The 123,893-nt window shown below is 33.9% G+C and overlaps 2 protein-coding genes, 4 long non-coding RNA genes, 1 other non-coding gene and 1 pseudogene across 12 annotated transcripts; 6 read left to right on the top strand and 2 right to left on the bottom strand.

Annotated features, from left to right (window-relative positions):
- Positions 1–22,104: 22,104 nt before the first annotated feature.
- On the top strand, positions 22,105–26,118 carry LOC120092481 (uncharacterized). Its single transcript, XR_005486046.2, has 2 exons — positions 22,105–22,456; positions 25,356–26,118. It is a non-coding gene; the product is annotated as an uncharacterized LOC120092481 (long non-coding RNA).
- On the top strand, positions 23,564–23,646 carry LOC120068681 (small nucleolar RNA R160). The gene has a single exon (XR_005479312.1). It is a non-coding gene; the product is annotated as a small nucleolar RNA R160 (small nucleolar RNA).
- A 10,786-nt stretch (positions 26,119–36,904) lies between the features above and the next one.
- LOC120068451 (uncharacterized) lies at positions 36,905–38,001 on the top strand. Its single transcript, XR_005479204.2, has 3 exons — positions 36,905–37,337; positions 37,439–37,547; positions 37,635–38,001. It is a non-coding gene; the product is annotated as an uncharacterized LOC120068451 (long non-coding RNA).
- Positions 38,002–66,971: 28,970 nt separating this feature from the next.
- LOC120068415 (uncharacterized) lies at positions 66,972–69,136 on the bottom strand. Its single transcript, XR_005479197.2, has 2 exons — positions 68,975–69,136; positions 66,972–67,296 (listed from the first exon to the last, which is right to left on the bottom strand). It is a non-coding gene; the product is annotated as an uncharacterized LOC120068415 (long non-coding RNA).
- Positions 69,137–71,432: 2,296 nt separating this feature from the next.
- Positions 71,433–76,429, top strand: LOC120068332 (uncharacterized). 2 transcript variants are annotated; one of them, XR_005479167.2, is made up of 3 exons: positions 71,433–71,989; positions 75,903–76,054; positions 76,149–76,429. It is a non-coding gene; the product is annotated as an uncharacterized LOC120068332 (long non-coding RNA). The 2 variants fall into 2 exon arrangements; XR_005479166.2 differs by having other exon boundaries at positions 75,883–76,054.
- A 25,974-nt stretch (positions 76,430–102,403) lies between these two features.
- LOC120092516 (transcription factor bHLH49-like) lies at positions 102,404–106,656 on the top strand. Of its 5 annotated transcripts, none has more exons than XM_090308040.1 (10): positions 102,404–102,818; positions 103,024–103,136; positions 103,565–104,465; positions 104,563–104,793; positions 104,891–104,956; positions 105,029–105,097; positions 105,354–105,425; positions 105,513–105,710; positions 105,959–106,046; positions 106,152–106,656. In XM_090308040.1, exons 3-10 carry the CDS (start codon positions 103,629–103,631, stop codon positions 106,187–106,189), a joined length of 1,599 nt encoding a protein of 532 aa, XP_090164166.1. In that variant the 5' UTR covers positions 102,404–102,818; positions 103,024–103,136; positions 103,565–103,628; the 3' UTR covers positions 106,190–106,656. The 5 variants fall into 5 exon arrangements, with proteins under 5 accessions (XP_090164166.1, XP_090164169.1, XP_090164167.1 ...); XM_090308043.1 differs by having other exon boundaries at positions 102,650–102,818; positions 103,024–103,065; XM_090308041.1 differs by having other exon boundaries at positions 102,719–102,828.
- A 77-nt stretch (positions 106,657–106,733) lies between these two features.
- On the bottom strand, positions 106,734–114,399 carry CR88 (Chaperone protein htpG family protein). The gene is made up of 19 exons (XM_039050618.2): positions 113,924–114,399; positions 113,509–113,582; positions 113,223–113,348; positions 113,033–113,126; positions 112,856–112,939; positions 112,604–112,747; positions 111,974–112,090; positions 111,575–111,622; positions 111,418–111,492; positions 111,175–111,279; positions 110,950–111,090; positions 110,540–110,632; positions 109,276–109,353; positions 108,938–109,192; positions 108,426–108,528; positions 108,126–108,300; positions 107,692–107,797; positions 107,270–107,359; positions 106,734–107,175 (listed from the first exon to the last, which is right to left on the bottom strand). Exons 1-19 carry the CDS (start codon positions 114,173–114,175, stop codon positions 106,984–106,986), a joined length of 2,352 nt encoding a protein of 783 aa, XP_038906546.1. The 5' UTR covers positions 114,176–114,399; the 3' UTR covers positions 106,734–106,983.
- A 1,269-nt stretch (positions 114,400–115,668) lies between these two features.
- Positions 115,669–119,221, top strand: LOC120067483 (putative ABC1 protein At2g40090; annotated as a pseudogene).
- The last annotated feature ends 4,672 nt before the right edge of the window (positions 119,222–123,893 follow it).

Below are 123,893 nucleotides of genomic sequence, written 5' to 3'. Positions count from 1 at the left end.
CCAAGACTCTTGAAGCTGCACTCCTATAAGGCAGAAGACCTTTGAAGACACAAATACTCTTCCAAGACTTCTACTTCAAGCTTCCAAGACTCCTGAAGCTGCACTCCTATAAGGAAGAAGACCTTTGAAGACACAAATACTCTTCCAAGACTTCTACTCCAAGCTTCTAAGACTTCTACTTCAAGAACGTTCGGTGCTTTCCTTCTCCAAGTCAAGCATATTCATCCAACTAAGAGAGAATCAGATGACCAAGTATTAAAGATCGAACCATATCGCATCAAATCAACTCCAACATCAACACCAACTCAAGTTCAACTCTACGAAACACGTTTCTCCGAAAACCTCATGTGAACAAATTGGCACGCCCAGTGGGACCTCTCTACCTCTCATATCTTTCTTAGCATTCAAACAAGTCAAATAGCGCCTAAGAAGGTGGCATCCAAATCTTCTAAGAAGATGGCATCCAAAGCTTCCTCCGCAAACGACTCATACAAGGGATCGGTCACCCGCGGTTGCTCAAAAGAAATCACACAGGAGCAAAAGCAGAGCTCCCCCATCGCCGACGACATCTTGAAACAAATGATGAAATCCCCACAAAGTGGGGTTGTCATCAAGGAAAACCCCTTGTTCGACAACTCTATTTTCATGCCCAACGGACCAGAAAGAGATTCACCGCCAGATATGATTTCTGTCATGATGGCGGATGTGACGGTGGAAGCGGCCATGGCTGAAATGGAAAGGAAGATTAACTTCCTAATGGAAGCCGTCGAGGAGCGAGACCACGAGATCGCTGTCCTGAAGGAATAAATGCAGTCTTAAGAGGCTGCTGAATCAAGACTAGCACCCACGATGAAAGCAATCGACAAGGGGAAGACCGTGCTACAAGAAAGCCAATCGCAACAGTCAGCCTCGGTGGCCTCTTTGTCGGTCTAAAAACTACAAGACATGATCATGACCTCCTTAAGAGCTCGATATGGAGAGTTGGCCCAAACCTCCTTCATGTATTCCAAGTCATACACTCAGAGGATCGACAACCTAAGAATGCCTACTGGATATCAACCCCCAAAGTTCCAACAATTCGACAGAAAGGGCAACCCAAAGCAATAGGAACAATAGGAGATCTACTGGTCAAACAGTTCGTCAGAACCCTCAAAGGGAACACTTTTGACTGGTACACAGACTTAGAGCCTGAGGTGATTGACAGTTGGGAGCAACTTGAAAGAGAATTCTTGAATCGCTTCTACAGCACCAGACGCACTATCAGCATGATGGAGCTGACAAACTTCAAACAACGGAAAGGGGAACCAGTCGTCGATTACATCAATCGATGGAGAGCTCTGAGTCTGGATTGCAAATATCGATTCATCGAGTTGTCTGCTGTGGAAATGTGCATGCAGGGTATGCACTGGGAACTCCTCTATATTCTACAAGGGATTAAGCCCCATACCTTTGAAGAATTAGCGACCCGCGCTCACGACATGGAGCTAAGTATCGCCAACAGAGGAACGAGGGACTTTTTGAACCACGAACCGAGGAAAGACAAGAAGAAGGTAAAGGGTGCGAGAAAATTGTGAAGGGCACCGAGAAAATTGTGAAAGATGTCACGAAGGAATCAATGGTCATTAACACAACCCCATTGAAGTTCTCCTCAAAAAGGAGAGAAAATAAGATGGAGAAGAAAAACCAAGAAGGCGAGAGACGTCGCCCAACCCTGAAAGAAAGACAGGCGAAGGTTTATCCATTCCCTGACTCTAACGTAGCGAACATGTTTGAACAATTACTAGAGAACTACCTTATCCAATTGCTAGAATGTAGGCGACCGGAACAAGCTGACAAGGTAGATGACCCCAATTACTGCAAGTATCACAGGGTCATCAGTCACCTGGTCGAAAAATGCTTCGTACTGAAAGAATTGATCCTCAAATTGGCCCGTGAAAGGAAAATAGAACTGGATCTAGACGAGGTGGTCCAAACGAATCACACTGCAGTGACAGTAACTCCGAGCGTGGTGCCACCAACCATATTTTATGAAGAAAGGAAAAGCTCGATCCAATTTAGGACCTTTGAACCTATGGTGGTGTGGTTTCAGCAGGAGGTCCAAGCTACAGATCCTCAAAACGGAAGAGAGCGCGTTGACGATCACGATAACGAAGGTTGGATTCTTGTGGTACGTCGTAAAAAGAGAAGACAACTAAACTCCACCCAAAAAGAGTCGCGTTCCTATAGAAGCTATAGAAAAAGAAACAAGACTCATAGAAAGAAAGGCAAAAAGATGACCGGAAGCCTAAGCCTGCTAAGAAAGAAGACAAGAACTTCCCTCAATTCTGACAGCCGGAAACTTCGGTAGAGCTTCTCCCAAGAAGCTTTCTTAATAATCATCCAGAGAAAGTATCAGAAGTTATTGCATGTCACACTGTCAACATAGTGGAAGTCGACAACAATCATGTGACTGTTGAAGAAGTCAAAGACTCAGAAGAAATGAAGCAAAGAACTTCTGTCTTCGATCGTATTAAGGCTTCAAATGGTCGATCTTTAGTCTTTCAAAGATTGAGTATGGTCACGGTAGGAGAAGAAGACCAATGTCCAACGACTACTTATGATCGAACTTTAGTCTTCAAAAGGCTAAGTATATCCACATCAAAGAAAGATCAACCTCTAGCATTTACTTTTGATCGTCTCAAGACAACAAGCGATCAACGTAAAGGAAGGATGAAAATCTTGAAGCCAACATCATTCCATGAAGAAAACAACGACGAAAAGATTCACAGTCATGTCCCTTCACGTATGAAGAGGAAATTCTCTGTGTACATAAGTATAGAAGGTTCCTTGATAGTGAAGCCAAAACTCATCATATTGACGAATCCTACAAATGAAGAGTATAATTAAAACCATGATGAAATAAGAGGTTCTGAAGTTTAAATGAAGAAGCTCCTCATCCCAAGAGCTAAACTGCATGATGTTCCTAGCCCGCATGAGCTTAAAATGTGAACGGCCCAAAAAAAATTGTATGAACTACGTTACGACTTGATCCCTTTCATTATAAAGGGTACGTAGGCAACTTAAAGAAATTTAAGTTCAGTCGCGCATAAAAAGAAAAAAAAAATCTCTATGAACTACGTTACGACTTGATCCCTTTCATTATAAAGGGTACCTAGGCAACTTAAAGAAATTTAAGTTCAGTCACAAATAAAAAGAAAAAAAAAATCTCTATGAACTACGTTACGAATTGATCCCTTTCATTATAAAGGATATGTAGGCAACTTAAAGAAATTTAAGTTCAGTCGCGCATAAAAAGAAAAAAAATCTCTATGAACTACGTTATGACTTGATCTTCTTCATTATATAGGGTATGTAGGCAGCTTAAAGAGATTTAAGTTCAGTCACGTGATAAAAAAATAATAAAATAAATACATAGAGAAACATAAATTTAGAGGAGACTACAAGACGCCAGAGAACATCACTGAAAAATGAAAAAATATATATATAATACTTCCATTCAAGTTGTTTCAGGGTTACAATAGTCAAATCCAGTAGCTATGACTAAGAGTGCGCCTAATCCAATAGAACGAGCAACATCAAGTCAAGGTACCCAGTGGCAGTTCCCCAGCTCATGCTGCATCGCTTCCAACACATGGCGTAAGACGTCCAAAGCTTTGACATCCTTGTAAGAAAGGATTAGGGTGGTCTCGATTTTGTTTATCGCCCCTCGAATCTCCAAGGCCTCAAGTTTATGCCGAGTCAAAAGGCTTTCACTCTCAGAAATCAGTCGTGATGTTTCAACCCGCTCGGACCTGATGGCCTCCAATCTGGCTAGTAGCATCTCTTCTTCTTGTAAGGCCTGGGAGTCGCATTCCAGTAGTGCCTTTCGTTTAGCAAAAGCACCACTTTCATCGTACAGTACCTTCTCCAGATCAGATTTAGCCTCCCTCAGACATTCCTCCTTACTTGTTTGAGTTAATTGAGAGGAATAGAATAACTGAAACTGATTGTACTTCTCCACGTTTCGAAAGTAATCATCAACAAGTTTTTTGAGAGGAGAGAGTTTGGCTTCGCAAATGTCGAAAATGGCTTGGAATATCTCATGTGTCTCTTTCTCTAGACTAAGAACCTTCTCGAAAGGAGTATGCATGATTTCCCACATGACTGAGCCTGCGTGGCGTCGAACGTCAGAAACTACAGTGGCAGCACAGAACTCGAAAATCTCGGGGACGATCGGGGGTGATGCCTTATCTGTTTGCCTCGGGAACTCACTGCCACTCTTGTCAAAACCTTCGACGCCCCTCCGGGTTGGAGAACCCTTACTACCACAGGCACCAAGGGGGAATTAGTTTCCTTGGCTATGAAATCTGAAGCCTCGATATCCTCAACGACCACGGCTTCCTTGACACAAGGGATGTCACTAGGGATAGCACGCATTGGACAAGACCCAGGTACAGGATCAACCGGCAACACTTCAGAGGTACCAACGCTCTCAAAGGCTAAGTCAACGACAAAAGGGCCTACCAAAGATTCTTCGCTTCGTGAGGCTTCAAATCCTTGAAGAGAAAGTTTCAAGGGTGACTGCAGAGGCGAAAACTAAATGTAAGCTGTATAGTTTTTTTTTTTAAAAAAAAAACATATGTATATATAAAAATTTTAAAAAAATACTATACCAGTAGATGGAGAGCGTCAGAAGCCACCATATCATTCTGAACCCTCTCAAGAAAATCGACATCCAAGGGCCTGCGTTTTTAGAGGGTCACTTCCAACAACGGTCTTCGGTACTACTATGACTGTCCTCCTCAACCGGTTTGGGAATGTCTTCTTGTACGATCGCCGCCTCCTCCTCAGTCAGGAGAAGTTGCTTCCCCCATGGTTGATCCTTCTACCTTTAGGTAACCTCGGTGGCGCTGGGGGAAGAATAGCACTAGTCACTAACAAATGACGATTCACTTCGAAATAGTCCCCGTGCTTTGTTAACCACCAATTCTTGAACCGTGGGGTAACATAAGTGTGTGGATCGAATGTACAGGCCAGCAAGAATACCTGAGACGAGGGCTTACGTCTCATGCATAATCTCCAATAATGTAAAATGTTCTTCGGCATAGGAGCAGGAGGTATTCCCCCCATATCATTTGGAATGTCCTGATGGAAGCCAAACTGTCGGCCAAAACGAAAAGAACTATACGACTCTATAGTTCAAACTTCCCATACTGAGAAGATATGTAACCGGATCGCATGCTGGTAAAATAACTGGACTTAAAAAAAGACAGGTCTCTATCGTCAGTTAGGCACTCGTGCCTACTCCTGTTCAAAATGTTCGCATGCCACTGAATACTGGTACCACTATGGATCAATTCTCGTGCCTCGTACTCGTCAAAATAAATCGAGCCACCTTCGCCAGAAAAGCATACCACTTTGGGGCCTCGAACAGCGACTGGAACAGGGTAATGTGTGTTAAAGTAATGGGCCAGCTAACCATGGACATAATGCATGGGAAAATGAAAGTCCATGCGCCCGATCGGGCTCGAAGCCTCTACTATTAGCCCCAAGCCGTGATAGATATTGGCCAAGAATGGAACGGCGAGACTATAAATAGTCCCGTGAGCCATCAAACTAGCTATCCTGAAAATCCCGGGGCAAAGGTAACCACCTTTCTGAGGAAATACAAAAAGGCATAACCAGCATGACAGAAAGGCAGCCAGATAAGTTTTGTCTTTCAACTCATTTTCAACCTCTAACTCCGCAAATAACATGCTCTCCCTGCTCGACCAATCTCAAAATGCATTCTGCGAGCCGTCAGGATTTTGTGTGGAACGAGACCGAGAGGCTTTCTTTTGCTTCCATGTGATGGGCTTGTCATATTTGCGAGCCCCTAGGAACCAAAAAAAGATCCAGGAGCTGATAGATACTAAGGAGTCATATTTCGAGGGAGTCGCGCGGCTTTCTCTCTGCGAACACACTATCGAAAAATATGCCTGAAAGAGGTGTTCACATGTCTTTGGCAAGTACGTCTCCTTATCACGATGACCGGTTAGCTCTTTGAGGGAAGAAACCACCTCCTCGTAAAAGTTTCCTCTAACCAGTAGAGCTCCAAGCAACCAGAGGTCCCAGAAATCGACGTTTCACCCGCCACGGTATGGAGGGTGTTGGTTGAAGGACACCAGGCTTCATAGAAAGCTCGAACTATGTCGCCATTGCGATCATACGTGTACAAGAAGGCCGTCACCGCGCCAAGTAAACCGACGTCACAAAGAAATCGCTCGTTTTGACCTACTGCAACCTCAAGCCACTCCCAGTAACAATCAACGAAGCCAAATTCTCCAGGAACTTTTGTCACGACGGTCCAGCGGACCTGACCCTCAACTATGCGACATCCAAGAATCATCTCTCGATCGGGATTCGGCCTCTCTTCGTGAATAGAAGACCGCAGGACCCATGCACGTTCTCTTCGGGTCAAAAGCATTTTCATCGATAGTTTGGGAAGGATCACGTTGTCGTCTAAACTGGGCCAACGATCAGTGAAAGAACCAGCTAATGATTTCGCTACAGAAAGGCTAAGTCTCTCCTTCATGGACTGTCTCCGGTCTTTAAGAATCACGAGATGCTTCTCATTGGATGAAATATACTCGGTGAAGTGAACCATTGTTCTTTGAAAGAGAAAAAAATTATATATATATGTGTGTATATATATATATATATATATATATCACAAGGGGGAATAGGTTTTAACCATTTTAAAAAAAAGTAAGTAAATAAAAATACAAAGGAGAGATAAAACCCCTATCCTTCATGACGACTTGCTAACAAAAATGGCCCGGAGAATCCATAGTAGCCCCATTTCTCATATTGAACGGGAGAATTTTGAGCCTTTGCAGGGGCCTTCGCATGATGACTGGGATGCACGAGCAGTGCATAAGACAGACTTTTCCAGGATCCGCCCTAGAGTGACCGAATGGGGGAGTTGTAAGCCTTTGCGAGGCCCCTCCCATGGTGATCAGGGTACAAGAATGATGCTACGAAGCAAACCTTTCAAGGATCTTCCCTAGGGTGATCGAATGGGAGAGTTGTAAGCCTTTGCGGGCCCCTCCCATGACGATCAGGATGCAAGAATGGTGCTACAAGGTGAACCTTTCGAGGATCCTCCTTAGGGTGATCGAATGGGAGAGTTGTAAGCCTTTGCGGGGCTCCTCTCATGACGATCAGGATACAGGAACGGTGCTACAAGATAGACCTTTTGGGGATCCACCTAGGGTGATCGAATGGGAGAGTTGTAAGCCTTTGCGAGGCCCCGCTCATGATGATCAAGATGCACAAATACGAGGAAAAACATGCACACCAAGGAGCCGGGCACACGGACGTGAAAAAAAACCCATCCTGATTACTGACGTTCGACAAGATTTTTTTTTTTAAAAAAAAAAAAACTCTTAAGTTATGCTTCAACTCCTGCAAAGAACAAGAAATGGCAAGTTAGTGAAAAAAGAAAAAGAAAAAAATATATATGAAAAACAAAAATGAAGGGAAGCCTTAATTCTCCATCTTTTCTTCTTTCTCCCTTCTCCTCACTTACAGCTTCCTACTGCAATTCAAGGCTGATTTGCAATCTGAGTCTGATTGACAAAGGATGTAAAGAATATAAGATCGAAAGAGAATCACAATTCAAATTGCAAAGGACGTAAGAACGAAGGAGATCACACTATTAGATGAAGAAGAGCATGCGTCTTGCCAGTATTTATATAGCTAAGTTCGATGGGATTTTTTTCTACTAATCAGTTGAAATCTGATAAAATCACGGGTTACTCGAATTGAATACTGTTTATTTTGTTGTGGAACTCCTATTCTTGCTGAAATTAGTTAAGAGTCAACAAAAAAGATCATGCTCGATTAGAGGCTGCCTGAATTAGGGGTCACGGTGGAGTTTTGAATCCCCAGATTCAACGGCGAGGAGTTTTGAGCTTAAGACTTGAGAGAATTTGGCATAAGCCAACAGTATGGAGAAGGAAATCTCGCTAAGGCTGGTATGGCTAGCCACAAAGCAGACGGCTGCCTGAGATATAAAAATATATATATTATATATTAATAAAATAATAATAATAATAAAAAAAAGGGAGAATCTCGCTCGAAATCCTCTCGCTGGTGTCGCTCTCTCCCACAATCTTGCTCGAAATGCTCTCGCTTGATCCTCGTTCTATCCACGACCTCGCTCTCGATCCATCTCGCTCTCTCCCACTTTCTCGCTCACAATCTCGCTCTCTCTCACGATCTCGCTCTCCAGTGTCGCTCTCTCCAAAATTTCACTCTCGCTGGTGTCGCTCTTTCCCATAATCTTGCTCGAAATGCTCTCTCCCCTGATCTCGTTGATAATGCTTGGTATCACTAGTACTGGCCTGATCTCGCTAGTAAGGTTGTCTTCCAATACGTTGGCTCTCCAAAATCTCTTCCATTTAAGTTCAAATTCATATTTCATTCAAATTGGAATTAAAATCAACTGTTATTCCAAATCTCAGTCTAAAGCTTCTAATCCAAATTTTTATTCTAAATTCAAGCCAGCCAAATCGGGTGAGATAAATGTCAAATCCGTCCCAAATTAAAATTTGGCCATATCCCAAATTTTATCAATATTCGAATGGTTAACCTGGATATTGAGTTATGAATAAAATGCCGAGTCAAAATTTGGCTATATTCCAAATTTTATCTCAAATTTAAATCAACCTTAGTTTCTATACTCAGTTCCAAGTAAAATTGAGCATACCCCAAATTTTTATCTCAAACCAAAATTGATCAAGATTCAATTTCACCCCAAATTCTATTCCGAGTTAGAATTAAGTTAAATTAAATTTGCAATTAAAGTGGAACATAAATCCTACTTTAGTTCAAATTAAGGTTTACTTAGCGAAAGTGTGTCAAACGAACAATATTTCAAATCAAAATTTTGAGCTAAATTCTCATATTTTGATTATAATGATGCACCAAATTAAAAGAATAAAAAATCATACTTTGATCTCATATTACATTTTTTTCGAGATTCATCCACTCAAGACTCCTGAAGTTGCACTCCTATAAGGCAGAATACCTTTGAAGACACAAATACTCTTCCAAGATTTCTACTTCAAGCTTCCAAGACTCCTGAAGCTGTACTTCTATAAGGTAGAAGACCTTTGAAGACACAAATACTCTTCCAAGACTTCTACTTCGAGCTTCCAAGACTCCTGAAGCTGCACTCCTATAAGGCAGAAGACCTTTGAAGATACAAATACTCTTCCAAGACTTCTACTTCAAGCTTCCAAGACTCCTTAAGCTGCACTCCTATAAGGCAGAAGACCTTTGAAGATACAAATACTCTTCCAAGACTTCTACTTCAAGCTTCCAAGACTCCTTAAGCTGCACTCCTATAAGGCAGAAGACCTTTGAAGATACAAATACTCTTCCAAGACTTCTACTTCAAGCTTCCAAGACTCGTGAAGCTACACTTCTATAAGGCAGAAGACTTTTGAAGACACAAATACTCTTCCAAGAATTCTACTTCAAACTTTCAAGACTCCTGAAGCTGCACTCCTATAAGGCAGAAAACCTTTGAAGACACAAATACTCTTCCAAGACTTCTATTCCAAGCTTCCAAGACTTCTACTTCAAGGACGTTCGGTGCTTTCCTTCTCCAAGTCAAGCATATTCACCCAACTGAGAGAGAATCAGAGGATCAAATATTAGAGATCAAACCACATTGCATCAAATCAACTCCAACATCAATACCAACTCAAGTTCAACTCCACGAAATACGTTTCTCCGGAAACCTCGTGCGAACAATATTAATAGGGGTAAATTTGGAATAATAGAAACAAAAATATGCTTTTATGTTTTTTTTTTGTTATATTTGCAAATTTTGAAAAACCATTAATAAATTTGTAAATGTAAGAATGTTTATTTTGCTATTTTTGCAAATGCCCAAGAAAATTAGTATACTGACCACTAGATCACAACCAGAATAAATAATAAATTTAAAATTTGTCGTGCTATCACTAAATAAATATGTGTGCTTTTTAAAAAAACAAAAATGAGTTTTCAAAAACCATTTTTTCCGTACTTGAAATTTCTTAACAAATTTTAAAACTTTTTTTTTTTAAAAAAAGGAAACTAAACTAGATACCAAACAAACTGATTTTTTATAAATTAAAAATCAAAAAGAAAATATCAAATGACTGTTAAACAACCTGTATGTAGTGGTTAAGTTATTGATTTTGATTGGTGAATTAGCAAATTTAGTAATTTAATATATATTTTTGTGATAGCGTCTTTGAGATAATTGTATAAAGTCTAACCCAAAATGGTCTTTGTCCCGTTTTTGAAATTGAAGATAAATTTGCCCTTTTACTTACATCCTCATCAACCAAAAATAAAAAACTACTGTTAATTTTCTTTTTCCTTCTTCCTCTTCCAATTTTCCATTTCTTCATTTGCGTCGACCACTTTTCATTTTCCTTTTATCCATTCGTAGCTGACCATTCGTCGACCATTGGAATGTTGTAGTAGGATTTTCCAGTTGTAGAGGTGTCATCATCAACCATCAGAACGCTACAATGGAGTCACGCAGAATAGGAATGAAACATCAAATTCATGAGATTGCCGAAAAGCGAAAGAGAAAAATGGAAGAAACCATTTGGTGAGCGTTGTAGAGGCAAAAGGAGATTGAAACGGCGTGAGAGAGGGAGGAGACTAACAGACGGACAGTGAGCGAGAGATAGGAGAGTGAAAAGGGCAACCTATATGTACGAGGTTTTATCTTAGTAATTTCACCCAAATATAATGTAAGCAAAGATTAAAAAAAATCAATTTTCAAAATGTAGGGGATAATTTCATTTTTAGACCCAAAATTTGATCATCCATATGACGAACTCATTTCTTGGTTTTTGTATGGATGACCCACTTTAGAATATCCCAATGAAATCTGACTTTAACCTTCTGCTTACGTCACAATGTTGAATTATCGAAATAGAACATTGTGTATGCGATCTCACTCTTACTCCTTAAGAGGGTCGTTTGGTTGACAGGTTTTCTGCATGGGAATTGACATAGGTATCCAATTCTCAGGTTTGTTTCATAGTTTTCACCTTTTTGTCTGAGAACGGTCATTCTCATTTCCCACATTTAAGGGTTTCTATTCTGTTAAAAAATTATGGGTTTTCTCTTTTCCTTTTTCTATCTGTTTTTCATTTTACATATAATTTCACTTTGAATACAGCTAACTAATTAATTAATTAATTAATATTAATTTAATAAAAATAATATAAATATTTATTTTAATAACTCAATAATGATATATTAAAATATTTACTTGACTTATTTTTATAACAAAAATTTATCAAATGAATGAATTGTTTTTTAAATAAATTATTAATTTATTCACTAATAATATCTTAAATATATTTAATTAGTAAACTAGGATTAGTTAAATTTACTTAGTATTAAACTTCATTTTCAATAATAATAATTTATTACTTTATTTTTTTTTTAATAATCAAGTAATTTATGGAGATTTTTAATTTGATCATTCATTATGAACATACAATCATCACTGATTATTTATAAGAAGTTAATTATTTATTGTGATTATTTTTTATTACTCCGTTCATTATTAACATATCATATTTACAAAATATTTTTTAGTATTCGTTATTAATATATCATATTTTTATATCATTTTATTCACCTTTTATATAATATATTGTCTATTCAAATATATTTTTTTATATTATTTAATTAAAAATAAAATTACTAATGTTGAACTTGATTAATAATAAAAATGATTATGTGTTAGATTATAATTAGTATGACATTCATTAAATACATTAACTGATCAATTTTAATTATAAAATTATTAAAATATTTATAGTTATAATTAAAATATTGAATATTTATAATTAAAATTATTATTGATTCATAATTAATTAATTTTTTATTGATATATTTAATATAATTTATTCTTTTAGTTATTAATATATTACAATTATAATAAGATTTTCATGCTTAATTTCATAAATTAAACACAAACACAATTTTTGTTCATACAATTTTGATAGCATTCTCATGCACAACCAAACACAGTCATATTTGGTTCTCAGACATCCTATTCTCAGATATCTTATTCCTAAATATCCTTTATTCCAGACATCTAGAAATTGTTAAACCAAACGGCCTCTAAAAATATATAAGATTTTCATGCTTAATTTTACAAATTAAAGTACAAACATAATTTTTGTTCATAAAATTCTGATAATATTTTTCATACACAACCAAACACAATCATCTTTGATTCCCAAACATTCTATTCCCATGTATCCTTTATTTATAGATATCTATAAAACTTTAAACCAAACGGCTCTGGTTGGGAATAAACCAAACTTTAAAGTTTTATAGATATCTGTAAATAAAGGATACATGGGAATAGAATGTTTGGCAATCAAAGATGATTGTGTTTGGTTGTGTATGAAAAATATTATCAGAATTTTATGAACAAAAATTATGTTTGTACTTTAATTTGTAAAATTAAGCATGAAAATCTTATATATTTTTAATAGATCAATTAATTAAATAATAAATACCATTCAATATATCGATAAAAAACTAATTAATTAAGAGTCAATAATAAATATTTATTTATAATTAAAAGTAGCCAAATAATATATTTAAGAAAGGGAAATTCTTATAAATAGAAAAATCCCAAAGTATTTACACTTTATAGCAAAAAGTCTAAAAATGCTATGTATTTATGAAACTTTTTGCTATAAGGTGTAAATATTTTTATATATATTTTTTATATTTAAAAAGTTCCCTTTAAGAAACGTCATATTAATTGTAATCTAATACTTAATCATTTTTATAATTAATTAAGTTCAATATTAGTAATTCCTATTTTAATTAAATGATATAAGAAAATATATTTTAATAAACAATATATTATATAAAAAGTGAAAATGAGATAACAATATGATATATTAATAAAGAATATTAAAAAAAATCTATAAATATGATATGTTAATAATGGATGAAGTAATTATAAATTAATCACAACAAATAATTAATCATAATGAAGGATCAAACTAAAATTAATCTCAATAAATAATTGTCTAATTATTAAAAAACAATAAAGTAATCAACTATTAAAATTGAAAAATGAATTTTTTGCACTAACTAAATTTAACAAATCTTAGATAACTAATCAAATATATTTAAAATATTGTTAGTTAATCAATTAATAATTTACGTAAAATAGTAATTGCACTCATTTAATAAATTTTTACTGTAAAAAAAATTAAGTAAATATTTTAATAGATTATTATTGATTTGTTAAAATAAATATTTATATTAATTAATTATACTCTAAATAAAATTATATATAAAATGAAAAACCGATGAAGATGAGAAAAGAAAAAACCCAAATATTAAAGAAATAGAAAACCTTTATCCATAGGAAATGAGGATGTCAAGGAACGAAAAAATTAAAAGGATATTGTCCTTTTAGAAACTATTTAGGAAAATATTGTTGTTTTCAAACTATTTGTAAAAATATTATTGTTGTAATAACTCGAGGGTTTAAAATTCGACCAAGGTAGATCGAATTTTAAATCCTCGATCTTGCCCTATCGCTTTTTGAAACATTATTATTTTGAGTATGTTTAATTATCATTGCGAGACCTTCCTCGATCAAGAGATCGTATTTCTAAATGTTCATAAGGTCTATAACTAGCTAATGAACCTCCTTCTTTTTGCCACTGAACTTCCCAATCAAATTCGTCATAACACTCATAATTATTTGATGTGTTAAAAATAATTTTGTATTGGGAGAGAGTAAGAAATAGGTCAGTAAGAGAGAGAGTGAGATAGCGAGAGTACACTTCAATTTTTGGGTCATTCGTACAATTTTTTTTTTTTTTTTTTTAATTATTACACATTCCACCTTCTTCATTCTTTCTTCCTTTCTTTTTCTTTTTCTTTTTTAATTTTTCATTTTATAAAAACAATTTCTAAAAATATTTTATTATTTTATTTAAACTTTAAAAAGAATAAATTAAAAAAAATAATATCTCATAAAAATAAAAAAATATAAATTAAATATCTCATTTATATAAAAATAATTACAAATATCAATGTGTCCCACAAGGCGGACGTCGTCGATTTCGAGCTGGTTGTCGTCGTCGACTTCGAATTTGAGGTTGCTCGGGTTCTTCTTAATGTTGCTCTGGTACCTCTGCAGGCGCTTCATAATATAAATATTCATTATGCTCTCCACGACCCCGACCATGTCCATGCACGTATGAAGACGAAGGACCAGCCTCTAAGTCATGATGTCCTGAACCAAATGCTGACATCATCATCATCAGACTAACATAATCAGTTTGACTCTACGTCTGTATCATAGGGGGCAACTCTTTTACATTACGTGCAACCTCATCAAACTCATCCTCTTCCCGAACATGTCCTCTACATCTAAGAGCTGGTGGAGTAACAATAGGTATATCGTACATATAATGAATTTCCTCCATATAGTTTTGGTTTTCACTACATATAGCAAGAGCCTGGTTCGGATCATTCTCAACCTCACAGTGTCTACTATTATTCGATCTCTGTGAATTATAAAACAATTAGACAATATTTAAAACAAATTAAAATTAAAAATAATTAGATAATATTCATTCATTTACCAGATGACCCACAACTGCTCTCGGATGAGTGACATAGCGCCTTGTGATATTATTATACTAATGAATATATTCTGGAGTGACATATGTGTCAAATTGTTCAAGAGAAACCCTCACTACAATAAACCTTGCACGATAGTGCCATCACACTACCAAATGTGCAATTTTTTCAGACCAATCTCCAGTCCTTAGGTCAATATCATGCAGTACCGGGTTCAATATTACAAGGCGGTGGGACATCCTGCTGAAAACCGAATTGTCTCATCACCCTGTCAGAAAGATGTCACTCGCCAATGTGAAAACATATGAGAGGACTCATCGTCTGCCATATGTTTTGACCATTCGTACAAAAATTAAGCAAAGTATGCATAATAATTTTGTACGGCTCCTAAATAACCTGAAACACAAAATATTATATTAGAGAATATTAAAGACAAATACAATAAAAATGTGTATAAAATAATCAATTAGATTCAGTGTAATGTACCTGATCAGGTTGAAGCAGATCAAACATGTATCTATACTAGCTGACTACATGTGTGGCTATCCTAGTCACACAAAATTTGTCTCTCCACCTAAAATTTTAAATTGATAATTTAGAATCTAAATTAACTAGATCAGTGATATAAAAATTAAATTGAATTAAAACAACATACTGAGAACCGTAGGCTCGTTCAACTAACTGAGCGTCATTAACATGTTGTAGCTGTGGAGCCATTGTTGAAAATCGCTCCCAAGCCCATAGTTGCAAAAGTATGATAGACTCAGCTATCTCTCGAACCTCAGGTCTTTTTGCTTTGCATAGTTGTCTATATAACCATGTCAAGCATGCTCCACCCCACGAATACCGCCCCGCATCATGAAGGTTAGCTAACAGTAGCAGGAACATCAAGTGAACAAACTGACTCGATTTATCTGAAAACAGACTTCTACCCATCATTTGTAGTATATATGCTCGTGCATATCTTATGACGGTTTCCTCGTCTGCATCATTTGTGAGCTTATGAAATTGTGTTCCTAACCATATTAAACTTAACCTCGATCATTTAATCTTGTCGGCAGGTGGGGTCGCACCGAGGTACAGTTGACAAACTTCTCACCAGTCATCGTACATCACTCTGGTGACCGGTTCATCGTCAACAGGTAACCCCAGCAATACTTCTATGTCTTGTAGAGTGATAGTGCACTCTCCAACAGACATATGAAATGTATGCGCCTCAGGCCTCCATCTCTCGACCAAGGTTGTGATCAAATGCTAGTCCAACTGAATAAATCCTAATCTGGCAACCCCATAGAATCCAGATGTGCGTAGTAGTGGTAGTATTCGAGGGTGGAGCGGGATAGTGCACTGGAGAACTGCCTCTCGATGCTTTCAAGATATTTCTCCAGTAGTACGATCTCGCCATACAACAGATGATCGATGAATGGACTGGTCGTACAAAACACCGGAATCAACAGGTCCTGGGTTTAAAGCCATGATTTGAAAAAAAAAAAATTATTTCTCAATTAAAAAAATATTTATTTCTCAATTAGAAGAATAATGTACAACTTAATTAAAAGAATGTTTTAACAATATTCTTTTGAGGTTAGTAAATTCCACACTGTTAAGTAAATTCTTTTGAGGTTAAATTCTACAATTTAATTAAAAGAATATTTTAATAAAAGAAATTGAATATACAATAAAAAAAAAAGAAGAAATCTCGCTCATGAGCAGGATCTTACTCATGAGCGAGATTTCCTTCACCCACTTATCTTTTATTGTATATTCAATTTTTTTTTATTATAAAGTTGTACATTATTCTTTTAATTAACTTGTACATTATTTTTTTAATTAATATATATATATATATATACACACATACATATATATACATATATGTACATTATTCTTTTAATTGACTATAATTGAATAAGTCTGAAAAAATATGGTCAACCTTGATTTCATTATCAAGTAAATTAAAAAAAGGCGAAATAAGTAAATAGAATAGTAGAGAAAAGTGATGTAAAACTTTATTGATTACAATAAAAAAATGGCAGTGTGAGGGTAAAAAATAATGTAAAACTTTATTGATTACAATAAAAAAAATTGAATATACAATAAATTATTATAAAAAAATTGAATATACAATAAATAATAATAAAAAAATTGAATATACAATAAATTATAATAAAAAAATTGAATATACAATAAAATGAATATATAATAAAAAAATTATTTATTTTTCAATCCCTAACTATCTGGAGCTCGTCTTAGTAACGAAGGACACTTCCTTCGATTATGTCCTAACTGATTACAAAATCCACATCGTTGTCGAGTGGCTGGTTCTGTCCAATCCATCTCGTTGTGATAACGTGAACTTTTCGGTCTACCAGGTTTTCTCAACAACGATGGATCAGGATGTAAGACGGGCATATTAGGGTGCGTGATCCAGTAATCTTCATGCGGTACAGGTTGAAATTGAGGAGAGTAACATTCAGCATATGTTGACAATTTGTAGTAGTCCTCAATAAAATCTTCGTAGTTCATGTTAAAATGTGAGCAAACGGCCATAAAATGCGAGCATGGAATGCTGAATGCTTGCCATTTATTACATGAATAGTACCGCTCGAACCTGTTTAGCCTCAATATTTGAACGTTTTGTCCTTTGACATTGAGACTATGATGTCCGGTCTTTACATGAAACACACCTTCATACCGATCGTATGATTGTACTTCATGTTTACTAGATTGTGCAGCCCATTTATTTATTTTGTCGTGTGCATACCTGGATTTTTATTCCACTTAGTATTATAAAATATGTTTGAAATAAATTATTAATAAAATATATATACATAAATAATATTACCGGGTGTATTTATCTTGACGCTCCAATGTATTCCTTATTTCTTCTCTTCTTTTCTCGAAATAGTTCACGCATTTGAATAATGTTATATGAGCAAGAGCATTTATAGGCAACATTCGAGCTCCTTTGAGGACTCCATTTATGCACTCTGATAGATTTGTCGTCATCCACCCATATCTGAATCCTCCATCATGTGCTTGAGTCCATTGCTCTAAACTAATGTTGTCAAAAAAACTCAGACAGCTCCGATTTATTCCTTTGATATCTTCAATTGCTTTGTTGAACTTTCGAATTTGAAACTGACACCCGGCACAATAAACATAATTTTTCAATGAATTAAATTTATACTTTTTTATTGAAGTTGCTGACGATATGTCATAAGTAGAAACGATGGTGACATTTCGGTCCCGTCCAACCATTTGCTAGGTTGTTCACTCTGCAACTATACCAGCATCTCGATCTGAAATTAAACACACCTCTTCGTGTGTTACAATTTCTCTCAGGTGTTTTAGGAACCATCCCCATGAGTCTGTGGACTCTTCATCAGCAGCGGCAAACGCAAGTGGAAGTAGATGGTCGTTCGAGTCAACTGATGTAGCAAGCAATAGTTTTCCTCTATATTTGCTATACAAGTGTGTACCATCTATTTGAATGATCGGCCGACATTTATTAAAAGCTTCTATACAAGGACCAAATTCCCAAAATACAGAAGTTAGGATAACATGGCCTTCAGTAAGCGTTTCTTTAACTCTCCACTCTACTCGTGTTCTGGGATTGGTCTGCTTAACCATATATAACCACCTAGGCAACAATTTGTAAGACTCATCTCAATCACCGAATACTTTAGCCAACGCTTTTCTTTTTCCCTCCCATACCCTATGGTAAGGAACATGATATCCAAACTTTGATTTAATGTCGGACTGCAGTTGTGCCACACTAATAGATGGTTTTTCTCTTACGGCGTCACAGAACTCCAGTGCAATCATTGATGAATCCAATTGCACGTGACTTTGACTTAGTTCTGAATAAAAACATGTATGCTGCTCATCATACTTAGTGATCTCGAACAAGCCATGCGATTTTTTCTTTATTGCACGAAGTCTCCACTTGAAACCTTCCTCCCACTTCTTACACCTAATTGTCCAAATCGTCGGTGTAGATTCAACAACCTCATATAGTGTGTGACAATTTATTGCAAAACATTTGACCGCGTGTTGTAGCATTTCCTTGTCTTGACAAATCATCCCTTTATACAATCGAGTATTGTCAACGTCCACAGGAGCTACAATTGGGCCATGTTCCCGAATGCTATCCAGTACATTCATATCCAAATCATTGAATGTATCTGAAAACATCTTATATTCACGACCATCGAAATCCAACTCCTCAAATTCGTCATCCGTTTCTATTCTGAAGTCTCTGTTAGCCGTCATATCTTCATTATCACATGACGATGCAACTGACTCCGGATTAGGATCGATACATTGAGTTGGATCTTCAAACTAGTTAAATGATGTATTAGGATCCACCCCTATCCTATTTACATTTATATACAAATGCACTAGATTTGGCACTGGCATTGCCATTGAGAACATCAAGTTCATAGCTTGTGCATTCGAAATAGGGAATGAAATAAACCTTATTGATCCTAATGGTCCTAGATTAGGATGTCTATATATTATTTCTATCTGATTTGCTCCCATATCTACACCAAGTAACATCCTAACAATTTCAATGAATTGTTCAAATACAATTCTATTGTTCACATTTATGGTAAAAATTTCAAGCATTTGTCTGTCATTTTCTAAAAAAAAAAAAAACATCAATTTTTTATTATACTTTTTATAAAAAGTATATTAAAAAATATTAAATTTTTTAGTTTATAAACATAAACTTTTTAAGTTTTATGAACAGAACAATAAATTAAATTTTTTAAACATAACAATAAATTAAACTTTTTATAACTATTTTTAAAAATAACAACAAATTAAACTTTTCAAATTAAAATGAGGTAAACATTTTAAAACTATTTTTTTAAATTTAATACAAAATAAAAAATTAAATTAAATTAAACTTTTTCAAACTATTTGAAACTATATTTTCAAATTTAATACTAGAAAATATTAACTTATCACAATGAACATAACAACAATAATTTTCATATGAATAAACTAAAATTTTCGAACTATATTAAACTTTTGAAACTATACTAAACTTGTTAACTATCACAATAATTTTGTATTAAATTATAAATATCAACTTCTTAAACATAACAATAAACTAAACATTTTAATACTATACACATCAAAGTTAATACTAAATAAATCAAATATCATAAGAATAAACTAAACTTTTCAAATATCATAAGTTCAACTCACAGATTCGATGATAATTCTCTTTTGTGACAACGTTCACCCTTTTTTCTTGTTATTTATTATCTGACAAAAACTACAAAAAATTAAAAAAAAATTAAAATCTATAAAAAAAAGTAATAATATAAGAACAAAAATAAAATTTATAATTATTCTTAAAAAATAAAAATTTAGTAGAGTAACGAACCAGTATAGTTGTGTGAGAATAATTTGTATTAAACGAAATACAAGAAGAGAAATGGAAATGGGAAGAGAGGAAGATGATTTCGAAGGCTTATTTTTTAAGGTAATAAAGGGGCAGTGAGCTATGAAGTAAGCAAATCAAGGGGAGAGGAGTGAGCAAAATCAAAGGCAGTGAGTTAAAAATTATCGAGGGAGTGAGTGAGCAAAAATGAAGAGGATGGTGGTTTAAAAGGATGTAGGTCGAGTGTTGAACACTTTACCCACGAGTTTGGGGTGGTTGAAGAGGCATTAAGGCTATGGCAGAGGGACATGAATGCGACAATGAATGCAAGAAATCGGAGCAGGAGAATCGGATCAATTGGTCAATGCATGCAGGGAATCGCGCAGAGGAATCGGAGTAAGGGCAGCATGGTGATAGGACCTCACATATATATATTTTTTAATTTACTTGATAATAAAATCAAGGTTGACCATATTTTTCAGACTTATTCAATTATAGTCAATTTTAATATATGCACTTTCATTAAACTTACTCAATTATAGTTATTAGTTGTAACAACACAAAATTATGTTGTTGTTGTTATTTTTTCATTAATGATTATTAGTTTTTTTTTTTCTCATTGGTCATGTGTATATATATATATATATATATATATATTTCTATGGAAAGTAAATAAAGTGAAGACAATTATGAGCGAGATCCTCAAGCATTTCTTTAATAAACTGTTTTCTTAACGATGCTCATGAGATTTAGCCCACATTTTTAGCGAGATTCCCATCACAAGATTAGCGAGATTTTCTTCTAGAGCGAGATCCTTAAGCATTTCTTTAACTGTCTTCCTAGCGATGGTCACGAGATTTAACCCACATTTCTAGCGAGATTCCCTTCTAAAGCGAGATCCCCTCACAAAATTAGCGAGATTTCCTTCTAAAGTGAGATCCTCAAGCATTTCTTTAACAAACTGTCTTCCTAGTGATCTCACTAGATTCAGCCTACATTTCTAGTGAGAGTCCCTTCTAGAACGAGATCCCCATCACAAAATTAGCGAGATTTCTTTCTAGAGCGAGATCCTCAAGCATTTCTTTAACAAACTGTCTTCCTAGCGATAGTAAAGTAGTTAACCAAACAAAAGTAAGTAGTTCGACAGTCCTTCCTCCGACGCCTCCCGTTTATTTTGCGGAATTCTTTCATGTTTTTTGTTTTGTTTCATTCATAGGTCCCAAGCCCTTCTTAGAAAGCCCTCCCTAAGTAAAAAAAAAAATGTTGCTTGATTTGAACGAACATTGTAAGAACCTTTCTAACTGACACCCCAGTCATAATGCCACCCACGTCTTTTTTTTAACAAAGACTGTTTGATTTGCTTATGAGATTCAACCCACATTTCTAGTGAGATTCCCTTCTAGAACGAGATCCCCATCACAAAATTAGCGAGATTTTCTTCTAGAGCGAGATCCTCAATCATTTCTTTAACAAATTGTCTTCCTAGCGATGCTCACGAGATTCAGCCCACATTTCTAGCCAGATTCCCTTCTAAAGCGAGATCCCATCACAAAATTAGCATTTCTTTAACAAACTGTCTTATGCTCACGAGATTCAGCCCACATTTCTAGTGAGATTCCCTTCTAGAGCGAGATTCTCATCACAAAATTAGCTTCACTCACTTATCTTTCTTGTCGAAGGTTGAAGTTTCGATTATGTATGTCAAAACTTCGACAACCTAATATACAAAATTAGCGAGATTCCCTTCTAGAGCGAGATCCTCATCACAAAATCAGCGCGATTTCCTTTTCCTTGTCGAAGGTTGATTACGTATGTCGAAACTTCAACCCATATTGTTTCCAAGTTTTTCTTTGTTTGTCGAGTTCTCAACATTTGACCTCTACATTAATCGAATACTCAACCCTCGACTTCTAGTCTCAAACTTCCAAAACAACAATATTTCTCTAATAAGTTTTAAAACAACAATATTTCTCTAGTAAATTTTGAAAACAACAATATTAATATTAAAGTTAAGTCAAAAACACCTTATTCCCAACAAAGGGTTGATCTCTAGATTTTCTTCGTCTCAATTGGCGGTTCGTTTCAATATTCCATGAGCAGATCGAAAACGCCGGAATCAGTCCAATGTAGAAGGCATCAACAGCCACCTGCACAAGACTTCGACAACAACGATCTCAATTTTTCCAAGCATGTGAGTATAAATCGTGGATTGCCCTTGATTTACTGCTCCGTTGGTTGCACAATCCCACGATCACCGACATTGCTACCTGAATCATTGGGTTTCAAAGCCCATGAAGATTATATTGCGTCATGGATCCTTTTCTACTTTGTTGGAATACCTAAATACAGCAAAGTTTACTGCAACGCAGAGGAGCGACTATGCAGGTAATGAAGAAGTTGTTCAAAATAGTAACTAGTTATTCATATCTCATACTGGCTCATCTATTCTTCCTACAAACAATGACTTGCTTAAGCTGGAAAAGGATTTTGTGTCTATGCAGAAAAGTTATTGTATCATGACCTGCTCGTGATAATAACATATTTGTGGAGTTTCATATGGTTAATGTTCTCATTTTTTTAGTTTGTGATGTCAATATTTAGTCGGCTTGGGGATCCTTGCCATTTCCGTAGTTAGTTTCTTGTGCTGATAAGTTATAACCCATTTGATGTTGTGATACGCTGGTCTGTGGAGTTCTGCAATTTGATACTCATACTATGTGTTGGTATTGACTCGAATCTCTAATAATAAACTGCTTTCTTCTTTGGACGCAGAAGTAACTAATACAATAGTAGTGAATCACATAAATTTCTGTGTCGATTTCTTTACTGATTACGTTTTCTCGATTTTTTATTGTCAATTTCATAACACTATGGACCTATCCATTAAGATAGAGGACTGGTCTTGCTGCCACACATTCAAACAGTTTCCTGTCAGTGGTTTCCAACTAGTTTCAATCCACTATTAAGGTGCAACATTGTTATGGGTTTTATGGGGAGAGAGAAATAAGAATTGGAAAGAGCCTCTAGTGGTGTTTGGTCTTTGGTTATGTTTTAAGCCTTCCTTTGGGTTTCGATTCAAAGTCATTTCCTAACTACTCTTTAGGAAACATTTTACTTAATTGGTCCCCCTTTCTTTAAGGTGAGTTTTTTTTGCAGAATTGGTTCTTGTATGTCCTTGTATTCTTTTATTTTTTCTCAATGAAAGTTGTTGACTAAAAAAAATGGGTGCAACTTATGTTTATTATTTATTTTCAATTAATCTATCTCCTCTTTTATGTCTTTAAATAGCAGTAGTGATTACAATAATATTCATAATACAAAATCTTTGGCATCCTTTGTTTCTTGTTATTGCTTAAGAAAAAATCATAAAGTTTGTCTTTAGGGAAAAAAAAAAAAACAGAAAAGAATGTGAATTTTTGAAACGTTATCTTCTTGTCTTAACTTGACTCGAATTTCAGTCTCGTTTATTTTGTAAAGAATGTAAATTAGCCATTCAAGATGATGAGGCCTTACGAGGTGAACCTATGATGTGCCTTACTCATATCATGCAATGCCTTCAAAGTTCTCTGATTGTGGTTTCCCGATGTTTGATTTTAAAATTTGTTGCCTTCCATCCCAAGTTAAAGGTGAAAAGTCATTTTGATAATCTTCAAGGATAAGTGAATTGATGCAAATATGTAAAACAATCTCGTTTACAGTATAGTGATAGGTCCCTAATTACAAAAGTTTATATGTGTAAGCGAGTGAGGAGAGGTGAGGAGAGTTGTGGATATATGAGAGGGCATACTATTGGCTTGGAAGGGTGTAGGGAGGATGTTGGGTTTTCGCAAAATATTAGAAGAGTAGTTCTCCCACATCTGAAAGGTTCAAGAAAGTGATGGAGAACACTATAAATCGTTAGAAACACTTTAAGCTTGAGTGTGCTAAATTTAGTTAAATTTCTTTTGGAGAAGTAGGATCTTTGGCAAGCAATAAGTATTGAGGCAATTCAAGTAAACAACAGGGTTGACCATTCTTTAGTTAACAAAATTAAAAGGTAGTGTAGTGATCTTGTAATTGGGATCGGAGATAGAATTATTCTGTGTGATTTTAACAATTTCATTTGGAGTTTTTCTACGTTAATTCTTAGAGTTAATTATTGTGTTCCAAGTTCTCTTGCTTTCTTTTAATTTCTCTGTTAACTTTCTGATTATTACTGCGGTGATAGTGTGAGGTTTATCCCAACAGAGAAGAGTATGTAAGCTGTTTGGCTGGGTGAGGGAGGTATCTTTTTGCTCTTTTCTTGTATTTGGGTTCTTTATGAGGCTAGGGAGAGGAAGGGAAGCTCCAATGCTTGATAAATAAACTTGAAAGCGCCTATCATCCATCTCTTAATATCATTATTAATTTAGATTTTACTTTTAAGATTGTGTGCCAATTCTAGGACTTTTCGTTTAAACCTCCAATTGAAATTTGAATTTTTCTGTTTTTAAAATGATTGTAGATGTTTACTTGTTTCTTTTTTCTATTTATCATTCATGCTTATATAGGCAGCCTCTACATAAGTGTAAACTTGATCTTTGTTATCTGGATCATGGATCATAGTCTTCAAAGTTCTCTAACACTTCTGCTGTTTTGCTGTTTTTTTGCATAATAGAATATAAAAGATTAGGATTTCTATTTGAAGTTAAGATTATCACATTCCTTTTTCATATTTTTTAATCTATTTCTTTCTTCTGATCAATGTTTAATGGGTCAATTACTATCAGTTTGGATTTTCCTAATAATGTTGGGGAAAGAGTAAACACCGGTAGCACTAAAATTCATGGTCTGCAGGGAACTTGTATCTCAGGCCATACGAGCATTGTGCAACATAAATCTCTCCTTTTCTTATTATTCATTTCCTCGGTTATTTGGAATTCTCTTTTTATTTGCTAATATTGTTTAGAGCGAACATTTTTCTTTTCAGCCTCTAGAGAATTTCTTTCCTGCTGATGTTCTTGTAAAGATTGATTTCATTCCCCACCCCCGCCACACACACACACACACATTTTAGATCCCATGTAATATAGACAACAACATAGTTTATATCTGCTAACAATACAGCAACATTGCATTCCAATTTCACTTCCAATAGCACAACCAAATCTATGTACTTCTTTAAGGATGACTAAGCTTCAGCCAATATGTGGTTCCTCCTATTAGTATGCACCATAGAGAGAACCCATCTTTCTTGATGCTGCCATCTTTGTTTCTTAGATGATATTAATGCCTTACTAGACAACTTACAGAGTCTGTCTTACAGAACAAGCTAAAGAACCAATGTTCTGATGCCACTGCCCTCTAAATGATAGAATAAAAGCCATCAAGAAGAAGCCACATGCCAGCCAAGAGATCCAAGCAAAGTTCTGATGGATCAGAAGAAGACTTGTTATGATGCACACACCAATTGCAGCGATAAAAGCACCGATCTTTCCTAACAAAAGTGCGATTCTCGGGAATGCATTTTGAAGGAAAAGTCCAGCAAATGAAACTGCAAAGCTAAGCAAGACTGCAGCCCCAAAGAGACGTGTCAATAGTGGAGGTGATGAACTGGGTGTGCTAATGAACAAGGCCAAAACTGCCTGGAAAGTAAGGCCAAGAGTTGTCTTTCCAAGATTATTTTGAGTCTGAGAGCTGTTGGCCGGTGGAGGCCTCTGCATTGTGATGCAAATTGGTAAGCAATCTGATGCTTCCCAAGTAAAACTGTTGATTCCAGGATTTCTTTCATTAATTGCTGTGATGAAGGAATAAAGTTCATTCATATCTAGGGATATTTGCTGTGAACTTGATTCCATTGTGGGAACAATAGAAATAAAAATCTCTCAATATCTCAAGTGGGTTATGTTGAACTGATTCAGTCTTGCAGTTTTGCAGTTCCTTTTTACGTGGAGGGATGGAATGTTCTAGAATTTATAGAACCTTTTTAGGATTCTACAAGAAGTTATAGTGGAAATTTCATAGAAATTGTATAAGGGATGATGTTTTGATTTGATCACTTTTTTGAGTCAAAAGTTCTTTGGACTAAAGATTCTCTTTGTTACAGTAATATGATCTGCTGTGCCTTTTTGGTAGGGATGATAGGCGGTTTGATTTTGCCCGTTTTGGGGTCAATCAAGAACCAAATCAAACCAATTGGTTTTTACAAAGAATGGATCCAAACCAATTCAAGGAACATAACCAATGGATTGGATTTATTTGGATCGGTTTATTATTGGTTTGGTTCTCGGTTTTTGACATTTTACTTTTTCTTCCAAATTTTTATGTTTATTTCTAATTTGTGTTTGAATCGATCCTTTTTTTTCTAATTTAAAATTAAAATTGGATTTCTTTCTTTCTTTTTTTTTTTTTTGCACTTTTCTAAATAATAAACATAAATGCTCTATAATAATTGGTCGCACATAATAATTAAAATACTAAGAGATACCTAATGAGGAATATGTACACATACCATTGGTTTGGTTTGATTTTTCTAATAAAGAATTGATCCGAACCAATATTTTTTGGACTTCTTCAAATACAAATCAAGATGTTCAATTTTATATTAAAAAATCAAATCAAATCATTGAATCGGTTTGGATTTTTTGTTTTTCGGTTTGTTATTGCACTCCTATTTCTTGGTATTGACCTTTTTAGAGGGAGAATGGAAAAGATAAAGTGTGTTTGATTAGTGGTTTGATAATAGAAATTTGGAAACAGAGTTGAAAATTAGAGTTTTGTTTCATATTTATCTTTTAATTTGTATTTCGTAGGAGATCTACAAACTGGATCTCAGTAAAATATTTTCAAGGTTGAAGAATCAAACCTTCTACTTCGATTGGTGCACATCAATTAACTATTAAACTAAACTAACTCGTTTTGGTTAAATCATAAAAATAGTTGCAACTACTCTTAGATTATAAATTCTATCATTTAACGATATAGGATTATATGATATTATTTTATTTTTTTAAAAATAAAATGAGATGTATCAACTCTTTTCTTTTAGGAAAAAAAAATCAATATTTACTTGTAAATTTAAAATTGCATCAATTTTTATTCCACACTTTTGATTTCTTCCAATTGCATTTCAAACTTTTAAGCTTGAAAAATGTTCCCAATTTTATCTTTTAACAAGTTTAAAATAAATCATTTTCATTGTTTTTTACGAATTATAAAACATAGACAAAATTGAGAAGGTTTCAAAGACATCATTGGAGTCAAAGACAGGAAATTGGAGGAAATAACAAAATCGGGAGCAACCTTTTGATTTTTGTCAAAAAAATGGAAATAATAAGATCTTTTGGTAAAAGTGTACCACACACATGGCATATATTTTTTTAATCCCCAAATTGTCCCTGGTATGGTCAATTAACCGTTTTTTCGAATACTGTGTAATTGTTATATCAAATCGTGGAATCATCTGTTATTAGACCGTTTATCAATTCTCAATAGAAATAAAGGGTAAATAGAATTGTTAAATTTCATATCTGTTTTGATTTGATTGAACCATGTTTCGAAAATATTCATAATTAATCGATCTTTAATTTGTTTGTCGTCATTTTGATTTTAATTTATAATGTATCTTTAGATTTTACATTATTTTATTCGTTTAAGATTTTCTACATATTATCATTCGAGATTTTCTACATATTATCATCTAACATATAGTATATTTCATCTAAATTTTATCTCTCTCTCTTCTTCTTCTTCTTCTTCTTCTTTTTTTTTTTTTTTTTGTATCTTTTGATCATAGTTTATTCATTATCATGTTATTATATTATTATACCTTAATTTGTCTTTTTGACTAATAAATAAATATTCACTTTTGCAATCTTACTATTTTTTCTGTGCCTCTACAATGAGTTAGACTTCTTTCCCAATTTTGTAGTTGTTGGGATTATAAATACAGTGTAATTGTTGAAATTTAAATGAAAATGGAATTATGAATACATTACAATTATAAATAAACGAGCTATCTTCCTAATTTTTCTCCCCAAATTATATTTGAATTTATATTTTAGTATCAAATTAGATTTTATCTAACTACTTACCGAATTAATTACAATAAATAATTTTTCTATCTTTTATTATCAAATTTAATTTTATCTAACTAACTTTCTATTTATTTAAATGTTTGTTACAAATTCAATTTTATCTAGATATTTTTTTCATTACTTTATACATATTGTTATCAAATTAATTTGTTTTTTTTTTCTCTCCATATTTTCGATGTTTTTAATTTTTCATATAGAAACACGTAAAAATGATATATTGTAATTGAAAAGAAACATATAAATGGGAATTAAACTTTAAATGTTTGAAACATATGTGTAGTTTATTATTAATATCATCATCATCATCATCATTAAAATAAGATAACAAAAACCCTAAATATAATATTCTTCATTTTTTCACTTAGCCCCCCTCCCCCAAAATCTCTTTTTCTCCTTTTCAATCTTATATCGATAGTTGGTTCAACAACCCTTTCTTGAATTTCATCGTCTTAGTTAGCTTTTGACGACCACCCTTGCCAGGTTGTCGACATTTTTCGCTCGCACACATGTTTCCTGCTTTTGTTTCTACTTTGAACATCGTTTTCAACAATGACGTTTTTTGGGATTGATAGTGTTTAAAGTTGACTTTCAAGATCCTATAAGTAAAATGGTCACAAGGAATGAAGACGATGAAACTCCCTACAACTGCTTTGGTGTCAAATGCAATTATATTTCCAATAGTCACATCGTCCTGAAGTTGCAATTCCTTCAAATACTCACTTGCAACAACAACTTCACTGGTACAATCAACTTTGCTCTTTCTCACCTTGGAAGAAATCCATCGTTGTTTCTTATGACCCCCACCGTCTGATCATCATCTTCTCTTGCATACACGCGTTCTATAAACAATTGAAAATGTTAAAGACCATATTGGATGATTTTAATTATTGATTCTAGAATTTTAAGATATTATATATTTGTGGTTCTAGAATATTTAGGTATAGTGTATTTGTGCTATTTGAGTTGTTTTTGAAGGCGTGTATCTTTGCATTCTTGTTTGTACTTATTTTTTTTTTTTTGTTTTAGATACACGTGTTCTATAAACAATTGGAAGTGTTAAAGACCATATTGGATGATTTTTAATTATTGATTCTAGAATTTTTAGATATTATATGTTTGTGGTTTTAGAATGTTTAGGTATAGTGTATTTGTGCTATTTGAGTTGTTTTTTTAAGCCGTGTATCTTTGCATTCTCATTTGTTGACCTAAACGATAGACTAGCGCATGCTTTAAACGATACGCGAGCATCTCATTGTCTACACGATGTGTGCAACCAGGTAAACTATTTACCTTGCATTACTAAGTGATCGTTTAGTCAGTTACTAAGTGATGAAGCTTGCTGACCTAAACGATCGTCTAGCGCGCACGCATTAAGCTATCCGAGCATCTCATCGTCTACACAACGTGATACTCAGCGATCACGTACCCGATCGTCTAAACGATACGATCAACACTTGATCGCATACCCCATTGTTTAACTGATGCGTTCAACAGCGATGACATACTCCTTCATCTTTACAATGTGATCAACAGCGATCGCGTAACACATCTTCTGCACGATGCGATCAACCCAGATCGCCTCCTTCTTCGAAGAACCGCAACACTGGCCCATAACTTAGATGAACGACTCAAAACTTCAAAAAAAACTTTGAATACAGACTCGATAACGATTATTAATGTCAAAAAACGCAAGGGCCTTTACAAACAATCACAAATGTAAAAGGATATAAATTAAACCGAGGCTAATCAACCCGAAAACATCCATTAATCTGCACATCCACAGCAAAATTTAACCATTAAATTAGTGTGAAAATGCACCCACCATGAATGTAAATCTCATTTCGTTGCAACAGATGAAATCAGAGTATCAGAACCTGGCTCTGATACCAATTGAAGGATCTTCTATCTAAGAGTTCCATGAGTGCATTCGGATCGCTCTGATCTCACCGTGACCGAAATACATATTATACATTCAACATACAGTTATGCGAACAAAACTTAATTAATGGCATGCTAAGAACAAGATAAATAACAAGGGAAAGAGTTCCCCAGTTGAAGACGTTCTTCACACTTCGGAACTCAACGTAGTGGAACCCTCCATGCGATCTACCAACGGCCAACAGCAGCGTCAATAATAGCAGCACAACAACCGCACGAACAGGAACGCCGTGGGGACGACATCACCACTAAAGAGCCCCAGGTATTCTCGGAGTGAAAACCCAAAGGGTGGTCTTTGCTGAATTTGGTAGAGGAAGGAGGAAATACAAATCGTATAGGCGATAACTAAGTGGGAGGGAAGAAAACGCTATCTAGCAGAAATGTTTATCGTTTAGGAGGAGCTACAAGATCGTGTAGGATTTACTGAACGATCGTTTATGTAACACCCCGTATATTATTTTAGTAATAATATAAGCTCAGTAATTTTTTATTATTTGGAATTTCAGTAATTGTTATTAGTTGGAGGGCATTTTTGGGATTTTGGACTTCAAGTGTAAGAACGGGAATTTAATTGTTGGCATGAAATTATTCAATTTGGAAATTAATGGCAGGATTTAATTTTCTTTTTGAGAAGGAAAGGAATTTAATAGTATAGAGTGGAATGAGGAAAGAAATAAAATATAAAAATCAAATTTCCCTTTCTTCTTCACGCATCCGCACATCCCCCCCCCCCCAAATTTCTTTTTTCTTCACCGAGGCCCTACCTCCAGCCGCCATCGACGCCACACCTGTACTGCGTCACTCCCACCACCGAACTCGATCAACAGTCCGATCTTCTTAGCCCGTCGTCCAGACGCCGCCGGTCCGACCCTAGCTGCTTGTCGCCGAGGTTTTTTTCCTAGCCGACGCCTACCGTTCAGCGAGGCCCGACCGCGTGCGAACCCTCCCCTCCCCTCTTCGACCGTCGCTTCCAGACGCATCAGTAGTCGTTCCGGCGCTTTGCTACCCGCGTCGTCGTCTAGATGTGCCAGTCGCTGGTCACCGTCACTGCTCTAGTCGATGCCGCCCTCTATCGAGCACTGCCGCCGTGGCTTCACCGGATCTTTAAAATAAGTGAAGTTTTGGGTAGCTCTTGGAGCTACCGTTGAACTCTCTTGAAAGAGCTTTGAATGCCCATGGAGCTTTGATTTTTTTTTTTTTGGTTTACTCACATTGATTGAGCTTTGGATTCAAGTTTTCGAGAAGTTTTGAATTTAAAAGCGAACGACTTGAGTTTGATCTGACGAGAATTTTTGGTGTTAGTACTTTGAGGTGATCTTGGCCAAACCACTATTGGGTAAGTTGTGCTGGTAATCTTGGAATGATTTAGTGTTTAAAAAAAATTGGACTTAAAGGTTAAGATCGATTTTTATCCATGTTCTAAGATCTCATTCAAAAGTTGTGGAAAGCTAGAAAGGATTTTGTTCGCTTGAATTAATTTTTGGATTTTATTTGAGGTAAGTAATCTTACTACTGAAACTGCCCACGGGCCAGTCATTAGATGTATGAGCATGATAAATGAATGTTATGGCAGAACGACAGCATGATAGACTGATAGTATAATATGATCAAAGTATGTTCTGGTATGAGATCTGAATTATTTATTTATGCACATAAACACTTGAATGCTAGTAGGATATGGTATATGCTTCCATATGGTTGTATTTGATCTGATGATGTTGAGGTATACATGTATGCTGTAGAACCATGATGTTGAGATATATGTGTATATTGTAGAGCCATGATATTAAGGTTTATATGTATGTCATAGATTCGTACAGTGATGATTATGATGTTGAGACTGTGCAAATATCCTTACTGATTAGTTAGATGCCTATTAGATTTTGTGTTTCCTTCGGGATTCACCAGTTTGTGTTTCCTTCGGGATTCACCAGTTTGTGTCTCCTCCGGGATTCACCAGAGGTAGTGGGCATACTTAACTACAGAGAGCAGTTTATATATTTCACCAGAGGTGGGTATCTAGAGGACATAGATGCCTAGCCTAACCCCAGTAGTGGGGTTACTTACTGAATATTTTATACTCATTCTTTCTCATGTTGTTGTTTCAGATAAGGGTAGAGATGCACCGGCGATGGACAAGCGGAATTCGTGATCGAGCCACTGGGACTAGTTTTTTTACGCTTCTACTCATGAGATTTAGAGTTCTTTTCATGTTTCTCTTAACTTTTAGTTTTTATGTTTAAAACTTACTTTTAATAATCGTTTTTCAGACTTATTTATTATCCTTTATGATTTATGGGTACTCCACTATTGTTTTAGTATTTGAATTTAAGGAAAGTATTTTGAACTTACATTATTTAATTAGCATTTATTTCGCCATAACCGAGTGTCGTTTTGTGTTTCATGCATGCATGTATTTAGTAACAACCTAACTTAAGTCCTAGGGGTTCAGGTCATTACAGTTTAGGAAAAGGTACACGATTGTTTAGTAAAACTGGCACACTATACGATCATTTAGAGAAGCTATCCGATCGTATAGGAAACAGTGTGCGGTCGTTTAGGCGTGAGGTAGACGATCGTTTAGGCGGAAAGAACTATCGTATAGGCTCTCGTTTTACGTAAACTATCTTTTCTATTCTCCAACGCGCACTCCCGATTTCTCTTGGGCGATTAAACAACGGGGAATTCAAAATGAAAAATTTTTTCATTTTAATTCATCAGTTACAATAACCGACGGATCCTACTAACCCACGTCCGAATGTGAATGTTTGGATTAATTATCATATAATTAACCAACTAATTAATTAATAGATATAATCATATTATATTTTTATCCTATAGTTTGATATCACATATCTACTATAGTATTTTCTCCTCTACTTGATATAAATTATATTTATATCTAATTTCCTCTAAAATAATGTATCTCATACATTTAGCCAATTATATCATAAATAATTAACTAGTCCAATTATATCATAAATAATTAACTAGTCCAATTATATCATATATAATCGAACTTCCTTTTGTCAATTTGAACATTTCAAATTAACCCAAACACTGGTTCTTGACTTTATCCAAGCTACCAAGGGACCTAATGAACCTGTGGCTCGAAGCTCCAACGGTCCGTGAATAGCTGACTAAACTCTTTAGCCATGAGATCCACCATCCGTTAACTATCAGACATTCTATTAAAGTCCAATAGTTGAACTCTTCTTACCACAGATATATTTCTGTGTTTATCGGATATAACCAATCATGAGTACGATGACCCTTCATAGATGCTCGTAAGTACAGCTGGACCAAATTATCGTTATGCCCCTGTAGTTACACCTCACTCCTTAAGTCCATTGATTCCTTTAATGAACAATACAACATAGTCCAACTATGTGTGAACACCTCTCGGGCCAAGAGAATGTTTGTGGCGCCACATGGTTCAAGCCCCGGAATCAGCCCTTAAGGGAGCTATCTATCTACTTACCCCTGCCTCGGGGAAGGAGTGAATTTTATCTTGTATAGCTGAGTTCCCAGCTCCCAAATCAGACAAATCCCCAAAATGGTAGGTTTGAATCGGCGACCTGGCCACTCGCACCCATACAAATCAAAAGACCGCCCTTAATGGCAGGAGTTCCCAATTCACTCAAGATTGAGGTCATGTTACCTATGGCCATCCTAGTGAAGTGAAGTCTCTGTCATGAACGGTGTTATATAACGAGACGTTAACACTTCGTGGTCAGGTCTTATACAAACTCATTGTATAGGACGCCCCCGCTTGTATGTCCCCAACACGAATGATCAGGATCAGACCATCTATGACAAGTCACAACACTTGTGACCATTCCACAAATTCAAGAGAAGATTTTTCTCCATTTTAAAATTTGAATCGGCGATTTCATATCTGTTTTGATTTGATTGAACCATGTTTCGAAAATATTCATAATTAATCAATCTTTAATTTGTTTATCGTCATTTTGATTTTAATTTATAATATATCTTTAGATTTTACATTATTTTATTATTTTAAATTGCAATTAATTTTTTTTATCCTGATTAAGATTTTATTTATATTTTATACATATTATCATCTAACATATAGTATATTTCATCTAAATTTCATCTTTTTTTTTTTTTGTATCTTTCGATCATAGTTTATTCATTATCATGTTATTATATTATTATACCTTAATTTGTTTTTTTGACTAATAAATAAATACACTTTTGCAATCCTACTATTTTTGCTATGCCTCTACAATGAGTTAGACTTTTTTCCTCGGTTTTGTAGTTGTTGGGGTTATAAATACAGTGTAATTGTTGAAACTTAAATGAAAATGGAATTATGAATACATTGTAATTGTAAATAAATGAGCTATCTTCCTGATTTTTCTCCCCGAATTATATTTGAATTTATATTTTAGTATCAAATTAGATTTTATCTAACTACTTACCGAATTAATCACAATAAATAATTTTTCTATCTTTTATTATCAAATTTAATTTTACCTAACTAACTTTCTATTTATTTAAATGTTTGTTACAAATTCAATTTTATCTAGATATTTTTTTCATTACTTTATACATATTGTTATCAAATTATTTTTTTTTCTTCATATTTTCGATGTTTTCAATTTTTCATATAGAAACAACCCTTTCTTGAATTTCATTGTCTTGAGTTAGCTTTTGACGACCACCCTCACCAGGTTGTCGACATTTTTCGCTCGCACAGATGTTTCCTACTTTTGTTTCTACTTTGATCATCGTTTTCAATAATGACAAGGAATGAAGACGATGAAACTCCCTACAACTGCTTTGGTGTCAAACGCAATCATATGTCCAATAGTCACATCGTCCTGAAGTTGCAATTCCTTCAAATACTCACTTGCAACAACAACTTCACTAGTACAATCAACTTTGCTCTTTCTCACCTTGGAGGAAGTCCATTGTTGTTTCTAATGACCCTCACCGACTGATCATCATCTTCTCTTGTATACACGCGTTCTATAAACAATTTGAAGTGTTAAGGACCATATTGGATGATTTTTAATTATTGATTCTTGGTTTTTTAGATATTATATATTTGTGGTTCTAGAATGTTTAGGTATAGTGTATTTGTGCGAGTTGTTTTTGAAGCCGTGTATCTTTGCATTCTCGTTTGTACTGAATTTTTTTTGTTTTGGATACACGTGTTCTATAAACAATTGAAAGTGTTAAGGACCATATTGGATGATTTTTAATTATTGATTCTAGAATTTTTAGATACTATATGTTTGTGGTTCTAGAATGTATAGGTATAGTGTATTTGTGCTATTGGAGTTATTTTTGAAGTAGTGTATCTTTGCCTTCTCGTTTATTGACCTAAACGATCGTCTAGCGCGCGCGCTTTAAACGACATGTGAGCATCTCATTGTCTACACGATGCGTGCAACCAGGTAAACGATTTACCTTGCGTTACTAAGCGATCGTTTAGTCAGTTACTAAGAGATGAAGCTTGCTAACCTAAACGATCGTATAGCGCGCGCACCTTAAGCGATCCATGAGCATCTCATCGTCTACACAACGCGATACTCAGCGATCGTGCACTCGATCGCCTAAACGATACGATCGACACTTGATCGCATACCACATCATTTAACTGATGCGTTCAACAACGATCACGTACTCCTTCATCTTCATGATGCGATCAATAGCGATCGTGTAGCACATCATCTGTACGATGTGATCAACCCTAGATCGCCTCATTCTTCGAAGAACCGCAACACTTGCCCAGAACTTCAACGAACGACTCAAAACTTCAAGCAAACTTTGAATACAGACTCGATAACGATTATTAATGCCAAAAAACACAGGGGCCTTTACAAAAAATCGCAAATGTAAAAGGATTTAAATCAAACTAAGGCTAATCAACCCGAAAACATCCATTAATTTGCATATCCACAGTAAAATTTAACCATAAAATTAGTGTGAAAATGCACCCACCATGAATGTAAATCTCATTTCGTTGCAACATATGAAATCGGAGTATCAGAACCTGGCTCTGATACCAATTGAAGGATCTCATATCTAAGAGTTCCATGAGTGCGTTCGGATCGCTCCGATCTCACCGTGACCGAAATACATATTATACATTCAACATATAGTTATGCGAACAAAACTTAATTAATGGCATGCTAAGAACAAGATAAATAATAAGGGAAAGAGTTCCATACAGTTGAAGACGTTCTTCACACTTCAGCGCTCAATGCAGCAGAACCCTCCACGCGATTTACCAACGCCCAACAGCAGCGTCAACAACAGGAACACGAACAATAGCACGAACAGGAATGTCGTGGGGACGACACTACCACTAAAGAGCCCCAGGTATTCTCGGAGTGAAAACCCAAAGGGTGGTCTTTTATGAATTTGGTAGAGGAAAGAGGAAACAGAATCGTGTAGGTGATAAGAAAGTGGGAGGGAAGAAAACGCTATCTAACAAAAATGCTTATCGTTTTGGAGGAGCTACACGATCGTGTAGGATTTACTGAACGATCATCTATATAACACCCCGTATATTATTTTGTAATAATGTAAGCTCAGTAATTTTTTATTATTTAGAATTTCAGTAATTGTTATTAGTTGGAGTGCATTTTTGGGATTTTGGACTTCAAGTGTAAAGTGTAAGTGCAGGAATTTAATTGTTGGCGTGAAATTATTCAATTTGGAAATTAATGACAGAATTTAAATTTTTTTAGAAGGAAAGAAATTTAATAATATAGAGTGGAATAAGGAAATGAATAAAATATAATTATACTTATTTTCTTTTTAGTTTTTATTATTATTATTATTCTTATTTATTACTTTTTTTTTTATAAAAATCAAATTTCCTTTTCTTCAAGCATCCGCGCCTCCCTCCCCCTTTAATTTCTTTTTCCTTTACCGAGGCCCTATCTCTAGCCACCATCGACGCCACACCTGCACCGCGTCGCTCCCGCCGTCGACCTCGACCAGCAATCCGATCTCCTCATCTCGTCGTCCAGACGCCGCCGATCCGACCCTAGCCACTCGCCGCCGAGGTTTTTTCCGGGCCGACGCCCACCGTTCGGCGAGGCCCGACCGCGTGCGAACCCCCCCTGACGGTCGTCGCTTCCAAACGCATCAGTAGTCGTTCCGGCGCTTTGCAACACGCATCGTCGTCCAGATCTGCTAGCCGCTGGTCATCGTCATTGCTCTAGTCGCTACCGCGCGCTCTGTCGCCCTTTGTCGAGCGCCGCCCCCGTGGCTTCACCGAATCTTGAAAATAAGTGAGGTTTTGGGTAGATCTTAGATCTACCATTGAACTCTCTTGAAAGAGCTTTGAATGCCCATGGAGTTTTGATTTTTTTTTTTTTTTTGGTTTACTCAGATCAGTTGGGCTTTGGATTCAAGTTTTGGAGAAGTTTTGAATTTAGAAGCGAACGACTTGAGTTTCATTCTGACGATAATTTTTGGTGTTAGTACTTTAAGGTGATCGGGTAAGTTGTGCTGGTAATCTTGGAATGATTTAGTGTTTAAAAAAAATTGGACTTAAAGGTTAAGATCGATTTTTATCCATGTTCTAGGATCTCATTCAAAAGTTGTGGAAAGCTAGAAAGGAGTTTGTTCGCTTGGATTAATTTTTGGACTTTATTTGAGGTAAGTAATCTTACTACTGGAATTGCCTAGACCAGAATATTATGGCAGAATGACAACATGATAGACTGATAATATAATATGATCAAAGTATGTTCTGCTATGAGATCTGAATTATTTATTTATGCACATAGTATTTGATCCAATAATATTGAGGTATACATGTATGCTGTAGAACTATGATGTTGAGATATATGTGTATGTTGTAGAGCCATGATGTTAAGGTTTATATGTATGTCATAAATTTGTACAGTGATGATTATGATGTTGAGACTATGCAAATGTCCTTACTGATTAGTTAGATGTCCATTAGATTTTGTGTTTCCTTCGGTATTCACTAATTTGTGTTTCCTTCGAGATTCACCAGTTTGTGTCTCCTTCCGCTCATGAGATTTAGAGTTCTTTTCATGTTTCTTAACTTTTAGTTTTGATCTTTAAAACTTATTTATAAGAATCGTTTTTCAAACTTATTTATTATCTTTTATGATTTATGGATACCCCACTATTATTTTAGTATTCGAATTTAATAAAAGTCTTTTGAACTTACCTTATTTAATTAGCATTTATTTCGTCATAATCGAGTGTTGTTTTGTGTTCCATGCATGCATGTATTTAGTAACGGCCTAACTTAAGTCCTAGGGAGTCGGGTCGTTACAGTTTAGGAAAAGGTACATGATTGTTTAGTAAAATCGGCACACTATACGATCATTTAGAGAAGCTTTCCGATCGTGTAGGAAATAGTGTGCAGTCATTTAGGCGCGAGGTAGATGATCGTTTAGGCGAAGAGGACTATCGTATAGGCTCTCGTTTTACGTAAACGATCTTATCTATTCTCCAATGCGCGCTCCCAAATTCTTTTGGGCGATTAAACAATAGGGAATTCAAAATGAAAACATTTTTCATTTTAATTCATCGGTTTATAATAACCAACGGATCCCACTAACCCACGTCCGAACATGAATTTTGGATTAATTATCATATAATTAACCAACTAATTAATTAATAAATATAATCATATTATATTTTTATCCTATAGTTTTAATTTTGACCCAGCTATACTTACAAACAATTTGTGAAGGTCATCGCACTACAATTTGTGAAGGGTCAACGCACTATTGATAGGTTATATCCAATGGACACTAGTGCGAAGAGTGCAATTGTTGGTCTTTAGTGGAATGATCGATAGTTAACGGATGTTGGGTAATTTAATTAAAGAGTTTAATTAATTATTTGAGTATCGTTGGAGCTTCAATGTACAAGTCCATTAGATCCTCTCTGTAGCTCAACAGGGATTTAATTGAGAATTATTTTTGGATTAATTTGAAGTGTTCAAATTAATTAAATTAAATATATATGAGGTATAATTAATATAATGTATTTGATATATTATAATATAAGGTAATATGAGAGGAATTTGAATATGATTCAAATACTAATTATATGAATAAGATTCATGTAATAAAATTTAATATAAATATGATTTATATTAAATATCATAAATAAGTTGAGAGAAATTAAATATTTGGATATAATCCAAATATCAATTATATGAATGAGATTCATATAATTGAGTTTACTATAAATGTGATTTATATTAAATGTCATGTATGGTTGAGAGAAAATACATCTACAGGTTATATTGTATTTGATACAATATGTAACTATAGATTATGTGTTATATGGGATATAACATATAGTTTATATACATATAATAAGGTTGTTATTATATGTATAATTATTATTAATTTAATTTTATTAAATTAATATTAATTAATGAAAAGTTCTTCAAAGGTATGTTCACTCAATTCGTTTTTGTTTATTCGTTTAAAGCATGTTGTAATTTAGACTTGATGCATAACTGTTCTATTAGATTGTAAATATTCATGTTCTTTCACAATGGGGCTTGGAACAATCTGCTTCCGCTCATTGGTTCTCTATATTAAGAGTTTCTTCAATTGGTATCAGAGCCAGGTTATTCTAATATTCTAAATTCCATTGATGTATTGAATTACATTTGTAGTCTTGGTGGGTTTTATGTTTCTATAATGCGTTTAAGTGGTAGATGTAATTGTGGATGTGAATTGATGGATGTTACGGGATGATTGCATCTGGTTTTAAAGCTTTCTTTACTTTTCAAAGTTAATTTGTAAGGGCCTCTACGTTTTTTGACATAATTAATTTACTATCGAGTCTGTAATCAAAGTGTTTTAGTTTGTAAGAGTCGTTCGTGATGAAGCTTCAATGCATGGAGATGCTGTTCACTTTGAGGAAGAAGACCAAGGGTTGGTCGCATCTTGTAGCCCAAGCTAAACGATCGTTTAGATTTGACTACATGATCGTGTAGAAAAGTTCTACTTGATTGTGTAGTATTTACTAAACGATCGTATGACTGATGCTATGCGATCGAGTAAAGAGTTTACTCGATCGTGTTGTGTTGACTACTCGATCGCGTAGATGCTAAGGTAAACGATCACTGAGTATACGATACTCGAAGCATGGTAGGCGTGCGCACTAAAGGATCGAGTAGGCCAGCATGCTCATCTCATAATCACTAGCTACTCGGTCCCTCGGTATGAGATACTCGACGCTTGCTTCACAATCATTTAGACGATCATGTTTCATCACATAATTGTCATCTACTCGATCATTTAAGCATGCATTACACGATGTGCACTGCACGATCGCGTGGCCTTCATGCTTCATCGCATATTCAAAGGCACTCGATCCATGCTACACGATCATTTCTACTCGATCAATGTTACTCGACCATCACAAAGAGTTACTATACGATTAAGGAATAAGGGTTCGCCTGGGTGGTTCTGAAGGATCTCAAAACGAGAGTTCCATGAGCGGGCTTAGATCGCTTCGATTTCATAATGACTGAAATATAAACGATATACATTATATACTAACAGTTATGCATATTAAACTCATCAACAATATGCTCAAAATACAATAAAACGTAGAGAAAGGGGTTCATACCAGAGGAAAACGGTCTTCGTTTATGTGAACCCAGAACAGCGGAAAACTCCACCGATCTACCAGCATCCAGCGAGTCTCTCGACTGTTACTGCATGATTCGAACGTACACGAACAAGGATTTGGGGACAACACTACCACCAGGAAAACCCAGGTATCCTCGGTATAAAAAACCCAAAGTGTGGGCTCTGGTGAGTTTGGTAGAGGACGGAGGAGAGGATTTCGTGTAGACGACAAGCGTGCACAAGAAGAACACTGCTATCGTATAGCGGGGACGCTTATCGTATAGTGAACTACACGATCGTTTAGGAAAAACTGGACGATCGTTTAGGAAAGTTGCATACGATCGTTCAGGGAACGAGTGAACTAGACGATCGTTTAGACGAAAGAGAATCTATCGTATAGGCTCTCGGCGATCGATCTTTCACGGTTTCTTTTGGGGCGCGGGATTTCGAATTGCACGAATGTATTAATTCTCAAAATGAAAACCATTTTCATACTTCAACCCGCCGGTTACCTTAACCTTCACGGCCCACGTTCCATGTTCAAACGTTTAATTGGTTAATTATTAAATAATTAATCAATTAATGTAATTAATAAATATAATCATATTATATGTATATCCTATAGTTTGATATCATATATCTACTATAGTATTTTTTTCTCTACTTGATATAAATCATATTTATATCTAATTTCCTCCAAAATAATGTATCTCATACATTTAGCTAATTATATCATAAATAATTAACCACTCCAATTATATCATATATAATTGTAGTTCCTCTTGTCAATTTGAACATTTCAAATTAACCCAAACACTGGTTTTCGACTTTATCTACGCTACCTAGGTGACCTAATGGACCTGTGGCTCGAAGCTCCAACGGTATATGAATGGCTGACTAAACTCTTTAGCCATGAGATTCACCATCTGTTAACTGTCAGTGATTCCACTAAAGACTAATAGCTGAACTCTTCTTACCACAGATATATTTCTGTGTCCATTTGATATAAACAATCATGAGTACGATGACCCTTCACAGATGCTCGTAAATATATCTAGGCCAATTTACCGTTTTGCCCCTGTTGTAACATCTCACTCCTTAAGTACCACTGATTCCTCTAATGAACAATACAACATAGTCCAACTATGTGTGAACACCTCTTGTGTCAAGAGAAGGTGTGTGTGGCGTCATATCGTTCAAGCCTCGGAATCAACCCTTAAGAGAGCCATCTATCTACTTACCCCTGCCTCGAGGAAGGAGTGAATTCTATCTTCTGTAGTTGAGTTCTCAGCTCCCAAATCAGACGTATCCCCAAAATGGTAGGTTTGAAACGGCGACTTGGCCACTCACACCAATACAAATCAAAGGACAACCCTCAATGATAGAAGTTCCCAACTTACTTAGGATTGAGGTCATGTTACCTATGGTCATCCTAGTGAAGTGAAGTCTCTATCATGAACGGTATTATATAACGAGACATTAGCATTTCGTGGTCAAGTCTTATACAAACTCTTTGTATAGGACGCCCCCGCTCGCATGTCCCCAACACGAATGATCAGAATCAGATCATTTGTGACAAGTCACAACACTTGTGATCATTCCACAAAGCGGGCCGCGTTCGTAGCATTACCAGGATAAAGTTTCCCTTCTATATCCATGTAGACCATTTTGGTTATCACTCAAGACATGATCCACTTGTATGTCATCACATACATGCTTGAGTCACATACAGATAACTAGGAATTTTATGTTTATTAGTTTGTGGTAAAGCAAATAAAATACGTAAATGAGCAAAACAACAAGATGTGAAGTAAATATCATATATTAACAATCACAGGTGTTCATATATACTGTTTACAAACTACAGGACACGAGACTTTAGGGTATCAACCCCAATAAGTTCAAGACCCAGTTCGCCTGTTTGAACTGGTTGACTCGATGACTTATGTAATAGATAGTTTTATTTTCGATTTTTAGACGCTAATTATCCCAGTCCATTAATTTTTTATGAATATACATGTGGTGTATGTTTTATTATATGCCATAACGTATGTCATATAGTTTTAAAACCCACCATAGGTTATTCATTTGTTTATGCATCATCTTTATATTATAAGAGTTATAATATAGTAGCTCGCATGATTAAATTACATGAAAGCATGCTCATACATCAAATGATATAAGAGTTATAATATATATATACATTAAGCATATCTATGCATCATCTTTATATTATAAGTATTACAATATAAAGGTATATGAAAGCATGTATGCTTGGTTCATTACAAGTTATATAAGAGTTATATATAGTAATGAATGAACATTGCATAAAGCTTGACACTTAGGTTAATTTATAAAAGTTATAAATACCTAGCTTAGTAATGTGAATATTTTTAGTTGTTTCATTCTTTATAAGTGTTATAATTATTAAAATTAGAACTAAAATCAATAAGAAAGACATGCATGCACACTTAGGCTTTAATCATATTTTAAAAGAGTTTTAAATTTTGATTAAGATAGACCTAAGATCACGGTTCTAATGAGATTAGAAACCTAAGTTTAATCTTTAATTTGGTTTAATAGGATTAAATTGACTAATAAAAGATTAAATATGTACCAAATTTATCTATAAGGGACCTTGTCTAAGGTGGGTTCTGGCTCGACTGGGTATTTAAGCTGACGGAAACGGAACACTCTTACCTGGAAAGGTGAATTGGATAGATTTGCTGCATGCAAGCAAATTTGATGAAAGGATGTTAAAATGTTTAATATGAATTGAATCAAACTTGTTTAATTATCAAAAACAAAAGTTGTTTTTTACCAAATTAAATGTACACTTAGTCAAAGTTGGTAGCCAGATTTACTAAGTTAATGAATTCCTAGGTAAAATATTCAGTGGGAGGTACTTGAGGTATATGATACTTCACTTAAACCTCTACATGTTTCTCCCTAAAAGTTCACACCGTGAGCTGGTACTGGAGGACATTCCTCCACTAGGGAAAATTTCAAGTAATCAATGATTAGAACTGTGTTAATCTTGTTCTTTCAGGTGATGTAATTATCGCCTCTTAACTTATCAGCGGCGAGCATGTTTAATGTAGCAAAAGTAATTTTATAAATTTGCTGAAACATACAATTTATTTATATTAGTATTCAAGTAATACTCATTTGAAAAAAACCAATCAAATTTTAGCAAAATAATTTAATGCACGCTATGTGACATCTATCTTGCAATGATGTTTCAGTGAGGTAGGGTAAAAGCCATCGTAGAGTGATCAGGTACCCCTTCATTGAAATGACAACATCTAAACCAATATACAAAACAACTCCTTGTTCCTATAAATATCAGTCACCATTATTCGATCCAAAAATTGTTAACTAGCTTAACATTTTCTTGTAAGTGTAACCCCTCATTTTCGTTTCTAAAATTTCGCCTCAATGAGCCAACCATAGGAAAAAATCGATTGAGGCAAAAACTAAAGTGATCCTATCCATTCTGGAGTTTGAGTAAAGAGTCATGCAAATGTCATCTATAGAGAGATACAAGAAAAGATACCTCGAGGCTGAGCATGAAAATTTACGACAAACTAATGAGAGAGACCGTGGGATGTGTTGACACACGTCTCACTCCCATTTACTATAAATACTCTCTCCATTCACCTTGGTATTGATTTATACAAACACCACCTATAGAAGGACACAAGCAAAGGTGTCTCGAGGCCGAGTATAGATCTCACGGTGTAAATTTTGAGGGAGAAACGTGAAAAGGAAAAATGAAGTATTATATACCTCATTTTCCTCCCACTGAGTGTTTTACCTAGGGCTAATTTAACTTAGGAAAAATACAACTACTTATTTTTACTAAATGATTGTTTAAATTTGCACAAAAATAACACTTATTTTGAATAGTTAAACAACTTTGATTAATGTTCATTAAACATTTTAATAAACTTTAATCAACAATTGCATGCTTGTAACAAATCTATCTAATTCACCTTTCCAGGTTAGTACTCAGGTAAGGGTGTTTCTGTCAACTTAAATATTCTAGCCTAGACAGAACTAGCCTTAGACAAAAGGTCCCTTATAGATATGTTTGCTACAAACTTAATCTTTTAATTAAAACTAATTTAAGCCTATTAAACTAATTAAAAGATCAAACTATTAAATTGAATTAAAACCAGTTTAATCTTATTAAACTGAATTACAATTGTGATATTAGGTTTTAATCTGAATTATTGGTTTTAATTTCTAATTTTATTTAATTATAACGATTATAAAATAAATGAAACAAATTAAAACCATACATTGTATTGAATGACATATTTAATAAAATTATAGCATTTATAAAATTATCTAAAGTAATGTCATGCTTCATACAATTCTCATTTCATTACTTAAGATACATAACATTTATATATAATAAAGTAATGAAATAATAAAATAGCATTCATACATACATCTAACTGTATATTACAACTCTTATAATATAAATTGATGCATGCAAGCATATTTTATAACACTTATATTATATGATGCATGAGCATGCTATAAAAAAGATCATGCAACTATATTATAACATTTATAATATTCATGATGCATGAATAATACATAACCTATGGTGAGATTTTACTATATAGCATATATTATGAGTATATAGTTAAAAAAAATAAATCATATATCAAATGCATAATTTAAATAGCAATTTATGGACCAGATTGGACTCTTAAATCATTAATTAAATTAATATAACATTTATATTAATTTAATTAATAAAAAACTAACTATTACATAAATAATAACTTAACCGGTTCAAAACAGGCAAACTGAACTTTGAACTGCATGAACTAGATCGCCCAAAACCCGAACCACCCGTAAACCACTCGAACCAAGCAAACCAGATGCAAACCAGTTGAGCCACAAACTGAACCGTGCGTGAACCGAAATTTTTTTTCCATCTCGGAGTGTTGCAATGCTATAACCTAGCGTTACAATGCTACGAAAAAATGTTCCGTCCGTCTCATCGTAGCATTGCAACACTTGGACACAACGTTGCAACGTTACTGTATAGTCGGCCCCTGTACAGTTGCGAAAACCACTAATTTTGCTCCGATTTGAGCCTTATTTTCAGAAGAAAAAAAAATGTCGAAAACTGCATGAATGACTCAAGATTATGAATTTACAGATTCTATAACATGAATTATGCTCAAAACAACGGGTCCTTACAAAAAAATTTGTAAAATTCAAGTTGTAAATCTAACAGACCAATCCCGAAACAACCAAAATTGCAAAGACATTCAATATTCATTCATCACATGATTAATATAGAATACACACCCACCATAATTTTGTAAAAGAAATTCTGAAAAATAAAAATTAGGACTAAGAAACCTGACTCTGATACTAACTGAAGGAACAGTGAAGTTCGAATACGAAATGGGATCGTCCCAATTTCGAATTTTTACATAGAATTGCAAATTTACATAACAATAATTTATGCAAAACCATAATTTTACAGCATGCCAAGAAGAGAATTAAAGGGAAAAAGGGTTAGGAATTTAACTCACCCTTGAATCCAAAACCTTCTTCATGAAATCCCTCATAAATCCGATCACGAACCTTACTCGAAATTCAAATCAAAACTACACCACCACAAATGAGACCTCTGTATTCTCTGTAGGGGAAGAGAGTCCTCAGGAGTGTGTGGGCTATGATTTTTTTCTTTTGGGAAGAGGGAGGGAGTTCTTGAGAGATTTTGGCAGATCAATCAATAACATGACACGGACACAGACTCTATGAAAATCCTCTGTGAAGAAGATGATTATCCCATAAAACTACCCCACTAATCATGTTAATCTGAGAGAGAATTAAGGGGAGGGAAGTTATTTCCCTTCCTTTAATTTAAAAAATTAAATTAAATTAAAATTATATATATATATATAACTAACTTATTATATGTATATTTATAACTATATGTATATCAAATATAACACATAACCTATAGTTTTTATATTGTATCAAATACAATATAACCTATAGTTTTAATTTCTCTCAATGATACATGGTATTTAATATAAATCGAATTCATATTAAATTTATTATATGAATCACATCCATATAATTAGTATTTGAATCATATTCAAATATTTAATTCCTCTCAAAATAAACTTTATATTATAATGTATCAAATACATTATATTCATTATATCACATATAGATAATTTAATTTAATTATATCACATATAGATAATTTAATTTAATTATATCACATATAATTAATTCCCTCAATTAATTTGAACAATTCAAATTAATCAAAAAATAATTCTCAATAATCCCGGTTGAGCTACGGAGGGGACCTTATGAACCTGTACATTGAAACTCCAATGGTACTCGGATAATTAATTAAAATTCTTTAATTAAATCATCCAACATCCATTAACTATCGGTTACTTCACTAAAGACTGACAGCTACACTCGTCACACTACGTTATATGTCTGTGTCCATTGGATATGACCAACCAATAGTGCGATGACCCTTCACAAATTGCTCTAAGTATCGTTGGACCAAAATTATCATTTTGCCCCCATAGTTACATCTAACTCCTTAAGTACCACTAATCTCTCTAATGAATAATAAGTCATATGACCAAATCCCTCTCGGGCTAAGAGAGGGTATGACACCACATTGTTCAAGCCCTGGAATCAGTTTTAAGGGAGCAATTTATCTATTTACCCCGACATTAGGGAAGGAGTGAATTTCGTCTTGTGTAGCTATGTTTCCAACTTCCCAATCAGACGAATTCCCAAAATAGTAGGTTTATTGAGTCGCCGTTCTAGCTACTCTCACCCATACAAATCAAAGGATTGCTTTCATAGGTGGAAGTTCATAACTCACTCAGGATTCAAGTCATGTCACCTATGGTCATCCTAGTGAAATGTAAGTCTCTACTATTAACGACGTAATATAATGAGACTATTCATTTCGTGGTTTGGTCTTATACAAACCCTTTTGTATAAAACACCCCCGCTCACATGTCTCCACATGAATGATCAGGATTAGATCATTTGTAGCACTTTACAATAATTGTAACATCTACAAAGCGGGTCGTGTTCGTAGTGTCGTCTAGATAAGGTATCCAACCTTATCTATCTACTATAGACCATTTTGTAATTGTAATGTACAACAAACATGATCTACATACATGTTTAAGCTATAAAAGATAACCTTGGATATTAGTTTATTGGTTTTATGGGTTAATTTTACTAAATGTCAAATAACATATCACATATTTTATTAAATAAATAAATCATTTGTGCATTACAATTACAAACAATAGAACCCATGAGATTTCGGGCGTCAACCCCAACAATATGTAGACGACTTGTTGGTAGCAAACCCTTACAAAGATCATAACGAAAAATTAAAGGCTTAGTTGGTTAGGGAATTTGAAATGAAGGACTTGGGACGAACAAACAAAATTCTGGGGATGCAAATTCATCGAGACATAAATAATAGAAAGATTTGGTTGTCTTAGAAAAATTATCTGAAGAAGGTTCTGTAACGCTTCAACATGCAAGATTGTAAATCAATTTCTACTCTTCTTCTTGTTAATTTCAAGATAGCATCTAGTATGAGCCTTTGTAGTGAAGCAGAGAGGATGAAGATGTCTCGAGTATCCTATGCATCAACAATGAGAAGTTTAATGTTTTCCATGGTCTGTACTAGACTAGACATTGCACATGTAGTGGGAGTTGTTAGTCAGTATATGATGAATCTTGGTCGAGAGCATTGGAGTGCTGTTAAAAGGATCCTTAGATACATTAAATGGTCCATGAATGTTGCATCGTGTTATGGAGGATTAGACTTTACTGTCAGAGGATCTGTAGACTTAGATTTTACAAGTGATCTTGATCCAAGCAAATCCACCACTGGATATGTATTTACTCTTGCTAACGGAGTTGTAAGCTGGGTTTCCAAACTACAGTCAGTTGTGGCTATGTCAACAATAGAAGCAGAATATGTTGCAGCTACATAAGCTAGCAAACAAGCGATATGGTTAAAAATGCTATTGAAGGAGCTCACTCATGAACATGAGAAAATTTCTCTATTTTGTTACAATCAGAGAGCCTTGTATCTTGCAAGGAATCCAACTTTCCATGCTAAGTCCAAACATATTCAAGTCTAGTACCACTTCATTCGTGAGAAAGTGGAGGAAGGAATAGTGGATATGTATAAAATTCATACAAAAGAAAACCTAGCAGATTACTTGACAAAGCCAGCCAACGCTGAAAATTCATTTGGTGTCCATCCTCGAATGGCTTAGCAGAAACATAAGTAACATGAAGATGACAAGGTAGAAAGAATGATGTGGAGTTGTAATTGATTCTCAATCAAATCTCCAAGTGGGAGAATGTTGGATAATTATCAAGAAAAATCCTTATTATTCAAGAAGTTTCTTAGAAGATTATTTTGGGCCATTGGATCTTACACATTGTCCAAGACCAAATTGTGACCCCTAGATCTTTCACATCTCTCTAGGAAAATTGGAGCCATTGGATTCTTCACATCTATCAAGAACAATTTGGAGTCATTGGATCTGCTTGACGGCCAAGTTTCTTTGAACTATAAATAGGTGAAGACCCATGGTTGCCAAACCATCAAAAAAAAAAAAAAAAAACTCCAACAAGTGAGTGAGATAAAATATAGAGTTTCTTCTTGTAAAAGAACTTGGTGTTCCTCTATAAGAAAGAAAGTTTGTAACTCCTATTTTATAGTAGAGTTCGCCTATCCTTGCTGGTGAGTTTTACCCTAATTTATTTAGGGATTTTCCATGTAAATCATTGTGTATTATTCTCTCCCTTCTTGTTCTTCATTATTATTATTCTCAATCTACTTTAGTTGCGATATTACTCTATTCAGTCAGAGTCCCTTTTACAACATTTTAAAACTCAATTAGCCTTCTCTAGTCACTAAACAAGTTTAAAGAATTATTCAACATTAACTCTTTTGACTTTTTGATCTTGATATAACCCACAAACATTGGAAGTATAAATTGATTTTCCTTTTCAAAAATTTATTAAACCTTTTCAAAATTTAGCATGATAGGTCGTTGCAAATTTAAAACTATAAAAACCATGTTATAACAAATTTTAAGCTATAAAGGCTAAATTATAAATTGCATGGCTTAAATTGTAATTTGAAAGAAATTAGAGATTAAAAGTATTTTTAATTAAAAAAATACTAAATACAATATATTTTATTTTTATCTAAAATCTTTTTCTAAAATTACTTCAACCATCACTCCCATACATGCATCTAGTCTTTTCTTTTTTTTTTTTTAAAAAAATATTGAATTGCAATAAAGAGAAGGACCTTATAATCTAGTTACGTTAATACACATTCAAAAGACAACCAAATGTATTAAGAAAAGAACAAGAGTAAAAACCAACAAAACATAAGAAAAAGTACACTCACCTCAAGAAACAAGGTCCCAAGGAGATGAACCCTCGTCTTCAAGTTTGTTCGATAAAGAAATGGTTTTTTTTTTAATCCTATGTTAAAAATATATATTTTGATCCATAAACTTACACTAGGAACAATTTAGTCTTTAAATAATGAGTTGTAATAATTTGTCTCGTACTTGAAAAATCATTATAATTTTGTCATGAACTTCAAAATCTATAACAAATTAACTTTTTTATGTCCAAAATTTTAATTTAACGTTTTTTTAATTCAACAATATGCAAGAAGAGATATTTGAAACTTTGACCTTAAAACAAATCAAATACCTCTTTTGTCCCATATACAAGAAGAGTGCATGTATTATATCCATTAATTGTTATGCTTATATGTTGACTAAATAACTCATAAATCTTACCTTAGTGATAATTTTGTAATTCCATATATGTCCCTTCATTAATTTGTATATTAATTAATTTTATATTAGTGAAAATGCACTAATTAGCCCACAAATAAGAATTTTAAAGGTTTCTTTTAATCATCTTCCACTAAACAGTCATTGTAAATGACATTTATAATGCAAAATCAAACATGGCTGTGTGAGGCTTTATTCCTTTATGGAAATAATATCACCAATTTCAATTAATTGACTTGCTTTCTATTACCCAACAATTAATTTAGTTGAAAAAACTGGGAATTAATTGATGCACTCTCAACATTATTTTTAACTGACATATGAATCATATTTGATAAAAGTTTGCAATTCGACCAAACAATGTTGCATATACATCTAATAATCTTTAAATAATAATAATAAAATTAAAATAAAAAGCAACATTTCCATCCAAACTAGTGTTTTCAAGGCAGATATCTTATTAACTTTCACTTCGACTACTTGTTAAAATTATTTTTAAATATAACAAAGTGTCACTAAGACATTTTTTTTTATATATTTATAAATAAATGGTTCATTTTTCTATTTTTAAACACACCCTAATGATTTAGTTTGCATAAATTAAGGTAAAAAGTAGCTAATAATTACTTGTTTCTGTCTTTGTTTCAACTCCAAGTTGGCTCAAGACAGAAATCTCATATTCAACGTAAACTTGAAAATTTTGAGGAAGCTCCCTGAAAGCTTGAAGATAGAGGTACAACGACAAACATCCACCTGACGTTTTGCAGCAAAATCCTCTTGGATAATGGAGTATTTTCCTCGAGGAAATAGATCATTAATATAAATATGTAACTATTTCACTAAGGTTAAATTATAAAAGAAAATGTCCTTAAACTTTTCCACTTGTTTAAAAATTATTAGACGTATTTAAATAATAATACGTATAATTAAAATATAAACGATGTATATAGATTAATAATTTATCATTTTATTAAATTGAATCACATATGTGATCTAATTAATGAAGGCTTTGGATTCTTATGGACTTAGGTTTCCAATTGAACTAGTATATAAAAAGACCTTAGGACTATGGTCCCTTATATACCAAAACAATATAACGTAGAGAGATCCCACTAAGGACATTCGGTGTTTTAGTTGAGGAAGACCATATTCTTTCAATGGAATCTGATATGTATATATACTTGACAATTTGGTATGAATGATCTTATGGTTTATCTTTTCAATATAGATTTAAAGTAATTATGTTAATAAGTGATATCGGAGCAAGATTTTCACGTTAGATTGTTGGTTTATGTTCGTTTTCTATAAGTATTGTGATACAATTTTGATTTTGGTTAAAGTATTTAAAGATGATTTAATTAAAGAAAGGGGAGAAATCTCCCCGTCGCGACGCGAGCAACACAACAAAAGGAACCCTTAACGTTGGTTGCAGATTTCATCGGTGATGGTTGCAGATTTCATCGACGATGGTTGCCACATCTGAAGGCTCTTGTGTAGGCAATTGATGAATCTTGCTGGCTTATCCAATCCACTGAATTCAATTTTTTTAAAAAAATTTTATTGCGTTGAATTTGATAGTTTCTTAAATAGATTGAATTCAGTTGTTATTTTCTTTAAATAGTTTGATAGTATTGAATTTATCAATCATTTGGATTAATTTCCAATTGAGGGTCTCGCCTGCCGATTGAATTTCTTATTTGATGTTTCTAAGTTTTCTTGATTAATAATTTGATAAAATTCTTATCGATGTCTCTTGGTTTTTGATTGATAAATTTATCGATTTCAATCTAAAGTTTGATTGATAATTCAAGTTTAAGTTAGATTAATCATATTGTGAATTTAGGTTCAATCATTTGTGGATTTAAGTTTATATTTAAATTTGATTGATAATATGATAAAATTAAATTTAAATTTGGTTGATCTTTTAGTGAATTTAAATTTAAATTTGATAAATAATATTTGGTGATATTCACATGTTTATGTTGCTTTAAATGTATTATGTGTGTGCATTGGGTGAATTTTGAAACGATATATCGTATTATTCTTCTATTATTTTGTACAATAATATTATTATATTATTGTGTCTTATATTTTAGATTGAATTGGATAAATAATATGTTACCAAAGTAGCATCTGTTATCTAGATTAATTTAATTATAAAATATAAGATGTGCATATTCATAAATTTATGCGGATAATTATCGACCTAAAGGAAGATAATTATTTGGCCAAATTGTGGTTATGCATGTGGTAATGAGTTTGTGACAATTATAAGGATTGTCTATATGAAAGATAGTCGGTCCAAAAAAAGTTATTTTTTGACAGAGTATTTTGATTATGGATATTTGTAATACATAGTAGAATAAGAGAAAAAATTTAAAAATATATTACATCTTTAAAATATTTGTAAATATGAATGAATTGATTAGTCAATCTTTGATTTTTCTTTTTTTCAATTTCGTCCTCCCTTGTTGTACACATTTTTTTAGTCTTTTTATTTTCTTTATCTTCTTCGATTTTTGCTTCTTCCCTCCCTTTTACATTTTTTCATTTTATTTTCTTGTCCTTTTTTTTTATTCTTTCATTTATCCGATTTTTGTTCTTTCCTTTATTTTTTATTTTCTTTCCTTTCTTTCTTTTTTCCTTTCTTTTTTTAATTTTCTTTCCTTTTTTCAGTTTTTGCTTCTTCTCTTTCTCTTTTTCTTTTTTTAGTTTTTCTCTCATTTGTCCGATTTTTGCTTTGTTTTTTTATTTAATTTTCTTTCCTTTTTTCAGTTTTTGCTTCTTCTCTTTCTCTTATTTTTAAAATTTTTCTTTCCTTTATTTGAATTTTTTCTTCTTCCCTTTTTTTTCACAAGAATTATGAGGCTAAGTTCCATAGGCAGAACTTGAAAGTACTCAATTCATAAGTGACTTAACACCAACAAGCCAATCATCAAGTTTGATTATTATAACAAATAATAAATATAAATAGCAAATGAAAGTCTATTAGTGATAGCCACTAATATTTTCAATCATTGATAGCTTAATCTTTGATTATATTTTCGTAGTTAATAGTCACTTATAGAAATCTATCATTGATAGCCAACGTAGTGAACTTAATTAATAAAGTTGAATCTTGAACTAAAATGTAAGTGGAATGCCTAGAAGTTATCACTAATAGCATGTTTATCAGTGATAGAATCTATCATCGAAAAGAAAAGAGACTTATAAATGTTTGGGAAGGACAAGAAAGGGGCAAAAATATGTTCAGTGGCTATGATTGATAGAAGCTACTACCGATAGAAGTTAGCATGTTATCGATGATAGAAGCTATCTGATAGCACGTTATCGATGATAGAAGCTACCACTAATAGCACGTTATCGGTGATAGAATCTACCACTAATAGCACGTTATCAGTGATAGAGAACTATCACTGATAGTATGATATCAGTGAGATCATTGATAACATCTTATTATTGATGTTATCAGTGAAAGAAGCTATCACTGATAACCACAATATGAGTGATGTTAGTGATATCGATGATAAAACTTAGGTGATATCTATATATCGAGTTTTTTTCAAAGGTGATAACCAGTTATAGAAGTCTATCATTGATAACCTTAAGTGTTAATATTTCAAGGTTGATTCTAATTGATGAAAGTCTATCAATAATAACGACTGATAGCTACTATCAGTAATAGCCACGAATAGCCTTAAATAGTAATATTTCAACGTTGATTCCAATTGATGAAAGTGAATCAATGATAACTACTAATAATTGATAGCAAATTAAAAGTCAATATTTCAAGATTGTATTAATTTTTCTCAATTTGAAAGCGATCGCTTATAACAACTATCATCGATAGCAATTGATAGAAGCTATCAGCGATAGCAGCTGATAGCAGCTATCAGTGGTTATTATTGATAGCTGCTATTAGTGATAGCTTTTAATTTGAGAAAATCGGGAAGAAACGAACAAAATGGTGGCTAGGCATGGGTTTTTTTGTCTTTTACCATTTTTTGATCTATATATGCAATTATTTTTTCTTTGTACTACATATTCTATTATTTTGGGCTTGAATTCTATTTATGCAACTAGCCCTTTGATTATTGCATTGAGAGTACCATTTACAATTGGTGTTTTTGCCCAAAGGCTGAACATCAATGTTGTGCTAGGTATCTTGTTAGGCCCACCACATATGTGAAATTATTTTGTTATATTTTAATTGTGAGTATATGTTTTGTTGTTATTGTTTCAATTGGTCTTACTGAAATATCTTGAAATTTAAGTTCAATCCTTAAGTTGAATAGATCGAACTTCAAGATTTGAAAGGAAAGCTAAAAAATACTTCCCGGGTGTATGGATTTGGACCTTGCATTCAGATAAACCTACTTCTACTGAGAACAGTTGAATACGGTTACTATAGAGAAGTGGGAATGGTTAAATCGCATGTGTTTGATGATCATTAGGCATTCCATTCCAGAGTCTTTTCAAGGCTCTATCACGGAAAGTGAAAATACCAATAAGTTCTTTGCTCAAATTGAGAAATATTTTGCTAAAAATGAAAAAGATGAAACAAGTAGTCTTTTAACTTCCTTAACTTCCATGATGTATAAGGACAATAGGAACATAAGGGAGTACATTATAGAAATGTCTAATCTTGCAAGTAACTAAAGGCACTTGATATCGAGATAAATGAAAATTTGCTCGTACATCTGGTACTTATCTCTCTTCTTGCACAATTCATTCATTTAAGATCAGCTATAATACTTAGAAGGATAAATGAAGTATTAATGAGCTTATCTCATAATGTGTGCAAGATGAAGATAGGATTAAGAGAAAAAGGATGGAAAGTGTTCATTTGGCAACTGACTCTCATGATAAGAAGAAAAGAAAATCTACCAGTGCTACAGAAAGGACATCTCAACAGAATAAGAGAAAGAAACAGGTTACTCAAAATCCTTGTTTTTCTGAAAAAGAAATGTCACTTCAAGAAAAATTGTTCCAGATACGCAAAATGACGTGCAAAGAAGGGGTTGCTTGTGAAGCCAGCCACCAAGTGCTGAAAGATTCATCTATGTGGGCGATGGCAAAGCAGTTCCAGTTGAAGCTATTGGGAATTTTAGATTGCATTTAAAAACTGGTTGTTATTTGGATATGAATGAGACTTTTTCTGTACCGTCATTTAGACGGAATTTAGTTTCTATTTCCAGATTGGACAAATTTGGTTTTTCTTGTTCTTTTGAAAATAATAAATTTAGTCTTTTTTAAGATTCCATGTTTATTGGTACTGGTTCTTCAATTGATAATCTATATATGCTTGACTCTTTTGCTTCATTAACAAGATCCTATTATCTAATTCATGTGGTACAAAGCGTAAATTAAATGAGAATTTTACAAATCGTGAGCTCCGACGATATGAGATTAACCAATTAAACTCTTTAACCTAATTAACCAACATTAGTTAACTACCAGGACACTCCACTAAAGCCAGTAGTTATACTCTCCTCACTGTAGATATATTTCTGTCCATTTGATTTAACCATGCTTAGTAAATTGATCATTCACAGGTTGTTCGTAATTACAGTTGGGTCAAAATTACAGTTTTACCCCTGTAATTACATCTTATTCCTTAAATCCCACTGATCTTCTAATGAACAATTAGTTTATGATCCAACCATTAAATCGAGTCCCTCTTGGACCAATGAGAAGGTGGGGCCCCTTGTTCAAGACCCGGAGACAGCACTTAAGAGAACAACCTATCTACTATCCATAGAATTGGGTAGGAGCGAATTTCATCTTGTAGGACTATGTCCCCAACTATCTACCCGGTCTTACCCCTAAAACGGGAGGCTTATTGAGTCAGCGATGTTGAGCCACTCTCACCCATACAGATTAAAGGATAATCTCGAATAAACAGGAGTTGATAGTTAGCTCAGGATTAAGATCGAGTTACCCAAGTCATCAAATTGAAATAGTCAGTCTTATCAGTAAACGACGTTAAAAGTAAAAGTGACTATTTCTTGGTCCGGTCTTATGCAAACTCATTGCATAGGACACCCTCACTTATATGTCTCCACAGGAACATTTCAAAATCACATCGTTTGTATTAAATATAAAGTGAACCACATCCGAAAGTGTCCCTAGGTTAAGGTACCCAACTTTATCCCTATACTATAGATCGTTTTGGCTATTACTCAAACTTGATCCACTTTTATGTCTCCATATAAAGTTCAAGTATTCATATTATAACTAGAAGTTCTTAGTTGATTAAATTTAGGGTTAAAATGTGCAATTCACTTATCCAATAACATCTTTTATTGAATAACTTCAATAACAACTTTATTGTCAAATAGAATATGTTTAGTGTCTAAAAACCATGAGTTTTAGGACATACAACCCAACATAAAGGCCTGTTGTTTTTTGGTGTTAATTGCAATCGAGTTTGTATATTCATAGTCTATGTCGTTCGTGTTTTGTTCCGGCGAAGATGTGGATGTTTCAGGCCAAAATGGAATAAATTAGAGTCGAAACGATATAGAAGCTTTCTGTACAACAACATCGTGGCGCTATACCCTAGCGTCGTGATGCTCCGATGCGAGTCGACTGAGAAAATTTCTATAGCATCGAAACATTAGGGTACAGTGTTGTGACGCTCTCAAACGCGAAGGACGTGCACGATGGAGCCAATTCGTCAGCGGTTCGCAATTCACAGTTCAGTTCGCGAGCGGTTTGGTTCTTCTCAGGCAGTGCAACAACTTAATTTCTTTATTATTATTGTAATAGTTTGTTTTTAATTAATTAATTTAATATAGATATTATATTAATTTAATTAATTGTTAGGAAGTCAATCCTAGTCCAATAACTTGTTTATTTATTTTTTTCAATTATGCATTGGATGTATGATTTAATTTTATGATATATGACATAATATATGTTATATATAGAAAATTCCACCATAGGTTATGCATTATTCACGCATCATGAATATTATAAATATTATAACATAGTTGCATTATTTAATTAAAGTATGCTCATGCATCATATAATATAAGAGTTATAATATATGAATGCATGCATTAATAACATTACCATGCATCATTTATATTATAATTGTTATAATATATAGCTAAATTGGATGGGTGCATGTTGTTAATATTTTTTTTATTACTTTATTATATAAATGTTATATATATTAAGTAATGAAAATGAGATTGCATGAAGCATGACACTACTTTAGATAATTTATAAATATGATGCAATCTTAAGTTTTAATTTATTTAATTTATTGTTTATAATAGTTATAAATAAATGAAATTAGAAATTAAAATCTATAATAAAGAATTGCATGCTCACATAGGTTAAAAATAATTTTTTAAATAGTTCAAAATATGATTCACTTTAGATCTATGATCACTTTATTTCTAATAAGATCAGAAATACGTTTAATCTTTTAATTAGTTTTGTTAAAAGAGAGAAAGAGGAGACACAAGATTTACATGGAAAACCCTAGAACAAGGAGAAAAACCATGATAGAGAGTCTCCGTTTTATTAATTTTTACATAATGTGAGGAATACAAGAGGATTCTTATTTATAGGCTCCAACAAGCCTAAATACAAAACAGGAAAGAAAAATAGGGTAAAGTAAATAACTATAATATCCCCGGGACTATAAACGATCAACTAAGCCCATTTTTTCCAACACTCCCCCTCAAGTTGGGGCATAGATATCAATCAGACTCAACTTGTTAACGCAAGAGTCAAAGTTTTGCCTAAGTAACCCTTTTGTGAGAACATCTGCAACTTGTTGATTTGATGGAATATATGAAATATAGATACTGTCATTGTCCAATTTCTCTTGTATAAAGTGTCTGTCAATCTTCATATGTTTTGTTCGATCATGTTGAACTGGATTATAGGCGATGCTTATAGCAACTTTATTATCACAATAGAGTTTCATAGGTAAGATACCATCTTAATGAAAATCAGACAGTACTTTCTTTAACCAAGTTTCTTCACAAATTCCCACACTCGTAGCTCTGTATTCTGCCTCTACACTACTTCTAGCAACTACACTTTGCTTTTTACTTCTCCAAGTAACCAGGTTACCCCACATAAAGGTACAGTACCCTGAGGTAGACTTTCTGTCAATCACTGATCCTGCCTAGTCAGAGTCGGTATAGGCCTTAATGTATTTCCTGTCAGTTTTTCTGAACTTTAGACTTTTATCAGGAGTGCTTTTCAAATATCTCAAAATTTGATTCATAGCTTCCATATGTTCTTCATAAGGTGCCTGCATAAATTGACTGACAAGTAAATTAACTTTCTCACTAGACGTTGATGCCTTTCTTTATCATCTAGAATTTTATTAACAAAATCTCCCAGTTTAGCATTGAATTCTATAGGAAGGTCTGCATCCAGTCATACCTGTTTCCTTTAACCAGTCAAGGGTGTACTTCCATTGTGAGACAAAGATTTCTTCCCTTGATTTGGCCACTTCCATTCCAAGAAAATAATTTAGATTCCCTGGTCTTTGATTTCAAACTCGTCTGCCATCTTCTTTTTCAATTTGGTGATCTCATCAATATCATCTCTTGACAAGACAATCCACATATACGATTAGGACAACAATTTTCCCAGATACTAACTTTTTCGTGAACAATGTATGGTCAGAGTGTTCATGAGTGAACCTTTGGGACTTAACGAAGGTAGTAAACTTGTCAAACTAAGTTTTCGGGGACTGTTTCAGACCATACAAGGACTTTTTGAGTTTACACACCTGATGATTCATATACACCTTTTCTTTTAAATCACCATAGAGAAAGGTATTTTTCACATCAAGTTGGTGGAGAATCCAATCTTTATTTACTGCAACAGAGAGAATAACTCGAATGTTTCAGAATAATCACATCATAAGTATAAGTAAACCCTTCCGTTACAAGTCTGGCCTTATACCTATCTAAAGTATCATCAGATTTATACTTCAGAGTGGACACCTACTTGCACCCAACTGTTTTATGTTCTTTTGGGAGAGTAACAAGATCCTACATATTATTCTTTTCAAGAGCTCTCATTTCTTCTATAATGGTAGTCTTCCACTCTGGAATCTCCATAGCAACATGTATGTTTTTTGGTATTGTTGTTGTGTCAAGACTGGCAGCGAAAGCCCTGAACTTAGAAGACAGATTATTGTAAGATAAAAAGTTGTACATAGGATATTTAGTGCAAGACCTGGTGCCTTTTCTTAAGGCAATTGGCATGTCAAGAGAAGCATCATAATCTCCAGGTTTGTCTAACTTCTCATATGCTTTCCCACTTGTACTAGAATTTTGATCACACGTTTCAGGCTGAAGCTGCTAAGAAGGTCGTTTGGCTACGAAAGTTTCTAACTGATATGGAAGTTATTCCGAACATGTCTAGGCCCATCACCCTTTATTGTGATAAAAGTGGTGATGTGGCAAATCCTAGGGAGCCTAGGAGTCACAAGTGCGGCAAACATATAAAGCGGAAGTATCATCTCATCCGCAAGATTGTGCATCGATGGGATGTGATAGCTTCGGAGTACAACGTTGCTGACCCGTTTACGAAGGCTCTCACGGCTACAGATTTTTAAGATCACCTACAGAGCATGGGTCTACGGGACCGTCCACGACTAGACTAAGGTAAGTGGGAGATTTTGTATTGGGCCTTAGTGCCATAGTTTATTGTTTTGTAATTGTTTTTATCTTGTACACCCACTCGCTTTAGGACAAGTGAGAGATTGTTGGGGTTGATGCCCTAAATCTCGTAGGGTCCTGTAGTTTGTAAACATGTGTATGAACAAACATTTGTGATGTAATAATATGAGATATTTTCTTCACAAACCAATAAACTAAGATCCCTGTTTATCGTTGTAACTTAAGCATGTATATGGAGACATATAAGTGGATCATGCCTTAAGTGATAACCTAAATGGTCCGTAGTATATGGATAAATGAGGGAAACCTTATCCTGGTGACATTATGGATACGACCCGCTTTGTAGATGTTACAAGTGTTGTAAAGTGCTACAGATGGTCTGATCCTGATCATTCATGTGGACACATGCGAGTGGGGATATCCTATACAAAGGAGTTTGTATAAGACCGGACCACGAAATGTTTAGTCTCGTTATATAATGTCGTTCATGATAAAGACTTTCATTTCACTAGGATGACCATAGGTAACATGACCCTAATCCTGAATGAGTTGGGAACTCCTGCCTATGAGAGCAGTCCTTTGATTTGCATAGGTACGAGTGACCAGATTGCCGACTCAAACCTACCACTTTGGGAATTCGTCTGATTGAGGAGTTGGGAACTCAGCTATACAAAAAGGAATTCACTCCTTCCCCGAAGGAGGGGTAAGTAGATAGGGAAGTGTTCACTCATAGTAAGACTATGATGTATTGTTCATTAGAGGAATCAGTGGTACTTAAGAAGTTAGATGTAACTACAAGGGCAAAATGGTAAATTGGCCCAGCTGTACTTACGAGTAATATATGAAGGGTCATCGTACTGTTGATTGGTTATTTCTAATAGACACAAAAAATATATATGTAGTGCGAAGAGTGCAGCTGTTAGTCTTTAGTGGAGTGTCTAGCAGTTAACGGATGGTGGATATTGTGATTAAAGAGTTTAGTCAGTTATTCACGTGCCGTTGAAGCTTCAAGCTACAGGTCCATAAAGTCTCCTTGGTAGCTCAATGAATTCAAGTTGAGAATCAGATTTTGGGTTAGTTTAAAATGTTCAAATTAACAAGAGGAAATTTGATTATATATGATATAATTAAATTAGTTCAATTATATGTGATATAATTGATTTGATGTATTAGATACATTAATTGGAGGAATTGATATAAATATGAATTATATTAAATAAAGGAGAAAAAAACTATGGCTTAAATATTACATATGATGTGATATTAAAACTATAGGTTATAAATATAATATGATAAGTTAGTTATTATATTTATTTATAATAAAAACAATTATGAGATAATTGTTTTAGTTGGTTATTTCTTTCGTGCAAGTAGGAGATTAATTTCAGTTTTTATAACTAAAAAATAAAATGAAAAGAGTTTTCATTTTTTGAATACTCGCTTCATTATCAAATTACTCTAGGTTATAAATATAATATGATAAATTAGTTACTATATTTTTTTAATATCCCTTTCGAGAGACTAAACGATCGAGCGAGAGGTTACTAGACGAAAGTGAGAGTTTGCTAGACGATTGCTCACGAGAGCGAGAGTTTGCTAGATGATTACTAGACGATCGAGTACCCACTGTCTATACGATAGACTAAACCTTTCTCCCACTTACTCGATCGTGTAGTTCGATCGTATACACCCTCCTTCTCTCTACCAAATTCACACAGAGCCCACAACTCCTGGATTCTCACTCCGAGAATACCAAGGTTACCGAGTGATAGTGTCAAAGGTTGTCGTTCGAGGATCAGACAGTTCGTGATTGTGATGAGAGCGAGAGTTTGCGATACGATTGCGATGAGAGCGAGAGTTTACTATACGATTTCTCCTCGTTTCTTTGCGTTCGTGATCGTTAAGACTTCGTTGGGACGCCTGACCAGTGTAAATCAAGGGAATACATGAAGAAGAGTTCTTCAAAGGTATGTCTCTTGATTCCCTTTGTTTTAGTAAGAAAGCATGCTGTAATTTTCTCTATAATGCATAATTGTTCTTGTATGTTTATGAATGCGTTTATTCTTTCACAATGGGCATGGTAAGATCTTGCTTCCGCACACTGGTTCTCTTGAATAAGAGATCCTTCATTACATACATTATGTGACAAGAAGTTATATGCCAAATTTAATAAATGTGAGTTTTGGCTCAATCTGATTGTGTTCTTGGGTCATGTAGTTCAGCAGCAAGTGTTAGTATGGATCCTCATAAAACTGAAGCCATAGTTAAGTGGAAACGATCCACTACAGTGACAGAAGTTCGTAGTTTTCTGGGTGTAAGAGGCTATTACCGACGATTTGTGGAAGGTTTCTCACCCATTGACGAGTTTAACAAAGAAGAATGCTAAATTTGAATGGTCTAAAAAAAGTGTGAACAAAGTTTTTAGGAGTTAAAGAAGAGGCTCGTGATAGAACCTATATTAACTCTTCCAGTTTCACGGAAAAAGTTTGAGATTGATTGTGATGCTTCACGATAAGGTTTAGGCCATTTTCTTATGCATGATAGAAAAATGGTTGCATATTCTTCAAGGCCGCTGGAGAAGCATGAGTGCAACTACCCAACACATGACCTAGAGTTAGCAGCAGTAGTCTTAGTGCTGAAGATTTGAACACATTACCTGTTTGATGAGAGGTGTCATATCCATACTAATCATAAGAGCTTGAAGTATATCTTTGATCAGAAAGAGCTAAACTTGAGGCAGAGGAGATGGTTAGAGTTGATCAAGGATTATGATTGCACGTTAGAGTATCATCCAGGGAAAGCTAATATTGTAGTTGACGCATTGAGTAAGAAAGTCTAGGCATCCTAAGGCTTTCACTTAATGCCATTAGGGTATCTCTATTAAGGGAGTTGAGGAGTTCTAATTCTGTTGTAACAGTAGAAGGCTTAGGAGGTCTACTTGCTCACTTTCAGGTGAGGCCTACCTTGGTGGAGGATATTATTAGAAGCCAATCAGGAGATCCAGTTCTTAAAAAGCTAGCAATATAGGTGAGTTTGAACCAGAAGGCAGATTATGTTTTAAGACATGATGGAGCCCTAATGAAACAAGACAGGTTTTGTGTTCCTAATAACTTGACTTTAAAGAATTCAATCCTTGAAGAAACTCATAGTTCAACTTATGTTATGCATCCAGGGAGTACAAAAATGTATAAGACTTTGAAGAGGCATTACTAGTGTCAAGGATGAAATGTGAGATAGCGGAGTGTGTGAATAAGTGTTTGATTTGTCAACAAGTTAAGCCTGAATGTCAAAGGCCAGCAAGACTCTTGAATCCATTTCCTATTCCTGAGTGGAAGTGGGAGCATGTGATGATGCCTACGCCTTAGTAAATTCGAGGACGGTTCTTGCCAATCTAGGTAAAATTTACTCTGGATAAGTTGGCCAAATTATATATCGACGAGATTGTGAGTCAGTATAGAGCTCCGGTGTCAATTATTTCTGATTGAGATTCGAGGTTTACTTCTAAGTTTTGGCCTAGCTTGCTACAGGCACTTGGAACTAAGTTACACTTTAATACAACTTTTCATCCCCAAACAGATGGTCAGTCAAAGAGAACCACACAGACATTGGAAGACATGCTAAAAGCATGTGTACTGCAATTTAAGGGAAGTTGGGACTCACACCTATCATTGATGGAGTTTGCCTACAACAACAGTTATCATTCCAGGATTGGAATGGCACCCTACGAGGCATTGTATGGCAGATAGTGCAGAACACCTGCATGTTCGGATAAAGTAGGTAGGAAGTTGATAGGATTAAAGTTGATCCAAGCTATTTCAGAGAATGTTAAGTTGATCAGGGAGAAACTGAAGACAGCTCAGGATAGGTGAAAGAGCTATGCAGATAAAAGACTAAGAAATTTAGAGTTTGAGGATAGAGATAGAGTTTTCCTCAAGTTATCTCCATGGAAAGGTGTTCTACGATTTGAAAGGAAGGGAAAACTGAGTCCAAGATATATTGGACTTTATGAGATTCTAGAATGGATAAGGTCATCAATGTATATGTTGGCTTTGCCTATAGAGTTGTCTAGGATTCATGATATATTCCACGTGCCGATGCTAAGGAAGTATTTCCAGATCCAACTCATGTTCTTGAGTCATAACTAGTGCAGCTTAAGAAGAACCTGTGTAGATTTTAAACAGGAAGGAACGGATACTACGAAACAAGACAATACCACTAGTTAAGGTATTGTGGAAGAACAACAAAATTGATGAAGCAACTTGGGAGAGTGCAGATCAAATGAAAAGTAGGTATCTCCACTTCTTTTCTTGAGGATGTTCATTGAATTCCAAGGACGAAATTCTTTTAAGGAAAAGGTAATTTGTAAGCCCTCAACTTTAAATTTTCTCAAGTTAAACTATGTTGACGTTGCCTTTGAGGGAGGAATGTCTTTAGACAATTAGTAAATTTAAGACTGAATTGGGAAGGAGAGGTTTAGGCATTCAGCTTGTAAAATGAAGACAAGAAGGAGTTGTATGTTAAGGCATTGAAGGGTAGGTAGCCTAAGTGTGGGAGTGAAAGGAAAAATTTACTAAAGTTGTAGGCTACGCGTGGAACCTGAAATGAAGGGGGGGGGGCTGGAATTTGGCTAAGGAAAAATCTATGCGTTGAAGGTGAGGATAAGAAAGGAAGTATGTGTTGAAGGTGAGGAAGATGAGAAAGCATAAGTTGTTTAAGTGTCCGAGAGGAGAAGGGACCCAAGAGGTTGGTGGAAGTTTAGGGAATTTAGTTTTCTTTAATTAAATTTGGATAAGATTGGAAAACCATATTTTTTACTGTTATTTATTTATTAATTGAGGTAGCTTAATAGGAGCTTAAGACAGACTAGTGGCATGAGATGTCAATCTAATATGCGAAAAAGAGCATGCAATCGGTTGTATAAATGAGGGAAAGAAGAAGGAGCTCGGTTTGCCCAATCTACTCAAGCAAAGGAGGATTTTTTTCAGCCAAATCAGAGATTGATGAGTGAAGGAGACCGAGGGCTACTATGGTGAAATTCAGCTGGAAAGTTGATGAAATTGAAGAAAATTCAAGGTGGGTCTGAGCTTTGAGCAAACAAAAGCAAGCTAGAGTGTTTAGTGAATTGAGGAGGAATTAGAAACTTAGTATTGGAGGTAAGTTAGCTAATAGGGTGTCAAAGAGGTTTATGAAAAGAATTTGCATTTAATTTGGCTGGAAATGATGATTTGTGCATTGAAAATGCAATCTGGAAAAGGTGCTCAAGAGTAGACTGCTGGATGGAGGTTGAAGAAACTAGAAGTGGAGGTTAGCCTGTCGATGGACACCCAGTGCAGCGCTCATTGCAAAGCCACTGTGCATGCAACGACGTCCAACCAAGCATCCACCATCGCCCGTGCCCGCACACATTCGACGCTGTCCACACAAGCAAAATGCCTCATGTGCCTCACTCACACGCACCATTGACGCCCAGCCTACGCACATTCAACATCGTGCACGTTCAATGCCAAGCCACACACATTCGTGCCTAGCCCGCATGCCCTCGACACCTAGTCCGTGCGAGCGCGCTGCTACCCATGCCGCTCATCAGGACACCCTGTGCACGCGTCTATGTGCCTGTGTGCGTGTCTCAGCACCCACGTCTATCCCTAGTCGTGCACCTAACTGTCGTGGGCTTGGCATCGACTTGATTTGGAATTTTGGAGTTGGTAAGCAATTTTTTAGTCCATTTAAGGGCCTTATAGATTTTTAACTACAAAAATGACTAAATATAAACTCTAAAAGGAATTTAAGGATTAATTAGAAACTAAGGGAGCTATGAAATAGAAATTGGAATAGCCCACATGCTTTTGGGAACTAACTAGTGACAGTGAGTGACAAATGTTTTAAGAATAAATTCTCTTAATTAGTTCAAAGTATCATTTTCCCAAAAATGAATGGGTTATTTTGATGAATTGTTGAATATGGTTTACTTATCATAAGCTTGATGTTTTATCTTTTCAAGAGCTATGTTTTAAGCATGATTATATGATTTGAGCTTAAATAGCATGATTCTTAACTTTATAATTTTAAGGATAGATATGAGCTTTTCATGCTTTGTTATCTATGGATTAAATGCAAACCCTAATGTTTAAAAGTATAGTTTTACAAACTTCAAAGTATGTAGCCTGATTTAGAGACTCTCGATACTCAAGGAGATGAAGGTATCCAAAAGTCCAGAGATTGAGTATGATAGGTCTTTGGGACCCACCTTGGCACACACATAGGTTTTGAGCCATGTGCTGGGATGCTTAGCCTTTTGGGGACATTTCTATGTGCACATATGAGAGTTATCAACATTGATTGTATCGAGATCACACTGCATCAGCTAAGTTTATCGATGCTGAGTGTATCTAGCTTGCTCTACCTCAACTAAGGCTTAGAGTACAAGTTTTAGATATGTTTTAGGAATTATGAGATTTATAAGCATGTTTTCCCATGTTTCTAAGGTTTTTGTTAATATTCCGGGTTTGACATTATGAAAATAATTTTTGATGATCGTGGATTTGCTAAGCTAGTTAAATTCTAAGTCTTATAAACTCTGAGCTCTAAAAACCTATTCTTGGTTTTTCATTGACTATGCTTCCAAGCATTTTATACTTAACTAGTCACTCACTAGGCTTCCTAGCTCACTTTTTAAAATATTTTCTTTCCCATGTAGCGATCGAGTTGCTGGTGCCTAGCTTACTGCAAACAATCTGCCACATCATCAGTTTATTAGATAGATCGGTGTCTTCTAGGTCATAATTATGAACTTGTTTTGTCTCAATGTGTTGTACATATTAGTTGGAGATGAGAGGAACCTTTTAGATGTACATATATGTCTGTAAATATTTATGAATATTAAGCCAAAGTATGTAAGAAGTTTTTTGAATGCCTAACGGCTTAAGAAATGAGTTGGTTGCATGTTGTAAACATGTTTAACGGGAAACAGGTGGTCAGTAGATGTCATAAAATGGGTTGACATTTGCAATTTTCACATCCCTTCCTAGATTAAGAGGGTAATCTGGAAAGGGGTATAACAATATCCGTCCAACACTACAAAGAGAGAAGTGTTAAAGGTTAGAAACTAAGTACAAAACTTAAAACATATTCTAGAGGCGAACACCAGTACTATTAAGATTTCCCAAAGTCAGTTACAAGCAAATCAAACTTGAAACATTTTGAAGTTTAATTACTTACCTACAACAAGCAAAGGCTAACTTGCATACCATAGAGAGGGAATTTGGGATTGTAATATTTCACTCACTATATATAACATAATAGTAGTCTATAAATGGTAGCAGAAACACATAACACTAAATAACAAATATTTTAGGATTCCTATGAGTTTAGTATTCCCTTAAAGAACATGCTAGTAAATCATGGTCTATATGGGTTCTAGAAAATGTTTGCTTAGTTTTAATCTTTCAAAGCCACAACATGAGGCCAAGGCAACATCCAAACTTAAATATTTTTTAAATTCAAACATGGATAAAACCACAGAGATGGTCAACAGACGAGTATATAGCATGTAATATCATTTTCAACTTTGATAGACTTAAATATTTATTAAACTCAAACATGGGTAAAACCAAAATATGGTAAACAGACAAAAAGGTTCCTATGTATCAAAAAGCCAACTTTGACTATGAAAACCACCTACAGTACTCCTAAAATGTAGCTAAGTCATACTTTATCTACGAAAATCATGTAAAAGGTTCCTAAAAAGTGTTAAAGTGACACTTTCAATCTCAATAGAAATAAAAAGTGCCTACACCTCACTTTTACCCTCAAAACCCCTTAAAATGTTCCTAAAATGTAGCTAAGACAAACTTTGTCAATAAGAGCAAAGTACCTAAGTCAAACTTTGTCATTTAACATATATGTACCTCCACTCAAGTCAATATCCTCAAATTTAGGAATAAAGCTGCAAGAACTTAGGCAAACATTATTCTTCGTAAGTAGTAGCTTGGGGCAAAATATTAGACAACATTGCTAGAATAAAAGGGTAAGTATCTAAGTCATATTCTTCATTTTTTATATAGTTATTAAACTTGCATACCTCTATTTCAAAAACATTAATGTTTGAGGATAGGCTGCAAGAACACAAGCTACATAAACTATATGTAGTCCTAAATTAGACCAAAATTCCAGACAGTGGGTTGCTATAGTATGGTAAGTAACAAAATTTAAAGAAAAAATCTCAAAACAAAGGCAGTGGACACAGCAGAAAAAGGAACAAACATAGTGTGCATATTTTACACAATTTATTCCCAAACTAAACAAGGGATGTTCTAGTACATACGACATAAAACTACTAATTATAATTAACTTGCCTTTAATGCATGGTTATCTTGAAGGATCAATTTTCTAAAACATTCCTTTAAGCAGAAAAAGAAACTCCATGAAACGATATTGGTGTTTTTTTTTTTTTTTAATTTTATCGTAACTTAAAAAACCCTTCCTAAGCTGCTAAATTACTAATGGTAAGTGAGGTTTCTCTGTTCTTCTCAAGCATTGGCTTCTACACCGACTCTTTTGTGCCATATTTGATTTCTTAACAAAAGATGAACATAATAAAAATAAAACTTAAAAGAAAAGATTCAAAAAAAGAAAAACAAAAAAAAAAAAAAAACCGTGGAAACTTCAACATTGAAGACGAACAACCTGAAGGCAATTTCAATATCAAAAGAGAGTCCAACGCTCAAAACCGAAATGGAAGAAGAGGACCAACCTGATCACGACTACGATGCCGGAGAAGACTTCATCGTTGATGAAGTCTATCGAAGAAGATATCGAGGAGCGAAATAGAAGAAGAGACTTCTGCGCTAAAAGCACCAACCCGAAGCCCCAATAATGTGGGAGATGGCGCTGAAGATGTGGAATGAAAAATATCGGAAAATTATCATAAATAATATCTTTTTAAGTTTACATCGTACAAAACTAGCCATTTTTTAAAAAAATTTGGATCCATCCTAGATGGACGTTCGAGATTTAGTTTAAAAAAATAGTTTTTCTAACTTATCGTTTTGGCCTTTTGAACTTTACCGTTACATCTCTTTTTCAAAATATTATGTGATCTTCTATAATCTTATACCAAATCTTATATATTTTCAAATCTTCCTCAAATTTGATTATCTTTACTAAATATTTTATCAAAATATTGCGTAATTTGTAAATCTTGAGCTCAATTTTTAATTTTCAAATCAATTTACCTATTATTCAAATGAATTTTTTAGATGGATCTCATATGATCAATTTTGATTTTTAAATTTTTGAAAGAAAAGTAAGTATGAAAAATGAATAAAATCTTGGTATGAATCTCGGGCAGATTAACATGGAGATTAACGAATTCTCGAGTAGATTAATATCGAGATTTTATATGTTTTCCATATTTTTTTTTGCAAAATTTATCTTTTCCAAAATTTAAAAATCAAAATGCAATCATCCATCCAAAAAAATCTAATCAGTAAATTCATTTAGATATTTAGAAATTCATATAATCGTGGATAATATTTGAAAAAAATACTAGATTCTCATTCTTTAATCCAAAAGGGCCCAAACAACTAATAAGTTAGAAAAAATGAATTTTTTAACTAAATTTCAGTGGTCGATCTCGTCCAAGATATACTAATAAAAACTAGTTTAACAAATTTTTAAAAAATGTGCTAGTTTTGAAATATGAAAAGTTGAGAGTGCTATTTCTGATAATTTGAAGGATACCCAAATCAATTGTAGACAGTGCTTAACTTGTTTGGCTTCGTTAAGGTCTTTTATTAAATTTAATAAACGATTTTTATTTTATTTTATTGAAACTGCTTAATGACAATTAATAAATGTCATAAATTGGTGACATTTATAAACGGCATAATGAAAAGAAATCGGAAAATTGCATTTCCTTTCCCTCCAAAAACCCATGTTTTCACATTTATGATACATTTTTCTCTCTCCAACCCTAATTGTACTATTCCATTATGTTATTGAAATCCAAATTTGTTATAGTATTTGTTTTACTCTTCTTTTAATTTATTTGTATCTAATTGTGATGGGTTTATATTATTTTAATTTTTTTATCTAATTGCAATCCATTTAGGTATGGTGATCCAGAGATATCTCGATGACATGAAAAAAATTACGTAAGAAGGAGATATAAAAGAGAGGAGTTGAGAAAATTAGAGAGATATGAATGTGAAAAATTTACAACTATAAGGTTTTGTGGAAAAGAAAAATATGTTTAATGTTTTATTTAAAAAATTATAAATGAAGTATCTATTTTATCTTCTTTTAAAGAATATCTATTTTACGTTTTAAATATAAAACAATATCAAAATTGTTGTTAAAAAAAAATTATGACAATATTTTGTTTCTTTTAAAAAAAATTATTTGCATTTAATTTTAATATATATATACACACAAAAATCTATTTAAAGAAAAAACCAATCAAATCAAATCTTAGAAATAAAAAACTAATAACTAGCCCAATAATCATCTTTTTATCTTTATACTATGGTAAAATTTTAGAATTAGGATTTCATTAATAGCAACAAATAATACAAACATAAATAATTTTAAAATAATTAATATCTTTCAAACTAAATAATTATAAAAATGGATTTTTTTAGTCAAATTTATGGTTAATAAAAATTTTGTTAAGACAAATTGACATGATTCAAAATTTTAAAAAAATTGAATTTTTAACCTTAAAATTCATAAACACGTGCGAGTCCTTATCAGTAAATAAAAATAAGGAGAAATTGGTAAATAAATAAATTAGTGTTTGTTAATATTTAAATATATTTTTTATATATATACCAGAACAAGAATTTCTTCCATCGAGGGAAATTGTGTTGTTGTTTACCATTTCCTCTTTTCTCAATGAAAATTTTATGAGAAATTGAGGAGTTGAAGTTTACATAAAAATAGCAAAACCATATGAAAAATGGAATAATGCTCCACATTCTATTTATTTCCGTTTCTATTTTTTTCTTTTAGATTTGATTTATGGTTTTGATTCTTTCATTTTATTGGGTTTTTCTTTTGATTTCGGGCCCACAAAGAGATGAGACCAACCCAAGAAGAGAGGTTTGATAGAACGAAAGGTTCTTAGTGAGTCACATCTCTCAGTTGCCTCGAGAACACGTGGATAACACCACTATCAACGATCAGTAGGAATTCTTTGAGGCCGACAAAAAAATCATTTGGTAAACAAAATTTCCTCTCTCTTCAACCGAGTTTCAGAAAATCTCTCTAACACTCTCAACCTTTCCTTGTGTTCTTGCGTAAATTCACAGAGAATGAAGAATCAAATCACGCATGCAAATTGAAGAAGAGAAAGAGGAAAAGAAGAGCAATAAAAGCATGTATGTGGTTCAGCTTAGTTTGAAGCCTACGTCCACGGGAAGGGAAGATGATTTTATTGAAGTTATTTTTCAGAGATAAGTTTTCTTTCTTCCACAAATTTGTAGAAGATTGAATGTAAAAACAAAAAAAAAAAAAATGATGTAACAACTATATATATGTTTACAAGTCTGTTATGAAGTTTGTTGAAATGAAAACTAGCCGTTGAGCTTTATTTGAGATTAATATCTTTCAAATCTTCACCTTAATCTCAACTCTGAATAACTTCTCCCTTCCAAATCTGACCACTGTTTATCCTTTTTTGGGTAAAACGAAGCCGATCAGATCAAGGCACTTGTTGAGCTTGAGCTTTGACCCTGGCTTGGTAAGCATATCTTCTATGTTTTCTGAGGTATGAACTTTCAAGACTTCGACTTGACCTTTTTCTATTCTGTCTCTTACAAAGAGATATTTAATGTCAATATATTTTGTTCTAGAGTGATAATGTGGGTTTTTGGAAGGATGGATAGCACTTTGATTATCACAGTAGATCTTAACTACTGTTTGTTTGATACCAAAGTCTTCTATCAAGCCCTTTAACCACAATGCCTCTTTTATTGCTTCTGAAAATGTCATGTATTCAGCTTCGGTAGTAGATAGGGTTGTTATTGACTGTAGATTAGCCTTCCAGCTTAATAGATTAGAGTCATATAGGAAGAGATACGCTGTTAGGGACCTTCTCTTATCTTGATCCCCTGCGAAATCTGAGTCTACATAACATAAAGTTCAAGATCTGTTTCCTTAAAACTCTGATAAATTAGTTTAGATTTCTTAGACCAAATTATATATCTAAGAATCCATTTAGTAGCTTCCCAATGCCTTCTTCCTGGGTTTGATATGAATCTACTCACTAGACTTGCACAATAAGATAAATGGCCTAGTGGAGATCATGAGGTACATCAAACTTCCTACTGCCTGACTATAAGAAACCATTTACATCTAATTTAGGTGTTCCAAGTCGGTTTCCTTGGGTGAATTAGCTAAGGACAAAGTGTTGAGCAATAAGTATGTTTACAGGTTTAGCATTAGACATATTGAACCTTCTAATAACTTTCTTGCAGAAATTGGTTTGACTAATGCTTAGGGTAGAGGAACCCCTATCTCTATCAATTTCAATCCTTAGGATCTTCTTAGACTGACCCATATCTTTCATGTCAAATTCTCTCTTTAGGAGATTTTTGACATGATTTAGATATTCTTTAGTGGTCCCAGCTAGCAACATATCATCCACATAGAGTAGTAGGTACACCTTGTTCTTATAGAAGGTTGAGTTTACATAGGTGCAAATATCATATATGCTTTTCTGAAATCCAATACTTTCAATGTAGTCATTGAATCTTCTATACCAACATCTAGGAGATTGTTTAAGACCATAAATGGACTTATTTAGAAGATAGTAAAGGTCCTCTTTACCCTTTTCCACAAAACCTTTAGGTTGAACCATATAGATGACCTCATTTAAGTAACCATGAAAGAAATTTGTTTTAACATCTAGCTGATCTAGTTCAAGATTGTATTAAGCAATCAGGGATAGTAAAATTCTGATAGATGTTTGCTTAACTACTAGTGAAAAAATTTCAGAGTAGTCAATACTTTCCCTTTGAGTAAATCCTTTGGCCACTAATCTTGCGTTGTACCTTGGCTTTTCATTCTTAAAAGAACCCTCCTTTAGTTTGTAGATCCACTTAATTGCCTTGCATCCTTTAGGAAGATAAGCTAGAGTCCAAGTGTTATTAACACTCAGTGATTGCATTTCTTCACACATAGCTTCAATCCAGTTCCTAGCATTAGGGCAGCTTACTGCCTTCTCAAAATTAGTTGGTTCCTGGTCACTTGGATCTATGGTTACATTTAAAACTAGGTTCATATAGTTTGTTTCAGTGTACCTGGTTGGTGGAACAATCACTCTTCTCTGCCTATCCCTTGCTAGGGAGTATTGACTTAAGTCAGGTTGTATTTCAGTGGTTTCTACCTGTTGTCCTGCAATATCCTCTTCTTCTTCTGAGTCATTAGGAGAGCCATGATCTATAGATGCCTCCACCTCAATCCTAGTCGTAGGGCTTTTAGGTATCTTAATTGTAGTCTTCTCTTTTTGCATGAACATTTCCATTTCTCTAAAAGGAACATCCCTACTGACTACAAACCTTTTCTCAGCAGAGTTCCACATTTTAAAGCCCTTTACACCTTCAATGAACCCAACAAACATACATTTCACAGCCCTAGACTTTAGTTTTGTTATCTAAGTTAGGAGGATGTTTTGTCCATTTTTCTTCAGAGGTTATAAAGTTTAAGGATGTATGTGGGCACCTATTTAAGGTGTAAACAACATAGCTAACAGCTTCAGCCCAATACTTTTCACTGAGTAAACATCTGACCCTTTCCATAATGGTCCTATTGAGTCTCTCAGCTACCCCATTATGTTGGGATGTATGTCTGACTGTCCTATGCCTGGTTATGCCGAATTCCTTACAAAATGTATTAAAATCTTCACTACAAAACTCTAACCCATTATCTGTTCTTAGGTATTTAATTTCCTTAGAAGTTTTCTTCTCAATCATGAGTTTCCATTCTTTAAATTTATTAAACACTTGGTCTTTAGATTTAAGAAAAAAAAATCAGCTTTTCCTTGAGAAGTCATCTATAAAGGAAAGTAAATACCTTGAACCGCTTAGGCTAGGAGTTTGAGCTGGACCCCAAAGGTCTGAGTGAATGTAGTCTAGAATTGCCTTAGTTGAATGGTGTGCTTTGGTAAAGTTGTGTCTAGTTGCTTTCCCCAAAACACAATGTTCACAGAAGGTCAGCTTGTCTGAAATTCCTTTGGGTATAATTCCCTGTTTAGATAAAGCTTATAGCCCCTTGGCACTTATGTGAGACAGCCTTTTATGCCATACATCAGCTTTTGTCATCTCATTTGGTGTGGCAACATATTCCCCTGTCATCATTTCAACACCTCTGACTACAAACAAGTCATTGAATTTCTCCCCAACAAGAACTACCATAGAATCTTTTAAGACCTCAAGAGTTCCACATTTGCCCCTGTATTCACACCCTACTGCATCTAGTATTCCAAAGGAGATTAGGTTTCTCTTAAGAAATAGGACATGTCTTACATTCCTTAGAAGTTTGATAGTCCCATCTTTGACCTTTATGGAGACTGACCCAATGCCTTCAATTTACAGTCTTGGTTGTTCCCCATGTAAACTATTTCTCCATTTATCTATTTGTAGGAGTTAAACCAGGGTATCATAGGTTTCATATGGTAGGTGCATCCGGAGTCCAAAACCCAATCATGTTTCCCAAGGGGCTTAACATAGGTGACCTTGTCAAGAGTTGAAGCTAAAGCATCATAGTAGATATAGGAGCTTTCTACTACAGAGGTTTCAGGCTGCTTGCCTTTGGACTCTTTTTCCTTCTCTTGATTTTTCCTTTTGAGGATGAAGCAAACTTTAATTAAATGTCCCTTATTTTTGCAATATTTACACGTAATTTTCTATTTTGGCTTGTTTTCATCTGTATGTTGCTGCTTTCTGTCCTTAGATTGATTTGGTTTGAAGTTTCCTTTTACAAATAGTCCTTCTCCATTCGGTTGTTCCTTCTTTAACTACTTGCAACTCAAGTTCCCTAGTTCTTAGGGTAGATATTATTGCATCAATAGATATACTAACTCTTCCATACTTCAAAGCATTTTTAATTTCCCTATAGGATTCAGGTAGGGAATTTAGAAGTACATATGCTTCGTTCTCATCTTCTATTTTCTTCCTAAGATTCTTAAATTCAGCAACAATATTTTTTAACTCATCTAGATTATCAGAAAGTGTCTTTGATGAATCTATTTTAAAGGTGAAAAATTTATCCTTAAGGTACATTTTATTAGGAAGATCTCTAGTAGCATATAAGTCTTCCAACTTTGTCCAAATCCTATAGGCAATCTCCTGGTCAATAACTTGCCTCAAAACATTATCACTAAGATTTAGAACTAATATACCATAGGCTACCAGCTCTCAATCTTCCTTTTCTTAAGCTGTAACAGTGTTTGGGAGAGTGGATGGATCCATTAGGGCCTTGTGAGCCTTTTGCTGACCGAGAATGACTTTGATTTTTGCCTTCCAAAGACCAAAATCCCCTTTACCATCAAACTTCTCCATCTCATACATTGCTACTGCCATTTTGTGTGAATCTTGTGATCATGATAGTTCAAGAATTGAAATCTTTAAACGTCTTTTTGCTCTGATACCAAATTGTTAGGTTTTTCTTTTTATTTCAAGCCACGAAGAGAAGAGTCCAGCCCAGGAAGAGAGGTTTGGTAGAACGAAAGGCTCTCGGTGAGCCACGCCTCTCAGCTGCCTCGACAACACGTGGATAACACCACTATCAACGATCAGTGGGAATTCTTTGAGGTCGACTAAAAATTCATTTGGTAAACAAAATTTCCTCTCTCTCTTCAACCTAGTTTCAGAAAATCTCTCTAACACTCTCAACATTTCCTTGTATTCTTGTGTGAAATCACAAAGAATGAAGAATCAAATCACGCATCCAAATTAAAGAAGAGAAAGAGGAAGAGAAGAGCAACAAAAGCATGTACGTGGTTCGATTTAATTTGAAGCCTACATCCACGGGAAGGGAAAATGATTTTATTGAAATTATTTTTCAGAGAAATTTTCTTTCTTACAGAAATTTGTAGAAGACTGAATGTAAAAACAAAAACAAAATGAATGTAACAACTATATATATGTGTTTACAAGTCTGTTATAAAGTCTGTTGAAATGAAAACTAGCCGTTGAGCTTTATTTGAGATTAATATCTTTCATATTTTAATATAATTTTAAAAACAAATAGTTTTCATATGTATTATCCATTTAATAAATCAGATATTATACAAATTTTACAACGAAATTAATCTTCATTTACTTTGTGATTTCTTATTTCTTTGGGGGATTTTCAAAAATTAAAAAACAAAGGGTAACTATTTAGTTTGAAAGAGGATAGCAAAAGTTGATAGAAGTTTATCAGTGTGATAGAATAAAAGTTTATAAGGAACTAGAGGGTATCAATCAACATATAGATATAAAGGAGAGGGCATAAGGATGAGACTAGCTTGTAGTGTTCACGTGGTTGAACTTTGGCCATAGCTTCAATTCCAGAGATAGATTATGTGGCAAACTTGAAAGAGTTAAATAACATGCAGCGGAAGTATCAAGGATCCATAAGCATTTTAAATCACTAATTTTGGCAAAAACTAAAGCGTGTTCTTCTTAAAAAGTGGGTTTTCGGAACATACCTTTGATGAACTCTTGTGTACAACAGCTATCTTCACTTGAAATCACTGTGAACCCACCTCAAAGCATTTTCTACTATGCTCTTGGAGCTTTAGGCAGAGTTGGGGGACTCAAGAACAACTTGAAGATGTGAAGAAGCAAGAAGATTTCAAAGCGCCGATTGAAAAAGAAAATTTCTTCTTCACAAAAAATTTTCTCTCAAAATTCTGCATTCTCCTTTTTTCCAACAACTCCAATCCTCTTTATATATAGTAGATGAACATACAAAGAGATGGAGTGCATGGCTTGCGGCTCATGCTTGGAGAATCAAAGTAGAGAGGATAATGGTCTTTGTGTGAGTATGAAGATGAAGGTAATGGAGAAAATTGAATCCCCATTTTGTGCAACCATGCAAAATTGTTTTCCATTTTCTTTTAAAACAAAAAATATTTAAAAACCATTTTAATACAAAAATGATTTTCTTTAATTAATTTCATAAATTAATTTAAATATCAAATATTAAATTAATTTTTGCACAATAATTATCTTCATATATTTAAATCATATTTAAATATATTTTCTCTTGTTCCATTTAATCTGAACATTTTAAATTAATTTCTCAAGCTACCCTAAAGCTTATCCATTTACGAGCTAGTAGGGGGACCCCGCGGACCTACAGATCATAGGCTCCAACGATTCGAGATTAATCTGTTAAATTCATTAGTCTAATCTAACCCCCGTTCATTAACTAATGGGACACTCCACTATAGCCCATAGTTGAACTCCCCTCACTGTAGATATATTATGTCCATTTAATAACCATAATCAGTAAATCGATCCTTCACAGGTTGTTCTTAATCATGGCTAGGTCAAAAATACCGTTTTACTCCTATGACTACATTTTGTTTCTTAAGTTCCTACTGATCCTCTAATGAACAATTCTGATTCATAATCTCTATGAATCAAATCCTTTCTCTATCATGAGAAGGCGGGGCCCCGTTTGTTCAAGACTTAGAGTCAGTACTTAAGAGAACAACCTATCTGCTAACCCTAAATATGTAGGAGTGAATTCCATCTTGCAAGGCTATGTCCCCAGCTATTCATCTGATCTTATCCCCAAAATGGTAAGCTTATTGAGCAGTGCTATTGGACTACTCTCATCGTTTGCATATCAAAGTATAACCCCGAACAAACAGAAGTTTATAGCTAGCTCAGGATTAAAATCAAGTTAACCTAGATTATATAATAAATGAAATAGTCAGTTTGAACAACAAACAGTCGTTATAAAGAAAAATGACTATTTTTCGTGGTCCAGTCTATATGCAAACTCATTGCATATGATGCCCCCACTCTCATGTCTCAATATGAATGATTTGTGGATCATATCGTTTGTAGTACCTTACAACTTCTTGTAACAACTACAGAGTGGGCCGCATCCAACAGTGTTACTAGGATGAGATACCCAATTTCATCCATATACTTATTAGACCATTTAGGCTATATACTATCAACTTGATCCTGTTTATGTTACTACATAAAGTTACAGCATTCAGACTATAGTCAAGGATGCGTTTATTGGATTTTCATAATAAGATGCAAAATCAACAAGTCATTGTTATTGATAAAATGGAATGTTTAACATGAACTGCAAGTTCCAGGACATTCCCAATAATCTCCCACTTGGACTAAAACTCCAGTGAGAACAAATATATACAATATAATGTTGAGATACATAATGGAAAAAATACAATAGACTAGGGAATCTACAATACCATAGACATTCTCCCACTTGCCCTAGATTACACTACTCGAAGTCCTAGTCTAACTAGGTGGCCCTAAAAAACTTTAGCCGAGAGGGCTTGGTGAATGGATCAGTAAGGTTGTCTTCAGAGACTATCTTTGTGACGAGCACATCTCCTCTGTGTACAATCTCCCGAATGAGATGGTACTTTCGTTCAATGTGTTTTCCATGCTTGTGACTCCTGGGGGAGTTAGCAACTACACCGCTATTGTCACAATACAGTGTAAGAGTCAGGTGCATATTTGGAACGACTTCTAAATCAACTAAGAATTTGCGTAGCTATACTGCTTCTTTAGCAACTTTGCATGCAGCCACTATTCCGCTTCCTTGGTAGAGTCAGCGATACAACTTTACTTGATGCTTGGTGACGTGAAATTAGCTGCCAAAAACTTGATGGCTAAAATCATGTGGGACGCAATATGCGATGCATGTCTTAAGGTATGCGTTGATACTCATGCGTTGGTGGTCATGCATTGGAATGAAAATATGTGTTCTTATATGCGATGACCATGCATTCCTGTCACAAGTTTTCTTGCGCTCACGCCAAGTATAACGCGAACGTAAGTTTCTCGGGTGATCCGAGGTCGAACTCAGGGACTTGTAGCTAAATGAATGCGGTGATGTGTTTGCGGCGGTTGAATAAAAGAATGATGGGGGGTATAATCTAATGAACTACTCCTACTCCTAACTAACAGACAAGCAGTGGGAATATGAATGAGAGATAAAAACACGACAACTGTTGACGAGTAGTAAAATGCATGGAAAAACAGATAAAATGTGAGGATATCTTCGTCGCAACCTTAAGCTTGACCGCAAGGGAAACCCCAGCCAACGCAAGCTACGCGATCATGCTACACACACTTGAGCCTAATTCGAGGACGTATGCGACGTATATGCGACATGTCGAGAGGCCTTATTTCTAAGTCTCTATTCCTCCTCATGTGCTTCCACACATAAACAAGATGACCGCATACCACTGTATCCTACTTCTTGTACACATGCAATATCCTCTCTGTAGGGTGCATACGCTGTGTAATAGCAAATAGAGCTTATCTCTAAGTTCTCCATTCTTGCTTATGCAATCCAATCCGCTCTCCCGAGACTTAGATTTATTTTTTTAGACTCTTTCTCGAGTATGCCTAAATGATGAATAATGCACTCATAAGACAAGGTAATCGCATAAACCTAGCTGACGTAAGATTATTCCTATTTCTAGTGAATAATTGCTTACATTGCTTAATGTGACCAACCATTTACCCTCTCGGACAGTTAGTTGTTGCTGACTTTACTCATAGACAAGCATTGCGTCCGCCTATAGACAGGCATTGCTACAGCTTCACACTAAGCAAATAAGGTTTTTTTACAACACTCACGTAACGCACACCTCCCGGTGGTTTGCTACATGCTTCATATTTCTATGCTGCATGATTAAGTATGCGATACTCTAGCAATCTCACTAAGTGATGCAATGAAGGTTAAAGATGCTAAGTAATGAAGATGGAGATGGAGTCGAAGGAGATTATAGAAATGCATTGTTCACAAAATGTATTAATTTCTTAAGGCATAATGTAATACAATACAATCTAAGGAAAGAAGAGCAAATGAAAGGACTAGCTAGAAGCAATGTCTTACTTCCAGTAGATGTGTGTCAAGGCTGCTGGTGGTGCCATGGATGGGCGGTGGAGCTGACTCTATCGAGCTCTAACTCCAGCGAAGGCTCCGATCGTCACTCGGAATGGATGAAGGGGATGAAAAACTCTCAAGTATTCCTCTCACGTGTTCGTCTGGATCACAAGGATCCGCCCTAAGGCAAGCCTCGGGCGAAAAACCTTGGATGATCTGAAATTCTGCTCAGCGGCTTCAATTTACAGAGCTTGATCGCCGACAGTATTAATGGACCTGCTTTGAATCTGACACTCGCGGCGCGATAGGCCTTTTCTTAATCTCTGCTGCTAACAGCGTGGTAGGTGAAATGTCAACATCATCTTTTGATACTCCCGAGATATGCGTTCATGTTGCATTTCACCAACCTTGCGATCATCCCTCTATTATGGTTATTATTTTGTAGCCGCAAGCTCCTTGCGATGAACACATTCGCTTGTTGACCGTAACTTCTATGTGATGACCGCATTCGCTTGACCACCGCAACTCCCATGCGATGGATGTATTCGCTTGACAGCCGCAACACCCATACGACTGTCATATGCGATCACCACATGCGATTAATGGACAAAATATTCATTTGTCGAGCGTATGCGATCACGCATGTGATCGTCTCTGGGATAGCCTGGCTCCCGCGTATGCGATCAATTTCTGCGGTTGCTACAAAAATAAATATTTGAACGCATAATAACGCATAATAGTGGGTTAGCCGAGATTCTTAATGTTGATTGACACAAACTCATTTTCTCATGAATTCCTAACATAATCACCGCATATTCTGCTTAACAACCTTTATAATTCTAAATAAAAGGCATAAGATGACGTGCATTTTTGCAGTCATCACACTCCCAAACTTAGAATCATGTTTGTCCTCAAGCATGCGTTATACTCAAGAAATTCTCAACTCACCTTCTAGCTTTCCTTTGCGATGACAAGCCTCTCATAATATAATTTACTCATATCTCTAACCATGGCCGCAACGCTTTCCTCCACTTCAGTTGCTTCTTTAAAAAGATATTTTCTAAGTTTAAATTCGGCAAGCCTTTACTCAAAAACTTTTTATTCATTCACCGCAACTTTGCGTTTAGCTTTTGGGAATGCGTTCGTGCAAAACACTTAAAAAAATTTGTGATTACTTATTAAAATGCAACGTTAAACCTGGTTACGCTCTTCGTTTTGGCTTGCCCCCACGTGTGTCGTGCGGGCATCCAACTTCGGTTGCATTCCATATTCAACTCAACTTATGTCTTGCTTAATTTGGCTTCCACCCGACAGAGGAGTTGCGCTTATGCGTTGATCCTAGCAACTTACTTTCGTTTTGGCTTGTCTCCACGTGTGTCATGCGGGCATCCAACTACGGGTAAGTGCCTTTCACAACTTAACTCTTATCAACATGGGTTTTCTCATTGCGTTGATAGTGGAGTTATTATTCTCAAAATTCTTTTTTTTTTTTTTTTGGAAATGATCGCAATGTAATGAATGCAATTCTCCGGGATCGCTGCCACCCCCTCACTGTAGATATATTATGTCCACTTAATAACCATAATCAGTTCCCAGGTTGTTCGTAATCACGACTAGGTCAAAAATATCGTTTTACCCTTGCGACTACATCTTGTTCCTTAAATTCCTACTGATCCTTTAATGAACAATTCTGATTCATAATCTCTATGAATCAAATCCTTTCTCTATCATGAAAAGGCGGGGTCCCATTTGTTCAAGACTTGGAGTCAGTACTTAAGAGAACAACCTATCTGCTAACCCTAAATAGGGTAGAAGTGAATTCCATCGTGCAAGGTTGTGTCCCCAGCTATTCATCCGATCTTATCCCCAAAATGGTAAGCTTATTGAGCAGTAATGTTGGACTACTCTCACGGTTTGTATATCAAAGGATAATCCCAAACAAACAAGAGTTTACAACTAGCTCAGGATTAAGATCGAGTTAACCTAGGTTATATAATAAATGAAATAGTCAGTTTTAACAGTAAACAGTCGTTATAAAGAAAAGTGACTATTTTCGTGGTTCAGTCTATATGCAAACTCATTGCATAGGATGTCCCCACTCTCATGTCTCAACATGAACGATTTGTGGATCACATCGTTTATAGTACCTTACAACTTCTTGTAATAATTCCAGAGTGGGTCGCATCCAATAGTGTTACCAGGATGAAATACCCAATTTATACTTAGATATAAATAAAATGCGAAAATTAAATATTGTGTTACCTTACAACTTCTTGGTTCTGATTATCCCATGATTCCTGAACCAAAAAGCTCTGGTACCAGGAATTTATACTTAGATATAAATAAAATGCGAAAACTAAATTATATCTAAAATTCCCACTTCTACAGGTTAAAGCCAAAAAAGGTTATTGATCATAAAATACCACAAATAATTAAGAGAAGGGAAAGGAGAATCGACATAAAAAAATATACTGGTTCGCCCCAAACTCGAGACTACTTTTTGTCTTCTGCAACTGCAGGTTCTACTCTGATGAAGATTGCAATGGTTCCAAAACTCGCACTACCCAACTCTCCCAAATAGCTCAACGTGAATTATTTGATTCTTCATACCACAACTTAGTATCTTGAAATTAATAATAAAAGAAAAATATATATATATATATATATATTAAATTATTCCCTGCCACCGGACTGCACAAAAGAATTAGAAAAACTAAACTAATTCTTGCTTCTGCCGCACTACACTTAAAAGGAAGTAATTCCTTACTAATGTATGTATAAGATGGAATTTTATGCAAATTATTATTTTGACTAGGATTAGAAAGTTTTTTTTTTTCTTTCTTTCTTTAATTGTTATGCCAAATATTGTAAATTTAATGAATTGATAGAGGGCTATCTCAAAAGGGTTAAAGCACCTTATCACACAGTTCCATATTGACCTATGCGTGTGCTAGGGGTGTGTGTTCCAATGATCAAAGACCTAGTGGTTTCTTGAGCCTAAAATTCAAAACTTATTAAAACATTCTAAAATCATATTTAACTTGTAACAATATTGAAATAAATAAAGCGGTTATAGCATCGTTCTCATAAATTCATAAAACATCTAAAATACTTATAGAATGAAAACTTAACTTACTACTAATTCATGATAATTTCAAGAAATTTTATAACACCAATTAATTTGTTCCTTTTATTATTACTAGTTTTTAATTCCTACTCATTTCAATTTATTTGATGAATATGCGATTCAATTAAGTGTAAATTTAATATATCAATTTTTAAGGAAAAAAAATAATGATTTATCACTTTATATAGAATAATTAAACACACTATGACTGATGTGTGTTCCTTCGAGATCGCATTTATGATTGATAGATGACCTTCGGGATCATTACGACTGATATGATATGAGGGTATACCGTTACCTAGATAAACTAGTTAACATATAACCTAGAGGACCCAATAGCGGGTCACTTATTGAGTATTATTATACTTATCATTTCATTCTTTATATTTTTCAGACTACAACAGGAATGGACCGACGAGGGACAGGAGAGACTTGTGATAGAGTCATATGGGGACAATAGATAACGCTTTTGCGCAATTCATGTTTTGTTTTCATTTAATTATTTAAATGTTTTATATTCATTTTATTTGAATATGTTGTCAGATGACAGGTTTTAATGTTTTGTTTTGGAATATTGTTTTTGTTTGTAAACGTTTTTCTGGGATTCCAACTAAATGTGTTGATCATTGGATTCGTTACTTAATTTACATTTCAGTTTAAAATGGTCATTCATGTTTTCACTTTATTTATGTTATGATAGTTAAAATGTTTTGAATGAAAATGAGTATTTAGTCGAAATGGCCCATGTCAGAGTACTCGAAAGGTTGGGTCGTTACACTAGTAAATTGCAATTTGAAATGTATTCTAAATATTCATGTGAAAAGAATTTTAAGTCAACATGCATTGCATGTATCTTCTAACTAGTTCCACTAAATTTGAATTCCACAAGTTCCAATATTTTCTGCTTTTATCTCTTTTCTATTTTTATATGAAATAAATGCTAAATAATATCAAAACTGTTTTTTGTTTTACACTTAAGTTCAACATCAATTCTTCATTTTTATTTTACTAAGACTATCTTAATATTTTTTTAGAAAAACACATTTTAAAATTTAAAATATGGAAAAGATAAATAAAATTAATTTGTTTTTAAAAGATAGGAAATTTTCAAAAATAAAAAAATAAAAGAAACTATTTACACAAAAGTAGCAAAATTTATTCTTCTTTGATAGAGACTGATAGAAGTCTATTAGTGTCTATTAGTGATAGAAACTGATAGAAATCTATCCTTGATACTATGTGATAGATGTTGATAGAAGTCTATTAGTATCAATTTTATTTTATTTTTTACTATTTCTATAAATAATTTGACATTTTTTCTATATGTGAAAATTTTCTTTAAAAAAATTAGAAAACCACAGCTCTTCATCAGAATGTATGTTTTTTAGGTAAAGGCATAAACTTGATGTTAGGATTTCTCTTTTCTCTAAAGATACAACTTTGTACCGAGAGATGTGACTACTTGAATTATCACAAATAGTTTATAAAAAATATAGAGAACTATTCTCTCAATTTTCAATCTCTTTTATATACGATTATGAAGACATTGCAGTATCCGCAGTCATGTTGTTGAAGTATTGCATTCACGGGAAGTTACGTTGTCCTATCCTAAAAGATAATTGTTCATAACAATTTAAGCACCATAAAGGGAGTGAAAATGAAACTATTTTCTTTTATTTTGTCAATGTATATATTTTTTATTATTTTGCTTCATTTAATTTCTGATTAATCAGCATATTAAAAATATTGATAATATTTTATCAATATGGATTTTTAAAAAAATAAAAATAAAAATATAATTTATAGTTATGTATATTAAATGGAAAATATTTTTTAAAAAATAGTTTTATTTTATTTTTATAAAAAAATAAAATTGTGAAAGTCATCCCAACTTATTTTAGTTGTTTAAAAACATTAAAAAAAACATGATTATCAAACATGTTATTGATTTTTAGTTTATAAAAAACAAAAACAAAAAAAAAAAATTACCATATATGTTTTTTGTTTTAAAATAGCAAAAACATGGAAACCAAATATGTATAGTTTTTGTTTTTTAAAAATTGAAAGAAAAAAAAAATCAAAACTAAAAACCAAATAATTATGAAATGGTCTAAAATGTTTGCCAAATACAGTGCTAGTTTTTATAAATTATTTAGGCTTCATTTGGTATTTATTTTATTTTTTGTTTTTATTTTTTAAAATTAAGCAGGTTGGCAAAATTCCCCTCGGGGACCTAGCAGGAAATCCTCGGTTTGACTGGGGATGAGGTCAAATCGGAGAAAATTTTTTAGGTCCGTCCGGGGACAGGGACAGTATCCCCGCCCCAATCCCGACCCCTGATTTGATATATTTATATATTTATAATATATAAAATAATTTATTTATATATATGTTTATAATGTATAGTGTTGGATTTGAGTCTAATATTAAATATCCCAATTTTAACTCTAAGCTCAAGAAGTCAAACCCAAACTTAAAAAATTTAAATAAAATCAAATTTAATCCCCCAGAAGGAACTAGTAGGGGATTTTTCGCGGGAACTAGTAGAGAAATCCTCGAAATCCCCGAAGGGAAACGGGGAATGGGGCCTCGTTTTCGGACAAGGAATCCTCACCTTCAAATGGTGGGGACGGGGGCGGAGATGGGGGAGAATTTCTCCCACGGGGCTGGGGATGGGGGACACCCCCCATCCCGCCCCGACCCCATTGTCAACCCTACCTGTAGACACTACTTTTATCTCTAAATTTCTTCATTTACTATCTATCTTTACCAATGATTTAAAAAATTAAATCTAAAATTGTCAACTAAAAAAATAGTTTGTATTTTTTTTTAATTTAGTTAAGAATTTAACCATTGTACTCAATAAAGATGCAAAAATGGGGAGGATATATAATCAATTTTCAAATACAAAAACGAAAAACAAAATGATTACCAAACGATACCTTAGAATTTGGCTTAGACCACCAACTAAATGTTCATTAAACAGGATGTAACATTTTTAAGTGTCAAATATTAATAACTTCTTAAAAATCTTAAGATAAAGTGGTTGAAATTTTGTAAAGTTTATAACCATATCGATATCAATATAAATTAAACTTCATTTGTTTTTTTTTTAATTTTTTTTTTTTTAAAAATTAAGCGTACAAAACTCCCCAAGTATCTCTAGATTTCTTGCTAAGTTATATATTTTCTACCAATATTTCAAAAAATAAGCCAAAATTTTAAAACTATACATATATATATATATTAAAATTTAACTAAGAATTCAACTCTTTTATTCTAGAAATATGGAAACCACAATAAAAAATTGAAAAAAATAGACTTAATTTTCAAAAATTAAAAACCAAAACTCCATTTGGTTTTCAAATATTAAACCTATTTCTTATTCATTTTTTAAAATAGTTTTCATATTTCTTAAGCAAAAGAGTTGATTTTTTAACAAATCTAAAAAATGAAACAAAAAAATAAAAATATTTTTTTTAGTTTTGAAAACTAGCTTAATTTTTGAAAATATTGGTAAAAAGTAGATAATAAATCAAGAAATTTAGAAGTAGACGAGTGTTTCGATTGATTTTCCAAAAGAAAAAAAAACAAATACTTACTAAACCTACCCATTGGGATTGTATTTGGAACTGAGAAATTAATCTTCGAAAAATCTTAACCGTCTTCATTTGTCTTCATTGTTTGGTAAATCAAATTATTGAACAATAACTTTTAGATTTAGCTTTCCTAAAACTCTTCTATTTTGTTGACCATCTAAAGAAATATATTATAATAATATCCTTCTATTTTCAAATTTTAATCGAACAAATTTTCTATAACAATTATTTTTCTTAATATTTTATTAAATAATTTAAATTAAATAAAAGTACTTAAAATTCAAATCATATAAATTTTAAATAATAATAAATTATCAATGTAAAAATAATTAAAATAATAAATCTACTTTCATTCATATAATTAAATTACACCAATTTAGTATTAATTTATTTAACACCGTAACTATTTTTTCTAATTTAAAATTAAAATTTACCAAACATCATTTTACTTCTTTTCACCATCAATTTTTCATAAAGTAAAATTGACATCAATTATTTTAAAAATTAAGGTAATTGTTTTAGATTGCAAAATTGTCAAAATAATTTCAAATATAATAAAACGTGTCTATCAGATAGATACGGATAAATATCTAACAACAATGATATTTTACTATATTTATAAATAAATTAACTTATTTTTTTATATTTGAAAACAACCCTAAATTATTGAAATTCCAAACTTATGCCTTAATCATCCATCAATAAGAAATTAGTAAGAAATGGAGATTTTTTTATTAAAAAAAATGGGGACGTTAAGTCAATAATTTGGCCGTGAAGAGAATCAATGTTGTAGATCCGTATGAATTTTAAATTCCGTTGATTAGGGTATTCTGACAAATCTTAGGTTTCATCAACTGTTTCCCCCTTCAATCATACATAAAAATAAATTAGTTTAGAGATTATATAATATATAAATATTAATAAATTAGTATACTCCCTTCCAAGTTTCATTTATATTTAATTAATTTTTTTTATAAAGAAAATGTTTGAGAAGCATCTACTCAAATTTGACAAACATTTACATGACATGGTTTCTCATCAATAAAATCATTAATAAATGTAAAATACTTTTTGAAAAGTATTAACAAAAGTAAAACTATTCTCCTTCAGTAGTATTTTTTTAGCTCATATCAACTCAAAATAAGTCCAAAATTCCTCCGTCGATCAAAGCTTTCGAGAAAATCAAACTATCATCAACAAACAACAAATGAGTGGTAGTTTACGGTATTAAGATAAAATGATTTTGAGTGTAATCTCATTAAGTTATAGATATGTTTAGATTAACTTTTCAAGGGTTCGATTTTGAAAATAAATTATTTTAGAAAAAATTGATGTATTTGCAATCATTCTAAATAGTTTTTGAAACATTTTTAAAATATATTTTAAACTATTTTTATCCAAAGAATTTAAATAAAAATGATTTTTTAAAAAAAGTCAATTCAAACGGATCTTAACTCGATACAGTACAACTAATTAAGACATCATAATCTTGACATTTAGTTTGTCTTTAAAAAATGGTTAACCGTATGATATATTTAGACTAAAATCCTATATTTAAAAATAAAATAAGAGAAATATATGTATGTTTACCTTCAAGCAATAGTAAAAAGAAGTTAAATTTGTCTAAGGGAGCTTAGCTTATTAGTATTAGCATGTGCTCATATTCAAAAGGTCGAAAGTTCAATCTCCTATTCCATAGTTGTTGTACTAAAAGAAAGTTAAATTTATTCTAAGGGTTTTTATTTTTAGGAAAAAATACCTTTATAATCTCTACGTTTTCAGGAATAGGTGCAATTGGTCCCTAAGAATTGGACGATTATAAAATCTGAAAATCCAAGGACTCTAACTATGGTAAACCCAATTAGAAATTTGTTGAAAATAAAGCCAGAGTAGAATTTTTGGACACAGAGAGATTGGTAATTGAGGAGGGCTTGGGCTACAGAGTATGCGGTGATGAAGATTTAGAAGCCACTGTCGAGGAGAAAGGGTGGGAGATGAGAGATATTTTTAATTTTTTTTAAAAAAAAATTTAAAATGTCAAGTCTAAATTAAAATAATAAAAGAAATTGTAAAAAATGAGAAATATAATTTGAGAGACCTCTTAAACCTATTTCTCAAAATTTAGAGATCAAAATGACTGATTTAAAATTTTAAGGATCAATCGCACCTATTTCAAAAGACTTAGGGATTAAAAAGATATTTTTACCTTATTTTTACTTAGAAGTCTAGAATATAGACTATATAGTTGAGGGGACACAGATAAAAGTAAAACAATATGGCAAAACAGAAATTTATATTAAAGAAATAAATATTAAATATTTTTTAAAAAGTTAATCATATTCTATCCACACGCGCACATGTACACGCGTAGCTAACGAAACTTAATACTTATAATAACTAATATATAAATAAATGTTAAATATATCCTAAAATTTTAATAATATTTTATCTACACATGTGTGTACATACATGCACTATGACTGAAAATAAGGGTAATTGCAAATATAACAATCAAGTCTAAAATATTAGCAGATAATACACAATTTCAAAAAAATTGCTAATATAGCAAAATTTATATTAAATTCTCGTAGTCTATCACTGATAGACTATATTGTTGATAAGATTCTATCAGCGAAGTCTATCACAGTTAGATTTTGCTATATTTGTAATTATTTAAAAATGTTGCTATACACTTAATTATTAGCCCTTAAAAGTGTTACCATTACAATTACTTAATTGTTTATCACTTAGGCTCGGTTTGCTAACTACTTGATTTTGAGTTTTTTTTTTTTTTAATTAAGTCTATATCTTCTTAATTTCTTATCGTAGTTTGCATATTTCTTAAATAAAAAGTTGAGTTCTTACCTAAATTCTAAAAAAAAATAAGTTTTTAAAAATATTGATAGAAATAAAGTTAGATGATAAAACAAAAAAATTTAAAGTAAAAATGAATTATATAAGTTTAATTTTCAAAAACTTGAAAACTAAATAACTTAAAAGCAGGCATCTTTTGGAAAGAAAAAAAATCAGATAAACCTTTTTAACGAAAAAAAAAAAGAAAGAATAAGAAAGAAAGAAGAAAATTCTTATATACGTACACATAACTTATTAAAACGTCACGCATTGAAGATAGGATTTTGACAAATAAGTAATTATATGGTTACTTTAATTTAAAAAATATATGAATATTACTTTAAATTCCTAATTTATGTATTTTATTTTTTGTTAGCGTGAATAAATTTTATCTTTGAGAGTTGCATTTGATAATATTTTTAACCCTTTTGGCAGTTTCATTTTTTTTTTTTTTGGTGCGTGTGTTAAAATGAAGAAGGGAAAAGAAGAGAAGAAATTGATGGGAAGAGAGAGAAAAGAGGAAAGAAAAAAAAAAGTCGTTGTTGACCAACGATAGTCAATGGGAAGCAAGTAGTGAAGAGCATGTGATGACCTACGATCTATGAAGTAGTGAAGAGCATGTGATGACCTACGATCTATGAAGTAGTGAAGAGCATGTGATGACCTACGATCTATGAAGTAGTGAAGAGCATGTGATGATCTACCATCTATGAAGTACAGATACTTTATGTGAGGCAAATAATCAGTATCAGATACGTATCGGATACCGATACTTCCAGATACTTCACAGATACGTATCTGACACGCGATTTGACATATCTATACTTTTCAGATACATATCTGACACGCAATTTGATGTATTTATTTTTATGCATGCATTTTTTTAAGAAAAAAACAAGTAACTCATCTAATCTTTCCCAATCTAAAATTAGGCAACTTATTTAAAAAGCTCACTACTTGAGTCCAAAACTAAAAGAAAAAATAAATAAATAACAGACCAAACCCTAGACTAGAATCATCTAATCTCCATTTCACATTTGAGTTCCCACAAAGTCTACCAAAATATAAACTATTTGGATATCTTCAACAATAAGTTCTTCGTTTATCTTCATACTTCTCTCTCTAATTTTCTTTTATTCTTTACAATATGAGTCACTTTTCTATTGCATTTTATTAACTGTTGTACTTCAACATCTTAGATGTTGCTTTTTTTTTCTTTTTCTTTTTTTATATTGCATTTCAGTGTTTGTATTCTATTTTGTGCTATTGTTATTAACTTGTATGCTAAATTTATCTATATCCTATATTTTTTTAAAGAAAAAAAATGTATATTCAATATATCAATATCCTCATTTTTTAGAAATATATATATTAAAAATATATATAAAAAAAATGGCATATCTTTAGACGTATCCGTATCTTAGTTTTTTAGAAATTGACGAATCGCCGTATCCGATCGTATCTGTATCGTGTAGTCGTATCTGTGTATGGGCTTCATAACCTACAATAAAGACAATCGGTGCCACACTTTAGTGGTTGGAGCTTCTAGTGAAAGAGCACTCTAATCTTTTTTCTTTTTTTTCTTTTTTTTTTTTTTTTTGTGAAAATTACGAGAGGGGAAGAAGAGGAAGAAGGGAAGATAGAGGAAAAAGAAGAAAAAAACAAAAATTAATCATCAATGACAAGAATTGGGTGACGAATGACGATGAATGTTTGACGATCTATGACTAGCACAATCGACACCAAGCTTTAACTTGAAAGTTCTATATATTAATTGAATTGAAAACGTTACAAGTATTTATAGGCAGATAAAAACCTAATCACTAATGCATTAACTTTAAAACTCATAGCACTACTCTTGAAATTCTCATCTATTATTCCCACTAGACATTAAGCCTCTTCCCTCCAATTTAGGAGGTACTAACGTAAATTAAAGGTAAAACTAAATAAAGTACTTACAAATTAATTTGCACTAATTCTTAACATTTCTTCTTAGTGCAAACATACGATCAACAATACTAATTACACTCCTTAGTTCTTCAAACTTAAATTTACCAAGAGCCTTGGTAAATATATTAGGAACTTACTCTTTAGAATGTATCTTCTACTACTAGATGTCTTGCACCATGAATTTCTCTCGAACAAAGTGAAAATGTATTTAAATATGTTTTGTACGAGTATGAAACACTGAATTTCCTGCAAGATTGATTGCACATGCATTATTACAAAAAATGGAAACTTGATAGTTTAAACTAAAAAAAATATTTCTCCTATAAGTCTTTTCAGCCAAATACACTTCTAAGTGGCCATAGTAGCTATGAAATATTTTGTTTCACAATTTGAAAGAGCAACATAGGTTTACTTCTTCCTGCACCATGAAATAGCCCCTGAATCTATATTGAAAAAGTATCATGTGGTGGAACATTTGTCATTTACATAACCAGCCCAATCTGCATCAATAAAATCCTTTAAAACAAAAGATGTAACTTGCTTATACAACAAGCCAAAATAGAGGGTGTTATTCACATATTGTAAAATTATCTTTGTTGCAATTAAATGGTAGCAACACCAACAAAGTAAGAAATGTCAGGTCTTGTAATAGTTAAATAAATTAAACTACCAACAAGTTGTCGAAAAAGTGTTGCATCTATCAATCGTCTTTATTATTCCTTAATCAATTTTAAGGATGGCTCCATATAAGAGTTATCATTTGTCATTGGTTTTGATTCATTCATGTCAAAACAATTCAATAAACTTGTTACATACTCATTTTTTAGACAAAGTATTTATTTGAACTTTCAACCTCTAAGGTAAGAAAAATCTTGTTTCAGCCAAATTCTTCATTTCAAAACAAATAGACAAAGCATCTCAAAGACTATTAATTTCAACTTCGTCATCACCTGTTATGATAATGTCATCAATATAGAATAGAAGTAGTGTATATCCTCAAGTTGTTCTTTTAATAAATAAACTTGAATATACATTTGAAGATCTAAACCCCTAAAACTTGAGATATTGGGCAATCCTATAGTACCAAGTATGAGGAGCTAGCTTAAGACCATACAAAGCCTTCTTTAGCCGATATACAAAATTTAAAAATTCCTTAGAAAAAAAAACATGGGATTGTTTTGTGGAAAGGAATCAATCCAATTCTCCATAAAGGAAAGCGATATTTACATCTAAATACCATAATTTCCAATATTTGCAGACAATTATTGAAATAATTGTCTAGATGGTTACTATTTTAACAACATGACCTAATGTCTCTTTATAGTTTAAACAATATTGTTGTAAAAAAAACCTTGAGCTACAAAACAGGCTTTATGTCTATCAATAGTACTATCATGATTTTTCTTCAACTTATAAACCCATTTAGAAGCAACTAACTGGACATTCTTTGACTTTGGAACAAGTTCCCATGTGTCATTCTTGTTTGTAGCAAAGATTTTCTTTTGCATTGCTTCTTCCCATTCGAGAACGCCTTTAGGTTCATTATAAGATTGAGGTTCATCTTCACAAATATTACCCATTACATAACGAGATACAAACGAATAATTATTCAGTTGTACCTCATAATCAAATAAATAACTGGGTTGTGTTCTCGATCTAGAAGACTTACGAATAATAGTTTCATTATCTTCATCTACCTCATCATTTTCTCCAAGATTAACTTAATCTCTCCTTTTTATTTGATACATGATCAGTAAAGAAAAGTGAAAAGTCAACGTCGTCTTCTTTCTTTGAATTTGCATTCATTTGGTATAACGAAAGTTCGTTAAATACTACATCTCGAGAAACAAAAACTTCTCCTGTCTTTAGATCCATACATCTCCATCCTTTTTAGTATCATATCCAACAAAAAGACCATGTTTTACCTATGGGGTCTAATTTAGAATGTTTACTATTTGAAACATGAACATAACAAATTGACCTAAAAATTCAAGGATAACTCACATTGAGTTTATGGTGATATAATACCTCAAAAAGAGATAGATCTGACCTTGTCGATGGAGGTAAATGATTTATGACACGACAAGCTGGTTGAATAGTTGCTACCCTAGAGCAACCTTTGGAAGATTCTTTGCATGTAGTCAAGGCAAGTACATGGTAGTAAGATGTGCTAATTCACGTTCAACAACTTCATTTTGTTATGGAGTGTTAGAATATGTCATTTGGCAATGAATGTCATGCTCTTTGCAATAATTCTAAAACTAGTCAGACATATATTCTCCTTCATTATATATGCAAAGACATATATTCTCCACTTGATCTTTGAACTAGATAAACTTAGAGAAAGTCTCACTTTTAGCTTCCAAAAAATGCACCCAAGTAAACTAAGAAAAATCATCCACAATGACCATATGACAACCAAAATAGCTGGGTTTTCTAGTTGGTCCCAATGTCCCATCAAATCTGAATGGACTAACTAGAAGGCACTAGTAGATTTGTTATTTGAATGTGGGAAAGGACGACGATGTAACTTACTAAATTGACAACCAAGACAAACCACATCATGACATATTTCTTTAAAGAGAGGGACATCATCAAAAAGCTTCTTCACAAAAATTCTTTGCAACAACTGATAACTAACATGACCCAACCAAGCAAGCCAAAGTATTGCACCATCATTATGATTTGTCTTTTCAACTCATGCATCACTTGGAGACTAAAATATATGGAATATTTCTTATTTCTAGTGAACAAAACATCACTTTCAAAATTCTCAAAAATAATTTTTACATGATTTAGACAAAAAAAAAAAAAAAAAAGAACAACCCTCCCAGATTCTACAATCTGAGAGATCGAAACCAAATTCTTCTTTAAACCTGGAACATGTCAAACATCTTTGAGAGAAAAACTACCAACATTTGATACACTATTCTCGACATTAACATGTCATTTTTCAATAATAGGATGTAAGGAATTATCAGCCATCACAATTATTCTTCCTCCTTGGTGAGTACATACATCAGAGAGAATAGAATTTTCTAGTTGCATGATGAGAATAACCAAAATCAACAATCCAATCTATATTGTAATCTATAGAAACATTAGCATATAAGTTAATGGGTTGATCGATAGCTTCAATTGATAAGCATTATTTCCATTTAATTTGTTCCAGTTTGTCACTTTCCTATACAACATTTGCTTTTAATTCTTTAAGATCCACATGAAAATTTGGTATAATATGACAGGATTTCCTACAACAATGACACACCACCTTCACTTGACAATCACATTTGATGTGTCCCTGCTTGTCATACCTAAAACATTCCTTCAATTTGCCCTTGGACTGGCCCTCAATCTTGGACTCCTTGTTGCCATTTGAAAAATGTCTGGAAGAATAACTAATTTTTTCCTTGTCTTTTGCATAAAGAACAAATTCCACGTCATAATGAGATTCCTTGTTATTGTAAAGCATTTCTTTCATCAATACTTCTTGATTTGGGAGCAATTTTTTCAATTCAATAATAGGATGTTGATTTACTCAACCTTGTATCGAAGAAATAAACGACATATACTCCTTTCACAGTCCATGAATAAGATAATGATGCAAACGAACATCACTAATAGGGTCCTCTTTGTCCAATTTTGAACTTTTAAAACACAATTTTTATTTTTAGAAAATATTTTGAACTTGAAAAATTAACATGAGTTGTTCCAGTAAGTTTGTTCTCCAAATACTATAATTTTGTTACATTTTTTTGAGTGAATAACCTTTCAATTATCTCCCAAACTTTATTTGGAGAATTTTCATCATGAACATGCGCTATATACTCTTTAGTGACAAAAGTTCGTAAACAAACAAAGTTTAGTCACATTTGATATTCCACTTCCTCTATGCCTCAGCATTCTCCAAAGTATCTTTTTGAATTCAATCATCACCATAGACATGATTCCACACATCTTCTCCTTGAAGAAAAACTTCCATACATAGCCTTTAATAACTATAATATCACCATTAGGTTTGTCTATACAAATATTATCTCCACCCTTCATTTTAACCAAGTATTCGAACTCAAATAAAAAACAAAGTACTTGAACACGCTGATACTATGTAACCAAAACGACACACGAAAAGAATGAAAGAGAGAAACAAAGGTATTGCATGAAGGATCATTTAACGACTTGACGTTATAGGACTTATACTAGGCCGTTACTACATCCATGCATAAATCTCAAAACGACTCTCTCACAAATTTTAACTAAATCAATCGAATTTTATTAAATAAATAACTTTTGTAAAATCTAAATAACTGAAAATCTTTGATTGGGGTCCCCTGAAATATAAGTTCAAAATAACTTTTTTGAAGTTTTATAAATAAAAATTTCAATAATGGAACTCTAAGTTCAAATATCAAGATTGGAATTTAAAACACTAAAACATGAAAACATGAGCAGAAGCATCTTTCTAGTCCCAGTGCCACGATCACGGATTCCTTCTGTCATTCGCCGATACGTCCTTGCACTTATCTGAAAAACATAACATAAAAAAGGATGAGGATGCAATACTCATTAAGTAACCCACTACTGGGGTTAGGCTAAGCATCTATGTTCTCTAGATGCTACTCTCTAGTGGGATATGCATAAACCTCTACTTTTCATGGGATGACTATCTAGTGGATAATTGAACCCACCCTACCGTAGGTGAAATATACCCACAAACCTCTGGTGATATCCCTAGGAGATCACTAACCTCTAGTGAAGTCCCAAAGGAAAACACTAACCTCTGGTGATTTCCGGTTAGTGTTTTCCGAAGGAAACACAAACCTCTGGTGAAATCCCGAAAGAGATCACCACCTCTGGTGAATCCCGAAAGAAACACAAACCTCTGGTGAATCCCGAAGGAAACACAAACCTCTGGTGAAATACCGAAGGAAATCACCACCTCTGGTGAATCTCAAAGGAAACACAAACCTCTAGTGGGTATCTAATTATGTGTGGGAGGTAACTATCACTATCACAAAAAACATGCATCATAAACTAAAGTCCCACAATCATGCAAATACATATCATCATGCTCAATATTCTTCTAGCAAATCATATAAAAAATTTAATCCATGTTTGCACTTCTAACATATTTCAAAACATAATTAAGATAAACTTATTTTTCCTCGTGCATCTCAATGCAAACAATCTTAGAATCCTCAAAATTATTCTTAAATTTATCATTTGGCACAAATGCGGTCCCAATAGTAAGATTACTTACCTCGAATTGAAATTCCAAAATTAATCCAAGAAACCAACCTCCAACAAAAACTTGAATTAATGTCTTAAATGCTTTGTTTACTCCAAATTTATTTCAAACATCACTCAAAGATTCAAATATATACATAAACCATAATTTAAATTTAAAATCCAATTTTTAACATTTATAACTAATCCAAAAAGTTCCATAGTATTAATACTCACCAATTATACGCTCCAAAGATCCAGAACTTATTGAATAGTACACTAACGACTTCCAAAAACTTGAATCGATGCTCCAAATCTTATAGGTAAATTAAGTTGGTCCAAAGTTCAGTGTGTACTAAAGAACCAATCAAGAAATCTGAAGAAAAATCATCAACAACTCACCAATAAAAATCTAAGGAGCAACGATGACCGACGGACGCACAACGGCGAACGGTTAAAAAAAATGAAAGTAACATAGATTTTTCTCTCTATTTGACCTCCTTTTGGAATGAAATGAATGGTTTGGAATGAAGTGGATGGTTGTATTTATAGAGGAAAAATGCTCCTAATCTTAAATTATTTGGGATTCCATAACTTGAAGTAATAGATAGATTAGATTTTCTTTTTGAATAAGACATTTTCTGTAATTAGGAAATCCATGTTTTAATTAATTAGAAAATTCACCATCTAATTAATTTAAATTAAATCCAAATTTCTCTTATCAACTCAATTTAAATTAATTATCTTCTCTAATTTGGATCCAAACTCCAAAATTAAAAAGGATAAAACTTAGAATCACAATGTCTCATTTCCTTCTTAAATTTCAAATTCCTTTTAATTTCCAAAATCTTTTTTTTTCTTTTCTTTATTTTCAAATATTTATAAAAAATAATTCAAAAATTCTAAATCTCTTATCAAATTAATCTCAACCCAATTAACTTATCCAATTAATTTAATTTTGGCTCAAAACTAAAATTAAAGGGAATATACAATCCAATAGTTGAGATAAATTACATCATTCCAAATATTTAATCAATTTAAAAACACACTTTTCCCAAAATAAATTGATCCAATTTTTCCCTTAAATTGAATTATAATTCCAATTCTTTATAAATATATTTTAAATTAATTATCTTGCCTCCCTAATTAAATTTTTAGCCCAAAATTATCAAAATATCGCTAAAATATTTTAAGATAATTTAATGTAAATTACCTGAAAAATGGGATGTTACAGATCAAGTGTTTAATTGAGTTTGAAGTTGGGGTTTTGTGCCCTAAACTCGTGGTTTGTACATGGTAAACAAATTATTTATTTATTTTCATAAATAAAGTGTTATTTATTTGACATTTAGACTTGTGTAACTCAATCTAGTAAACTAAGATCCAAGGTTATTTAATGTAACTTGAATAATATGTGGTAGACATACAAGTGGATCATGTTCAAGTGATAACTTAAAAGGTCTATAGTATATGGATAAAGTCTATAGTATATGGTAAAGCTGAGTACCTTATCTTAGTAACACTATGGATACGACTCACTTTGTAAATGTTACAAACGATTTGATCAAATTGTTCATGTAGAGACATGTGAGTGGGGATATCCTATACAATGAGTTTGTATATGACTGGACCACAAAATATTTAATCTCTCTTTATAACACTGTTGACTGAAGATATTAATATTTTAAACACTCAATCTCAATCCTAAGTGAGTTATGGACTCCTGCCTATGAGGGATCGTTCTTTGATTTGTATGGGTGAGAGTGATTCGAGTTGCCTACTCAATATGTCTACCATTTTTGGGATGAGACCAAGTGGGAAGCTGGAAACATAGCTACACAAGATGAAATTCACTCATTTCCGCCTTTAGGGTAAGTAGATGTGTTGTTCCTTTGAGTATCGACCCCGAGTCTTGAACAATGGGGCTCCATCCTCTCACTAGTCTGAAAAGAGACTTGGTTTATGGTAGAACCATAAACAGATTATTCATTAGAGGATCAGTGGTACTCAAAGAGTAAAAGGTAATTACAAAAATAAAACGATAATTTGATGCAGTTGTAATTACGAACAACTCGTGAAATATCGACTTACTTGTAATGGTTATATCTATGGACACAACATGTTCTACAGTGCATAAGAGTGCAGTTATAGTTCTTTAGTGAAGTGCCTCATAGTTAATGAATGTTGATTAATTTAATTAAAAAATTTAATTAATTAATTTCGAATCATTAAAGTTTGTAATTTGTAGGTCCATTACGTCCCTTGCTAGCTCACGATGGGTAAAATAAGAATCAAGAGTTTTGGAAGAATTTGAAATGTTCAAGTTGATTAAGGAAATTTATGTTAATTGTATATGATATAGTGTATATAGATACTTTATAATATAAAGTTATTTTTTTTAGTGAGATTCAAATTTAAACTATATAATATGAGAGTATTAATATTTGAATGAAATTCAAATATTAAACTTATATGAATTGGATTCATATTCAAACTATATGTTAAAATAATTATGGATGAAATTTATATTAAAACTATAGATTATGAGAGAAATGTGCATTTGAATATTATTCAAATATTTAATTAATTAATTTTAATTAATAACTCTTCTCTGTATTTTGAGGGGAGTAGAGAGGAAAGTTATAACTTATCTCCTCCCCTTTAATTGTAGGGTGTTTGCATATGTGGGGTTAGATTTTTATGTAAAAATTAATTTACTCTTTCTAAGTGAAGGTGTTCTCTACCAAAAGCCAATTCCTTTCTTTAAAAAAAGTTCCCACATAACTATTTATTGCCAAGAAAATAGTAGAGAAGACTCTTTTGAAGATATCTTATTCGTGAAACAAGGGTTCATTTAATTATTCAAGACTTGGAGAAGATTTGAAGAAAGGTCTTCGAAGATAATCTTTCTCCTCCTATGTTATTTATGTTTAACCATTGTATGTTTTTCTTCTTTGTATTACTATTTTTCAAATCAAAATTAATAGCAAAACGATCACTCATGCGGGATCGAACCTCTTCATTGAAAACAACAGAATTATTTATAGGCAAATATAAAAACTAACTACTATAATGCACTAACCTTAAAAGTCTACCATTAACCTTAAAAATCTCGGGAAAAATTGTCAGAAATAACTCCCAAATGTTTTTGTCTTTCACAACTAGCATCTTTTTACAAAATTCATTAAATAATTTTTCTTTCAATCTTTCTCGGCCTAGATTGACATCTGAGATTCAAATAAAAACTTAACTTTTTTCTCTTATATCCAAACTATCATTTTTTGGGCTTTCTAAAATTTTTCTAAGATGAACACCAAGATTGTATATAATTTTTCAAATCTTATTGTAATATTTCTCAAATCTTATACTAAATCTTTTCAAATCTTCTTCAAATTTCACAATCTTATACCTAATTTTTGTTTCCACAATTATTTGAATTTCGTAATGAATTTATCAATTATCCAAATAAATTTTCAAATAGATCTCAGGTGATCATATAAATTATTCAAGTGGATCTCGATGATCGTAGTGTGATTTATACATGTTAAATTTTAGGAAATATGAAGTAAGATTTCAGAAAGTTATACAATCCTGTCTTCCTCCTAACCAACAATCTATCAAGAAAGCCCAAAAAAATCTATAGCTCAAATTTATGAGGAAAAAAGTTAAGTTTTTATTCAAATCTCGATGATTGATCTTGGTCAGAAAAGATGGAAAAAAAAAAAACTATTTTAACTAATTTTCTTAAAGCAGACTAGTTGTGAAAGGTGAAACTTAGAGAATATTACTTCAAACGAAATTCTCTAATTTAGGCACTATTCTAAGTTAAACCCACTAATATAAATTAGAAATAAAACTTGCTAATTAAGTTTGCAAAAATTCTTAACACTCTTTGAAGTTTTTTTTTTTTTTTTTTTTTTTTTTTTTTTTTTTTTTTTTTTTTTTTTAGTTCAAAGGTTGCAGGAGTGGAAACATACTAACAAGCTTGACTCATGCTTTGAGTTGTTTCATATCAAAGATTAATTCCAACATTAAAAAGTTTACCAAGTAGACTGTAGTCTTTTACCAACAAACTATAATATATATTGGTGCTATGGAGAGAAGACTTTTTCACATCACAACTGTGCCCTCACCTTTTTATTGCATTCCCATTTTACCCTCCAATATTTCAATTATTCATTACATATCTAATTGTTAGGAATTTGAAAAGCTTTAGTTCATATTATTTATGTGAATTTTGAAAGTTTAATTATGTTGCTCTTACATTTTTATAAGGATATATTTTGTCCTTCATAAAACTAGGATCATCCTGACCGGATGTAACGATCGGGTTAATGTGTTTAGTAAGAGAAACAATACAATTATTTACATATGAATGCGATTGAGACTGTATGTCTGAAATATCATAATCTATTTGTTGAGATATATTTGTGTAGAATATGTATATAACTTTTGTAAAAAGTCACCTCAAGTAGTTGCTTATTTGAAAAGCTTTAGTTTACATTATTTACATGGATTTACAATATTCTAAATTTTTGTTAAAGAATGATAAAACATAAAACCTATAGATATGTGCACCACATGTGAGTAAGGGTAGTTTTGCTTAAATTTTGCAATCATTTTTATGTCAACATTTTTAGATTGTTTAAAAGAATTTTACTTCTCCATTTGTCAAAATGATATAAGATAATTGTTTTAAATGATAAAATTGTTAAAAATATTTTCAAATACAAAAAAATGTCACTATCTACCAGTGATACATCGCAATAGACCATAATAGACACTGATCGCAATCTATTACTAATAGATAGTGAAATTTTACTATATTTATAAATATGTTAGCTTATTTTCTTTTATTTGAAAATAGTCCATTTAACATTCGTCTATTTGAATATATATATATATATATATATATATATATATATATATATAATCACTCAAAATATATATTTATATATATAAAAAAGAAAATAAAATAAAAGAGAAGAAAAGATATCTCAAATTTCAAAGATTTAAATGGATCTACTAATAATTGAGCAAGTATTGAAATCAATGAGATAACTACAAGAATGCAAGTTAATTCTTGTTGTACACAACTTTACACTTTGAACCTTTGACATTTATTTTCACAAAAAATAATGGCCTGCAACAAATTATAGTTTTTGAATGGTCTCTTCACTCTATTACAACACAGTTAAATTCATTAATGAAGTTAGATAGATATTGGTTGGTCCATTTGAATTGATAAAAAAAAATGGTAGGAATGAATCCAAAACTTGGTACCCAGATGCCTATACTATTAATGTTCATTGAAACTGAAAGAATGAGGGAAAAAAAAATACAGCAAGTGTGAAAAGGAGTTAAGATTTTTGTATTGGGTTCTTGACCAAACAAACCCCTCCATTAAAGATCTTATACAGCTCTCTTCTTTCAAGACCACAATTAAAAAAATAGGAAGAAATCCCAAATGAGAGTTGGCAATGTCAGTTGCTAGCTCAAACACAGGAATAATTATAAGCTTAAAGTAATAGCAATGGCAGATTAATTTAAAGAGAAAAAAAAAGGGTATTTGTTTATGTATAGTTTCAGTAAATAATTAGAGAGGGAAGTATTAAAGTTGATGATAAAGAATTGTGAATGAAGAAAAGCCTTAATTTTATTAGATGGGTTTGCTTTGCTTTTTGCCTTTAATTATTTTTTGCAGTAGAAGTGGCGGTGGTTAATCATCAAAGGACACTCTTTTTCATGTAAGCGTGGGTATAAATGCAGCTTCCCTTTGCTGGACTCCTTTTCTTTTTCCCTTCCACTCTTCTTCAAATTCCATTTTACCCTCTCTCTTCTTTTCACTTTTTTCCCTCTCTCTCTCTCTTTCTTCTTGTTGTTCTTCCTTTTTTCTCTCTCTCAATTACAGGGTTCAGCTCTGCATTTTGTCTGAGTTCCTGTGTTTGGCAGTGTTTTTTGCAGAGGTGACTGCCAGCAGAGGGAAAAATGAAGGTGGGGGCTCTAAATTCAAGCTCTAATTTCAACTAAAAGTTCGGGGAAAGTGGAATAGAATCTGGAAATGGGTATATCTTCTCTGTCATTTTTTACTCTGATTCGACCTTGTTTTCTTCTCTCTCTGACTAGGGTTTTCAAGTTACTGTATCTGCTGAGTTTTTTTTTTTTTTTTTTTTTTCCTTCTGTTTTTAGTGCTGATTTTGAATTACCCTTTCATGGGTTTGTGCTTCTTTGCGTTTTCTAGCTCAATAGTTGAAATGGGTTGTTCTCTTTTGGATGGATTCTTTTGGGAACTGTTGCTAAAATTGACTTGTTCTGATATTGTGGCCATCGGTTACTTTGAAAACATTCTGAAATTGTGGCCATCGGTTTCTGTGTCTTCAGTTTTGAATTGTGTTGTTGCCATTGTGTTGTTTGTTTTCTCTTGTGTTTTAACTTTCCATTTTGGGGTCTGGGAATTGGATGATTTTGAAATCTACTTTGACTTTCTCTGCAGATGCTTGTTTCTTGTTGGAAAGAAATTGAGGGAAGGTGAGTCAGGATTTTCTTTTTCTGATAGTATGAATGGGAAGGATGAATTTGAAGTTGAGAGTAGGACGAGTGATCCTATGAGTATCTCCTCCGGCTGGCAATTTGCTGCTGCTGTTACTAATGAGTCTGTGGGATTTGTTTCGACCGGAAATCCTTCTGTTGTTAGCAATGGGGATCTAGGTGTTTCTTCTTGTCCTTCAACTTCAATGTCTAACTTATTTACTCCAACTCTTTTGAACCATCATACCGAATCGCAAAATTCGGGATTCTGCACCACTTTTAACGAACAAAACAGCATAGTTGCTTCTAATACGAATGTAGTTCATGGAGAGGGTCTGAATTCTTTGAGATCTAATGGTGATACTAGAACACTGGGTATGGATTGGAACCAACAAAATCCATGGATGAAGGGAGTTTTCTCGGGAAACGTTCCTGGAATATTTCCAGCTAGTTTGTCTCAACTTCCAGCTGATTCGGCATTCATAGAACGTGCAGCACGGTTCTCCTGCTTCAATAATGGAGTTTTTGGGACTCCGCCTGCCGGTCCATTTGGTATTTCAGACTCTATAGGCATTCATTCTGGGGGTGGATTTGGAAGGCAAGAAGTCATTTCAAGAAATGGAGCCTCCAAAGATGTTTCTTTGCCCATGGAACTTGAGGCTAAAGAAAAAAGTCCACCTAAGAATGAGAAAGATAGTGAAATGTCTCAAGACAGGGCTAAACAGGGTTGTGTTGGTGAGTCTGGCAATGATTCTGATGAAGCTGGGTTTAGTGGTGGTCAAGATGAGCGATGCACGGTTGGAGGTACCATCACAGAACCATCTACAGAAGGACTTTGTTTCAAGAAAAGGAAAAGGGGTGAGCAGGTAAACTATTATAATGTCTTTTCTCTCTTGTGTGTGATACTCAGGTGAGATGGAGGTTATCTTTAATTTCTTAGACTTGAATATTTGAATTGGTTAGAATGTGGGACTTGGACAAGTTAAAGAAGCTCCACAACAAATCAATGAAGCTGCAAAGAATGGAGCATTCAATCAGCAGAAGGGAGACCAAAACCCAAGTTCTACTACTAACAAGCCTGCTGGAAAGCAAGGAAAACAAGATTCTCAACCATCAGATGCTCCCAAAGAAGAATACATTCACGTTAGAGCTCGAAGAGGGCAGGCGACAAACAGCCATAGTCTTGCTGAAAGGGTTAAGATTTACATTTCACTTTTTTTTTTCTAGTTGACTAAAAACAAGTTTAATATAGGGAAAGGGATTTTGAGGAAATAATGAACTGCCTTTACAGGTTAGAAGAGAGAAGATAAGTGAAAGAATGAGGCTCCTTCAGGACCTTGTGCCTGGGTGTAGTAAGGTTTGTGAGTCTAATTTGTGAACCCTTCATCTCGTGTACTTGTCTCTTTGTGCTGAAAAGCTACGTTCTCAGGTCACTGGCAAAGCTGTAATGCTCGATGAAATCATTAACTATGTACAGTCACTGCAACGGCAAGTTGAGGTAATGGGAAAAGAAACCATACTTCCCTTTCAATGAACTAGGCTGCCATATTTCCGAATTCCCAATAGATTCTTTATGAACCACCCAGCTCAGCATAAGATCTTCTGTTCCTTTGATTTTCCACGTCGTTTCTAATTCAATTAATATCTTCATCAATCTTTAGGTCTATTATGTATGTATATGATTTCTTATTCTCACAACACTCTGGACTTGCTTTGGTATTGTGTTAAATTATATCTTGACCTGTCTTATGCAGTTTTTGTCAATGAAACTTGCAACAGTTAATCCCAGGCTCGATTTTAACATTGAAGAGCTCCTCACAAAAGAAGTAAGCCAACTACTGGAATCTAATGCTGTATGAAACAATTCATACTTTTTTTTAATAGCAGTCACATTCTTTCCTATCTCTGCACAGATCATTCAATCAAAGGCTGGTCCATCCTTGTTTGGTTTTTCTCCTGATCTGCCTGTGCCTTACCTCCCGCAACATCCATCTCACCATGGACTTCTTCCGCCTTGTCTTCCTAACATGGGTAGCTCGCCGGACCTGCTACGAAGAACAATTAATTCGCAGCTGACATCACTTGTTGGTGGATTCAAGGAGCCTGTTCAGGTTTTCTTCAAGCATCCTGAGCTGAATTACCTTGCTCGTACTACTACTTAATAATCTCTCTAAAAAATGCTCAAACCATATTTTGAGTTTGTCTTGGGTAAACGTGATGTTTTCATGTGCCTAATTCAGATCGACTTGCCTATAAATTGTGGAACTCGGAAATTGTTGACATGAAACTTGTCGATATAATGAAATGCTTTTTTTCTTCCTGTACTTGCTCTGATATAACTTACATATGGCTTTTGCAGCTACTGAACCGATGGGAGAATGAACTCCAAAATGTTGTTCCAATGAACTTTGATGTTGCCGCACCCTCCAGTGGCCAAGATGTTGATGGTACTGTTTGTTGAAGTTCACCCATAAGCTCTTTTCCCTTGCAACAATTGATAAATCTACATGTTAAAAAGTTAATCCTTAATTTGGATTACATCTGACTCTCAGGTTCTACCCCACAATGCAACACCAGAGCAGAACTCTAAGTTTGCTTTTAAGCTCTTAGCCATATGATTCAAAGTTGTATAGGGTAAATTAGCATGTGCATCCTATAGAGAATAATGCAATTATCATTTCTACCGAGTCCGATGGTGGATTTTGCCGATAAGCTTGTAAACATGGAAAAGGATGAGAAGTCAAACTGAAGTCTTGGTATGAAGATATATGTAGGGATGAGAATCCAGAACAGTTGAACACATTTTCCATGTATTTCAATGCAAGAGTTGAGAATAATACAAGGCAAAGATTTGCTGCCCAAAAACAGACAACGTTGTAATGGATAAAAAATGAGGCTGTTGCTTGAAGATGATGAAAGAAGTCAGATGAACTATATTTTGTGAATGAGATACGATCTAAACTGGGCCTGGTTTAGCACTTTCTCCATTAAAATTTAAGATCTTGCACTTTGTATGTGAACTCTAGTTAATATATATGTTGGTTTCTTCCTCCTACTCTCTCTTTTTTTTTTTTGTTTGCTTTCTTTTCTCTATCCAATTGGAAATGTCTTGACAATCATCAAACAAAGAAATGTTTTGGCCGAGACAATTGAAACTTTAAGATTTTATTTGCACTTCTTCAAGAATTGTGGACCTTTTGCAATTTTATACCCACTGCATAGGGATTTAATCATCAAAATCTAATCTAATCATACTTTCCAACATTTCTGTGAATTATAACTTTGCCCAGTAAAATGAATCCCCTACTGCTCGCCAGACACCATATTTCTTTCCCCACAGGATTGTCAAAAAGCTTCTAAAATCTAGCCAAGGTTCACTTAATCCTAATCCTGCCATGGATCGTCCTCCGCCCTCACTTCTGAGGGTTCAATCACTTGCACTTCCGGTGCTTCAGCACTGTCGGATTCAGCAGTGTCTACAGCATCAACATTGTCTTCCAATCTACCCCATCTACCTCCGAGAGCCATTGCCATCATCTCGTATATCTTGTTCCCCAACTCAGCTGGGCTATCAGGCTGCATTCGCATGAGCAGTGAGAAAAAACAGTAAGACATCAATCAAATTCATCAACTCTTGAAAATAATCAATCTTAATTGAATTTCCCCTTACAGAGAATCCACTGGATATCAATGCTGTCTCGTATAAAAGATCAACGGCTCTCGTTGCATCGCTGCTATCCGGTGAATTTTTGCAAGCAGCCTATAAAGCAGGAAACTATGAGCCAACATACTTCTAAAATGTGTCATTTATGAACTAACACCCTACTTCCTTACGGTATAAATAAAATCCTCACTCAATTATATGAGTAGGAGAATCCCATCACACAAGCAAGCAACCAATTTCCAGACATTGACAACGTACTTGGTTTGTGTAGCAATCTTTGACAAAAATTTGGCTTGATCTTAGGGGGAGAAAAAAAATATAACCCTGATGTCATATCCTAACTAAATTGAAATGAACGGAAATCTACTAGCTTAGACTAACAAATGCCTATTCCCACTCAAAATATAGGGATCGTTTAGAAGTCTTACATTTAGATCCTTGATGATTGGATGGTCGGGATTAATCTCCAAAATTCTCCTTCCTCTCATGAACTCCAAACTTGAAGTATCCCCAAGTGCCTGAGCCTTCATCAACCTGGAGTAAGGGGAAAATGTCAATAAACATTGTCACAAGTGCAAACCCACAAATTTTGTTTCAAGTAAAAGATTAGGGCGTTTAAATGGTTGGAGAATGTTTAAAGCTACATTTTTGTAGGAGATTTCTGTTTAATTATGATCAGACAGTTGAAAGCAAAGTCTAAAAGAACTATTGGTGTATGATGACTGTTCGTTACAATTTCATCAGCAACGGAAGAGATGCCAGATTGGGATAAAGGTATTGTTGATATTTTCATCTGTGAGAAGGAAACCCATCCGTCCACATCTAGATTAGACATGTTGGACATTTAATTTCCAAAACTAACCTTTCCATATTTGCAGACCATCCAAACTTGCCAGAAACTAGGACACATGGAGAAGAGCTTAAACGCTTTGAGACTTGGACTTTTGCTACCTTGTCACCTAGTTGTTGCTTAATCCAGTCACAGAGGAGGTTGAAATCTTGCTTAGTCTCTCTTTCTTGGACTTCATCCTCATCACCTGGTACAAGAACGCAATTATTAGTAAATTTCAGAAGTAAACCTCCTGCTTTTCACTGGAATAAAATAAAATTCTCTGCTGGTCATCAGCTATTTTCAAAACCAAATAATGAGGAAAGAACAAACCCAGCTCTAAATCTTCCTTGCTAATATCAACAAATTTCTTCTCTTTGTATGTCTGCAAGTTCTGGATGGAAACTTCATCGATAGGTTCAATCAAGTAAAGAACCTAATCAAACAAAAACAACCCAACATTAGATCTAGAATATGGCTGGTCAAATACAAACAACATTCATTATCAATGCATTCCATTAAACCATGAAGACCAAAGATAGGGAAGTCGGACAAGAGAACACCCCAACTCACACCAGCAGTTATGCAAGGACAGCATCCAACTGACATTCATTAAAGCGATATAATGGTAGAAAGGGTGCATTCTTTTCAGTTTTCACTATCTTACAAAAATCTTATTTCTTAAAGAGAGTGCTTCTTACAAAAATCTTATTTCTTAATCCAATTCATTCACTATGAGCTCTAGAAGCATTCTCTTTAAACTCTGAAACTAATAACTTAGAAGCATACAGAGTTCAACAGCAAAGAAGCAGTTTAGCATCAAGTATATGATATGAAAATTTTACCTCAATATTTTTTTGAACCAACTTCTCCAAGAATGGAGCACTCTTGGCACTCTTTAAGCTGTCAGTCGCCAAGTAGTAAATTGCCTTCTGACTCTCGCCCATGTTCTCTACATAATCATCCAAACTCTTCAGCTCCTCCTCGCTTTTGGAGGTGTAAAAACGCAATAATGGTGTGATACGCTTGTGATTTCCAGTATCCTCAATACATCCCAATTTTAAGAACCGGCCAAAATTCTCCCAGAATTTTTTGTAATCCTGAAATTGAGATTTTCTTTTTCCAGATTACACAGTACTAAAAAATGAAACATAAGTCACATTTGGCTTTTAAGGCTACAAACCTCTTTATTCTCACTTTCAGAGAGGTCTTGAATCATGTCAAATGTTTTTCTGACAAGTCTCTTCCTCATAATTCTCACCTGGAAAATATTTTATAGGAGCAGAATCATCAAGCATATCAATAATTTGCAACAACAAATTGCCAGTAAAGTTAATCTGCTATCAAAATGAATAGTAAATCTCACAGTTGATTGAAAATGCTTTGAAAGAAAAACAAAAACAACTATCTTTTAAATTGTGGTTTGGTTACCAATACGCTCTGGCCTACTAGTCACACTAAAACCCCCAAGTTAATGAAGTTCAATCCCTATTGCCAACTATTAAGAACATTAATATCCTACAATTTCTCGATGCCATTATTATGCCATTATTATAGAGACAAGGACGAATGTTATGCCACATTTGTAGGCCCATTTAGGTAACCTAATAAGGAAGGCCACAAGATTAGTTCAGAGTGAGTTTGTGAGCATTTGCAAGTTTGAAGATATTGCAATTGCAAGGACAGAACCAGTAGAAATGAACCAACAATAAAGAAGTCAATATGGTGCCTTTCTACTTTCATGTGTCATCCTCGTGCAGGGGCTATAATTAATCTCACGTCTTTCCAATTTTATGGGATATCCCTGGAGGACGATGCCTTTTGTTTCTTTACCACTCAATTACTGAGTTGAAAACTCCCTTCAGTAACTATATTGAACTTTCAGTTTTTAATTACAAAATTAAGTCCAGTTAACCCACAAAAAAATAATGATAAATAAATAAATCAATCAAAACCTCGATTTTTTTTATTAAAAAAAATAAAAAATTGAATGATCAAATTAAGTGGTGACTGGTGTACCCCACACCCTATTCCTCTCTTGCACCATCTTGAATCTTCCATGGCTCATTCCAACAAATAAATACAAACTTACACAAGATAATGAGCTAATAAATCATATCTTCATCCGGAAAGTAAAAGACCAAAGATATTTTCGAACTACACAACTGTAAAATAGGTAAACATACACCAACTTAAGGAAATCATAGAGAGAAGGTGAAGGAAATAAGACATGTTATGTCCATGCCCATGGAACAACATTGAAACGTAAAACAAAAATGCTGAAACATATGGATCTTGGGGTTTCAGGCTTATAGGACTGAATAGAAAACCTAGAGGATGTAAGAGAATATATCATTAGGCATGTTTACTGCATTGAAAACAGCTGAAAGCCAAAGGTAGTACAGCCCTTCACAAGAAACTAACATATACATTAAAAGAAAACTTACGATTCGGCTTTCTTGGAGAATTTCCCGAGAAACATTTAAGGGGAGGTCATCAGAATCTACCACACCTTTCACAAAGCTCAAATATCGAGGAAACTGCAAAGCATACGTGAGATTTAGTTCCACCATCCACAGAAACTCATGTTAAGATATAACTGTGCTGCATGAGATATTCGCATTAACTTTTTATTAAACCAGGCACCTGACAAAAAATAACAAGTGCTTTCCAGGTAGAGAATGTAGAAAAGAGCCAAAAGGTTAATTGTTCTGTAAACTTACTTTATAAGTTATGGGATTCTATATGGATCAAAATGAAAAGTTGAAACCCAATATGAAGAGTTAGAAATATCTCAAAATCAGATGAGCCTGACACAAACATCGAATATATATTATTATAAATTAAATATACTCACCAGCTCGCCATCAAAATCATCAGAGATGAAGACACGCTTAACGTACAAGCGAATATTCTTTGTTTTAGGATTCACAACATCCTCATTATTCAGAGGTCCCATTCCAGGAATATAAAGAACACTCCTGAATTCCACTTCGCCCTGCAGTGATAGAAATGAAATTAGTACTTCTACACTTTAATAAAGGAAAATTTTATATTAATTAAACCAAAGGACTGAATATACCTCGGTGGTGAAGTGAGTATATGCAAGTGGCTCTAAAAACTCATTAAATGTCTTCTTATAGAATTCATTGTACTCATCCTTCTCAACTTCTTTTGAATTTCGCATCTGCACAAGCAAATCGACAGAATTAAGGGATTAAAAAGATGCATAAATGCTACAAAATATTTAACAATTATTGAAACAAAAATCATTTCTTTCCAAGTTCAGAGTGAACCATATAACGCAGATATCACTTTAACTCACCCAGATAGGCTTTGTCTCATTAGCCAATTCCCAGTCCCAATACTTCTCAGTTTTTGTCTTCTTTTTCTTCTCACCCTGAAAAATAAGAAAATCAATGAAGTACTTCGATCTTGGAGAATAGGGAAAATCGCCAAACTGAGATTTACAAGTGGGTTACCTCTGGTTTTGGTTCTTCTCCTTCTTTTGGTTCTTCTTCTTCTTCCACCTGCTCCAGAGCTCCATTCAGTATCGACAGTAATAAAAATCATGATGATTAAAAAAGATACACAAGCCAATTCATCCTAAATGATAATCACATCAGAAAGTGATAGACTAGAATAAAACTCAAAGAATGCCTCAAAGATAAAATAAATAACTGAAACTAGAGGAATGTAAAATCATTTCGGATAGAACTTTTAAGGAAGTAGAAATCTGAAAGGTTAAACTCATTAATTAAAAAACACAACACCCAACCAATTTTTCCTTGCATATCCGCAATCAAAGTATGATATACCCAAAGCCCTTTACACGTAACTAATGTTCATACAAAACAAGTGTAAATGCATAGCATTCATACCTCAACAGTTCTTGATTTCTCTTGCCATGTGTAGATGGGGAAGGAAACAAACTGTGAGTAATTCTTGACCAAACCTTGTATTCTAGTTGGATCAGAGAATTCATACTTGTCATCTTCCTGGAATATGAGGATAAGATTACAAAATGATTGAATAACATCAGAGATGGCTATTTAACGGCATCACCATCACTTGCCACTTGCCACTAAAACAATGCAGATCAATTTAAAAATAATGATGATGATGATGATGATGATAATTTTTATTTAGGGGAAAAAAACACCACTGTTACTTTTTTCTCCTTAAGACGGTTTCTTTTATTTTATTTTCTTTTTTAAAGGAACAATTTCATCAATTCATAATGATCCAAAAGATACAAAAAGGGATCCCATTTATGATAGGGAATACAAAAGATTTATGCAACTTGTAACAAAGGAAATATAGCAATCTTGCAGCAATTAACATATTTGTCTAAGTTGAGTTGTTCCAATCTTGCAGCAAGTAACATATTCGTCTAAGTTGAGTTGTTCTACTGATCACTCCTAAAAATTTGGAGTTGCTTAGCAGTTCCAAAAAGACTAAGAAGAGTTCCCGAATGTGGTGTGATAGAACAGATAAAGAAGATTGCATACCCTTAAGTAGAGGGTGATCTGTGTTCCACGCTGTAGAAGTTTTTCAGGATCAGTTTCTTCCCTAATAACATATGAACTACTATCAGCTACTGCTTCCCAAACATATTGTTTATCTGATTTTGGGCTCTTAGTGGATACGACAACCTGATTGCAAAAGATAGGCATAATGAGAATCTTAGCAGAAAAGAAATTTGAATCAAGCTTGCTTCAATTAGAAAACAGTTATTTTGTCAAGGCAAAATGCAATTCTACCTTTTCAGCAACAAGGAAGGCTGAATAGAACCCAACACCAAATTGACCGATCAAGCTGTTATCTGCTCCAGCATCCTTGTTTTCCTGATAGAATTGTTATGTTTAAACATTTAATTTCACGTTCATTGAGCATAAAAACCCTTTTGTGGGGGTGGGGGGGTTGTTGTTGTTATGGACCTTCAGGGCTTTCAAGAATCTTGAAGTGCCACTCTGAGCGATAGTTCCAAGACAGTCAATGAGCTCCTCTTTAGTCATTCCAATACCAGTATCCCTAAAAACAAACATAAAAAAAACCCAATTTTAATATAACTAAGTTCAATCAGCAACGAAATGTACAACTCTGGAATATCTAAGAAACTTTTCATACGTTATGGTGATAGTACCACTGTCTGCATCAGGTTTGATACGTATTTCAAGGTTGCCAGCGTCTCCAAGTAGAGAGGGCTCGGTCACGCTCAAGAATCTTAGCTTGTCTAAAGCGTCACTCGCGTTACTGGATAACGATATTAAAAAAGATTTAAAAAAATTCTAAGTATGATAAAATTTCCGGGAAAGAAATAAGAGAAAACCAGAAGGTCAGAGAACCCTTCTTTTTCGCCACGGAGAAAGATATGAATGGAATTGCAGAATCAATACATACTGAACACCATTACCTCACTAGCTCTCGAAGAAACACCTCCTTGTGGCTATAAAGGCTGTGAACAATCAAATCCAGGAGGCGACTAACCTGCACTCATTATATATCTTCCCACTATCAGAAGACGAAAACCCATAACTAAACATACCATAAGCTTGATAATGTCACCACAAAAAACCAGAGACATGTTTGGAAAATGATGTTTCAAGAAATACCAAGTCAAGAAACTCAAAACCCATAACAAGATTTCGTATTCCGTAAAGTTATGTGCTGTCACCCTTTCACAGAATAACAAAACCAACAAGAAATCCTAATCTTCCAACAACTTGTCCTCTCTATGATTCAGCGACAGAAACACTAGATTATTAACAGGATAAACATCGTATTACCCTTCCCACTGCTCGCAATTCACAAAAAATTCAAAGACCCACCTCGGCTTGGTACTCAAACTTCTCACCAGGAGACTCAGCAGCTTCTTTCTCGGCGACGGCCGCCTCACACCTAACCGCTAACCGATTGCTCTTCTTCTCAATCTTCCACTTCAACCCAGCACAAGAAAAACCCTTTCTGAGTCCATTTCGGGGCAGAAAAGCGGTTGTCAAGCTCAAGCGAGTACCACCGCTTGGTAGAGGGAGTGAAGAAAGAGCAAGAGTGGACAAACTTCTGGCGAGAGCTGGAGCCATGAAACGGTGTGAAAAGGATAAGAGTAGCGGAGAAGGAGCAAAAGGCGAGTTCCAGTAAACCCTTGAGGCTTGGGACGAGGGTTTAACGAGATGGCGTAGAGGGTTCTAGAAAGAGCGCATCAATTTGGGGGGTTTTTGATTTTGCTTTGGTGTTGGAGCTATGTGCCTGAAAATGTATGGCTTGTATTCTTCCATTTCAGCAAATTCAAAATAATGATAATGTTATCTTATTACACAAATTTTGGCAATTAATTGCTTTTTCTTGGAAGTAACGGTTACTTCTTAACTACTATAGTATGTAATATCGGTTTGTTGTACTAAAAAACGGTGTCTTTAGTTATAATTGTTATAATATATAGTTCTGAATGATGGATGAATGTTATTTATTTTTATCATTTTATTATATAAATATTATGTATAATGTAATGAAAATTGAGATGCATGAAGCATGACACCACTTTAGAAAAATATAATTGTTATAAGTTAATAAAAATTAGAATTAAAATCTATAATCAAGAGTTGCATGCAAATATAGGTTAAATAAATTTTAAATGGTTTAAATTTGATATCACATGGACCTATACTAATAATATTTCTAATAAGACTAGAAATAGGTTTGATCTGTTAATTTCTTTTTAATAGGATTAAATTGGAGTAAACAAAAGATTAAATTTATGACATAGTTATCTATAAGAGACCTTTGTCTAAGGAAGATTCTATCTAGGCTAGGGTATTTAAGCTGACATTACAAGAATTTTGGCCTTTAATGTCGGTTGGAAAAAGTGAAACTGGAGATACAATGTCGGTTTAAAAAAAAACACGAATATTTAATGTCGGTTTTAAACCGACATTTAAGACAGGCTTTAATGTCAGTCTGATTTATTATTTCTTTTTCTTACTTTAATGAAAAAGCCCTAATTTTTCTATTTCCATTCTGGTGCCACCAAACCATTTCATTTCTCTCTTACCCCAAGCCTTGGTCATGCGAAAGGTTGTCTGTCGTCCAAGTTTGGCTGTGCAAATCAGGTTGCTCGTCGTTCGTCTGTGGTTGCCCGCATTCGAAGGTCATTGGCTATGGCAGCTGCTTGAATCTCCATGTCTTGGTGAACATTTGACCTCAAAGTGCAATTAGGGTTCGTGGGAATCTTATTCCTTCATTTTGTTAAGAAATGTATCATTCACGTATAAGATTATCAACGAGGAGGAAGAAGAACGACGGATCAAGCACCGAAAAGCCTCCCGGTGCAAAGCCATTGTAGCTTTCACCATTTTCTAATGAGCGATCCATGTGTTTGATGTTCTGTGCTCTTCTAAACGGGATTGGATCTTGTTGTTGTTTGAAAATCTCAGCATTTTCCTCGGGGATTATGCAAGTGATCGCGTGAGGAGTTGTGGTGGTTGTAGTTTGTGGAATCGTTCGTAATAGGTCAGTCAAGTATCCTTGCCTTCTGCGAAGATGGTGGATTTGCAACTTCATTTTATCGATCATTCGTATGGATCTTGGTGCAAACTTTAGAGATGAAAATAAAGTAAGAACTCATGATTATGCTGAATTTTTCTATTTTTTTCCACTGATTTTCCTTTTACATATAAATCTGGTTTGGGGTCATTGGGTGCAATAGTTACAACTTTAATTACTAATTCATCTATGCATTGGCTACCTTCCAAATGCTACCATATCTAATATTCAGTCTTCCTGACATACTATCTGCATTTACACAGGGGCAAAGTCTTAGCAGATAGAGTCACTTCGTACCTCCAAGTAGATGAAATACAATGGGATGCCATACAGCCCATAGACATTTGTCTCATGAAGCAAGCCTTCTCATGTGCAGATCTTTTCTGAATTTAATCCTGATCCAATAGCCAGTGTTTCCCTTGCACAAGCGCATGTTGCTCCATGATGGGCAAAAAGTTGTTGTGAAGGTCTTGTTGTACTCAATAAATTTGAACTTGAATTCACATGTATTTATATTGATTTGACTTTTGAGGGTCAATTTTGTTTACTTATGGTCCTTTTATATTCAGGTGCAGCACACTCATATGACTGATACTGTGACTGCAGATCATGCTAGTGTTGCATTAATTGTGAACACCTTATATCGAATTTTTCCTTCTGTTGATTATAGGTAATGTTCTAGAACATCTTATGACCTTGTTAAGGGTTTGTTGATGAATGCATTCTGTCCATATAAAACCCATATAAATCATGCATCTATATACTCTGAATGAAGAAAAGTTCTGCTCTATCTAGAAAAATGTTCTGCAGCAATAATATTGTTCCATAGACTTTTGGTGATATATGATCTCCTACGATGAAGAATGTTTTTTTGTTTTGATTTAAATGGTTGGTTGATGAGGTTAGTGAAAGTTTGCCAAAGGTAGGTTTTCCTCTCTGTCTCCTACACTTCTTTCAGTTGTATGCCCCTTCTCCTACACTCCTTTTACTTTGATTATATGTACTCTTTTTATGTCATGAAAAACTCTCTCTCACGATTCTTCAGTTTTCACATGGATGTCGATGAACTTTCCTCCTTTTTTCCCCAAGTTGTTTAATTGCTGACTTTACAACAGTTAAATTTATACTTAAGAAACTATGGGATTTTCAATGTCCTATTTGCTAGCTTCTGGTAATGAATTTAAGCCCCTAAAAATTTGATTGTTCCAGATTGCTCTTACCATTATGCTTTAATGCTAGGTCGCATGTTAGTCTTCTCATTCTAAATCAGGTAGATTTCCTTCTGAAGATGTATTCTTAAGAACCCTTGAGATCTTATTCAACGTGTTTTCCCAAGTTCTTTCATAAACTGATCTTTGATAGGTAAATTCGTTGGGCTTAAAATAATATGAAATTATATGCCTTTTCTGTTTTGCACAACATTGAATCTGATTTTCCTCTCCTCAATGCTCATGTTATTAAGGTTATTTTTAAGGTTATGAACTTGACTGGATTTTCCCCCCCGTTCTATTCCACTTGTAAGCTTTCTGTTCATGGTGACCTCCTATTTTATATAAGAATATCAGAGATTCTATGAGAATATTGGAATTGTTTCGAACAAACACAAATTACTTTGGTTAGAAAATGAGGGGTTCTGTCTTAAAATTGGTATTTCAGTCACTGTTTTGGAACTTAAGTACCTTAAAGTTATTGACCATGGAGTTTATGGATGGTGCTCAAATAAATGATGTTAAAGCCATTCAGAAGCTTGGGGTTCAACCATCAGAAGTTGCAAAATTAGTAAGACCACACATTTTGTTTATTCAAGAAAATTAGGTTTATTTATGAGCATTATTTATATTTTGTCTTCGTTCATTGAGTGTTCCTTTCTTTACCCACTTGATAGTCCTATATCCTCACGTGTTTTGTAAACTTTTATTTATTGATTTACAGTTGTATCTGACTAGCCAGAAGATGTTTTACAGGTTTAGGATTTCAGGCCATTCATTGAGATGTTATTTTAAAATCTTTTTAAATTCCTTGCTTGACCATAATATGAATCAATGATATGAGTTTTACATCACTTGCTGATAAAATTACCTCGAACTTATTATACAGGTTAGTCATGCATTTGATGAGATGATATATAAGCATGGATTTATGCACTGTGACCATCATGCTGCAAACTTGCTTGTCCGTCCCTTACCTTCTAATAGAATGAGCATCTTAGGTGAGCTCTTACTAAATGATCGATTTATTTGTTAAAAAACCTATAGATAACTTCTTGAGATATCAATCTGTAGCCTTGCCTGTTCTTTATGAGATAAAAGAATGTTAATGTTGATTTGTGAATTCTTGTTCTATCGGCACACAGGCAAGAGAAAGCCACAGTTGGTACTTTTGGACCATGGGCTGTATAAAGATCTTGACTTCAACATAAGATTTAACTATGTTGCCCTTTGGAAGGTATTTCCTTCTTAATTCATTGAAGTGTCGTCTCAATGTATTCTTGTTGCTAGCATGTCTCTGTCTTCACTTGCCATCTGATGTTATTTCTCTCCCTTACTGTTAGGCTTTAATATTTTCTGATGCTGAAGCAATAAAGGAAAACAGTAAGAAATTGGGTGCTGGGGAAGATCTTTATGCATTGTTTCCTGAAATTCTTACTATGAAACCTTGGAATCGAGTCATTGACCCAGCAGTTGACCATTTAGTCATTCAAGGAACTGACAATGAACGTTCAGAATTACAAGTAGTTTCTCTTAGATGGTACATCATTCTTTATACCTACCACTCTGGTGAAAGGAAAGAAGATTATTTCTTGTGCTCTTGGTTTGGAAAGGATAGCATTGAGGTTAGTTAGCATTCAGGGTTTATTTTGAGAAAATCTAACTATTGTAAGTTACATACTTAAACTTGGAATGTGGTGGTACACTTGCCAATTCAATTGAATAACTAGTGTTGATTCTCTAAGAAAGGGAATAATGGAAGATGATTTCCTTGATCTAATGAAAGTACTCTTGATTCCTGTAAAAGAATAATTGCTTGTAAACAAGTGTAGGGATGTTTTCTCATTCCTTACATTTTCATATCATGACATATTTAAGTGCATTTGTACATAAACATATGTGTTTATTGTTGTTAAACCATTTTCTATATTTCAAACCTCAGGAAGATCAAAAGATGGCTACACAGTTGACGAATACAATGTCCAACTCGCTGAAAGGGAGGTCTGTTTAGGTACCATAAACACAAAGTATACGTGATAAATAGTTTCTATCTTTGGGAATTTCCGTATTATATGCTTTTTTCTTTTGAGCCACCTCAATTTATTGCCCTCTTTCAACCTTTTGTGGGGTGCTCAAGGTGGTAGTCTTATAAAGCTTCTTTCTTAACTCATCTCTTTTGATTAGAACCACGTTGTAGTTTCTTTTACAAGGTTCTGATGTGGAATTGAGAGGGTTCTTGAGAGACACAGATAACCATCATTTTCTTAATGAATTCTGGTGTAGGGTGGCTTGAGCTTTAGTTACAAGAAACTCATAGCAGATAAAGTTTTGGCTAATGAAACTTACACGGAAGATTCTGTTGCCCTTGTAAAATCATAATCTTTGTATTATTTGTAACTTGTGTTTTCAAGGCCTGAATTATTGTACACCTTTTAAATTATAATTCTATAGCAAAATTTGCGGATTAAATATAATAGCTTTACAATCCATACATGAATAATATGTCATGGTCATAGCGTTTGATGATGATGTGTCATGTTATACTTTTTTACCGAAAAAATGGATTTGGCAAGGGAACTTTAAAAAACAGACAATAATTGATAAAACTGATAGATTCGGGCTTCAATGTCGGTTAAAAAAAAAACAGCCTTTAATGTCGGTTGCAACCGACATTAAAACTTTAATGTTGGTTGCAACTGACAGGCTTTAATCACTAAAGACCTTTAATGTTGGTTGCAAACAACATTGAAGGCTGTGTTATTGGTGTTATTGAAGCCCTTTAATGTCAGTTTAAAATCGACATTAAAGCCTGAATTTCTTCTAGTGTGACGGAAATGGAACACCCTGGGAACCGACCTGGAAGGTGAATTTGATAAATATGTTATAAGCATGCAACAAATGGTTAAGGTTTATTAAAATGTTTAATAAACAAGAATCATTATTGTTAAACTATCCAATATAAGTGTTATATTGGGAAAATTTAACAATCACTTAGTAAAATTGATTAAGCATATTTTTTCTAAGTAAATGAACCCTAGGTTGAAAATACTCAATGGGAGGAAAATGATGTATATTATATGCCAATTTCCTTTCACATTTCTCCTTAAAATAGTTCACACCATGAGATCTATGCTCGGCTTCGAGACACCTTTGCTTGTGTCCCCTTACGGATGACATTTTGCATGGGTCAATACCAAGGTGAATAGAGAAAATGTTTATAATAAGTGGGAGAGGGATGTGTGTCAACACATCCCACGATCTCTTTCATTGGTTTGTTGCAAAGTTTTGTACCCAACCTTGAAGCACCTTTGCTTGTGTCCCCCTACAAATGACATTTTGCATGAAATTTTACATAAACTCCAGAAATGGATAGAACTTCTTTAGTTTTTGCCCTAATCGATTTTTCCTACGATTGGCTCATTAGGACGGAATTCTAAGTCTAAAATGAAGGGTTACACTTATAAAAAGTTATTAAGTAAGTTAATGATTTCTAGGTCGAATATGGTGACTAATTATTATAGAAATAAGAGTTATTCTGGTGTAATAATTAGTTGAAATTGTCTAATTCATGAAGGGGTAATTGATCACCCTACAGTGGCTTTTATCCTGCCTCATGAAGCATCATTGCAAAACAGATGTCACATGGGTTGCAGTGGATTTTTGCTAAATTGATTAGTTTTTCATGGGTAATACCTTAATAACTAATATAAATAAATTATATGTTTTTAGCAATATTCAAAATGACTAGCACTACATTGAATTTACTAAGTGCTGACAAACTAAACGGCGATAATTATATTAGTTGGAAGAACACTATAAACACTGCACTAATTATCGATGACATGAGGTTCGTCCTTGTTGAGGAATGTCCTTAAGTACCCATTGTTGGAGTATCTTAAAATGTTCGGGATGCATATGAAAGATGGGTCAAGGCGAACAAAAAGGCTCGGGTGTACATCTAGGCAAACTTATTTGAAGTCTTGGTCAAGTAGCACAAAACCATAGTCACTGCACGATAGATCGTGGATTCATTGAAGGAGATGTTTGGACACCGTCCACCCAACTCCGACCTGACGCTCTTAAATACATCTTTAATGCTCGTATGAAAGAAGGGTCCTTTGTTCAAAAACATGTTTTGAACATGATGGTTCACTTTAACATGGCTGAGATGAATGGGTATGTCATCGATGAAGCCAGTCGAGTTAGCTTCATCCTAGAGACTCTACCTGAAAGTTTCCTCTAGTTCCGTAGTAACGTTGTTATGAACAAGCTAGACTACACCTGACTATCCTCCTTAATGAACTATATGTTGGAGTTAATGCCCTAAAGTCTCATGTCCTATAGTTTGTAAACAGTTTGTACGAACGCTTGTGTTGTTAATATATGATATTTACTTCACATCTTGTATTTTTGTTCGGTTACTTATTTTATTTGCTTTACCACAAACAAATAAACATAAAATCTCTGGTTATCTGTATGTGACTCAAGCATGTATGTGGTGACATATAAGTGGATCATGTCTTGAGTCATAACCAAAATGGTTTGTAGTATATGGATATCCGAGGGAAACCTTATCTTGGTAACGCTACAGATGCAGCCCGCTTTGTGGAATGGTCACAAGTGTTGTGACTTATCACAGATGATCTGATCCTGATTATTCGTGTTGGGGACATGTGTAAGACCCTAACACTAAATCTAAAGTGGGAGGTTAAATTAAAAAATCCTAAGTAAGAATAGTGGGGCAAAGGGAGAAAAACATAAAAAATTATCCAAAAAGGTGACTAAAAATCTAAACGCCTATGAAGGGCTTAAAATGTTGGTTTTTAAGGCATTGGAGGATGGAAGCAAGAAAACTTGAAAAATGGCTAAAGGTTGCATACAACCAATGCAAAGGCATACATGAGCCATGCAGACACGGGCAGGAAGCATGCTAGGCGTGCATGCCATGCGTTGAAGCCAAGCGCACAGGCCATGTGCCAAGCACACAGCCATGCGTCGAGGATAAACGCACAGGCCGTGCATCAAGCGCGCAGCCCATGCGTCGTTGGTGTATGTCAAGCGCACAACCCATGCGTCGATGGTGTATGCCGAGCGCGCAGCCCATGCGTCAATGGTGTATGTTGAGCGCCCTGCCTATGCGTCGATCGGGCAAGCGGGTAAGCCATCCTATGCGTCGAAGCGCTGCCGAGCAACCATGCGTCAATGCGCTATGCCAAGCGCACGCCCATGCGGTGAGACACACCCACGTGGCGAGACATGCCCACACGGCCGAGAGTGCCTATGCGGCCAAGCGCGCAAGTGCCTAGGTAACACACCATGCGTCGATGGTCAGCACCATGCATCCATGCTTAGTAGGCCGAGCAAGCACACCTAGCAAGCCATGCGTCAAGGGTAAGCGGCCACCCTATGCGTTGGTGATGGCCAACTCATGCGTTGGCTAAGTGGGACTTTGATGAAGGAAAGGTGAGTTGTTATGCGTTAAAGATAAATGGTAAGGCTAATTGATGGAAAACTTCAAGGGAGGATGCCAGTGGTATACGAGCATAAGTCTTAAACAATTTAAGTAGAGAAATATGTGAAGTATTTAAGTGATTTAGGTGGCAAAAGGAGGATCACACAAAATTCTAGTAGGAGGTGGACAAAGGAGATTTCATGCAATTGAAGTCTTATCACCTCAAGCAGGAGGTGGGTGAAGGAGATTTCATGCAAAAAAAAGGAGATTTTGGCTGGCAAGCTGAAATGAGAACAACTCAAGGCTAGGCTGGGTAGACTGAGTGTTGGCAGCTCCAAAGTGAGACAAATGGGAATTGAGTTGTCACCATGGGGTGAGTTTGAAATGGCTATAAATAGAGGGGTTGGGCAGAAGGAATTTAATCATACCATCACCTAAATTGTGTGTTGAGAGCATATTTAGAGAGTGACGTTTGAGTTATTAGGCTACCAAGTTGATTGGAGATCAAAAGAAACAAGGTTGCGTTGGTGAGGCATTCAGTCAGTCGGACGCACAGCCAGCCCACACTCTGCGCGCACGCAGCGCTGCATTCGTCCATTCGTGCTCGCCTCGCTCGACGCATCCCACGCACTAGCCCAGCACAGCTGCCTCTCCCGTACGACGCATCATGCCCAACACAACGCATGCCCAACGCAACGCACGCCCAAACGCGCCAGTCCTCTGTGCGGCACAGCACGCCCACCCTGCCTACTGCCTAATGCCCAGCTGCCTATCACGGTCCAAATAACCTCTAAAGAGTCTAATTTTGGTATTTTGGCTAAATTGAAGTAGGGTAAGCTGGTGTTTTCATTATATAATAATATTTTGGCTAGTTTGACATTATTTATTGATATAACAAATATTAATTGAGGAATTTCCATTGATATGGAGGAATTCTCATGAAGGTATTCTCAAGGTGATTTTAGTGGAAAAACTTGCTAACGGTGAGTGTTTACTTAGTTTTATACATTGATATGTGAATATATGCATATGTAAGTGCAAAATGCATGCTGATGATGTTATGTTGTTGCCATGATATTGTTTGTGAAATTTCTATGGAAACTGAGATTATACCCGGACTACATAAGTTAGCATGCTTAATAAAAGGTGCTTGGCGGAAAAATATAGTCGGCCTCGGTCGACGAAAAATAATAGTCGGTGACGATCGGTGGGAAATATAGTCAAGTTACCTAAGCATGACTAGCGGGAAAAGAATTGTCGATGTGCACATTGGCGGGAAAAGTGGGTTATAGGAAAGTTTCCATAAAAAGTTGTTGTGATTGATAGTGTGTCCATGATATGAGCATGCCACGTATAACATGGAACTGGAGGTTGATAATTGAATGAATTACACATGATCATGCATAAATTATACTGGAATTGTGATTATGTGATTGATTTCCCAAAAATATATTTTGCAAAGTGATTATTATTCTAAAAGAACCACTCACTGGGCTCAGTAGCTCACACTCTTCCAAATGTTTTCTTATATCCCCTCCCAGGTAGCAAAGCGGAGCGTTCAGGAAGGAGTATACTAACCACCAACACATCAGGACTTGG

The sequence above is a fragment of the Benincasa hispida genome, chromosome 12, assembly GCF_027475165.1.
Source record: "Benincasa hispida cultivar pf3 chromosome 12, pf3_genome.v1.1, whole genome shotgun sequence".
Lineage (NCBI taxonomy): Eukaryota > Viridiplantae > Streptophyta > Magnoliopsida > Cucurbitales > Cucurbitaceae > Benincasa > Benincasa hispida.
This window is presented reverse-complemented; position numbering and strand designations above follow the sequence as displayed.

Coding starts and splice junctions, on each gene's coding strand:
- LOC120092516 (XM_090308040.1), top strand. CDS start 103,629: ATGAATGGGAAGGATGAATTTGAAGTTGAGAGTAGGACGAGTGATCCT. Junction 105,426..105,512: donor AAGAGCTCCTCACAAAAGAA/GTAAGCCAACTA, acceptor ATCTCTGCACAG/ATCATTCAATCAAAGGCTGG. Junction 106,047..106,151: donor CAGTGGCCAAGATGTTGATG/GTACTGTTTGTT, acceptor TCTGACTCTCAG/GTTCTACCCCACAATGCAAC.
- CR88 (XM_039050618.2), bottom strand. CDS start 114,175: ATGGCTCCAGCTCTCGCCAGAAGTTTGTCCACTCTTGCTCTTTCTTCA. Junction 112,091..112,603: donor AGATCACCCTCTACTTAAGG/GTATGCAATCTT, acceptor CTCATATTCCAG/GAAGATGACAAGTATGAATT. Junction 111,623..111,973: donor AGAAATCAAGAACTGTTGAG/GTATGAATGCTA, acceptor GCTCTGGAGCAG/GTGGAAGAAGAAGAAGAACC.